At 36.9% G+C, this 109,055-nt stretch overlaps 1 protein-coding gene across 1 annotated transcript; it reads right to left on the bottom strand.

The window, feature by feature from the left end:
• Window positions 1-17,663: 17,663 nt before the first annotated feature.
• RECQ4A (DNA helicase (RECQl4A)) lies at window positions 17,664-103,819 on the bottom strand. Its single transcript, XM_090010888.1, has 28 exons — window positions 103,729-103,819; window positions 103,435-103,577; window positions 103,158-103,332; window positions 89,677-89,769; window positions 89,395-89,550; window positions 87,997-88,054; window positions 87,356-87,796; window positions 87,108-87,260; window positions 86,894-87,024; window positions 86,397-86,787; window positions 86,187-86,318; window positions 83,763-83,849; window positions 83,543-83,670; window positions 81,387-81,507; window positions 81,127-81,278; window positions 80,910-81,045; window positions 66,341-66,464; window positions 37,453-37,523; window positions 37,281-37,349; window positions 37,066-37,167; window positions 36,818-36,976; window positions 36,590-36,670; window positions 36,350-36,511; window positions 36,181-36,236; window positions 18,683-18,806; window positions 18,486-18,580; window positions 18,326-18,403; window positions 17,664-18,244 (listed from the first exon to the last, which is right to left on the bottom strand). Exons 4-28 carry the CDS (start codon window positions 89,709-89,711, stop codon window positions 18,034-18,036), a joined length of 3,453 nt encoding a protein of 1,150 aa, XP_089867014.1. The 5' UTR covers window positions 89,712-89,769; window positions 103,158-103,332; window positions 103,435-103,577; window positions 103,729-103,819; the 3' UTR covers window positions 17,664-18,033.
• Between the last annotated feature and the right edge of the window lie 5,236 nt (window positions 103,820-109,055).

Genomic DNA, 109,055 nt, shown 5'->3' with positions numbered 1-109,055 from the left:
AGTGTAATTATTTAATTCTTTCTTTACGTTTGCTGTTATAGCTATTACTCTCTAGCGATTCCTGTGATAGCGATTACTTTGTATAGCGATTATGAAGTTACCACGATTTGTAGTTACGTTTGGTCAATCATATAACGATTACTAGTTTTGAGTTTATTATGTATAGCGAATCTTGTAATAGCGATTACTCAGTATATCGATTATGAAGTTAGTGATTACTACTTACAAGAATCTAATTCGTATAGTGATTACTGGTTTAGGATTTATTATTTATAGTGATTCTTGTAATAGCGATAAGTCAATATAGCGATTTTGAAGTTAGCATGATTTATACTTATATTTGCTAAATTGTATAGCGATTACTGGTTTACGGTTTATTATTTATAGTGTTTCCTGTGATAGCGATTACTTAGTATAGCGATTAATAAGTATAGAGATTATGAAGTTACCACGAATTGTACTTACGTTTGCTAAATCATATAACAATTACTATTTTTAAGTTCATTATGTATAGTGATTCCTGTAATAGCGATTACTAGGTAGAGTGATTATGAAGTTACCACAATTTGTACATAGGTTTGCTCAACCGTTAAGCGATTTTTGGTTTAGGGTTTATTATTTGTAGTGTTTCCTTTAAGTGCAAGGAACGTCGCATAAGATTAGTTTTGGGTTTAGGCTCTATAATTGAGGTAAATGTCATCTAACACACTACTGATGTTAAGCGACGTGTCATTCATTTACACGTACTAACATCGTTGTGATTATACTAGCAAATGAAACATCTTTTATTTAATGCACAATTTAATTAATTAATTAATTATAATATTTGGAGGCAGTATTTTTGAAAATGGGCAGGACGTGAAACGATGTGAAATGATTAACTTCGGTAGTGTGTTCCGCAAGGAACACAAAACGTTTCCTTTAAGAGCAGAGAACATGCGATGTTTTATTTTTCTGCTTCGTGAACAACAAACAGAAAACTCGACGTTTCAGTTAACCATCGTCGTCGCAAAAATTGTATCGATGTCAAAAAAGGAAGTTGCAATTCAGTCGACCATCCACAAAAAAAGGTACCTTCGATTGCTTTAACCTGCTTCGTCTTTTTCATGTAGTTTACATTTTGCTTACTGAATACAATGCAACAGTTCATTTACTGAATATTCAGCTAATTTCAGTGCAACATTCACAAAACAAAGTGCCCAAAAACTCAACAAAATGCTCGAAGAGAACATCGACCGGATGCGAGATGAATTTATAGAAGGACACACTTTCAGTAATTTTGTACGTATGAAAGCACTATCCATTATATATTTACGTATGTCATGGTCATATATATTAACAAGTGCATATTTCTTGTAAACAGACTATACACAATTTTGTCATGTATATTCAAAGCAAGGGATTATCCATGCTGGTACGCATCGTCACCCCTTATTTTATGGTATATTGGTTATCTTATATGTTTATTTTCTTTTTGGATTTACTAATGTACCTACATATTTTAAACTTACTATTATTACTGTTTCGTTCAATAGAGTATCGTCCACCGAATGCATATGCGGCTAGATTTTTAGATGGACTACAATACTGGGGTGACGATGACCAAATGGCAAACTTCTCGTCAAGTAAAAAAGTTTATGACCATATCGATTTGCAAGATGTTAAATCGATTTAAGATATTGTTTTGATTCATAATATCGATTTCTATGTTGATTCTTAATATCTATTTTAAGCTATCAATAGGAATTTACATATCCATTTAAGATATTGTTCTGATTCTTAATATTGATTTATATGTTGGATCCTAATATCGATTCAAGATATTATTTTGATTATTAATATCGATTTATATGTTGAATATTAATATCTATTTTAAGCTATCAATAGGAATTTATATATCAATTTAAGATATTTTTTTTATTCTTAATATCGATTTATATGTTGAATCCTAATATCGATTTAAGATATTATTTTGATTCTTAATATCGATTTTTTTGCTGATTCTTAACATCGATTTTTAGATATTGATTTCTACATTGTGGCAATAAAAAAAACATTGGGTCTTATAGGTGTTGGATGTACAAAAACAAAAAATATGATTATACAACTCCTTGGACTATAACATTGGTGTAGACCGTGACATTGTGCATTTGGTAATTTTCTATCTATAAGATTACTGTATCTTCTATCGTGACCTAAAATTTACTTGCTTTTGCATAAACCATAGGTTGGATTTTTCAGAGACATGTTGGGTGTCGACATTGGCCCGTGGAGGATTCACGTCGCCGAGGATGCTCCTTTACAAAATAATGGTGTCGATTGTGGCATCTTTGTAATGAAGTATATTGAAGCAATATACTATGGACGAGTACCAGAATTCACCGTTGTATGTTGTACAATTAAACATGTTTTATTATCCTATATTATTGCTGACTAAATTTCTATATTGGTCTGACTATCAATTTTTATTTTTTCAAGATAATATTCCTGGATTCTGCACGGTACTATGCAAAAAACTGTTGAATTTTTTAATTGCGATGGATACAAAACCCCAGACTGCAGGAATATCTAGAAAGCAACGAAGGATGCAAGGCCCCCAAGAGTAAGAGAAAGCCATTTTAAATGTCTACCTGTTCTCAAGGATAGCGCGGAGAGGGTTACGTTCTACTGCTGAGAGAGAGAGAGAGATAGCAATTTTTTGTTCAACATTCAATTTTTCAAACAGGAGAATTTTTTTGTGTACAAACATTTGTAACAGATTTTTTAGACTGTGTATACAAATTTTGTAGGACTGTTCAAAATTCACATTGATCCATAAACCAATATTACTCACTGGCAAATGTGTGTTGAATACACAAATCGCCACTTCAAGCGCACAAATCGCAACAATGTCAATTACGCAAGCACACGTTTCAAAATCATAATACAAATATCTTAAAAATCGAAACATCTTACAAAATTATGCAACTGGCACTTATTAATATCGATTAGTAAGCTATTATGCTCATATAGTGTTGATTTGATCGATATTGTTTTGTTTGTTAATATCGATTAGTAAGCTATTATGGTGAATTATCGTATATCGATTTATAAGATATTATGTATTTTTTAGTGTCGATTTGTGAGATATTATTCTATTTGTTAATATCGATTTGTAAGTTATTACGCTAAATTGTGGTATATCAATTTGTAAGATATTATGTGTTTTTGAATGTCGATTTGGTGATATTGTATTGTTTGTTACTATCGATTTGTAATATATTATGTTGATTTGCCATATATCGATTTGAAAGATATTATGCTGAATTGTTGTAAATCGATTTGTAAGATATCAAGCCAAAGAGAAGTGAAAATTCTTACGAGCTTTCTTAGAAATGGTCACTTTTAGGTCATTAATTGATGAAATAGGGAAAGCTTCATCAGTGGGTTCAATCTTTGGCTTCTTAATGTCAATCTGATTACTGTTTTTGTCAGCAGACCCTCTCTTTTCTCGAGGAAATTAATGAGGTGAAACCTTATCCGCAATCTGCCCTTTTAGAATAAAGCTTTTCGTATAGTGTTGATTTGTGAGATATTGTTTTGTTTGTTAATATCGATTTGTAAGTTATTATTGGTGAATTGTTGTATATCGATTTATAAGATGTTATGTGTTCTCTAGTGTCGATTTGGTGAGATATTGTTTTGTTTGTTAATATCAATTTGTAAGCTATTACGCTGAATTGCGATATATCGATTTGAAAGATATTATGTGTTTTCGAATGACGATTTGGTGATATTGTTTTGTTTGTTAATATCGATTTGTAATATATTATGCTGATTTGCCGTATATCGATTTGAAAGATATTATGTTGAATTGTTATAAATTGACTTGTAAGATATCAAGCCAAAGAGAAGTAAAAATTCTTACAAGCTTTCTTAGAAATGGTCACTTTTAGGTCATTAATTGATGAAATAGGAAAAGGTTCATCAGCGGGTTCAATCTTTGGGTTCTTAATGTCAATCTGATTACTGTTTTTGTCGGCACACTTTCTCTTCTCTCGAGGAAATTAAAGAGGCAAAACCTTATCTGCAACCCACCTTTTTTAAAATGAAGCTTCTCGATATAGTGTCAATTTGTTGATATTGTTCTGTTTGTTAATATGGATTTGTAATATTATGCTGAATTGTCGTATATCTATTTTTAAGATATTATGTATTTTCTAGTGTCGATTGTTGAGATATTGTTTTGTTTGTTAATATCAATTAGTAAGCTATTATGTTGAATTGCTGTATATCGATTTGTAAGATATTATGCACAATTATTGTATATCGATTTGTGAGACATTATGTGTTTTCTATGAACGTGTTTTATGATATTTGTAGTATAATTTCTATTATAAAATTACAACAAAGAATTATAACATTACAACAAAGAATTATTGATTTACAACAAAGAATTATAGAATTACAAGAAAGAATTATCAATTTACAACAAAGAATTATAGAATTACAACAAGAAATTATAGAATGCTAAACATTACAACGATTTACACTAATGAAAGTTAAATGCTACAAGTATTTCGTAGCTGAAGAATCCACACGTGATTCCTGTGTTGTGTTGCTCACTTTTGAATTGAACTGAGTCTGTCATTAAACAAAACAATATCAGGCACTATATTAAGTTCAATAAGAAATGCAAACATCATCCCAAAATTGTTACATACCAAAAGACTTGTCAAACTCATGCAATTGTTCTACTGAAACAGGTCGGGGGGATTGCAGGTTCCAACATTGTAATGCACGTCTATAGGGTATTGTTGCATGTTGGAAATTACACAAATTATATATTAATAAGTTGCATGTAATACAATTTACATGTGAAGCAATATATTGTGTTACATATTTGTTCATGTGAAGGGCCTGGTTGCTTAAGGGTTGGTTGTTTCTTACACATTTTCTTGCAAACCAATTTCAGTGCACCCTTTGTCCCCCGACGACTGCGATCAAAGGCAGGTTTCTTTTTAATACCCTTCGCTAGGTAAATATTTCCATCATAATCTACATGGTTTACTCCTGACTTGTCGAAGATGATGTTGACGCTTAAGCGCAACTTATCATAAGAGTAAGGGAAAATATGAATTTCACTTACGTTGTTCGATCCCCTTTTCTTAGATTGGTCTTCATGAGCTGCAACAGACTCATGGTGAATTAACTGCACTTTTTTAAGTAATTCCCTTGACACTTTTCTCATAGAAACATAGGCTACTTCGCTTTTCAATGTCAACTCTGCAACATGCATAAGTGACCTACATAGTTGTTGGTAACGGTTGGCTATGTGACACTTCTTATCAACACCAGATGGACTGACATTATTTTTATCCAGCAGTTCAATCTTTGCTTGTTTCATCCATCTTCGCATTATATATGACTCTGGTATTTCTTGTATCTTCTCTTCATTAAGTGCCTTTAATGCATGACGACATAAAATACATTTGAATTCAAACATTTTGCATGTGCATTCAACTGTTTCGTTGTCAACATGATACATAACATGTACTTCTTTCTTTTTTGGTTGCTCTTCGCTCTCCCATACAACATGGTATTTGTGCATATTTTCATATTGCACACATCCTTCTATATTGCAATTCATGACCTGTATAATCTCCTTCTTAGTTCATTCAAATACAGTTGGCATATACAGCTCTGCAGGTAGCGTCAATATTTTCATGCCCAAAGTTACAGGGCTAGTGTTGAAGCATTTCATATCTTGTTCAAGCTCATTCTGTCTAAGATCGTCTACAAATAATTCATATTGTTCTATGAAGCGAAACATTGTTAAACATGAATACAAGATTTTTTTCAGTGTGGCATGCATAGATTCAGCTCTTTGTGTGCTTATCATACCTGCATAAAAGTATTGTTTTCCATATGCCAATGCCTACTTTTTTTTGTCTGCATATAAATTTTGTAACCACACACAGTGTTCAAGGTCGTACATCTGAATCATTTGCTCACAATCAGACAGAAAAGTGACCTCGGTCATGCACTCAAGTACATACTTTCTAAATATTTTATCAAACCCTGTCTTCTGATTAAAAATGTGTCATATGTTCTTTGCTGTATTTTGAAAGATATGTCACAAACATAGGCGATGTTGTGCATATGGTCATACATGAGACACTGCAGCCCCAATTGCATGATCACCATCTGTAAGTACAACTCCTAAGTGCTTTCCATTCATTGTCTGTGTAAATACTCTGAACAACCAGTCAAAGGTTTCCTTTGTCTGGTCATAAAAAAAAGTGTCGGCTAATATGCAACTCCGTGAGTGATGGTTCACTCTGACAAACTGCACAAATGACCATTGTTTTGTATTAATCTTCATTGTTGTATAAAAAACAAACACATCATTGAAGCATTCATAATCTACTTTGACTTTAAATCTGCCCAAAACATATTCACAGTATACCCATCTTCATCCAGTTGCATTGCACTAAAAAAACAGGGTCATTGCTTGAATTCTTCTGTAGGTAATCAACCAAAGAACATATTCCTTCATTCTTCATGTTGTTTGACATCTTCCTTCTCAAATTGTTTCTTAGATCCATAAGTGTGAATGGTACATTTTCGTGACCACCATCTATGCGCGCGCACAAATTGTATGTCTTCATTGGTGCAATGTCGACGCTATCAGCTATTTCAGCAACTGCAACATGCACTTCGGTTACTTTACGATATGACCTTAACATAAGAGTCATAAAAGAAGAGACCAATTCATGGTTATGATCATTGATTAAAGTACGGACTACATATTTCTCATTTGGAAGTCTTCTTAACACTTTTCTCGCTGAACAACCACATCTTGAATCTGGCTTGCTCTTTGTTGGATTTTCACTTGACTTCTTCTAACCTTGCTTAGAACAAACATATGCTTTTCTCACCACGACACCATGTGCATTTTTTGCCCAAAAATACCTTCTAACACTAAATCCAAGTTTTAAGACATAATAATTGTAAAATTTGTATGCAACTTCCTCATTATTAAATTGCATTCCCTCTACGGGAACAGAGTCAAGTGTAATATCATGTAGACTTGAGGTGTCTGCACCTTTGTCAAGTGCACTGTCATGATCGTCTACCTCATTGTCGAATTACATTTCGTCTGATGAAATATCATTATCAAATTACATTTTGCCTGATGGAATATTCAAGTCTAGAGTGAATCCAATGCCTGCACCCTTCTTATTATGTGCATCAATAGTGCACATATTAACTTCTTTAGGTATGTCGATAGTACGGATGTTCGTTGCTCCATGACTTTTCAGTGATTGAGACATATTATCTTCACTGCAACCAGTTGATATGCTCAACACTATCATGAGCAAAACATCAATTTACGTTAGCCAGCGCATACGTTTACAACAATTCAGCAAAATATATTACAAATTGATAATAACAATCAAAACAATATCTCAAAAATTGACACCGAAAAACAAATTATATCTTACAAATCGATTTACGAAAATTCAATATAATATATTACAAATCAAGATTAACAAACAAAACAATATCTCACAATTTGACACTAGAAAATATATAATATCTTACAGATCAATATACAGTAATTCAACATAATATATTACAAATCGATATTAACAAACAAAACAATATCTCACAAATCGACATTAGAAAACACATAACATCTTACAAATCGATATACAGAAATTCAACAAAATATATTACAAATCGAGATTTTCAACCAAAACAATATCTCATAAATGAATCTAGAAAATACATAATATCTTAGAAATTCATATACGACAATTCAACATAATATATTACAAATCGATATTATCAAGCAAAACAATATCTCACAAATCGACACTAGAAAACATATAATATATTATAAATCGATATATGACATTTTAGCCTAATATATTACAAATCAATATTAATAAACAAAACAATATCTCACAAATTGATATATGTGTTACTACAACCGCGATTTGCGTTACATTGAATATATTGAGTGAATGGACGATATCGGATGGGGTAGAAGCCCTTGCTCGCATATGTAACCAAGCATTCTTGTCAAGAGGTCCCAACATCGTACAAATGTCTTCAAGTTTTCAACCGTTGAAACGATAAAATCTATCTGCAATAACAAAACAATGCCTTAATGACACTCATGACGACATACGTTCTTCAACAATAGCATGATGACATAGAAAGATACTCATGATGTGACCTAATGACACTTGTTGGAATGTTTGTGTGTCATTGCTTTTTCCTATATTGCCTAACAAAAACGAAGAAGAGAAGACTATAAAAAAAGATGTCCGACAAATCCCCTTATGACGCTCACCAATGATCGAACCAGTCGTTCGATTTATAGTTATCTCTATGAGGTAGGAACGAACCCGGAAAAGTTTTCTATCTAACACAAGGCAGTAACGAGAAGGTGGCCATGTGTTGTAACACAAGCTAAAAATAAAGGCGGAACGTGCAAATCTATTTACGGGGAGTGAGAGGACATTTTCATCTAACGCATATCTATCTTACGGGAGGACATTTCCATCAAAAGCATATCTACCTTTTTTATATGTTATTTTATTATAAAGTCATCGTGGACAACATTGGCATATGAATTATTGTGGCTCTTGAGATATTCCTCCGTACACACCAGAACACGCAAATTTGTGTTTCGGGGAGAACACACAACACTCTCCCCCCATCGATAAACCCTTCCAGATCATGAGAAAAGAGAAGTGGAGTAAATTGTGACTCTCATGACATGTAGAAACTCATCTCAAGGATTAAAGATGCCATTTGAATCGATCACCGACTTCTAGAGCTGCCCAAGAGTTTGCTCTGATACCATGAAAGAAGCGACTGTTGCATGATTAAGAAACTCACGTCTAAGATGTCGATCTGCCCAAACACAATACAAACGATAATATCCAAACACAAGAAGGCAAACTTAACGTGGTTCGGTACAAAGACCTACGTCCACGACCCTCAATCTCTCTGCGTTTTATCACACTGAGACGAGGATAAAGGCTCCACTATATAAAACGTTGCAAGCATGCTGTTAACCTGTTTCCTCCTCTTGAAGAGTCTTGATTACAAGGGGGGATCTTATCGTTATCAACCAGAATTTGTTTTCTAATGGGAAACTTGTCTTTAACGTGGAGTCCTTGCTGGGTAAGATACGTTGCCCTTCATTTGGAAAGTCCTGACTCGACTTGCACGGAATCAGAACCAAGTGTCTTAACAAAAATGAGATTGTGACGTTGCTTATTCTTTGGAATAGGAACAGTGATAACTAATCATTTGGAGTAGGATATATGTGTCGACCAACCAAACACCCTCATAATCTGATGGACAACAAGCAATTATCCTGCACATAACACACTGGCTAGAAAATGCAAAGACGATCATGGGTGAGGAAACGTGGGTGGAGAGGCCAATAGTTAAGGGCGTTGGCCACAGTGCCTGTTTGGTAAAGGAGGAGGATGCTACCCATTTCAATTCATCTTGAGCATTGGGATCCCAGGTCTGCACTTAAACCTAATGTCATAGATATATATGTAAGTGCTTTTATTTTTCTCTTTTGACCTGTATTATTGAGAAGACTAAATCAACATAAGTTGAGCATAAGCATGGGCTTGCAAGTACGAAATCAACATAAATTGTGCATAAACATTTTCCTTGAAATTACATAATTACATCTCCCAACTTAGCGCATCTTGCTATTTTGATCATGGTTATTTCATTTATTAACCCTCACTATAGGGGCGACAAAATGACTTTGCAGATTATTACTTGTTACATTTTGGAATGCCGAAGTTTAGAAGTTCACATTTGGTCCAGATCGAATTACACCATCTCTTTAATTGGAAATAAACTCATTTATATCGGCAACATGTTAGAATCCATCCAACACTAGTTTTGTAAAAGATCAAACCAGGCTTGGACGTTTTCCATACATGATCACACACAAAAAATCAGTTTTATAGTGGTTCAGTCAATGTGACCTACGTCCACTGTTAGGCATCCTTCTCTCTCCCTATGACTTAGACCACTGCGAGGAGGCATCCTCCTTTTATATAGATATTTTCAAGATTACATTGAGGACACCATACACACAAAGAGTCCATATTAAGGTTAAACTCTCCCTAGATACAAACTTGCTCTAATACAAGACTCTTCTTCTTTACAGGTTTTATCTCCTTGTAGGACTGAATATCTTGTAGGGGATGACCACCAGAAGGGAGACTCTCCTCTCCAATGTGTGGGGCTTCTTCAAGAGAGTCCTCAATGTAGAGTCTAATTGGATGACGGTTTCTTGCTGGATCTGAACTTGGATCTGCTCTTGCTTAATCGAGATTTATCTTCACGCGCAAGCTAATCTTCCCAAGATTAAGCTTGTCTATGAAATATTGATTTTTTTGTCAAGGCAGATATTTAGTTAGCATATCAGCTAATTGGTCTTCAGAACGAAAAAAATTTGACCTTGATAGCTTGGTGAGCAACCTTCTCTCTAACAAAAAAAAATTGATATGCTTCGTTCTGGCATGGAACACTGGGTTAACCATTAGATACTTAGTTCCCAAATTGTCACACCATAGGACAGTCACTTCAAGTGTGTCACACTATAGATCCTTCAGGAGTTATTTTAGACACATTAATTCAAAAACTGCAAATGCTATGGCCTTGTACTCTGCTTTAGTACTTGATCTTGCAATTGTGTGCTGCTCAAATGAGCTCTAGAAAAGCATATTTGGTCCAAGGAAGGCAAGATATTCACTAATAGACTTTCGGTCATCTGGGCATCCACAACGTTTGAGAATCTTGAAAGTCTGAGACTTTTAGAGTGTCTAATATATAGGAAAAAATTAAGTGTTCCTTTAAAATATCTCAATATACGCTTAACATGACTCCAATGGTCTTGCATGGGTCGAAGCAGGTTATATGTCCCCCCCCCCCCCAACAGGGGAGTTAGCTACATCTCATGTTTGGGGGTCCCAAAGAGCACCATGTATGTAAGCATGTGCGTCTTGTATCCCCATGTTTGTCAGCATTAATTAGCGTTGGAGTTTGATGCGATTGCAAAGACTTAAGTACGCTCTCCTCCATTGGTGCCAAAAAAAATGATGATTCTTAAAAAGGAGTGGTTGTAAAGACTTAAGTGCCCCGAAGATGATTATTTAAGACCCAGTCTCTGCACTGCAGGATTATCCGAGAAAGAAATCTCTCCTGGAGGAGTCCATGAACATCAACCCTCTCACTCTCTCTCTCACTTCTATTTCTGCTTCTGTGCACATCCAGCAGAAGATCCTACATTGCTCCATTAAGCACCGACTGACCTGCACATTGACTGTTGTGGAGCCTGATTTAGAGTTTTTACCCTTACACGAGGAGGGTTTGGGGGTTCATCCCAGCGTGGGTAGCATCATTCAACTAAATGAGTTGTAGATCCTGATTCATAGTTTTTACCCTTACAGAAAAGGGGTCTGGGGGCTCCTCCCAGCGTGGGTAGCATCATTCAACTTGAAGAGTTGTGGAGTCTGATTCAGAGTTTTTACCGTTACAAAAAGAGGGTCTAAGGGCTCCTCCCAGTGTGGGTAACATCATTCAACTTGAAGAGTTGTGGAGTCTGATTCAGAGTTTTTACCCTTACGGAAAGGGGGTCTGAAGGCTCCTCCCAGCGTGGGTAGCATCATTCAACTTGATAAGTTGTGGAGCTTGATTTAGAGCTTTTGCCCTTATAGGAGGAGGGTTCGGAGGCTCCTCCCAACGTGGATAGCATCGTTCAACTTGATTCATTGTGGAGCCTGATTCAGAGTTTTTGCCCTTACAGGAGAAGGGTTTGGGGGCTTCTCCCAGCGTGGATAGCATCGTTCAACTTGATTTGTTGTGGAGCTTGATTTAGAGTTTTTGCCCTTACAGGAGGGGGGTTCGGGGGCTCCCCCCCGACACGGGTCCTGGGTGTCGTGGTCAAAAAATGCACAGGGTGTCGTGGTGAAAAAGACATATATTTGTTTTAAGAAAGGTTGGAAGAAATCAATGGAAAATCCAACAAGGAGCATGCCAGAATCAAGATGTGGATGTCAAGCGAGAATGGTGTTGTGCAACTCCAATAACACAAAATAATAAAGGTCTGGTTTTTAGTTAAAATAGAGAATGAAATGACAATATAAATTGCTTAAAATTTACAGAAATAAACTACACTCAATAACGAAAACACCACTTTTTACGGATTTGGAATATGACCTCCGGTTAGGGAGATATGGCCTTGACAAGTTGGTCCTAATTCGGGTAGCGATTTACAACGATTTGCTTACTGAATAACACTACAAATCGCTATAGTGATTTGCGGAAGACACTACAAATCGCTATAGTGAGATTCAAAAACACTATAAATCGCTATAGTGATTTACGGAAGATACTACAAATTGCTATAGTGAGTTCCAAAAACACTATAAATCGCTATAGTGATTTGCGGAAGACACTACAAATCGTTATAGTGAGATCCAAAAACACTATAAATCGCTATAGCGATTTGCGAAAGACACTACAAATCGCTGTTGAAAAGCCGGATAACACTATAAATCGTTGTGGAGCTCGTTGGAGACCCGAAAATACTACAAATCATTGTAGGAAAGCCCGATAATACTACAAATCATTGTTGGAAGACCCCAAACCCTTCTCCTGTAAGGGCAAAAACTCTAAATCAGGCTCCACAACTCATCAAGTTTAATGATGTTACCCACGCTGGAAGGAGCCCCCAAGCCCCCTCCTATAAGGGCAAAAACTATGAATCAAGCTCCACAACTCATCAAGTTGAACGATGCTACAGTCAGTGTGCATGTCAGTCGGTGTTTGATGGAACAATGTAGGATCGTCTGTTGGATGTGCACAGAAGTAAAGAGAGAAGGGAGAGAGAGTGAGAGGGTTGATGTTCATGGCCTTCTCCAGGGAGAACTCTTTGCCTCCCTTGATTTTTTCTCTAGAGAGAGAGAGAGAGGGTTTTATAGTGTTTTACGAAGAAACAAGAAGAAGACTTTGAAGAGTCAACATCATCCTCGACTTTCTGGATGGAGGACATGTTTGTCCTTTTTTTGAACTTTTTGTTTTTTCTTTTTTGAATGAAGGGCATTTTTGTTATTTTCTCAAATCATCACTTTATGAGAAAAATAGCAAGAAAGGGTACTGAAGTCTTTGCAACCACACCAGACTCCAATGCTTAGTGATGTCAACATACACGGGAATATGAGCCCCATGTGCTTGTATACGTGGTGCTCATTCAAAGCCCCGAACACAGACGTGGGATTTAGTGAATCATCGGGGGGGGAACATACACCACCCTCCCTGCATGGGTTCATGCATAAACTAGCATGCCTTATTGACTACGTAGGCAATGTCTGGTCACGTAAACGTAGCATATTGCAAAGCACCCACGATCGTCTTGTATTGTGTGTCATCCATAAGTTTCATGAAATACCTTAAAAGAGAAATGTTTGGTGTTGTTGGAGTAACAACTGATTTGCAATCATGAATGCTTGGCGTAAGGAGAAGGTTTGTAATGTATACTTTTGAGCTGGACTTATTTTGAACGGTTCTTATAGTACTTTAATGGCCAAAAAATAATGCATTTTTTCCAAATACGTAATTGAAAACTCTTGGCCAAATGCTTGAATGATATTTTTAACTTCTTGATAGGAGCTTCCTGTAACAATAATATCACATATATAAAGACAAAAGTTTTTATCCCATTATTCTCACGGATGAATAGGGATAAGTCAACATGAGACTCAACAAATTTCAGTTTTTTTCAAGTATACTTTCAACATTTCAAACCATGCATGTGCAGTATACTTCAATCCATATAAAGCATGTTTATGCTTACACGCACATTCTGGGTGTCCTCAAACCCAAGTGGCTGCATCACGAAGACTTCCTCCTTTAGAGAGTCATGTAAAAAAATGTATTAACATCCAATTAATGTATTTGCCATCCAGAACTTATGACAATGAAGAACATTGTTTTGATAGTGGTAAGTTTAATCACAGGGCTAAAGGTTTATTTTGTTTTGTATATCCACTTACAACCCACCAAGTTGTGAGCGAATGAGAGTGGAACTAAGGACCAAGTATGATTCTTATGCAGAGGCCCTATTTCATCTTCCATAGCATATTGCCACTTTGATTCCTTTCTAGCATGGTTGAAGTCATAAGGTTCTTTTTCTTCTTGTGTCACTTCACTCAAGAGGCCCAAGTGGATAGTTTATTTCATTACGATAAAAAGTCTTGGTTTTAGTGTAACATCTTGGGATTTGGTTAACATATGATGTGTGCAGACATGACCTTGACCATTAACAACAAGATTTTCTTCAAAGGGTTCAGGATTAGGTGCAATCATGTTCACTTTGAGAACCACAAAAAGTTGAGAAGCAAGGACTCGTGATTTCTTGATTTTCACCTTGGTCGATTGGATTTTGTGGTATCACATGGTTGGAATTTGAAAATATGAAGCTAGGAAGTTCAATTCAAATGGGTATTTCAGGTATGGCTCTGACAGGTTTTGTTTGAGGTAACTGACTTTTGTGTTGTTCCTGGATACAGGACATGACATATTTATCTAACACATGATCTTTTGTTCCAACAGACAAAAATTTTGATTAATCAAATAAAATATGTTTGGAGACAAAAACTTGAGTGGTTACAAACACATATCATTTATAGTTTGTGTCATATCCTGTAAAAGTAGGCCGTAGACCTGGGCCTTAATTTTGAGTGGATATATGGTCTCAAATATCGGTAATAGATACACCCAAAGACCTTAAGATGTTCATAACCAGGAACATAGTTTAGAAAAAGTTCATATGGAGACTTTTGGTTTAGGACAGGGCTAGGGAGACAATTAATTAGGTTAGCTGCAGTATGGAAAACATCAAACCAAAACTTGTGACTTAAAGAAGCATATACCAAAAGACTCATACATGTCTCTCGAACATGTATGTGCTTTCTCTCTACTGTGTCATTTTGCTGAAGTGTACGAGAACAAGACGACCACTTTTTTATTTCATGCTTATTCAAAAAATCATAAAATTCACCACTAATAAACTCACCGCCCCCCATCACTATGATTTTTTTTATCTTCCTCACAATTTGATTTTCAACAATAGTTTTAAAATTTTCAAAGCATGACAAAGCAATCTGAAGTCGTTTTTTGGCATTAAGAAAAGAAGGGGTGTTTGGTTATACCCCTTTCAGAAAAGAAGGGGTGACAGATATTTCTGTCTACTAGGGGAATTTGGCATTAAGCATCTGAAGTCGTTTTTTAAATTGAGCAATAGATCAAAGATTTCAAGAAATCTAGCAAAAGTGGTTACAATTATAATAAAGCTCTCATAATCACAGGTTAGGCCATTCAGGGTATATTGAACCAGATCTCCATCAGTGACAGGTTCATCGACAAGGAAATTAACATGGTTTAAGTATTTTACCATGCTCTTCCCTTCTTTTTCACGTTTTACACTTGAATGTAATGTATAAGACAAATAATGCAATCCACGCCTCTGGCATATGGGACATAAATAATTTGTCCCATTATGACCTCTGTAATAGTGGACTTAATCCAACTCAAAGCGAGTTGGCCATCACGCTTCCATGCAACAAAATCAAGATCTAGTTTTAGCTGCTCACCTTCTCGAAAAAATGAAGTAGGTAGAGGATGGGAACCATCTACATAATGTATGAGGTCATGACTGAACATGACAATTTCTATTTGGGAGCACCACATTGTTTCTGTTGAGTTTCACAAACACAAGGGAGGATAACCTGGATTGGGCAGCAGAAAGGATGAGCTTGACGCCATTGCAAACGAGGGACAATAATGAAGTATACCAACTACACAAATTCGTAGGAATTACTATGGCTCTACACAGAGAGAGAAAACACAATTTTATAGTGATTCAGTTAATATGACCTGCGTCTACTATTGGGCGTCCCTCTCTCTCTCTCTCTCTCTCTCTCTATATATATATATATATGACTTACACCACATAAAGGAGGAGGCATCCTCCCTTTATATAGATATTTTCAAGATTACATTGAGTAGGACACCTTAAACACAAGGAGTCCATATTAAGGTTGGACTCTCTTTACAGGTTTGGTCTCCTTGTGAGACTGAATATCTTCTAGGAGATGACCACCATAAGGGGGACTCTCCCCTTCAACGTTTGAGGCTTCCTCAGGAGAGTCCTCAATGTAGAGTCCAACTGGATGAGGGATTCTTGCTGAATCTGAACCTGGATCTGAAATTATCTTCACAAAGTTTTTTCGTCAGTCAACCTTCAATGCTTTCATATTATCTCAAGTCCCTAAATTTGTTCTTGTGGCAAGGGGGGGCTTCTTTATTAATCATAATCTTTCACAAGTTATTTTATATTGGTAACAACTACAATCTTTCTATTAATATAGACTATGTACATATAAGCCTTGTATGAACTATAAAAGTCTTCCAGTGCACAAAATGACCAATCTAACTGTAGGTCTTTTTTTTTTACCCCAAGGGGGTTTGGCATAGTGGGGTGGAGCCTAGGCCGTTAGACGGGCAGTCAAGATCCATCCCTGCGAGTGTCACTTCCTTGCACAAGCTGACATCCAGCATAGGCCCTACGGGTGAGGGTCATAGCCTCAGAGTTTTACGCCTCTGGGCCAACGACTGTAAGTATGTCAGGTTGAGTCAGCACAACCAGATCTTAGAGCCCAGATGCAGTTTTTTTTAATGACAAATGAAAAAAAAAACTATAGGTTTTTTTCTTTCTGAGAATATGGGGGCATAACTGATTTTTTTGGATTGCTGGAAAAAATTCACATTCACCGCTACCTTTATAGAATCTTCAGTGCAAAACCCCTTGATGTATTCACATCTACGGGTACCTTTATAGAATATTATGTCTCCCCTTCGCTTCAGAACTAGGCTATGGGTGCTCACACCACGGCAAGAACACGAGATGATTGAGAAGCACTGCACAATCGTATCAGACTGCTAGACAGGGCAACGGGCCTGTGGTAGGTACTGCAGGAGTTCAATGTCCCAACATTGCACACAATTTGCTGAATACAGCTGAAACAATGAGAAGTTCCCCTTCATAATCATATTTCAAGTCTTATTACTTGATTAACATGGTGGATAACTAATATATTATAAATAATTAACTCTACGAAACGCAACAAAAGCAAGACAAACTGCCAACATTTTCAAGGCACACTTACGGCCTGCCAATCATCATTCATATAGTGATATAAAAAGCTCTGATTTAACTAGTGTAGGCGTTTGACAATTCCGACTTAATCAGAATTGGCTACTGATATTAGCATTAAAACAGAAACACAGATGAGTAATTAACAGATCCAGATCCACCAGCTGTTAAAAAGGATCAAATATGAATTACATTCAATCTATTTGTGATAATTTAAACGTAGCAAGCCCCAAACTTGCAGGGGTTATTGATCATGGCAGTAGGTTGGCTGAATATCTGGACCCAACCACTCTCTCTCTCATGATACCGTTACAAAGAAAAGGGCCAACAAATTGATCATGAATTTTACTTGGATTATAGACATTACAAAACATTATCTTGCTGACAAGAAAATTTAATAGCATCTATTAGATTGCTCCAGGTTGCAAATGCAACAACATGCAGTGAAGACATAACATAGTGAGGCAGAAATTACATAATTAGACAATGTGCAAAGGTTCCCAAACAACTGCAACATGAATACATGATTTACAAATAATGACTGCAGGAACCATCCCGCATTAAGATTCACACTTTATCTTTTCTAAATGCATAGCTATCAAACATGTTAAATTGTACTTTTGGCCCCATTTTTCGGTTTTGACAGCGATGGTGAAACCCTGGATTCGCTACGGTGGCTCCTTGTGGGATCCAAGCCCTCAAGCTCCTGGCCGTCCAGATCAATATCAACAGCCTGATCATAATTCATAGCCATTGTTTTACTTCTGCTTGATTGTCTTTTTTTACCCCCCTTTATTCTGTTTTTTCTTCATTGAACCACCATTCTCAATGAAGTCATCTTCATGATTTATGCCAGATTTTGAAGAGGCATTTGACTCTCTCCGCCGCTTAACAGATTCATCAATTTCACAATTGCTGCTCATCCTCTGGCAATCTTCAATAGTAGATTTAATAGTTTCAAGCACCCGAGCCCCATATTTATTTACTTTAGCCCTATTACAAAGAATAACGTAAAACATATTATGAACAAATTCAATGGTAAAGTGCAGATGTCAGGCAAATACTAACTCTTACTTTGAGATGCCATTAATCTCGAGAAGTTCATCTATTGTCATAGGGATTCTCTTGCTTATCTGCTGCAAAGTGGCATTTCTGCAATTGGAAATAGAATATTCTCACTGTTTTGAACTTCTCAAGGCTGAGCAAAAGTGAATTCACAGAAAAAGTAGTTCACCCAAAGATGTGATAAGCCATAACACCCTCAGGAGCTTCCCTTACAAGTAAGGTTCGAAGAATGCGCAAAGCAGAATAAAGTTTAGCCGACAGGTTCTGCAATATGACACAAGGGAGCATAGTAAGGGAAGTGGTAATACTGAAAAGGAACTAGAAGCTGTTTTTCTAGTAGGTTGGAAGAAATGTATATGATGATACCATGTCCACTTCGGGTTGAGGCTGCCCAGGAGCATCAATTGGCGTCTTTGCAGGCAGTAATGGATTTTTTGCAGGGGTGGCTTCAATTTTTTTAGTTTTGTCTGCCTTTCTGGGTGGAGGAAATCTGCAATATAACAACACAGCTAAACTTCACAAATCACGTAGAAAATACAAAACTGAAAAAACTTCATTTATTGTTCAGTTTTCATTAGCAAAATTTTGCTGGTTACTAATTTAAACAACCATCTTAGCACCAGCCTTAGCTTAGGCACACAACTCATTCAACAGACCGATTATGCTCGAAAGCTGGAGAAGCTGACTAGCATATATAAATAAATGAAAGCCATTTCATACAATCATAAAATGCTTCACATAGATACATGGACCGCTACCCAATCAATCTTCAACGAGTGCATAGTCCTGCAAGGACGGTATTTAGTTAACCAAGAACAAAGAAAATTGAAAATAAGTTTGACCCTTTCAAATAACATCTACCCAATTCCTCAAATGCAGAGAGTGTATCCTGCAATGCATTACAATCAAAATATTGCATAATACTGTCCCTGAATGTCTGGCAAGCATTAATATCAGCATTCAGCTGATGCCATTTGATAGCCTTCAAGTCATTTAATCCGGTCTTTGGTCATGATCTATGTCCATGAGAAAAGCTAGCACTGGAAGAGTATGAAGATATAACAAAACCTTACGGATATCAGTTTCTCCATAAACTAGCCGGAATGAAGGTTTCAGGGATGGGAAGCCATCAAGATCTTCATGTTTATAGTACTGCCACATAAGCTATTCAAGTTACTTAGTCTACTGAGCTGCTAGGCTGCTGCTTCTGTACAGAACTCCAACAGATGACTTCAGCTTAGAACGCATGTAGAAGTAGAGTTGCACATCATTCATCTATTTATGTAGGCTAGACATTCAGATGAATAAAGTTTTTGAGTCACAAGGGACTGGTAGTCTTTAGATATCCTTGCCTGCTTTACATAGGTCTGAATTGGTCTTTCAGTTAAAAAAGTAGTCACATGAATTTGCCTAAACCCACTCTTCCAATCTGATAACAATAATTTCCTGTAAAGCAAGGTCTTTCTCAAGATTTTTCAGGTATTTTCCCAATTAGACTCTAGGATTCATCCCTCTTCTACTAGCTTCTAATTCTTGAATCTCACTCGCTCTCATGCTCTTGAATTTGGCAGATATGCAGTGATCAGACAAAACACCCATGTTAAATCACTAGAATAGCTCCCTCAGGATTCAGCGTACAGCACAACTTCAAGGTTGATAAAGGTTTGATCTGATTAACTGAGTGAGCTCAGTGAGGTTATTAGCATCTGGACCGAGAACCAGATATTGTCTTGCCTAAGCTACGGCCAATAGGATAAGGTACCAGCACGACAGCAGCTTAAAATTTGATGCAGGTCCATACTATGCCTGAGCCATAGTCACAGATATAGGCGATATTTTGAAAATATTGTGATATTATCACTGTAAATTCAGCAAATCATAATATAGGTAAAATATCACGATATTTTAAAAATATCACTAATTTGATAATATCGTGATATTATCACGAGAATATAAGCCCCGAGATTTTTCCGAGATTTATCACCAAACCTATAATATCACAAGAAATAGCCTCGCCGAGATATAGCCGATACCAATATTTGTGACTATGGCATCAGCCATTGACAGTCCTACAAGCATGACTTTGCTACTTTGGATCGTGATCCCAAACCATCATGAATTGGCTGCATTTCAAAATCATTTGCAGCTGTAGTTTGGATCTTCAGATATGCCTACTACTCTATATGGACCATCTATGCTTGCTCTACAACTCTATAGCATCTTGACTATGGTGCATATTTCCATGATTTAGGATGATTCCATTTCATCTAATTGCACCTTTGCTCAAAATCCAGCTCCAGCCTTCACATGTTCAGAAAATTGGTCCAGAATATGGTTTCAACAAATCTTTTTTTCTTTTTTTTTGTGTTTTAGGTTCCATAGTAGACTATGCAAAGTTTCACAGATCATTTTATGTTTTCTGAAAGTTCAGGCACGTCACGTGCAATGCAAATTGTAAAGAATTAGAGATCCTTACTGTGTGGATAGATTACATCTTCAAATGGACCAGCACCTAGAACACTTGCATTTTCCTTTTCCTAATTAGATTCCAACTTTAAGCAATTTTAGTTCATGGCTCATAGAACTCATGAAAAGTCAACCACAAGCCAATGATGACCAACTAAGGTCAAGACCTAAAGCTGGTTGTGCACGAGATATAGGCATCAAATCTATGGTTTATGTCTAGGACTGACAGCCCTAAGAGATACTGGTTGATCATGTTTAGTAGTTTCTAGGATTAGATCTATGTTGTTAACTCTAAGTGGGTCTAACTGTCTAAGCAATCCACAAAGGAATCAAGTCATTAAAAGTGTAACTGAATTAACCTGGCCTGAACATATGTGACAACTTGTTAATTTTTGCAGCCTTTGTGTCCCAGATATTTGTAGTTTGTCATGGAATTTCAGACGAGACACTTAACTGTGTTTTATCAAATTCCAATAGAAGCTGTTGATTACAAGACACACGCTATGTCACACAGGTGCAGGTGCGAAGGATGTGACTGTTAAATGTAAACATATATGTATATATATGTTTACATATGCATTTCTGTATATTTGTAGGTAAGAGGTATTTTGGTCTTTTCACATGCGTGCAAGAAATAAGCGTTTTTGTATTTTTGTATTATTAATTCCTTTTATTGCAATAATTCCCAGCCATCATGGGCTTTTTGGAAATAACTAAAGACGTTGGACCCGACCCAATGGCTAGATTTCTAGCCGTTGGGTAGGTCCCAACGACTCTCTAAGAGTCATCACCTATGTCACAGGGATTCAGCTAGCAGGGTGCCGCACCCGCGTCGACGCGACTCGATGCGTGTGCGGCACTGGGTGCGGTCAAACCGACCCTGGGTGCGTTGACCGCAACCAGGGTCATTTGTGTCCCATTTTTTTATTAAAAAAAATTTGTCCAATTTTTTTATTAAAAAAATTTTGTCCAAATTTTTATTAAAAAAATTTTGTCCAAATTTTTATTAAACTCTGGGTGCATTGACCGCACCCGGGACCCCCGCCAGGGGGAGCCCCCGGAACCCCCTTTCTGCAAAGGCAAAAACTCTGAATCAGGCTCCACAACTCATCAGCTCGACCCCTCCCCTGCACAAAGAGGGTGCAGGGAGGGGGCTCGACCCCTCCCCTGCACAAATTATATACATATATATATTTTTTTTGCCGCACCCCCACACCCGCACCCATGTGACATAAGTCATCACTTGTATATAATGGGTTCTACTCCCTCTCACTTTGTAAGGTTTCTCTAAGGATTGTTTCCTAATAACATTTGATACCTTTTATGAGTGTTCTCAGCTCATAAGTGGCTTACACTTGTGTTTTCTTATATTGACACATAAGAGGTCACATTTGGGTCCTACCTTGGGAACCATGCCTACTTTCTTGAAGATTTATCATCTCATGAATGCACAGAGACATTGGTGCTTCAAAAAGAGTTGAAAGTTGCTTCAAGTATTTATTTTTCTTCCTCTCTCTTCTCTCTTAATTTATATTCTTTGGTTTCATGGCCGACAAAAAAGTGGTGACGATAATCTCAATCAAATTTGATGAAAAGAACTACAATTTATAAGATACCGTCATTAAAAGAATCCTTATTGGAAAAGGATTGTGAGAGTATGCTAATGGTTCCGCAATTGAACCACAACCCACTCACAAAATCTATTAAAGAAATTGATGAAACCATTAAGGAAGAAATTCTCAAAGGAGAAGAAAAGGAAAAGGCGCTTATGGGTTATAAGAAAACCTTGAAAGAATAGGAAATTGCCCATGCTAAGGTACTTTCCCTATTCATGGGAAGCATGAAGAAGATACATGTGAGACTATTTTGTAATTTGAAAGAGCCAATGAAACATGACGCTTTATTAAACAAACGTATACTCAATGTGATATTGCATTTAGGTGGGAGCTTTAAGACAAGATTCACAATTGTAAACAAGGTAACAAGAGTGTTAGAAAGTATTTTGGGACTTTAAAGAAGTTGTGGGATCATAAGTTAGAGCTCATTTGGGAAACTCCCAACGATGATTAGAAAGAAGCAAATAAATAGCGAACAATTTTTTCAATTTATGAGAGGATTGAGACCCGAGTTTGGACAAATGCGAAGCAATATCATTCATAATAGACAAAAGGAGCTTTCTCTTATCCAAGAGGTTTTAGCTCAAGTTTGCATGGAACAACCTAGATTAAGGTCTCAAAATGAAGCAAGAGAAGCTAAAGACAATGTGTTGGCCATTTCAAAACCGGGAGCCAACACTCATACATACAAACCCCCACACTTTTATAAGAACAACAACTATGAGAAGAATCGTGTGTATGAGGGAGAAGGGAATGGAAGAAAAAGAGGAGGTATTTTTTACCATAATTATAAGGAACCGGAACATATTAAACAATATTGTCCAGAATTAAAAAACAAAGATGAAAAAAGGTTGCTTTGGTTAGTACTTCACAAGTTGACCAAGACTCTTCAAGCAAATCAATTTTGAACATGTTTCTTTCTCAACTCATGGAGATATCACAACATCTACTCAAAGGACAATTTGTGACCGGTGCTGCCGTCTCTTTTGATTCTCTTTCAGATATAGCTCGTTGGCTTTTAGACTCGGGTGCTTCATTTCATGACATATGATGAATCTATACTTTCAATTATAGTAACTCTACTAGTAAAAGAAATGTTTTTACTACCGATGAAACCTCTCTTGATATTAATGGAATTGAAAATTTTGAAAAATATCCTAGTTTTAGTATTTAACAAATAAGATTTGTTCAAAAACAAATTTAAATTTGTTTTTTGTTTCTCAAATCACTGATTATGGATGTAGAGTTTCCTTCACTTATAACCAATGATTAATACAGGATCACCAATCCGGGAAGTAGATTGGAGAAGGGCATAGAAAAGGTGACTTGTATTATATGGATAAATTGAAAATCCCTATCAATACTTTTTGCCTTAATGTTAAAAATTGGATAAAATTTTGTGGTATCAAAAACTAGGACACTCTAGTATGTATAAATTATCCAATGTTCCTCATCAAAGAACTTTTTGTAATGAACAAATCTCATGTACTGATTGTAGTCTTGCTAAAACGAAATCAATTATATATCAAGAGAGGTCTTTCGCTGCTTATAAACCTCTTAAATTAGTCTACTCTGATGTTTGGAGTCTTGCCCCCTTTTTGCCTCCAAAGGGAGGATATACTTATTATGTTATTTTTATTGATGATTACTCCCACTATACTTGGATATATTTTCTCAAACATAAATATGAAGTATTCAAGAATTTTAAAAAAAAATTATAAGTTAGTGACAAATCTTTTAAAGACTAATATATCTATTTTTCGTTCTGAAGTTAGTGACATCCTAGTATGTATAAATTTTCATAAGTTAGTGACACCCTAGTATGTATAAATTTTCATTAGACATGTATTCCCCACTGAATCAGAAGAACAAGAACAATATAATGGGGTTCTTCTTAGATATTGCTGAAAGTCATTAGATATAGAAGAACAAGAACAATATAATGAACCCCAGGATCATCCAAATGCCATTCAATATCAAATAAGAAAAGATAATAAAAAACTAAATGCTTTAAAAAAATATTCAAACATAGAAGAACAAGAAAACAAAAGAACTAGGCACTTAGAAAGACCACGTAGAATCCCAAATAGATTTGTGCCATATGAATCATTTGAACCACATTATAAAGCTTGTTTAGCAAAGACAAATCCATACTTTGAACCTTCCACATATAATCAAGCAAAGGACTCCTGAATGGCAAAATGCCATGAATGAAGATATTAGAGCCTTAAAAAATCTCAAACTTCGGAATAATCTGACATACCAACCAATAAGAAATCAATAGGATGTATCTAAACATTTAAAGTTAAAACTAAAAGTGATGGATTTCCAGAAAGACATAAAGCTAGGTTAGACACTAAAGGATATGCTCAAGAATATAAAATTAACTATGATGAAACTTTTGCTCCTATAACACGAATGACTATTGTTCGACTCATAGCCATAACCTATGTTAGGAAGTTGTCAATTTAACAAATGGATGTTAAAATGCACTTTTAAATGGTGATTTAAAAGAAAAAGTATATATGGATCCACCCCCTGGATATAACATTCTTAAGAGAAAAGTTTTGCGCCTTAGAAAAGCTTTATATGGTCTTAAACAAGCTCCAAGAGCTTGGTATAATCGTTTTAGTTTTGTTATGGTTAAGCTTGAATATAGTTCCTATTATACTGACACTACTTTTTTTGTTAAGAATTCAGTTGCATGTATTTTTATTTTATTACTTTATGCTAATGATATGATCATAACTGGAACAGATAAACAAGGAATAGATCAAGTTAAATTTATTCTCAAGCAAAGTTTTGAAATGACTAACCTTGATTTTCTCAGATTTTTCTTAGGAATTGAGGTTGCATATTCCCCTAAAGGGTAATTCAAATTTGCCGATGAAATTATTGACAGGTTTGAAATTACTAATGACAAAAGAGTAGCTACTCTTGAAGTGATAAATGGAAAGATGAAAATTGATGATAGAGAACACTTGGATGATCCTACTCCATATCGGCGGATGATTGGAGCATTAACATACTTGACTATTACAAAACCAGGCATAGCGCGTGTTGTTCACACGACCAATCAATTTCAGCACTCTCATACTTCTGTGTACATGAGTGTTGTGATGCGCATTACTAGATATTTGAAACATTCTGCTTCTAAAAGATTATTTTTATCTTCGTCTTCTCCTCTTAATTCAATTGCTTATTCTGACTCTAATTGGAGTGGAGACCCAAATGACAGACGCTCAACTATTGGTTTTTGTATTTTTTTAGGAGATTCTTGTTATATATATATATATATATATATATATATATATATATATATATATATATATATATATATATATATATATATATATATATATATATAATGTATTGCCCAATAGGGGCATTTTGGTCTTTTTACTCACAATTATAGTTGTTTATTAGGAACAACTTTTTACTTCTTTTTTATTTAGTTTTCTTTTTTTTCTTCTTTTTTTTATTTCTTTCTTTTGAACCTTGGGGCCCCACTCTTGGAGTCGTTGGGAGCTCCCCAACGACTCTAAGAGTAAGGAGCTCCCAAAGGTCTCCTCTCTCCTTTTTTTGTATATAAATAGGGGTGTTCCCCTTCGCATGTACTTATTCCTCTCTCATATTCACAATAATATTTACCTTTTGTTAGCCTTTTGGTATTATCCCTTTGTGGATTTGTGTGTGCACTTAAAGTGCTTGTTTACTCTCTTTGTATTTGTCCATTATTGGACTTGTAAGTGTTCTACATTTTATTATTTGTAATTTTGCTTACTTCATCATGATATCAGAGCCATTTGGGTTCTCTTGATATTGGAAGTATTTCTTGTGGTGTTTGAAGATCATGACAAAGGTGTTAGCATTTTCTTTGTCTCAATATTCTTCGTATCGTCATAAAGCATGAATCAAGAGTGGAGCTCTCTTTCAAACTTAATGGATCAAACTACTTGATATGGGCATCGACTATAGAAAATCATCTTAGAGGGAAGAAACTTTGGGGTTTTGTGATGGTAACTTCTCTTGAATCATCGTTGAAGCTCTCCAAAGTTGAAAGAGGTGTTGAAAAAACTCTCATTGGGGATGATCATTTTAAAGCCATCAATGATCATCAAATAAAGTCAGAGGAATGAGAAAGTAACCATGCCAAAATTCTGGCATGGTTTATAAACAATGTTCACATAAAAATATGTGCCAACATTGCTAAATTTAGAAGAGCCAATGAAGTTTGATTCTTTCTTAAGGGTATGCATACCCAAACGAATCTTGCTAGATAATATTTTCGTTAAGATAAAATTAGATCCACTAAGCAAGGGGACATGAGTGTTCGTGATTACTATATTATTTTCTCCCCTCTTAAGATGAATTAGCTCTTCTTGAGCCTAAATGGGTGGCTCCTGAAGATATTTAAATGAGAAGAGAGCAAATTGAGAATGAACACTTTTTCAATTCTTTCATTGTCTAAGACCAAAATTTGAACAAGTGAAGGCTTCTCTCGTTCATAAGAGCAAAGCTATGTCAATTGAAGATGTTTTTGCCGAGGTATGTCAAGAAGAAACCCGTCTTGGGGTGACCCATAAGAATGATGATGTTTTGGCCATTAATAGGCCGAATCCAAATGTAAAAACCTATAAGCCACCACACTTTATAAAACCAAATAATTATGGAAATGGGCCTAACAATAATAGTGGATATAGGAAGGGAGTCACTTGCCATTATTGTAATGAACCAGGACACATTAGACCGATATGTCATAAGCTTAAAGGTAAGATTGCTTTCGTTGATGAAATCATACCTAAGAAAGAAGAAGCAAGCAAAAATAAAAGAGATATTAAAAACACGCTTAATCAAATATAGGAGGCACTTCAACAACTTCTCAAATCATCCTCCACTTCAGGTGTTGTCATTGCATCGTCTTCATCTCCTCGAGGTATGTGGATTCTTGATTCAGGTACTTCCTTTCATACGACACCTCATAAGAATGTTCTTTCCAAATTTTATTCTAATCCTACTTCATCTTATGTTTCAAAGGCCGATGAAATTTCTTTAAAAATAGAAAGTATTGGAACACTTGATTCAAAACATTCTCAAAATTTTCTGGTTCAAAAAATAAGAGTGGTTCCAAAATTAAATTTAAATCTTTTCACGTTTCTCAAATTTTCGATCATGGTTGCAAAGTTTTTCTCACCTAAAAATTGCAATGTGCATGATCTCCAGTCAGAGAAGCTGATTGGGCAAGACTATAGGAGAGGCGATCTTTATTTTATGGATTTTTGGTCTCTTTCACCCAAGCCATTTTGCAATTTTGTACATGTCAAAAGTATTGATATTTGGCATAAGAGACTTGACCACCCTAGCTTTTCAAAGATTCTCTTTTTTCTTTTTTGAGAAATGAATGTAATGAAAAAGACATATCTTATAAAGATTACATTTTTGGAAAAATGAAAGCAATTCTCTTTCCTCAAAAAACTTTTGTCCCTACGTGGCCTTTTAAATTAGTAAATTCAGATGAATGGGATCCCTCACCTATCATATCAAAAAGAGGTCACTAATATTATGTTATTTTTGTTGATGGTTTTACTAGATACACATGGATTTATTTTCTAAATCATAAATCCGATGTGTTCTTTTATTTTAAAGAATTTCATATAATGATAAAAAATCAACACCTAAGCAACCATTCTATTTCTAGATCGGATTCGGAAGGAGAATACATGTCTAATGATTTTCAAAATTACTTAACAGAAAATGAAATTTGTAATCAAAGGTCTTGCCCTAAAACCCTGTAACAAAATGGGTTAGCAGAAAGAAAGCATAGACATAGAATAGAAACCACTAGGACTCTTTTAATTTCCAAGGATATTCCAAAAAAAAATTGGTCTGAAGCCGTTCTAAACTCAACTTAATTAATAGAACTCCTTCGTCCTCATAAAACAATGTTTCTCCATTTGAAAAGCTTTTTAAAATGACTCAGTTTTAAAAGACTAAGAATCTTTGGTTGTAGGTGTTATGTTCTTACTCATAAAAATGAAAAACTATCCCCAAAAGCCATTGAGTGTGTTTTCTTAGGCTACGGAGAAAATAAAAAAGGATATCGATGTTTGATCCAATAAATAACAAACTTTATATTTCAAAAGACGTTATTTTCTTGAAAATGAAAATGAGATTGATAGCAAAGAATCAAGAGAAAACATTGATTATTCATTTCTATTTGATTTATTACAAAGAAATGATGAGACTAACTCTACTGAGGTATTTGAATCTTTTGACAAATAGCTCTAGTAGTGAGCAGTCACTTGATGATAAGGATAGTAATCAACATGAGAATTTAAATGAACATATATCAAATGATTCACAAGTGTATACCAGACGGGGTGAAGGTAATCATCTATGTGCCCTTGACAAGTTCTCCCAAAACAAATCTTTAGAAGAATCCCAACCTAGAAAATCAAATTGTATCTCTAGTTCTACAAGTAGATTTGTATCATATGACTCATTCTCTCCAAACTTTAGAGCATGTTTAAAAACTCTTCGCTCTTATTATAAACCATCTCATTATAATGATGCCAAATAATACTCTCATTGGAATGAAGCTATGGAATTTGATCTTAATGTTCTTAAGAAAAATATGGGAAATAGTTGATCCTCCCCTAGTGAAGAAACCTATAGGATGAAGATGGGTGCTTAAAGTTAAAACTAAAAGTGATGGATCATTATAAAGATATAAAGCAAGGTAAGTTACCAAAGGGTATGCTCAAGAATATGAAATAGATTACGAAGAAACCTTTGCCCCAGTAGCACGAATGATAAGTGTTCGAGCTCTCATTGCCATTGCGTCTATTAAAAAATGGCCTATTTTCCAATTAGATGTTAAAAATGCTTTTTTGAATGAAGAACTTGGTGAACAAGTTCACATGGAACCTCCTCCATGGGTAAATTTAAATAGAAAAGTTTTAAAACTTAAAAAGGCCTTGTATGGTCTTAAACAAGACCCTAAGGCTTGGTATGACAAATTTAATAATGTTTTGGTTAATTTAGGATTTATTTCTTGGTATACTGACATTGCTCTCTTTGTCAATAAAACAAGTACTACTATTGTGATTCTTCTTTTACATGTTGATGATATGATCATCACAGAAAATGACAAAGGAGTTATTGAAATTAAATCAATCTTAAAAAAACCTTTTGATATGTCTGACCTGGGTTTCTTGAGATATTTTTTAGGCACTGAAATGGCCTACTCCCCTAGAGGATATATTCTCTCTCAAATAAAAATAGGTACTGACATATGTGCTAAGTCAGGAGTTTAAGATGGAAAAAAATGTGGAGACCCCATAAGTCATAAATGCTAAATTAAGACTCGAAGATGGTGTATTGCTTGAAGATCCTACTCCATATCGTCAATTAATTGGATCTCTCACTTATCTATCCATCACCCGACTTGATATTGCTCATATTGTTCATGCAGCTAGCCAGTTTCAACATGCTCCTACCAAAGTGCACATGACAGCAGTAATGAGGATTGTGCAATATATTAAAAATATCATTTTGAAAAGGTTTTTCATCTACTCTTCCTCATCTTTTGATTTAACTGCTTATACTGATGTTGATTGAGGCAGTAATCTAAATGATAGAATCTCAACTACTGGTTTTTGTAGTTTTTTAGGATATTCGTTGATTTCTTGGAGGTGAAAAAAACAACAAAAAGTATCTATATCCTCAACTGAAGTCGAATATCTTGCAATGGCTACAACGACAATGGAGATTGTGCGGCTTAAAAGTCTTCTCAGTGATATGAGAATCATCATCTCAACACCATCAAAGATATGTTGTGACAATAAAAGTGCAATTTATATAACAAGCAAGCACACCTTCCATGAGCGCACTAAGCATATTGAGATGGATTGTCATTATGTTCGTGATGAACATTTAAGAGGAACTATTACTTTGTCATGTCACCTCGGAGTATCAATTGGCTGACTTCTTCACTAAAGCTCTGCTCCTCGTTTTTTCTTTCTCCTTAGCAAACTTTCAATTCTTTTCTCGTAAAGTTTGAGGGGGAGTGCTAATATATATATATTGCCTGATAGGCGCATTTTGGTCTTTTTACTTGTACTTATAGTTGTTTATTAGGAACAACTTTTTATTTCTTTTATTTCTTCTTTTTTTATTTCTTTCTTTTGAGCCTTGGGGCCCCACTCTTAGAGTCGTTGGGGCCCCAACGGTCATAAATATGACCATTGGGAGCTCCCCAACGACTCTAAGAGTGGGGAGCTCCCAAGGGTCTTCTCTGTCCTTTTTTTGTATATAAATAGGGGTGTTCCCCCTTCACATGTACTCATTCCTTTCTCTCATATTCTCAATAATATTAACTTTTTGTTAGCCCTTTGGCATTATCCCTTTGTGGATTTGTGTGTGCACTTAAAGTGCTTGTTTACTATATTTATATTTGTCCATTATTGGACTTATAAGTGTTCTACAACTTTGTTATTTGTAATTCTGCTTACTTCATTGCAATTCCCTGGTATCATGAAAATGCAAGCAAACGAAAGTATCTTTATCCTCCACAGCAACTGAACATCGAGTCATGGCAACTACTATAACTGAAATTGTATGGTTGAAGCATCTTCTGAAGCATATGGGAGTAATTGTGACAGTCATCAAGACTATGTTGAGATAACAAAAGTGTCATCTACATTGCTAGAAATCAAATTTTTCATGAGCGTTGTAATACCCGACAATTTTTCAGAGTTTTTTTGTTCGAATATAAATACCTAAGGTAATGAATATTTTTGGCAACATATTTTATGGTTTTTGAATACAAGGTTGCGATCGCATCGAAATTCTAAAAAGAACGCAAGTGATTTTGTCGAAATCAAAGCTCGTAAGCTCGCAAAACATGCCCGACAACTTCAAGGGAAAATCGTAAATTTGAAGGTCGGTTTTATGAGTTTTGGACACTTGGTTGCATTCGTATCGAAAAACCAAGAACAGTTTTGATTTCATCGAAATCAGAGTTAAAATGCATTCGGAACATGCACAGAAAGTATCAAGGGTAAAATGGTCATTTTCATAAATATTGCAAGACATTTATGACCAATAAGGTCATTTTCGTCCATTCCCTAGCTGACTGAGTCAGTCAACCAGGTTTTGTGAATTAAGGCAGGACATTAATGTACATATAATATATATATATACACTATATATATAACTTAAGTATAACTATGCTTAATTACACTAAGTTCTGACTTACTCAGTCAACTGAACTGGATGAGCCTGCTGGACCTAGGGTTGGATCATCAAGATCCAACCCAAAGACCCAAGGCCCATTTTAGGTCAAACAAGAGGAGCCCACTGTTTTGGACTTCTTATTTTTAAGAACTTCACCGAGTGTAACATAATGTTACACATGGAGGGCTGGGTGTTGCCACCACAGACCTCTTCTCCCCTCCTCATTCATAAGCTCCTTCAACTCACTTCTCTCCTCATTTTCTCCCTCTCCCATATCAGCAACCCTCCCCTCCCTCACCACCAAATTTGGTGGCTGCCCAACCACTTTCACCAATACTTTCCCTTTTGCTCACCCGGTCTCACCCCCACTCCCTACACACACACCTTACCACCACCCAACCGAGCCAGATGCACCAAGCTAGCCCAACCCACCTGCCTAGTCTGCCGTATTTAAACCCTGCCCGGACTGCACCCACGCCTATTCCCCCTCACTAAGCTCAGCATCTCCGAACCTAGTTCAGTCCGGCACCCTTTTGACCACTTAATTCGGTCCAAACCTACCTAGGTCTTGTCCTCGCCTAAGCCCAGTCCACGTTCCAGCCACTCACCTCACTGTTTTGAGTTCTCTCGGCCTGCATACCGAACTCACCTACCTTATATAGTCGATTGACCTCTCACATTTTGGCGACTTGGTTCGGTCGGAGTGCGACCATCACCACCTCAACTCAGGTTAACTCCGCGCACACGGTCGGCTTCACCTTCACACATCAAAGAGTATCTTGGAGGAAAATTTTCCCAAGATTTTTGGGAACTTTTCGTTTCTTATCACCGTGACCTACAAAGTAAGCTCTATCCAAATGCATGTGTATTCCGAATATTTAAACATATTTTGGAAGCATACACGTTTGCTTATATTATGCATAACGTATTCATTTTGTATCATGAATATATATATTGCATTTCGAATAAAGTAGTTTCGATATGTGTCATACTTTGAATAAAACAAGTATTTCAAATAAAATAATAAGTTTTGGTACCTATCATACTTAGAATAAAATAATCATATTTCAAATAAAATAATAGTTTTGGTACGTACCATATACTTTGAGAAAAATGATTATATTTCAAATAAAATAAATAGTCGTGCGTACATCTCTTTCGAATAAAATAATATATATGTATATATATATATATATATGTGTATCAAGCTCCAAATAAAATAATGATTCTCCGAACAAAATAATATAGGCATATGCATTATGTTTCAAATAAAATAGTAGTTTTTGTACACATCACACTCCGAATAAAATATTACTTTATGCTTACATTTTCGCTTATTCGCCTTTCTAAGATAAAAATATTTGAAGCATTCTTAGAACAACGTGCATCGTTGTTTAGCTCAAGAATAGATCTTTGGGTTCAGAAAACCCTACCAACAATAACATAGTTTGCACCGAAACTAGTTACGGCCCAAAAGAGACCAAGGTCCTAGAAACCTTTCCGATACACAATGGTGTAAAGGGCATACTTTCGTCCTGGGATTAGCTCGTGTACGAGCTTGAAATAAATTAACTCCCAAAGTGTGAAACAATCACTATCTAATAAATAAAACATGCCTACACACAAAACTTAAGATATTAATCTGTCACATTGGCGAAATACTCGTATATACAGAGCAAGTACAGATTGGGTCGGGTACACATACATGACTTTGGTTATTACCCGAAAAATGGATACTTGGATTATTGAACCCCCTGTTCTCGCCTATACAGTGTAAGGCACTTAAAATAATATCTATAATAAAAACAGCCCTTCTGACCCATTATGTTCTGATCTTTGCCTTTGAGAAGGTAGATGGTACAACCTTGAGTAATTTTGCTCTGATTTTTTGGAGCGAGGCGTCCCCAGTGGTCTTCACTCACTCGTAGGTCTACGGTGGCTGGGGCTATCCATATGTCCTAGGTGATAGATCCCCAACTACTGCAGCAGTCCAGGATACATTCTACTTTCTGTTCTCCCTTAGCGGTGATTCTCCAAGACACAGACTGCCTGCTTTGGGTCCACTACAGTCAAGTATCCGAGATTAAAACATCTGAGAATAATACACCCCCGAATACCTCAACTGTTTGCGATGGTCTTCCCCCACGTGCCAGGGTGGATGGTTAATTATCGAAGCAAAAGACCCTTTCTAATTACAGTTTGAAATGAAAATATGCCCTAATTTTGCAAACAATTTTGTTTTGTATTCTGTCTTACTTTTAGTAAAAATGTTTTTCCTGAATTGATTGAATATGTTTAATATTCTGAATTACGGAAATTGGTATAGACTTACGACACTGACAGAAATCTGACCCTTTAATGGATTTTTGTTCAGGTTCAGGTCCATGAATGCAACGGGGCAGGAGCGACATCGAGAAACTAGAGCTCTTCGGAGGATCCAAGGAACAACTTGGGACTTTTATTCATAATATTTTGTATTCCTATGTTTAGAACTATCTGTACATTTTGTCAAAAATAATGTAAATAATATTTTGGTTTTCACTCTGATAATTGCTTTGTCTTATTTCACCCCTGTGGCTCGCTCAAAATTTTCAAAAACAAGACTCAATATTAAATTGATTTCCGCTGGCAACATTTAAAAAAAAAATTCAAAATTTTTGGTAAAAATTCAGGTTTTAAATTTCGAGGCATCACAAGCGCACTAAACATATTGAAATGGACTATCATTATATTCGTGAAGAATTGTTGAAGAAGACTATTTCACTGTCGTATGTGACTTCAGAATATCAGCTTGCATATTTCTTCATAAAAGCCTTGCTTTTCCCAAGGTTTCATTTCTTATTGGATAAACTTTTTGTGATCACACCGTAAGTTTGAGGGAGAGTGTTAAATGTAAACATATATGTTTACATATGCATTTCTATACATTTTTTATGTGTAGTTTAGGGGTATTTTGGTCTTTTCACATGTATGACATAAATAAGTGTTTTTGTAATTTTTATTTTGAATTTTTATTTATTCCTTTTATTGTAATAATTCTCAGCCATCATGGGCTTTTTGAGAATAACTAGAGAGTCATTGGACCCTACCCAACAGCTAGATTTCTAGTCGTTGGGTAGGTCCCAACGGCTCTCTAAGAGCCATCACTGGTATATAATTGGGTCTACCCCCTCACTTTGTAAGGGTTTCTCTAGGGATTGTTCCCTAATAACATTTGATATTTTTTATGAATATTCTAAGCCCATAAGTGGCTTATGCTTGTGTTTTCTTGTATTGACTCATAAGAGGTCACATTCTCAAAGTGTTCGCTTGCCCATAAGTGGCTCACTAAAGCATATACATCAGTTCGACAGTGACATGGCAATTTAAAAAAAAAAGATTGGAGGGTTGCAGAAACACACACACACACACACTCCTACTACTTTGTGTACAATCTAGTTGGAAAATCATAGGTGCAAACTATATCCACTCAATCTGACCTCATAGATGTGTTTAGATGGTCAGTTTGCTAGGCATCATACTATGGACCATTTTTTCAATGTAAAAATATGATTTTATGAGTCCTGAAATTTTGGCACATTATGGGCCATTACAACAACAACAACGCCTTCATCCCAAAACTTAAGTTGTTGTTGTTGTTGTTGTTGTGCTTGCTGCTGTTGTTGTTGTTGTTGCTGTTGTTGTTGTTGTTGTTGTTGTTGTTGTTGTTGTTGTTGTTGTTTTCTATTAGATTTCATGTACAAATGTTGTTGTTGTTGTTGTTCTATTAGATTTCATGTACAAATATTGTAGCAAATTCATATTCTAAAATCTATATATACACATAGCACCATAAGTTTCTTTAGGGTTTCAAGTTTGTTTTTCAAATTTGGACTTCAGACTTAATCAAGTTGACCAAGTCAAAAATTGGATGAAAATGGCCGGATGTGAGGTTGTCCGCACCCAGCCGTGTCGGGTGCTGCACCCACACCCAACACTGTAGACTCAGGTGCTTCAGGGGTAAAGAAGCACACATGTTACATAGGATACAAGCTACTATTTCAAATGTGGGGGGCATTTACAATAAGGGAGTTATAAGCTTCCTACTAAAATAGGTAATTGCATGTGCACCCTCTGCCTATAATTATTCTCCTTTGGACATTATTAAAAAAATAAGATAAGACTCATAAGTGGTACATTCTAAAGAGTTTCTAGAGAACTAAAGGTGGCTTACCCTCAAGGTAGTTATGGCTTATTGTGAGAGCTTAATCAATCTAGCTTCAATCTTGTTCTTATATCAAAGTATTTGAAGTACATACCAATATTAGAAGGCTTGCACACAAAGAATTAGGAAAAGGTACCCCATACTAGGTCAGATGTGATTCAATTCATAATGGTTTATGTCCTTTATTTTCTCATGCAACTTTTTCTTTACAAGATAGGTACACAGAAAAGGTATAACTTGCAATCTTGGATCCATTTCCAGAAAAAAAAAATAAAACAGTTCGTAAAGCAATATCAAAGTATGATGCCTTCATGAAAAAAATAATACAGATATCAAACTACCTTAAAATGATCTTTTGCAGGCCAGAGCAAAGGTTGTTAGCCTTAGATTCATTAACCTGCAGAGATAAACATACAAAAATTAGCAAGGATTGGCTAAATGACCATCTAAAAGGAATGATCAAACAGAAGCATTGAGTAACACTCGAACAAATACATGGAAGTTCCAAACCTTCAAGACCGACAAGACAGATCCATAAATATCACTTTTCTTAACATCCTCAACAAGAAAGTCTTCAATAACAAGATGACGTAGCACACGAGATACAAAGGTCTTCTCCAGATGTTTTCCTGCTCCATGGAGGTTCAACGTGTCATGTTTGAGTTTTTTAACCTAACCATTGAGATCAGCTAGTCATGCTAATGAAAACAAAGTAATAATAAATAAATAGCAAATCCGTGAGGAACTTACACTTTGACACAATGAACCACGATAAACATCCAATATATGAGATGAAGAGCAGCGTTCACCAGTTAACCTTACTAATTCTACCTGCAGGCGATCAATCAGTGAATGAAAAATATCAAACACAAATTAATTAACCCAGAAATTACCAAATATAAGGTCATCAAATTCATGAGCAAACTGGAAGAGTGTAGTGGAAATGGAAAACAACAAGCAGAAAACCCAGTTCCTAACCAGCTCCATTGCTATGTTTGTGAAATCCTTCTGAACAAAAGTCAACATCTTGCAACAGTTGTCACATGTCTTTCCACAATTTCTAGGATCAAACTTCTCCCCAAAATGAACCAGCTGCAATAGCCTTCGACAGTCCACATCATTTTCACAATAACCAACCTGTCTTGCAGTTTCCAGAACAGCAATAATGAAGCACAAGCCTTGGACAAAAAAAGTAACAAACCCAGCACTTAAGCATGCATAGATACCATGTGTAGAAGATTCTCAATGTTAGTTTCCAAACGACCAGCTCCAGATGCCAAGGGGTTCTGTTCAAAAGTTCCACGACTAAGCATATACTTAACCCGAATCTACAACAAACAAAATGGGAAAAAAAGATTAGAAAACAAATTCCTCGAAACTCATTTGCTTCCCATTCCAATTGCAGAAAAATCATTTAGATCACATTCAAGCAGCAACATACATAATCGCTATAGCTGTAATATAATACACAGGATGAACGTTGACCATCCCTTCCAGCTCGCCCACATTCCTATGCAAAGGAAACAAACATTCATGTGCACAAAAATGGAAGAATCAGTGTTCAAAGTAATTGAATATGTGCAATAGAAAACAGTTTAGTAACTACAGCACACCTGATGATAACCTTCAACAGATTTAGGTAGAGAATGATGAATCACAAACCTAACGTCTGGCTTGTTGATACCTAAAATCAAAAAGCAACTGTGGTTACAAAACATGAAAAGCAAATTCTACACACATACATATGCACAAATAAACATGCATTCACATGTAAAGTTGTAAACCCCCTCCCCCCACCACATGCGTGTGCGCACACACAGACCACATATATTGATAGTGACAAATGTATTTTTCAACTTCGATAAAAACACTTAAATAGTTAAAATGAAAAAGATTCAATTTAGTGCAAAAACTTTCATTGTTTCCATTTCATCACAATCTTTTGATTAAAAAATCATAAAATTCAAGGTTGTAAAACTAAAGGTTTAAAACTTTAACGGTGGTTATTAATGCTAACCCCTTCATTATTGCATATACCAAATAGAAACTTCAAGTTTTGCAAGGGAGACAGGGAGGCTATTTCTAACTAATTAAAGGACCTCACATCCTTTTCCCATCGATATGCAATAAATACTGCTTGGTAAGAAAAGGAATTAGGATCGATGGATGGCTATCAAAGTAAAGTCGTGTGGTTTAAGGTAGAAGATACTCGGCCCATGGAAGGGAACAATCTGGTTGCTTCTTCCTCTTTCTTATAGATAACTCCTTTTCATGATGGCATCTCTCTCCCTCTCTCCATGTTACAAGGACAAATCACTTGGCATGTGTATCTTGCGTTGATGTGATACGACACTCGAGCACACCAAGACCCTTCATGGACACAATCAACAGTGTGTCATCAACTTTTAACTATTTCTTTTTGTTAAGAATACTCATTGTTTGTATATGGATCGGGATCGGGATCGGGATCGGGATCTGAATCCAGAACCATAATGTAACATATCACACACATATAAATATAAGAAAAGACGCCAGATTTAAAGAGACGTCTTCCTTTCTAATCCACAGGTCCTCTCACTTTAGCTTTCTTTGTTTTCTTCTTTTCTTGTCTATTTATTGTGCAGGAACAAATCTCTGGAGGATTTTTCACATGGTATCAATGTAACGCCCCAAAATTTCAAACTTGCGAACCTTTTCGAAAACAGGCAAGAGACTAGAAGAAAATCTCTTTCCTTTCAGAGTTTGTTTATGTAATCAACGAAAGATAATTCTTTTGTTGAATTTAGAAAGGCAACCTGACAACTTTAGGCACGTTAGCTAAAAGAACCAAAACTCACTACACATGATACTTGCAAAACACTTGGAAAAGCCACTTTCATTAAAAGAAGTACCTAAATAGTACAAAATTCGGATATCCAAAAGAAAATCCGTAACAAAACCCAAAAACGTCCAGGACGCGAGCTCAGAGCAGGAAAAGGAAGTCTTGAAGTCATTTTGCCATCGCGCCATCGCCCGTGATGTACCTAATCATCATCTGTACCCATAGAATGGGTTAGTTTCGCGAAAAACTAGTAAGTGCACAAGAGAGACTACAGGAAACTGAACTAAGAACATTCAATTCAGCATGTTAAGCAGTTTAAAGCAGATCAACAGTTAAACAGGTAAGCAGTTAAAATCAGGTAAGCAGTTCAAAACAAGTAAGTAGTTCAAAGCAAGTAGGCAGTGCAACTGTCAAACGCACCATGACGATTCATTTGATCGTAAGTTGTGAACTACCACGCAACAAGCAAGTCTCATGACCCATCAACCAGTGTGAACAAACTTTATGTTTTGATATTACTGGTTTGCGGGTACGTGCAGACAAATCGTAGAAACAACTGAGACTAGTTCGGGCGTCTGTTATTCTATGTATTTTCAATAACCCGAATAGCTAGTTAAATCTGCTATTAAGGGGACGGCTTTAGCCGAGAGAGGATTCTTCAAAGGCAAGTACTTGGCAACGGATGCATCTAACTTCTGCAGAAGTCCATGGGATCTACCATCTAGGATAATGTCTGGTAGTTCCTTGCCCTAACTCCAATGACTGGGGAGGCCGAATCTTTGCCCGTGGGGTGGTTGTTAACAACCTATCCATTGGAGTTGTTTACTGATCCATCCTCTCTCTTGACAGAAACCAAAGGGTGAATGGGTGCGTTAGGCGTTGCCTAACTAACAACCCATTCTACATGTTGTGGTCTTTTAACCACGCGAACATCTTTCCTGTGAAGGCGATCCCATTTTTATGTGTTTACAACATTGTGCATTTAGCACTATTCAAGGTCGCACAACTGTCTCATCCGATCATCGCAGTACTAACGTGTAGTGCACGACTACGAGTACTCTAGGATGAAAGGGGTATAGCTCCTCAATAGGAACCTCAACAGAAGTGTTTCATAAAGATGTAATGTTTCTCAAACTTTAGTTTTGAGATTATTTATTGTTTGAAACAACAAACAGCTTGTGCCAACATTTGGCATGCGATTTTCTAGAATCTCATCCGCTATCGGGGTATCTACATGCCTCGCATGACTCGATACCGGCCTCGATAGACGAGATACAGGTTTCTCAAAAGAACCACCCGCTAAGAAGTTCGCTGAAACGCCAATTCGGGGTTACCCGAGATATGTCGAATAGACGAACAGAACCAGTCAATCACAAACTTCCAAATGCTTCGATTTGGGCAGTCTTTGATGCTTTTGCGCAGCTCGCTAAAATCTCAAGTCTACTCTGCAGGACTGCTTACTCGAAGAGTCAGGATCCTTGTGAGTTATCCATCTCCTCATACGAGGATGTATCGTTAAGCTCTCGACTCAACTCTTGTCGCAAGAGGGAGAGTGGTAAATGTCTCTTGCATCCTCCACGATGATGCCTTTATAGCACATGCAATGAGCGAAAACCTTAGCGTCATCTGCAATGGCAAGGCAATAACGAAACATTTGCAAAAGCAAGAGCCTGGGCGCAAAACGCGATAGCAAAAGAAAGATTGAAAGCAGAAATGCATAAGCGAAGCGTAGGCGCAAAGCGCGGCGGCAAACGAAAGACATGACAGAAAGTAAAGGACAAGGATCGTGAAATCGCGTCCTTGAGTTAAATGCGTACTCATATAAATAAATAAATATATATATGCATATATATTTATTTAATTGTCATTTTTAGTTAATTGAACTCAATTCAATTGTCCAAGTCCTCCATGCAATCTTGCCCTACCTTGGAGAGTTGCGAGTTTGATGGCGTTTGCGGGTGTAGGCGATTGACGGCTCGGGCTGTGAAGCGCAAGCGAGATCCGTCGTATGTGTTGCAAAAGCGACGATCTTAGCAAGCTAATACCAAAAATAGAAAGTCAGGGGCACTGCCGCTGTCCTGACGTGAAGGAAGCAGAGGCAGGGGCATCGTGCCCTTGCGCACCTGCTATAAGCGCAAGAAGCAGGGGCTGTCAGCCCCTGCTGTTGGCAAACTACGAGGAGGCAGGGGGTTGCACCCCTGCCCTCAGAAAGCGAGGGCAGGCAGGGTTGCGCCCCTGTCTAACAAAGTAGAAGAGAGGCAGGGGCTTCTGTCAACAACGAAGGGGAGGCAGGGGACTTCGCCCCTGTCTGTCGAGCATGCAAGGAGGTAGGGACTTGTCCCCTGCCTGGTGATTATGCGAACAGCCAGGGGGCGAAGCCCCTGCCTGATGCCGGAGAAGAGGAAGGGGGCTCTGCCCCTTCCAGCCGAAAAGCAAAGAGGCAGGGGCCTGACCCCTGCCTGACGAACACGCGAACAGGCAGGGGGTGAAGCCCCTGCCTAACGCCAGAGAAGAGGGAGCAGGGAGGAGGTTGGGCCCCTCCCTGCTAAAGATGGTGCAGGGAGGGGGTTCGACCCCTCCCTTGGCCGCAGGGAGCACAGGGAGGGCTTGGCCCCTCCACTGCCAAAAGGAGACGCAAGGAGGGAGACCAACCCCTCCCCTGCAAATAGAGACATCGGGAGGGGGTTGGGCCCCTCCCTCCAAAACACATCGCAGGGAGGGGGCTCTACCCCTCCCTTGCGATTTAAGGCAACAAGAAGGGGGCTTTGCCCCTCCCTTGCGATCGAGGGAGGAAGGGAGGTGGCTCAGCCCCCCCCCCCCCCCCGCGCAAACGGAGAGTGAGGGAGAGAGAGAGAGGCGAAAAGAAAAGGAGAAGAAGGACGAGGGGAGCGTACCTGGGGGTTGTCGAGGGAGGGTCGCCAGCGTGCGAGCATCACTGGTGGCCTGGTAGTCGGAAGGTCTCCGATGAGAGAAAGAGTCGGGGGCGAGAGAGAGTGCAGAGAGAACCTAGAGAGCGAGAACGGGAGAGCAGAGGGGAAGGAGGTTTCGAGAAACCTCCCCCCTTTGCCTCGCTGTCTTTAAAAGGCGCGAGGGAGGCGGTGCCTCCATTGTGTCCGGGTCGGGTCCGGCTCCGAAACCGACCCGAATCCAAGTTATTATTTTATTTTATTTTTGGGTTTTACAATCAAATCCTGAAAAGAGGTAAACCTCATTGATCTTGGCTATTCTTTCTTCGGTTCACCTTCAAATTCCTTTCCTCTTTATTCAACCCTAAATCCCTTTTTCTTTTTCTTCGAATCATATCTGACGTGATTTCTTTTGCGTCAAGTTCAAATCTGATCAAATTTGATAATCAACAACAGATCTGATCAGATCCTAGCGAATTTGATCTTCACCTCTCTTTGCAAGACGTATCAAGATTTTGTCGCGTGGAGGAAGAATGATCAATCGGATGTAGCCTTCATCAAAGTCACTCTCTCATGAAGTTCTTCTACACATCCCATCTGGAGTTTCCGCAAAAGTTATATGGGATACTCTACATCAATGGTACGAAGAGATTTATACTCCCCGAATACATCAGCTAAAAGCAAAATTTGCAAAGATTAAAAGAGGGGATTTGCTTGTAGCCGAGTATCCGGACAGGATTAAGATTCTAGTGGATCAACTTGCTGCCATCGGATCACCATTGTCAAATGAAGATATATGCACGAAAACCATCACAGGGCTTGGCCAAGAATATAACATGTTCACTATTGTTACACTAACACTACGCCTCATCCACCTTTTGATAAATTGAGAACCACGCTCTTGGAAAATGAGGTCATGTTTAATATATCATCAGGATCTCAGAACGAAGTACATCATGAGGTTATGGTTGCAGCCCAAAATATAAATCCCTAGAGAGGAAGAGGGCGTGGTCGCGGCCATAATTTTGCTGGAAGTGGAGAGGGTACTCTCCCCACACCAAATTTTTCTTCCAATCAAACAACCATAGTATGTCAAATGTGTGAGAAGAAGAGTCATACCTGTTCCAACTGTTATTGGTGTTACATTCCTACCTATCGCGCACCTACAGTATTGATTCCTCCTCGTTTTCGAGCACTTGCCCTCTAACAGGTGCTGGTCCGCGTGCTCCAGCAAATTTTATTTAGGCTCCTACTCCTACTGGCTCATATCCTTCGTCTGTTGTTGGTTTACATGACTTAGTGACTCTTACTGCTTGCTTTGGGCAGCTTAATTTCCAACAGCATCATAATCCTGTCGGAAATTCATGGACTGGTATTCAGGCTTCTTAAGGATTCGCTCCTAGCACCTCCTTACACGACTGGTTTATGGACCCAGGGGCAACACACCATGTCACAGGTGATTCAGGTAAACTCTTTCATATTTAACTTTATTGTGATAATGGGAGTGTGATTACGGGAGATGGAAAACACAACCATATTACTCACATAGGCACATCCATTTTTTCCACAAGGATCTCTTTCTTTGCCCAACACTTTGCTTGTTCCTAACATTCATAAAAAACTTATTTTTGTTTCTCAACTTTGTCGTGGTACTAACTCATGTGTCTCTTTTTCTCTATCCTCTATTTCAGTTAAGGGAATTCACACGAATCAGACACTCGCAGAGGAAAAAAGATGTGAAAACCTATATGTCCTAAATGAAGCTCCAAAGCCCTACTATCATTCGTTGTTTTCGTCGTCGTCAAGTCTAAAAGTTCATCCACAAGTTGATGTTTCGCATCATAAATTACGTCATTGCAATTCGAGTTTTCTTGATCTTCTATGTAATAAAAGATTGATTAATGTCAAAAGAAAATATTCTTCTTCTTGCATCAATTGTTGTATTGATAAGAGTCATACGCTTTCTTTTTCAGATCTAATGAGAGAGCTTCCTTTTCTTTTGAGCTTTTTCATTCTAATGTTGTAGGACCTTCTCCCGTTATGTTTTCGTCAAAATCAAAATATTACATTATTTTTGTGGATGACTACTCATTTTCTGTAGATTTAAAGCTCATGTTAAAACTCAATTCTCTAGAAAAATTTAATCCTTACGAAGTAATGGTGGTGATGAATACATGTCCAATCAATTCACACAATTTTTACTCGATAATGGAATTAAATGTGAGTTGAGTTGTCCAAGGACTTCTCAGCAAAATAGTGTGCTTGAATGCAAACACCGTCATATTGTGGAAACAACATTAACTATGATGTATGATGCTAATATCAAATCTGGTTTGTGGACAAGCATTCCATACAGCCGTGTATTTGATAAATAAAATGCCTTTGTCCAATCTTGGCGGTGATTCATCATATTCTTTGCTGCATGGTTCATAACTTAATAATTCTTGGCTGGGTGCATATGGGTGTCAATGTTTTGTTCGCATTCATGACTTGTTGTGTCATAAGTTATCTCCTTGGGCAACTGTGTCAATTCATTGGCAATGACGAGGAGTATATGGGGTATTGATGTTTTGATCATGCTGTAAATAAAATTGTTATCTCACATGTTTTTCAGGAGAATGTATGTGCAGCAATATCATCTGTTGCTGGCAATCCCGCGTTGCACTCCTTTTGGTCGTCATCTCTTCAAAAAACGCAGCCTCCCTTCAATGAGGATGTTGCACACACTCCTTTTTCTGTTGAACCACCACCAATACAGCAGCCCAGTTTTCAGTTCTTCAAGCCAGTATACAGCAGAAAAAATCGGGATTTATTAGATGTGAGTAATCAGACAGCAAGTTTACATAATCAGCCCAATGACGATGTTGTTCATAATGTTGCCAAGCCACCCATCATGTGTGATATCAGCACGCCTACAAATCAGCCAAATCAAGCCGCTGGTAGTCCATCGATTTCAGCATATGTTCCCTCAAATGATAATGTTATCCAGCCACCAGTTGTCTCCACTCGCACATCCACTTGTATCTGTCACCCGCCTGATAAATGAGTCAGTTATGAAGCCTTTTCATTAGATTTTCAGGAGTATGCCACATCTCACGATGCTACACAAGAGCCTCGTTCTTACCTTGAAGCTAGCAAAAATCCTCGATGGACAGATGCTATGAACGAAAAGATAGCAGCTCTTCATAAATATAATACATGGGAGATAGTCTCTCGACCAACAGACAAGAATGTTGTTGGATGTCGCTGGGTGTACAAGGTCAAACGAAAATCTTCTTAAATGTGCTCTGTTATTGTGAATATCGAGAAGAAGGAGCGCAGGAAGAGAGGAGAGAGAGAGGAGAGAGGAGAGAGGAGAGGGAATACTTGGAATCGGCAGCCACACTTCCTTTTCTTTTTCTGTGTGTCTACACTAATCATCATTAGGGTAAATAGGTTACAGATCCTTTTTACAATGACGGGATTACCCCTTAGTTAGTAATGAACATTACATTATAACGTAACATACACTGGGCCTATATGGGTATGGATCCTTTACTGGATCTATATCCGATCTGGATTCTAATACCCTCCCTCAAGTTGTGCATGGGATTGGACCATGTGCAACTTGTTCTTCAGATACCAAAAGCGGTTACTTGTGAGACCTTTGGTGAACATATCAGCAACTTGGTCTTCTGAAGGCACATAAACCGGTTCAATCTCTTTATCTGCTACCTTTTGTCTGATGAAGTGTTGGTCAATCTCAATATGTTTGGTTCGACCGTGATGAACAGGATTGAACGCAATTTGTATTGCACTTTTATTGTCACACATGAGGACTGAACTTGAGATACTCTCTCCCATCTCTGTAAGGAGATGCCTAATCCAGGTTACTTCTGCTGTGGTAGCTGCCATAGATCTATATTCTGCCTCTGTGCTAGATCTTGCCACAGCTTTCTGTTTTCTGCTACTCCATGAGATAAGATTACTCCCAACGAAAACACAATATCCTGAAACAGACCTTCTTTCATCTGGGTCCCCTGCCCAGTCTGCATCTGTATAGGCCAATATGTCATGTTTTGGTGTTGCCCATGAAGATTGAGCATACTTGAGACCATCACCCACTGTGCCTTTTAGATATCGGAGAATACGTTTGACGGCATCCATATGACCTATCTTTGGTTCATGCATAAACTGAGATACTTGATTTACAAAATACACAATGTCTGGTCTAGTAAAGGTAAGATACTGTAACATGCCCACTAAGCTGCGATACTTGCTGGCGTCAGGATATAATTCGCCATCACAAATGCTGAGTTTTTGATTGATAACACTGGGTGTAGGCACAGGTTTGCAATCTGTCATTCCTGCTTTGGCCAAAAGATCAAGAGTGTATTTGTGCTGAGTTAATGACATTTTTCTATCATGTTTGTCTACCTCGACACCAAGAAAATATCTTAGCCTCCCAAGATCTTTCATTTTGAATCGCATACTCAACAAACTTTTGATTTGTTGAATGTGCTCTGGAGCATTACCAGTGACCATTATATCATCAACATATATAAGTAAGAAAACCACAGTGGTTCCATCCCTGTATATAAACAAAGAATGATCTAGTTGGGAACGAATAAAACTGTGGTTCTGAATCTCTGATGAGAAGCTTTCAAACCATGACCCGGAGGCTTGCTTTAAACCATACAATGCTCTGGTTAATTTACATACATATTCTCTTGGGTCTCCCTCTGCATAACCTTGAGGTTGTTCCATATAGACATCTTCCTTTAAATCCCCATGAAGAAAAGCATTTTTAACATCAAGCTGACTAAGGCTCCACCCATGTTCAATGGCCAGGCCAAGGATAATACGAATGGTGCCCATTTTCACTACTGGGCTAAAGGTCTCATCATAGTCTTCACCATATTCTTGGGTGAAACCTTTGGCAACAAGACGTGCCTTGTATCGTTCAATGCTCCCATCCGGTTTGTATTTAATCTTATACACCCATTTTGAGCCAACAACATTTTTATCTGGGGGGCGACCAACTATCTCCCATGTTCGGCACTCATGAAGTGCCTCTATCTCCTCATTCATCGCCTCAATCCATTTGTGAGATTGAACAGCTTGACAAAAACCAGGTGGTTCCTCATGTTTTTCAATCTTAGATAGAAAGACCGGAAAGTCCATAGAGAAATTATCATAGCTTACCCATTTTTCAATTGGATGCCTTATCCTGCTTGATCTTCTTGGTGCCTCCCTGTTACTGGGTAATGTCATGTGTTCTCCAACAGGGGCATCTGTTTACTCTCTGGGTCTTCTAGTGTAGACATTCCCTTTGTATCTCTGACAGTCTGTTTCTGCTACCTTATCTGAAATTGTCTCATCATGTATGTTTTCAGGAGCCAAAGTGGTACATTCAGCAGCATGTGAAATAAGCTCAGCACTAAACCATGGATCATACCAATTATCAGCCATATCACCATGTTCACGATCATTGCTGACTTTATCTTCCAGAAAGCTATTTTCATCAAAGACAACGTTTCTGAAAATTTTGATCTTCTTATTGATAGGGTCACAACACCTGTACCCCTTGTGTTCATCTGCATAACCTACAAATTGGCATATGGAGGCTTTGTCTTGAAATTTGTTTCTCATGGATTTATCAATATGGACATAACATGTGCATCCAAATACTCGTAACTCATCATAATTAGGCTGTATTCCAAAAAGAACATAATAGGGAGACTGATTTTCAAGGATAGGCATAGGGAGCCGATTTATCACATGAGTGGCAGTGTGAAAGGCTTTTGTCCAAAGGTTAATGGGCACATTACAATCATGCATCATACTCATTGCACTTTCAACAATATGTTTGTGTTTACGTTCAGCAATTCCATTTTGATGTGGGGTATAAGGGCAAGAAACTCTACGATGTATCCCATTATCTTGGAGGAAATCTAAAAACTCTTTAGAGGAGTACTCACCACCTCCATCACATTGGAGAATTTGAATATTTTGGGAGAATTGATTTTTAACGCATGAAAATGACGAAAAATAAGAAAGACCTCTGATTTGTGTTTCATGAAGAATATCCAGGTAAAACGAGAAAAGCTATCAATAAAGGATACGTAATATTTACTTCCAGAAGACGAAGGATTGGGAGCTGGACCCCAAACATCAGAACATATTATCTCAAAAGGAATAGAAGCTCTTTTATTTATTTGATGAAAAGGAAGTACATGACTCTTGCAAACTTGACAACTGGGACACATTTTATTCTTTAATGAAAATGAAACAGACTCTGAAAGAAAACCATTGGACACTAACTTTTCAATAAAGACTTGAATACAATGACCAAGACGAGAATGCCAGAGATCTGGCTTATTACATTTGGATAAACTTAGGACGTTTTCAGAGACATGATCAGACTTGAGCTTCAAGATACTGGAGGCTGGATCTTCATTAAAGACATACATGTTTCCGCATCGCTCTCCTTTAGCGAACATCTCCTTCGTTTGAAGATCCTTGACAAAGACAGAAGTAGGAGTAAATTTCACAGATGAATTGGTAGAATCAACAAGTTTAGATACAGAGACAATGTTTTTCTTTATATTTGGTGCATGAACAACATCAGATAAAGGAATAGATGACTCAGACAAAGGAATTAGAACATTGCCTATGTTTGATATAGGGTGGTGAGTCCCGTCTCCAGTTACAATATTAGATTTTCCAAAATAGGGAACCAAAGTAGAGAATTTACCTGCATTCCCAGTAACATGAGTCGCTGCCCCTAGTCTACATACCATATTCCATCATCATTCTACTTCAGGTTCAGGTTAGCCATAGCAGACAAGAGAAGATCCTTAGCATCATCACTGACACGAAAAGTACTTGCAGTTCCTGGTGTAGCAATGTTTCTATTATTCTGTGCTCTGTTTCGATTCTGTGGATTGAACCAACAGTTGGCTTTGATGTGGCCCCGTTTATTACACTGATAGCATGTGGGAACATTCCTTGAAAAGCTGGATGTGAAATTTGGTGGAGGTAGTAATCCACGTCCACCCTGGATGACAGATCCCCTGCCTCTGCCACGTCCTCCACGTGGACGATCAACTATCATCCTTGTGGCAAGAACCTCATGTGCAGATGATTGTCCAACTGAAACATCAGACATGCTCTTCAGAGTCATTTCGTACTGAAGGAGTTTGGCACGTAGTTCCTCAAAACTGAGTAATGTAGGTAAGCACAATAAAGAGGTTACAAGGACATGATATTCTGAACCCAAAGCATTCAGTGTCTGTTGCACCTTTTCTTTATCTGATACTGGACATCCAACCATGGCTAGCTGGTCTGTAATGCTTTTGACTTGATTTAAGAATTCAATAATACTCATTGCCCCCTTTCTTAACATTTGAAATTCGCGTTTGAGAAACAACACTTTAGCCTCTGATATCTGAGAATATGTCTGAGCTAAAACCTCCCACAAGAGTTTGGATGTGCAGTCATCAGGAATAGAAATCAATATCTCTTGAGATAGTGTGGAAGTGATGTATGCAACAAGTGCCTGATCGCGCTTCATCCAAGAAACAAATGCAGGATTACGAATAGTACTCGGTAATCCTCCATCTTCTTTGGTTTCGGCTATGATAAATTCTGGAGGCATTGGAATAGAGCCATCCAAGTGGCCTGAAAGGTCTTGACTTCGAATAAAAGGAGCAATCTGTCTCTTCCAAGTCAAATAATTGTTGGTGTTTAGCTTTTCAGAAACTAGCTGTCCCAGAAAGCTAGAGGAAAGACCTTGATTAGCTGAGGTATCCATTCGCAGTCTTTGTGCAAGTGGATGGGAAGAATTCGGCTGGGATTAAAGAATGAAGAGAAGACAAGTCCACGAATGAGAAGGACTCAGCTCGTAAAGAAACAGAAACAGCAACTGACTTTGAAGTGGTAGGGAATAACAACAGACTTTGAAGTGGTAGGGAATAACAGTAGGTAGCAGATTTTGAATATGGATTTTTCAAAAGGGAATAACAGCAGATATATTGAAATCAAAGGAAATAGCAGCAGATTTTGAATAGTAGCAGTAAAGAATAAAGAAATGGAAAGAATCGAAGAATAAGAAATGGAAAGAATCGACCTGATGTTGGAGAACACGAGCTGCTGCTGTTGGAGAACACGAGGTGTTGTTGGAGATGTATTGAATCACGAAGAACAAGAAATAGGGAGAATCGACCTTCTGTTGGAGAACACGAACTGCTGCTTCTGTTGGAGAACACGAGCTGTTGTTGGAGATGTGCTCGGCTGAAGGAAGACTTGTCTGTGATCACGGCAGAAGAGGAATGATGGCAGGCAGGGCTGAAGGTGGAGCAGGCGTGATAGGTTGAGGAATGGGCCCTTTTTACGTTCCCTGATGAAGGAACAGACTTGATTCTGGGTGGAGAAGGCACGGTCGGACTCAGTTCTGGGTTGTGGGTGGAGATGGGCATATCGTAACTGAGAAAACAGGCTACTCGTTCTTTGATGGAGGCCACTCTTACGCCCAGATCAACGGCTGCTCTGATACCATCTTAAATGTGCTCTGTTATTGTGAATATCGAGAAGAAGGAGCGCAGGAAGAGAGGAGAGAGAAAGGAGAGGGAATACTTGGAATCGGCAGCCACACTTCCTTTTCTTTTTCTGTGTGTCTACACTAATCATCATTAGGGTAAATAGGTTACAGATCCTTTTTACAATGACGGGATTACCCCTTAGTTAGTAATGAACATTACATTATAACATAACATACACTTGGCCTATATGGGTATGGATCCTTTACTGGATCTATATCCAATCTGGATTCTAATAAATCTGATGGCAGCATTGAACTTTTAAAGTCAGGTTAGTAGCCAAAGGTTACACTCAAGAACATGGGCTCGATTTTCACGAAACATTTAGCCCAATAATTTGAATGGGGACGATTCGTATTGTTTTATCTCTAGCAGTATCGAATGAATGTGATCTATTTCAGTTAGATGTGAAAAATGTTGTTCTTCATGGTGATTTATTCGAAGAAGTATATATGAAACATCTGTTAAATTATGAATATCTTCACGTTCACCTGTACAGGAAAGAAGAAACGAAATTTGAGAGAAGAGGCTGCAGAGAAAACACGTTAAGAAGAGCTCAGCACAAACTCATTGTATTATGTTTTGAGTATATAACAATTACATAATTTTAGGGTACAAAAATACCCTTTTACAACAAGCATGTTTACAATACTTCCAATGTTTGGATCTTGATCCGATGCAATACAGTAGTTGGGTCTGGTCCTGCTCAGACCCAACTTGGGTCCAAGATCCAATAATGACTTCTTTTCATCCTCCCTCAAGTTGTGCATGGTCCTGGACCATGAACAACTTCCCTTTCAGAAACCAAAATTTGTCCTTTGTCAGCCCTTTGGTGAAAATATATGCAACTTGCTCTTCAGTTCGCACAAACATAGGCTCAATCTCCTTTTCTTCAACCTTTTTCCTGACAAAGTGTTGATCTATCTCAATATGCTTTGCTCGACTATGATAGATGGGATTAAAGGACATAGTGATGGCACTTTGATTATCACACAATAGAAGTGATTGAGCAATTGGTTCTCCCATCTCTATCAGGAGATGTCTTATCCATATAGCCTCAGCAGTAGCAGCAGCCATCGATCTGTATTCAGGCTTTGTACTCGACCTAGCAACCGCCTTTTGCTTTCTACTACTCCAAGAGATCATGTTTGATCCAATAAAACCACAACAACCAGAAACTGATCTTCGTTCATCTGGGTCACCATCCCAATCAGCATCAGGATAGATAATGATTTCATGGCCACTTTGATTTAATTTACTTCTCCTGTACACCAGCCCATCACCAATTGTACCTTTCAGATAATGAAGTATTCGCTTAACTGCCTCCATGTGTGATGTATGGGGTTCATGCATAAACTGAGATACCTGATTAACCGAATACACTATGTCGGGTCTAGTAAAGGTCAGGTATTGCAGCATGCAACTTATGCTACGATACCTAGTGGGATCTCCATATAAATCCCCTTCTTTAGAACTCAATTTTTGATGAATGATACTTGGAGTTTCCAATAGTTTGCAATCTTTCATGCATGCCCTATTAAGAATATCCATCGAGTATTTGTGTTGAGTAAGAGTAAGTGCATCATACGTCTTATCAACTTCCACCCCAACAAAATATCGCAGCTCTCTTATTTTGAATCTCTTACTCAATAACTTCTTCACTTCCTCAATATGATTCATGCAGTTCCCTGTGATAATGATATCATCTACGTATTGTTAAATTATGTATATATATATATACATATACTTATATATATATATATACATACATATATATAAGTATATATATACATATATGTATATATATACAGTTTTCCTTTTTTATTCTCAAAATACCCGATAGGGGTATTTTGGTAAAACCACATGTAACCTTTTTTCTTTTTATATTTTTCTTTTCTTCCTTTTTCTTTTTTCTTTTTTTCTTTTTTATTTTCACCTTTTTGTAAGACCACAAGGGCCCCACACATGTAGTCGTTGGGGCCCCAACGGTCAGATTTATGACCGTTGGGGCTCCCAACGACTACATGGCAGCCCCTTGTGGTCTTCCTCATTACTCCCTCCTCTATAAATAGAGGAGGTTTTCCTCTTGTATGGTATGGGGTTTTAACCCTCCTCTTTCTTTCTTTAATAATATTCAACTTATGACTTTAAATCATTTTCTACTTTTGTGAGTTCTGTGTGTACACTTTTAGTGTTTGTGTTCTTGGCTATTGTGGTCACTCTTAAAGAGTGTTTTTGCTTTATTGGTGCTTCCGCCCCTCTTCATTACATGGTATCAGAGCAAGGTTGGTGATCCGACTTCTACCTTCTCCTTTTGGTGCCTTGGGATGCGTGCCTCTCAAGCTTTTTAAAGAAGGAAAGAAGTTCTTTTTGGCTCTTATGGAACGTGATTCTAAAGTTAAGCTTTCTTTCAAGCTCAATGGATCCAATTATCTTATGTGGGCCTCCGTTATGGAAAATGATCTAAGAGGTAAGAAACTTTGGGGTTTTGTTATGGGAACTACTCGCGAGCCCTCTCTTGTTCTCACTAAAATTGAAAATGATATTGAAAAAGCTTTAGATGGCGATGAACGCATCAAAGCTATAAATGATCATCAATCCAAAATTGAGGATTGGAAAGTAATCATGCCAAAATTTTGGCATGGTTTATGAACAATGTGGACCTCAAAAATTATGCAAATATTGCAAAATTTAGAAGAGCCAATGAGGCATGGTTTTTCCTTAAGGGTATGTATACCCAAAAGGATCTTGCTTGACAATTTTTTTGTCAAGAAAAAATTTGTTCCACTAGACAAGCGGATATGAGTGTCTGTGACTACTTTAGCTCTTTAACCCCTCTTTGGGATGAGCTTGTTCTTCTTGAGCCTAAATGGGTGGCTTCGGAAGATATTGAGTTAAGAAGAGAACAAATTGAAAAGGAGCACTTTTTCCAATTTCTTCATGGTCTACGACCGGAATATGAACAAGTTAGGGCATCTCTTCTCCATAGAAGTAAAGCCTTACCCATTGAAGACGCCCTTGCCGAAGTCTGCCAAGAAGAAACTCGACTTGGCCTAAGTATCAAGAGTGATGAAGTTTTGGCCGTTTCTAGGCCCGGATCAAATGTAAAAGCATATAGACCTCCCCACATCAACAAAAATAATGGATATAGAAAGGGAGTGATTTGCCACTATTGCAATGAACCGGGTCACATTAAACCGGTTTGCCCAAAGCTAAAAGGGAAAGTGGCCACGGTTGGAGAAAACTCTTCAAAGAAGGAAGAAGAAAGTGTCAAAGAGGGAGATATCAAAGAAACTCTTAATCATATCTCTGAAGTTCTCCAACAACTTCTCAAGACTTCTTCATCTTCAACATCTGAAGCCGCCATCACCTACTCTTCATCACCTCCAGGTACGTGGATATAGACTCTGGTGCTTCTTTTCACATGACATCTCATAAAAACTCACTCTCTAATGTTTTTTCCGAACCCATATCTTCTTATGTTTCTACGGCCGATGGGACATCTTTAAAAATTGAAAGTATTGGGACACTTGATTTTAAAACTTCTCTAACCTTCTTTGTTCCTAAAGTAAGAGTCGTTCCAAAAATTAATCTAAATCTTTTTTCCGTTTCCCAAATCACCGATCATGGATGCAAAGTCTCTTTCTCACCTAAAGATTGCACCGTGCAGGATCTCCAGTCAGGAAAGCTGATTGGGCAAGGCCATAGAAGGGGTGATCTCTATTTTATGGATTTTTTGACTCTTTCATCTAAGTCATCTTGCAATCTTGTAAAGGACAAAAGTATTGGAATTTGGCATGAGAGACTTGGTCATCCAAATTTTTGTAAAAATGTCTCTTTTTCCTTTTTTGAACAATACTTGTAAAGACAATCACATGACTTGTAAAGCTTGCATTTTTGGGAAATCTAAAGCCACTCCATTTCCTCAAAGAAATTATTTCACCACTCGGCCTTTTGAACTTGTTCATTCCGACGTATGGGGACCTTCCCCTATTTTGTCCAAAGGAGGATTTTCGTACTATGTGGTCTTTATTGATGACTTCACTCGATTTACATGGATTTACTTCTTAAGTCGCAAATCCGAAGTTTTCTCTTTCTTTAAAGAATTTCATGCAATGGTCAAAAATCAATTTTTGGAAAATCTATCAATTCTTAAGTCCGACTCGGGAGGTGAATACATGTCCAATGAATTTCAAAACTATTTAAAAGAAAACGAAATTTGCCATCAACGTTCTTGTCCAAACACTCCGCAACAAAATGGGCTTGCAGAAAGAAAGCATAGACACATATTAGAAACCACAAGAACCTTATTAATCTCAAAAAATATTCCAAAATCTTTTTGGGCCGAAGCGGTTCTAACCTCAACGTATCTTATCAATACAACTACTTCATCTTCTTTAAAAAATCTTTCTCCATTTGAGAAACTTTACAATATGTCTCCCGATTACAAAAGAGTAAGAATTTTCGGATGTAAATGCTTTGTTTTAACTCACAAAAATGATATACTTTCTTCTAGAGCTATTGAATGCATTTTCTTAGGATATGGCGAAAAACAAAAAGGTTATCGATGCTTTGATATATCAAATAATAAACTTTATATCTCAAAAGATGTTACATCCTTAGAAGAAGAAAATGGTTTTTCGCATAAACCAAATGAAGATATTGATTATTCCTTTTTATTTGACTTATTGCCTCAAGAAAAGGTCATTAATGATAATATTGAATCTAGTGAATCGCACATAGACGATTTTTTTGAACCTCCAAATGATGACCAAAATTTACAAGAAAATGTGTAAAGGCAAATACAAGTCTACTCTAGAAGAAATGAAAGTAATCCTCCTTGTACCCTTGAAAAATTCTCTCCAAATGAGTTAACTGAAGAAACCTCTCATAGAAGATCAAATCGTATTTCAAAAATACCAAATAGATTTGTATGTTATGATTCTTTTTCTCCAAATTTTCTGGCATGTCTACTTGCTCTTCACTCAATTAATGAACCATTTCATTATAATGATGCTAGACAATATGCCCATTGGAATGAAGCAATGGAACTGGAACTTAATGCACTTAAGAGGGCTCAAACTTGGGAAATTGTTGATCCACCCAATGGCAAGAAACCCATTGGATGCCGATGGGTTTTTAAAGTTAAGACTAAGTGCGATGGATCTTTAGAAAGATATAAGGTCAGGTTAGTGGCCAAGGGATATGCCCAAGAGTATGGGATAGATTATGATGAAACCTTTGCCCCTGTTGCTCAAATGACTAGTGTTTGAGCTCTTATTGCAATAGCCTCTGCTAAAAAATGGCCAATTTTTCAATTATATGTCAAAAATGTCTTTTTAAATGGAAATTTAAATGAAGAAGTTTACATGGAACCACCTCCGGGTATGAATTTAAATGGTAAAATTTTGAAATTAAAAAAGGCCTTATATGGACTTAAGCAAGCTCCTAAAGCTTGGTATGATAAATTTAGTAATGTATTAATCAATTTAGGATTTACTTCTTGCTATACTGACACTGCTCTTTTTGTTAAGAAAAGAGGTAATCTCATCGTTATTCTTCTGTTATATGTTGATGATATGATCATCACTGGGGATGACAAAAATGGGGTAAATGATGTGAAGTCTATGTTGAAAGAAACTTTTGATATGTCTGACCTTGGATTCTTGAGATATTTTTTAGGAATTGAAGTGGCTTACTCCCCGCAAGTATACATTTTATCTTAGATGAAATTGGCAGCAGACATTTGTACCAAATCTGGAATATCTGATGAAAAGAAAGTTGAGACTCCTGAAGTTATCAATGCAAAACTGAGACTTGAGGATGGTGTTCTTCTTGAGGATCAAACTCCCTATCGTCAATTAATTGGATCTCTCACCTATTTATCCATCACCCGTCCAGACATAGCTCATGCAGTTCATATTGCAAGTCAGTTTCAGCATGCACCTATTACAGTTCATATGGTGACTGTAATGAGAATTGTGTGATACATCAAAACTACCATCTCTAAGGGACTCTTCTTATCCTCTTCCTCATCTCTTGAATTAACTGCTTTTACTGATGCTGACTGGCGAGGAAATCCCAATGATCGTATCTCAACTACTGGTCTTTGCATTTTTTTAGGTGAATCTCTCATCTCGTGGAGATGTAAGAAGCAGCGAAAGGTCTCACTATCATCCACTGATAGCTGAATATCGGGCTATGGCAAATGACAACAATGGAAATCGTGTGGCTCAGAGGACTCCTTGGTGACATGGGTCTCCTCATTTCCTCACCCACCAAGCTCTGCTGTGATAACAAAAGTGTGATCTACATTACAAGCAATCATACGTTTCACGAACGGACCAAGCATATCGAGATGGATTGTCACTACGTTCGAGATGAATTCCTCAGAGGAACTATCACATTATCATACGTCACCTCAGAATATCAACTGGTTGACTTCTTCACCAAAGCGCTCCCAACTCCATGATTTATGTTTCTTCTTGGCAAACTTTCGGTCTTCTCCCCGTAAAGTTTGAGGGGCGTGTTAAATTATGTATATATATATACATATACTTATATGTATACATACGTATATATATAAGTATATATACATATATGTATATATATACAGTTTTCCTTTTTTTATTCTCAAAATACCTGATAGGGGTATTTTGGTAAAACCACATGTAACCTTTTTTCTTTTTATATTTTTCTTTTCTTCCTTTTTTTTTTACTTTTTTTCTTTTTTATTTTCACCTTTTTGTAAGACCACAAGGGCCCCACACATGTAGTCGTTGGGGCCCCAACGGTCAGATTTATGACTGTTGGGGCTCCCAACGACTACATGGGAGCCCCTTGTGGTCTTCCTCATTACTCCCCCCTCTATAAATAGAGGAGGTTTTCCTCTTGTATGGTATGGGGTTTTCACCCTCCTCTTTCTTTCTTCAATAATATTCAACTTATGACTTTAAATCATTTTCTACTTTTATGAGTTTTGTGTGTACACTTTTAGTGTTTGTGTTCTTAGCTATTGTGGCCACTCTTAAAGAGTGTTTTTGCTCTATTGGTGCTTCTGCCCCTCTTCATAACACGTATATCAATAGAAGAGTGGTGACATCTTGTTCATTGTGAATGAATAATGAATGATCTAGAAGAGACCGAGAGAAACCGTGCTTCTGTATTTCCAGCGAGAAACTTTCAAACCAGGACCGAGAAGCTTGTTTCAATCCATAGAACGCTCTCTTCAACTTGCATACATACTGATTAGCATCTTGTTCCGCATACCCAGTGGGTTGTTCCATATAAACTTCCTCTTTTAGGTCCCCGTGTAAAAAGGCATACTCAACGTCCATCCATGTTTAATGGCTAGACTCAACACAATGTGAATGGTTCCCATCTTAACAACAGGGCTGAAAGTTTCATCAAAGTCCTGTCCTTGTTCCTGTGTGAATCCTTTGGCAATAAGTCTAGCTTTATACCTTTCAATGCTTCCATCTGGCTTATATTTTATCTTGTACACCTACTTCTATCCAACCACATTTCTATTTAATGATCTAGGCACAACTTTCCATGTACCACATTCATGTAAGGATTCCATTTCTTCATTCATTGCTCCAATCCATCTTCTAAAACTTGCAACTTGATAAAATATGAGAGGCTCATCCTCTTTGTTTATGGACGTTAGGAACAGTTGAAAATCCAATGAAAAATTTTTATAGCTTACCCACTTGTCAAGCGGATGTCGGGTACGGGTGGATCTTCTGATGTCCAACATCTGTGGAGCGGGAGTAGAAGGACCAATGTCTATGCAAGGGATCGACTCTTGCTCTCGTCGGGTGTATACAACACCTTTATACCTTACTGGCTCCAAGTTTTGTGTGGTAACCTCTTCTGGTTGGGGTACAGTTGTTGATTCTTCACATATCTCCTTCTGACTGCAATCTGTAGGCCAATCTTTGTAATAACCAGGAAAAATAATAATAATTTCGAACCCGGGTCGGATCCGGATCCGAGCCCCGTAAAGGGAGGGCTATCGGTAGGCTGTAAGGGCCTACCGAGCGACGCCTGTCCCCCTTTTTCTGCTTATAATGAAGCAGGCAGGAGGGGGGGAAGCATCGAATGCTCTCCCCTACCTGTCGCCTCTCCTCTCCCCGACGCCCCTTTTCCCCCTCTCGGCTCCCCCGATTTCCCTCTTCCTCTGTCTCCCCTTCCTTCTCATCGTTGTTGCCACCCGCCATCGCCGATGCCCACCGACACCCGCTACCCACCTCCGTCCGGCACTGTCTGCCTCCGCCGGCGACCTCCAGGTGAGTCCCCCCTCTCAATCGTCTTCCTGTTTCCCACATGAGAGGGGGGAGCGAACCCCTCCGCCTGCGGCCTCGACAGGAGGGGGGGGTGGCTTCCGGCAGGGGGGTTTCGCCCCCCCCCCCCCCCCCCACTACCTTGTGCTTTCTGGCAGGGGGCGAGCCCCCTACCATGCGTTTTTTTGGCAGGGGGTTTCGCCCCCCTTGCCTTGTGCTTTCCGGCAAGGGGGCGAGCCCCCCTGCCTTGTGTTTTTGGCAAGGGGTTTCGGGCCCCTGCCTTGCGCTTTCCAGCAAGGGGGCGAGCCCCCCTGCCTTGTACTTTCCGGCAGGGGGCTAGCCCCCCTGCCTTGTGTTTTTGGCAGGGGGTTTCGGCCCCCTGCCTTGCGCTTTCCGACAGGGGGGCAAGCCCCCCTGCCTTGTGCCTTCCGGCAGGTGGCTAGGCCCCTGCCTTGTGTTTTCCGGCAGAGGCAAGCCCCCTGCCCTCTTATGTTTTCCGCCCCCTGCCTTCTTGGGTTTTCTGGCAAGGGGTTTCACCCCCCTGCCTTATGTTTTCAGGCAGGGGGTGAGCCCATGCCTTCTTATGTGTCGCGGCAGGGGGTTTCGCCTCCCTGCCTTGCGTTTCCTGGCAAGGGAGCGAGGCCCCTGCCTTCCTGTGCTCCTCGGCAGGGGGGCTTTGCCCCCCTGCCTTGTGCTTTCCAGCAAGCGGCGAAGCTCCCCCTGCTCCCCTTTTTGCTTCCCATCAAGGGGGAGCAGGGGGCTATGCCCCCTGCCCTGTTTCCTGTTGAGAAGGGTTTGGCAAGGAGCCTCTGCTCCCTCCCCTATCTTGCTCCCTCCGTCCTTCTTGTGCAGGGAGCTGCGCTCCCTGCCTCCCCTAGTTTTTGGGATCCGGTACCACTGCAAGTCTCACCGGACCCGTCCCTCGTGGTATTATGGCGTATTAACCTTTTTAGCTTTGCAGGTTGCACCACAGAGCCTTCTCGTGTTACGCGACCCGAGACAGTGATCACTTACGCTCGCAAGCGTACAGACCCTCGCACCCCCTCTAGGTAGGGTTTTGCGTAAAAAGGAACAGGAACAATGAACTGCTAAAAACAAAATGACTTAACCAATAAATTAAAACATTTACATATAGTATATATGTGTGTCCTTTCCTGCACTTTACTTATCGTTGTCGTCGCGCTATATGTGCCAAGGCTTTCCTTTTTGTGTACCTTTATTTATTGTCTTTTACTTCCAGGACACGGTTTCGCGATCCTGATCTCGTTTCCTTTCTGCACTTTACTTTTCGTTGTCGTCGCGCTATACGTGCCAAGGCTTTTCTTTTTGCACTTTTATTTCTTGTCTTTTACTTTCAGGACGCGGTTTCACGATCTTGGCCTCTGTTGATTTCATTTGTTGTTGCTTCTGCTATTTCATGCATATATATGTCACTCTTCTTTTTATTGTCGTAGTCTCAACCCTGCCGTGGATTGGTAGGGTTCGACAACAGAGCTTAGCCTTGCATAAGAGCGCAAGTATCAACGTTCGAACTCTGAAGTGAGTTACGAAATGAGATACGGGTTTTCCTAACTTGAGACAAGACCCTCGTTGCATGAAGGGCTGTTGTTTCCTGAGTTTGGGCAAACGTTTGGTTTTTGGGTACTAATGCAACACTAATATAGTTGGCACGGTGCAATGAGTACTACGAGGCAGATTAGGCCTCGATCGTGCAATGATACTGATTTATAATACACCAAAAAGGTCTCAGGCGCCTTCACATGCAAGATGCTCGTTTGGGTCTAATGGACCAGGGCATGAAGAATGAGGCGGCGGTTAAGAAACACCTGTCGCGCTCAATTCGACTCAGCTTCGCCAAGAGAGAGGACGAAGGGTACCAACTCCGATGGACATGCCATTAATGGCTATTTATGGGCAAAAGGCTCGGCTTCCCCGGTCATCGGAGGTTAGGGGAAAGAGGCTTGCACTAGATAGCCTAACACTTCTGCAGAAGTTGGATGCATTCCTACTGGGCCTTTGAGAGCTTGCTCTCTCGACAACCGATCGTCCCCTTAGGATAGGATTCAGTCAGTCAACCAAGGTATCTTAAGATACATAGCATAATAAACCCTCGGATTGGTCTCGATTGTTTCGGCTCGTGTGCCATGTACGTACTCTCATGGCCGGTTAACAAGTGATAACTAAATTAAGCATCCTCACCCTTCAAGTGTTGTTTTTGCATACTTGTGGTATTACGTGCTTGCATACTGGTGAGTTTCCTGTGCGGTATATCTTTTCTCATTGTTGTTGTCGTGGTATGCTTAACTGTTTTACCTGCTAGTTGTTCTTATTCTTTTTGCACTCCTACTAGTTTCTCACAAGACTGACCCATTTTATGGGCAGGTGATGAGTAGCGGCGACAGGCAGTCAACGGTGCATGCGACGTGGCTCGAGGCTATATTTTTCCTTCCAGACTTTTGGCTGTCATTGCAGGGTTTTGAGTTTTTGGTTTTTGTTTTGATCTGGGGGTTGGGCCTCTTGTTGTTTTCCTTGTACAGTGACTTTTTATTAAGAATTTAGTACTCTTTTCAGTTGTCTGCTATTTATCGTTGTGGTCATGTTTGGATTGGCGAGCTAACGTGTCTGGGATTTGCAAAACTTGATTTTCAAAATAGAAAGATACTTTTTGAAGAGTTTTCAAAACAACAGAGTTCAAACTTCCAGGGATTTTCCTCAGAAAACTTTAATTGTCAAGTTAAGAAATTTCGAGGCGTTACAATCTTCCCTAGCATTGGAGAAGAGTTCTGAATTTAACCATGGATAGTACACCTCAACACTGGGACGTGAATCAAAAACATGAAGACTTGGAACATCGGGTTGATTGTCAAAATTCATCTCGTCAAAAACCACATTTCTCGATATTTTAACGTGTTTGCTCAATGGATCATAGCACCTATACCCATTGTAATCTTCAGCATATCCCACAAACCTGCACTTTAAGGCTTTGTCGTGAAACTTATGTCTCAATGAGTTGTCAACGTGAACATAGCACACAGATCCAAACATGTGTAATTCATGATAGTCGGGATGTATGACAAACAGAGAAAAAAGTGGTGACTTATTTTCTAAAATGGTCATGGGCAACCGATTTATCATATGGACTGTGGAGTGAAAAGCTTATGTCCATGAGGTGATAGGAAGATTACTTTCGTGCATCATGCTAATTGCATTCTCAACAATATGTCGATACTTCCTTTCAGCTATCCCATTTTGTTGAGGTGTATGTGGGCAAGACACTTTTCTCTTTATTCCATTATGTTGAAGGAAACCAACAAAATCACTAGAAGAGAATTCACCTCCTCCATCACATTGGAAATTGAGAATATTGGTAGAGAAATGATTTTTGACAAAGGAATTAAATTTGTGAAACAATCCAAAAACTTCTGATTTATGTTTCATGAAAAATATCCAAGTATAGCGTGAATAACTATCAATGAAAATAAGGTAATATTTACTACCAGAAACAGAAGCAATTGGGGAAGGACCCCAGACATCAAAACATATGACCTCAAAAGGCCTTGAAGCTCTCTTACTAATTGAATTGAAGGGCAAGACATGACTCTTATATAAATGACAACTAGGACATTTTATATTATTGGTTTCTGAACTCAGACTGGACTAAGGAATGAAATTATTCAAGACAAGTTTTTCAATAAAATGACAACCAGAGTGACCCAAACGACTATGCCAAAGAGTTGGCTTATTACATTCAGAAATGGCAAACACATATTCAGAAGAACCAAAAGATGGATGTTGATAAGGCTTTAAGGACGAACAGGCAGGATGAACAGAGAAGGAGGGATCTTCTTGAAAGATGTACATGTTGCCTCGTCTCTTTCCCTCAGTGAATGTCTCCCTCGTGCGAAGATCCTTGACATAAACAGAAGAGGGACTAAATTCGACTGAGGCATTAACATCATCGACAAGCTTTGAGACAGAAACAATGTTCTTCTGAATATTAGGAGCATGAATAACATTTGAAAGATTAAGGAGAGACTTGGACATGGGTATAATGGCATTTCCAATATGTGAAATGGAGTGATGAGAACCATCTCCTGTGACTATGTTATTCTTACCAACATAAGGAATAGGATTCAAGAGTTTACCTGTATCATCCGAGACGTGGGTCGCCGCTCCGACGTCGACGTACCAAATGCCCTTATCATTTTGTTTCATATTCAAGCCTGCCAAGGCTGCCAATAGTAATTCATTTACTTCTCCTTCTTCCTTAGCCTTTATTTGTGGGATTTTTCCTTTATTTTGAGGATTAAACCAACAATTTGCTTTAATATGCCATTTCTTATTGCATAGGAAGCAAGTAGGAATGGGCCTTTGTCCCTATATACTGAGCGTTGGAAGAAGGCCACGACCCCCAAAAGCATTTCTCCCTTGTCCTCCCCTACCTTGAAAAGAATTCCCTTCTCTACCTCTACCATAAGCCAGCCTCGTGGCCAGCACATCTTGAGTTCCTGAATGCACATGGGTGTCCTCAGAAAACCCTTTCAGGGTCATTTCATACTACAGTAGCTTTGCACGAAGATCTTCAAATTTGGGAAGTTCTGGGAGACACAGCAAAGATGTTGCCAAAACATGATAGTCTGGCCCCAATCCACTGAAAGTCTGTTGCACCTTCTCTTTATCACTGACAAGACATCCCACAATAGCCAACTCATTTGTGATGCCTTTCATTTTATTCAGGTACTCCATAATAGACATTGAATCTTTCTTCATATGTCTGAACTAGTCTGTCCTATAGCTCTTTGGTTGAACAATCATCGGGAATGGCTAAAAGAACTTCTTGTGAGAGTGTTGAGGTGATGTATACAACTAATGCTTGATCTCTTTTCATCCAAGCAACATAATCTGGATTTTTGTGAAGAACAATAGATTGCGCCCCTTTATCATCCATGTTTTCCTGCGAAGTGAACTTTGGAGGGGGTGAGACTGATCCATACAGATGTCCAGTCCAGAGAGATCTTGGATCCTTATAAAAGGAACGATATGCCTTTTTCAGGTCAAGAAATTAGAATTATTAAGTTTTTCAGACACCAATTGGCTAAGAAAATTGGAGGAAAGGCCCGATTGCGAGAAAGATGAGTCCATTTGAAAGAATTGTGAAAACAGTCACTCAAATATTCTACCCCTTTTTTTTTACATATATATTCTATTCGGGTATGATCAGAAAAAGAAACTGATCAAAACTGGATATCAAAGATTGAATCAGTATCAGATTCAATAAAGGCATGAAAACAGATGAACGTGATGTCAGTTATGAACACTCCAAGGCAAAAGTATTTCAAACGGAAAACAGCACAATATTGAATATCAGCACAGAGGATGGTTTCAGATTAAAACAAAATCGTGAAACAAAAATAAAGGTATTTCAGACTGAAACAACACAATATTGAATATCAGCACAGAGGATGGCTTCAGATTAAACAGGAATCTGTGTCTTTTCTTGTCAAGAAATCCAAACGAAAATCTCAGTTTGGTTAAAGAAAGGATGCTAGATATGTTTCAGATTAAGTAAAATCGTGAAACAGATATGAAATAGAAGTAAAGAAGGAAGACGTTAAAGAAAAAATGATTGATTCTGAGAGAATCAGGTCTAGGGAAGAAAAGATAAGAGAAGACACTGAAAAAGAAAGGGGGAAGGGGAAGACACTGACGTCTAATCAAATGGGAACCAGATCTGAAGTAGAAGAAGAAAGGAAGGAGACATTAACGTCCTTACCTGGACTGAAACCGAGATTGAAGGACACGCTCAGAAACCGAGATTGAAGAATCGATATTTTCTTGACTTGGAAACCTCAGATCATCTCTTTAGATAATCCCTCTAGAAAGGAAGCTCAGGCCCAGCTTTAACACTGCTCTGATACCATGTTAAATTATAATATCTTCACGTTCACCTGTACAGGAAAGAAGAAACGAAAATTGGGAGAAGAGGCTGCAGAGAAAACACGTTAAGAAGAGCTCAGCACAAACTCATTGTATTGCGTTTTGAGTATATAACAATTACATAATTTTAGGGTATAAAAATACCCTTTTACAATAAGCATATTTACAATACTTCCAACGTTTGGATCATGATCCGATCCAATACAGTAGTCGGGTCTAGTCCTGCACAGACCCAACTTGGGTCCAAGATCCAATAATGACTTCTTTTCAACATCCACCTGGCTAACCTGAGGGTGATCCTCAATCTATTGTGCTCATATTAAAAAAGGTTATATATAGGCTGAAACAAGCATCGCTTGCGTGGTTTGACACTTTTAGTACTGTGGTCCGGTCTCTTGATTTTAAGTGTAGCCACTACGACTATTCTTTGTTTGTTCACTTTGCAAATCAGATATTACTATTATCTTGGTCTATGTAGATCACATTATTATTATTGGCAGTTGTAGTGCTAAGATTAAGCAATTGAAATTAGTTCTCAATGGGTGGTTTCACATGAAGGATTTGGGCCCTCTTCAATTCTTCTTAGGTGTGCATGTGGATCAACAAACAGATTGACTCATTCTTTCACAACACAAGTATGCTAGACACAAACTCCACCGTAGCGGGATGATAGAGTGTAAGCCAGTCCATATCCCTATGGCAATTCCGGCCCAATTGGGTAATACTCTTGCAGACGATGTTGATTTGCCTGAGCTTGAGAAATATTGCAGTATCATTGGAGCTTTACAATACTTATCTTTTACACACCCAGACTTGGCTCTTTCAGTGAATCAGTTATCCCAGTTTATGCATAAACCACAGGTGAGACATATGGCCTTATTTATGTCAGACCTGCTTCCTTGAGTTCTCAAGTCACTGTTAAAGTTATAGCCTACTCTGATGTTGACTGAGCCCGTGATCTCTCTACACGACGTTCTATGACTGGTTATGGAGTTTTTCTCAAAACTCATTTAGTGTCTTAGGCTAGTCAAAAGCAAAAAACGGTAACCCGTTCGAGCACAGAGGCGAAATATTGTGCTATGGCAATAGTTACTAGAGAGGTTACGTGGATTAAGCATATTCTTTCTAGTCTCCACTAACACATCTCTAGCTCACTACTATATTTTGATAATCGAAGTGAAGTGGTCATTTCTACCAATCCAATTCAACATGGTAAGATAAAACATGTAGAAATCAATCAAACCAATGTCAGAGAAAAGGTGGAACCAAAAGAAATTCAGCCGGTATTCATTCGAGGAGAAGATCAGGTTGCCGACCTTTTTACCAAAGCTCTTAATGTGAACGACACTAGTACTTGAAATCCAAATTGCCCATGGTTCATCACCATGTTCAGTTTGAGGGGGGCATGTTAAGAATACTCGATGTTTGAATATGGATCTGGATCCAGATCCATAATGTAACACGTCACACATATAAATATAAGAAAAGACGTTAGATCTAAAGAGATGTCTTCCTTTCTAATCCACAGGTCTTATCTCTTTTGCTTTCTTTGTTTTCCTCCTTTCTTGTATGATTATTGTGCAGGAACAGATCTCCAAAGGATTTTCGCACTTTTTACGATCTTGATTACTTATTTTGTATTTGCCCGCATTCTTTTTTCTTTTCAAAATTTGTCATCAATTACATTACATTTGATTATCAATTATAGTAATTTACAATTTTTTTGTATATATAGGCGTATCTTATAAACATATATGTATGTACCTAAATACACACTCGCACATAAATGTTGTGTATGGTCGTATCTCCGTCTCCAAATTTTCCAGAATTGCCATGTCATACCAAGTGTATCTGCATTGTATCCCATTCCCACATCCATATCCATGTGACATAGCGCTCGACACACACACATACACACACACACAATATAAATATAGGTAGAGAATCAAAGATATGTGATTATCAAGGGATACCCATTCCAAATGCAACTGTGGCACAAATTATATTTATTTCATCTTTGCTCCATTGTTTCTGAACCAAAGCCCGTTGCTGAGGATCCATGTTAGCATGATAAAATGCTGCTTTATGGCCAAATTCCTGCAGAAAAAAGGCAATCCATTCATTACAATAACAAGGACCATGTATTTATTTGCTAAAGGAAAAATATAGCTCATAATAATCAAAGTATCCACAAAACATAGCCAAAATCAAAACCGATATTGGTTAAAATGTTTTGAAAAAACAGCCAAAATACTAAAGGTCATGGAGATAAGAATAGTGTTGACGTTAAATTCAAAAAACATAACAAAATAGCACCCTTGAATATAACTAGGGCTGCATAACAAGCCAAGGCGTTTTTGAAAATCTCAGGCTCATCTAAGCAAAGCACAGATCGAGTTTGGTTTGTTTATTAAACAGGATGAGCTCCAAACTAGTTCCAGGTTCATTTAGTTGAATGAGTGGAGCTTGACCTTAAGCTTATACTCATTAAAGTTTGTTAGAGCTAAGTTATGTTTTAATTGTACAAATAGAACATGGTTAAACTTAATTATCTTATTTGATGCATTCACTGCAATATATATATATATATATATATATATATATATATATATATATATATATATATATATATATATATATATATATATGTTTCTTTATTGCTTAGCCTCTCCACTTTTGACTAATGTGAAGGGTTGGACTCATGTCTCATCTACATTTTTACTTGTTTTTAGAATAATATTTACTAATTTAAAAGTCAACTCAAGCTCAACCTAGCCAATATTGGACATTAATGCTCTGACTTAGATTGGTTCGAGCTAACATCAAGCTTGAGCATAGTTCAGGCTGGACCAATCTGCAGTCAAACAGCCCAAGGCTCAGGCTCAACTTTAATATTATTAATGCAATTACAAACACATAAAAATTTCTTATAAAAATCTAAACAATCCAAATAACTAGGTTAGACAAGATGATCAGACACATACATCATTGAAATGGCAATATGAAGGCATGATAAGTATAGCTAGAAAATTGGTTAACACTCATCATCATGCTTTAATTAGGAAGCAGTTTTTATGGTCCAATATTGCAAAGTGCTAGCCTACCAGCCAAGCAGAAAGAAAGACCATGGCCCAATTAACATTGACAAACATACATCATTTAGATGAGCAAAGCCTAATGACCATCCATAAAACCAAACTTCTTAGCATAACAAAATATTCATAAGAAACATTTGTCGGAGAGCATCAGGAGGATGGTTGTTGCAATGATCCATCAAGGTATCAAGAATGATCTAGAGAGTAGGGACAAGAAAATTGGTAAAAAACAAATGGCACTTAGTGTGGGTGAGACCGTGAGAGATACTTTAAGGGTAAATGGACTTTTCTGTGTGTTGAGTTAATTTAGAGGGGAGGGATGAAGGAACAGAAGCATCATGAGATCCATTCTCCAATTCATTTATGACAGTGAATTGTAATGTCATGCATTTTCATACCTAGTCAATTTGAAATTTTTGAAAAATTTGTTTAAGTATAGGGGGAAATTAATGAATGTCCAATGTCAAGAATGCGTTAATGGAGTTTGTGCTTGGCCCAGATCCTATCGACAAGGTCGATATGAGCCAACAAAAAAAGTACTAAAAAGCTTTATTTTCGACCTTTAAATTCAAGCGAAATTTGAGTTAAAATCGGGCAAATTTCGAAAGCGAAATTCAAAGTATATGTCGTTGGATGCGTCTCGTAATCCTGAGTCCAACGATACTTTATTTTTCCCAATTTGAGCTATAGTTGGCCCAAAATCTTTTTTTTTTCAAAAAAAGACCGCCTTGACGGGTCAGGATCCAGATTTGGATAGGACTGGATCAAAATCCATGAGATTCAAATTAATATGGATCTGGACTCAATCCAAGACCCATATTAATTAGAAATAAATCCAAGTTAGGATCCAAATGAATTTTGGGTATGGATTTAGATCTCATATCTGAGTCTGAATCCAAAATCCAATATTTGATTACAATACAGCTTTAAATTCGAATTTCAGGTTAAAATAAAGTAAATTTTAAAGTTAAAAAGACACACAGAGGGATAAGGCACCCTCTCGAAGCCTCTAGATAACGATTTAGTAATAAATCATTGATAAATAATTAAATTATTATTTAAAAGGTATTAACTCTGAATTTCAAAAGTTGCTTTATAGTAAGTCTTTAGAAGAATCTACCCTAACCATAAAATGAGGAGAGAAAAAGGTAAGTGAAAGTAAAAGAGGCTAATTAGCAAAAGAATAAAGTAGCAAATGAAGTTTAAAAAAGTCAACAAAGGAGGAGGTTGAGGAAAAATAAGGAAAGTGGGATTTGGAGATATAGTGGGACTCTATCTTGAGCCCACCATATTGGGAAACCCTAGAGGGGCGTCACCACTAGGGGCTTCCTTAATAAAACAAAAAAAAATGGTGAACTACAAAAAGGGAGAGAAAAGGGCTTCCTTAATAAAACAAAACAAAAATCGTGAACTATATAAAGGGAGAGAAAGAAGAAAAAGAGGAGAAAAAAAGAAACAAAGAGAGAGAGAGACGTGTGAAGAAGAGGAAGAAGAAGGAAGAAGTCATTTTCTCCTCCTTATAGTCGAAGCATATTGGGTTCGTTTCAAACTTCAAAAGAAAAGAGGTACGGGCTCTTCTCTCTTTTCAAATGAAAAAAAAAATGTAAATCGGGTTGAGTATATTAGCAAAAATACAAAGAAAGCCGATTTATTCTTCTTCAATGGTGTTTATGTATATATATATTGTTACCGATTTCTCTTCCTTACCTAAAGAGGTTAAGAAGAGTTGGAAATCCAAAGTGAAATTCTCAAAACCTACCCATCTATCAATAGGATGTCGGGGTCGAGTGGATCTTCTGGGAACAGATGGAACAAAAACAGAAGAAGAATTCATCTCCTGATCAGAATTGGGGAGAGTCTCCTTCTCACGTCGAGAGTAAACAATGCCTTTATACCTTTCAGGAGGCAAGAGTGGATCTGAAATGACACTTTCTTGAGTCCTTTGTACAGCATCAGACACATTTCCCTCATCTCTTTGATTACATTATGAAGGACAAACATCATCAACACTAGAGAAGAGATCAAAGTTCAACCAGGGGTTAGGGATGGCAGGGGGCGGGGGACAAGGTCTCCACCCCCCCCCCTCAAGATTAGAACCTCCATCCCCGCACGAGGATGGATTTTAACCTCCACCGCCGCCTTCATCACCGGTTCAAACGAGGATGAGGCGGGACAGGGCAGGGCGGGGACAAGGCGGGGCGAGGAAAAGTGTATGTCCATCCACGCCTCCATCCTCGAACGGGGATGGATTTTAACCTTCAACCCTGCCTCCATCACCGTTTCATATCCTTCATCGCCGGTTCAAACGGGGCGAGGCCCCGCTTTCCCCCGGTCCACTGTCATCCTCACCAGGGGTGATAAACTTCAATTTTAGGAAGAGTGTTAACATTGTGGTCAAAATTCAATTCATCAAATACAACATTCCTAGATATTTTGATACGCTTGCTCACGGGATCATATCATCTGTAACCTTTATAATCATCAGCATACCCTACAAATCTAAACTTCAAGGCCTTATCCTGAAACTTGTGTCACATTGAACTGTCAACATGAACATAACATACACACCCGAATACTCGCAAATCATGATAATTTGGATGAACTAGTGTAAAGAAAAGTAGGGTGATTTGCTTTTCAAGATATTCATGGGCAATCGGTTTATGATATGAACGGTTGAATGAAAAGCCTCTGCCCAGAAGGTAACTGGAGGTTACTATCATGCATCATGCTCATTGCACTCTCAACAATATGGTGATGCTTTCGTTCAGCAATTTCATTTTGTTGATGTGTATGAGGGCAAGACCTTAGTCTACGTATTCCATTTGTATGGAGAAATTTAATAAAGTCATTTGAAGAGAATTCACCCCCTCCGTCACATTGAAATAACTTGAATGTTTCAGATTTACATTTCATAAAGAAAATCCATGTATACCGAGAATAGCTATCAACAAAAATGAGATAATATCTGATGCCAGACATGAAGGGAACTGGAGTCGGACCCCAAACTTCAGAACAAATAGTTTCAAATGGTCTTGAAGCTCTTTTATTAATAGAATGAAATGGAAGAACATGACTCTTACATTGAAGACAACTAGAACATTTTTTATCATTGACATTTAAACTTAGACTTGACTGGAGAATAAGCCTGCTTGAAACAAGCATTTCAATAAAACGACTACTACAATGACCTAAACGACCATGCCAAAGATTCGGCTTATTACACTCAGAAAGACTAAAAACATTCTCAGAAGGGACTGAAGAAGATGATGATGCGAGCTTTAAGGTGGAAGGATTCTCTTGGAACACGTACATATTCCCTTGTCGTTTTCCTTCAATGAACGTTTTCCTCGTGTGAAGGTCCTTAACATAAACAGAAAAAAGAGTAAACTCAACTAAAGCATTGATGTCATCTACAAGCTTAGAGACAAAAACAATATTTTTCTTGATATTCGGAGCATAAATGACATTTGAAAGAGCAAGAGAAGAAGTATACATAGGAACGACAGAGTTTCCAATGTGAGAAATACGATGGTGAGACTCATCTTCAGTTACTATACTATTTCTACCAGCATAAAGAACAAGAGTTAGGAGCTTACCAGCATCACCAGTGACATGAGTGGCTGCACCCGAATCAACATACCAAGTGCCCTGATCATTTTGTTTTAAATTCAACTTAGCTAGCTAGAGCAGATAGTAACAACTCCTTGACTTCGCCACTGGTCATCAATTTATCTGACCCATTTCTTGTCTCTGGTTGTTTGCCTCTATTTTGAAGATTAAACCAACAATTAGCTTTGTCATGCCCCCTTTTATTGCATAAAAAAGGGGTGGGTATTAATCTTTGTCTTTGCTCATTAGGAGGAATATTGGTTGTAGGTACTATTCCACGACTTCTTTGTCTATTTCATTCTTGACCCCCTCTTTCCCGAAAATCATACCTACCACGTTCTCGTCCATAGACAACTCATGTCTGTAATGAAATGGTGGTCTTCAACAAATGCACAAATAACTCACAAACAAGTGTCTATTGGAGACACTACAAGCATGACCCTTGAAAGGGTATAAAAGGAAGAACACTTGAAAAATAAATAATACTTTATTCATGAACAAAATGCTTAAGAAGCATGGTTCTTTACATTAAAGGGGTTCACCCCTATATATACAAAAAAGTGGGAGAGAGGAGAGCTCATTTTGAGCTCTCCAAACGAGACGTTGGATTCCAACGTCTCTTAATATAGCTGTTGGACTACAGTCCAACAGCATTTATTATTATAGCTGTTGGACTATAGTCCAATAGCATTTATTATAGCTATTGGACTACAGTCCAACAGCTATTTGCACGGTCAAGTTCCAACAGGAACTTGACTGGATCAAATATCTAGTTTCTATTGAACTAGATGCTAAAAAAGAAAATAAAGAAAAATAGAAAAATAAAATAATAAAAGAAAATATAATAATATTAAATAATATATATATATTACAGTTTACATTTTAACACTCTCCCTCAAACTTACGGTACAATGAGCGAAAGTTTGTCTAAGAGGAAGTGAAATCTAGGATCAGCGAGAGGCTTGGTGAAGAAGTCTGCTAATTGATATTCTGATATAACATATGGCAGATCAATGGTTTCATGTAAGTATTCCTCTCTGACATAGTGACAGTCCATCTCAATGTGTTTAGTACGCTCATGGAATGTCCGGTTGCTTGCAATGTAGATCGCACTTTTGTTGTCACAACACATCTTTGAAGCTCCCATATCCGCTAGCAATCGTCTGAGCCAAACAACCTCCATAGTGGTGGTTGTCATGGCTCTGTATTCAGCTTCGGTGGAGGAAAGAGAGACTTTTTGTTGCTTCTTGCACCTCCACGAAATTAAAGTTTCACCTAGGAACACACAAAAACCAGTAGTTGAGTGTCTATTATTGGGATCACCTCCCCAGTCAGCATCAGTATATGCAATTAAATTTAATGAAGATGAAGCAGACAAGAAGAGTCCTCGTGAAAGAGAGGATTTTAAGTATCTAATAATACGCAAAATCGCTCCTATGTGCACGGAGGTGGGAGGATGCTGAAACTGACTGACTGTATGAACCGTATGAGTTATATCTGGCCTAGTAATGGAAAAATAAGAAAGAGCTCCAACAAGCTGTCTATAAGGAGTAGGATCATCAAAAGTTCTCCATCATCAATTTTCATTTTAACATTGACAACTTCTGGAGTGTCTACTTTCTTATCATCTGTAATGCCAGACCTGGAAACGATATCAAGAGCAAATTTAGATTGAGATATCAAAAAACCCCGAGGGGAATAAGCAACTTCAATGCCTAAAAAATATCTTAATAAACCTAAGTCAGTCATTTCAAAGTGAGTTTTAAGAAGAGATTTGATATTTGCAACTCCCTGTTTGTCGCCTCCAGTGATGATCATATCGTCCACATAGAGAAGAAGAATAATGATGCCTGCATCAGATTTCTTAACAAACAAAGCAGTGTCAGTTAAACAAGGTTGAAAACCAATATCAAGAATAACATGACTAAATCGGTCATACCAGGCTTTTGGAGCCTGTTTAAGACCATAAAGAGTTTTTTCTAGACGAAGAGCTTTACCCTTAGGGATACTAATACCAGGTGGGGCTTCCATGTATACTTCTTCAACGAGATTCCCATTCAGGAAAGCATTTTTGACATCTAATTGAAAGATAGGCCATGTTCTAATGGAGGCCAAGGCTATTAAAGTTCTAACAGTGGTCATACGGGCCACAGGAGCAAATGTTTCTTCATAATCGATGTCATACTCTTGGGCATATCCTTTTGCTACTAAACGGGCCTTATATCTTTCCAGGGTCCCATCACTTTTGGTTTTGACTTTGTATACCCACCTACAACCTATAGGTTTCTTACCCGGAGGAATATCTTGTATCGTCCAAGTATTGGCCTTTTCTAGTGCATCCAATTTTATTTTCATGGCTTCTATCCATTCTATATGATTTTTTGTTTGAGAATAGGATGATGGTTCAACATATGATTGTATTAATGCAATGGCGGCCCTATACGTGGGTGAAAAAGATTCATAAGACACAAATTTTTCTGGAGGTTTAGAGATTCTAGACGTTCTTCTAGGTGAGACTTCAGAGTATTTTTGTAATGCACATGGAAGATTTTGCTCTCTACGTCTTGAATATTGTAGACTAACATCCCTGTGGATTTGCTCTTCATTATCATCATTTTCAACAACAATAGGACTTTGATCATTGTCAAGGTCACATCCAACATCATTCATTGGATTTTGAAGTTGGATCAATTAAAAACGAGTATTCAATGACATCCTTGGATTTTTCAAATTCAAAGAAGCTTTCTTTTTCAAAAAAAGATACATTTCTTGACACATATAATTTGTCATTTTGAAAATCGAAACACCTGTAGCCTTTTTTATTATCAGCATATCCTAAAAAGGCACATGGGATTGCACGAGGAGAGAGTTTGTCATTTCTGTTGGTGAAAACAAAACATTTGCATCCAAAGACTCTTAATCTAGAATAATCTGGAGTTAAATTAACAAGTTTTTCTATTGGAGTTGTATTCTTTAATGAGCAAGATGGCATCCTATTAATGAGGTAGGTGGTAGTTAGGACCGCTTCAGCCCAAAAACTTTTTGGAACTTGATTTGCAATTAGCAATGTCCTAGTAGTTTCCATAATGTGCCGATGTTTGCGTTCGGCTAGGCCATTCTGTTGTGGAGTGTGTGGACATGATCTTTGATGTGTAATACCATGTAAATTGAGATAGTCTTTGAATTCGTTGGACATAAATTCTCCCCCTGAATCAGTGCGAAAAACAGAAATATCATTTTGAAACTTATTTTTAACCATTTTATGAAATATTTGGAAGTTAGCAAAGACATCAGATTTATGTTTAAGAAAATAAATCCAAGTATGTCTAGAAAAGTCATCAACAAAAATGACATAATATATATAACCACCTTTGGAAATAACTGGTGCGGGGCCCCAAACATCCGAATGTATTAACTCAAGTGGTCGTGAGGAAACAAAAGTTCTACTAAGAAATGGTAACCTTTTCATTTTGCCAAGAATGCAGTCTTTACAAGAAAAATTTTCAGAATTACAAAATTTTTCCAAACTTGGAAAATATTGAATTTTAGACATATGAGGATGGCCAAGCCTTTTGTGCCATAAATCCAATTCTAATTTCTGAATATTATAACAAAATGCATTCTTGGGTAATTCCAAAAAGTCCATGTAATAAAGTCCTCTTTCTCTATGGCCTTCCCCAATCAGCTTCCCTGACTGGCGATCCTGTACCCAACAACCATGAGAAGAGAATAAGATATTACATCCAATATCAGATATTTGCGAGACAGATAAGAGATTCAAATTAAGTTTAGGGATATATCTAACTTCAGGGATAAAAAATCTTTTGGATTTTTAAAGATTTTCAAAACATCCTATTCCTTTTACTTCCAGAGATGTGCCATCGGCTGTAAAAACCTTTGACACACTTGAGTTATTTTTAAGACATTCGGATAGACTATTAACATTTGGGGTCATATGAAAAGAAGCACCAGAATCTAAAAGCCAAGGAAAATTACCTGGACCGGAGAAAGATGCAATTGCCGCTCAAGTTGAGGCTTCGGTTGAGGAGGATACCCCTTTGAGAAGAGGTTGAAGGATTTCCATCAGTTGAGCCATAGACACAGGTGCATCTTGATCTTTTGACTTAGATTCAACAGATGCAACTCTTTTTTCTTCTCTTCTTTTTAACTTTGGACATTGAGGCCTATAGTGCCCCGGTTCATGACAATGATGACAAATAACTTTTCTTTTATCAAAGTCACTGTTTTGCCTTCCAAAATGAGGCGGCTTGTAAGTACGAGTATGATTCTCCGGTCTAGATACAGCTAAAACGGAGTCATCATCAACTTTTGGAGTACTTTTTCTAAGTCTATTTTCCTCCATAGTGAGCTCTTCTATAGTATCAACAATAGAAGGAATTTTTCCACGATGTAAAAGGGCCGATTTGGTGGATTCAAACTCCGGCCTTAGACCATTCACAAATTGATAGAAATGTTCCATATCGAGTTGCTTTTGGCGAAGCTCGATGTCTTCGGCACAATGCCATTTGGGCTCAAGAAGAGCCAACTCTTCCCAAAGTTCGGACAACTCATTATAATATTCTCGAATAGTTTTATCTTTTTGAGTCTTTGTCCGAACTTTATCTTGTAAATTGCATACATGTGCAATATCTTTAAGGGAATACATGTTTTTGAGGTATTCTTAAGCCTTATCGGCATGCTCAAACTTAGCTAGACTAGAGCATTTTTTAATGTCTATGCTATTGATGAGCCATGACATAATTTTTGCATGCCCTATCCTCCATTCTTTCCATTTCTTTTCATAAGTGGCTAACGCCTTACTCTTCTCTTCTTCTGTTAGAGGAACCTCTTTATCACCCTCTTTCTTGGTAAGAGATAGTTTAGGTTCCAAATCAGAACCATCCACTATACCCCATAAACCTTTTCCCCAAATGTGGTGCTTCATAATCGAAGCCCACATTAGATAGTTAGTATTATTTAGCTTCATAGGAATGATGGTGATCTTATCATTGTCATCCATCTTTTACAAGGGTAAGAGAGGAATAAATAGGAGGAGAGAGAGAAAAATAAAAAGAAAAGAAAAAGAGTAGACAAAGGAATAAGAGAGGATACAAAACCAAAATTTTTTGTAGCACAAGTTCGCCTTTCTTCAAACAAATCTTCTTGAGCCAAGAACAAGGTGATGAAACACCTTTTGTAAATGTGGCACGGAAATCGAGGCGGAAGCACTTCAAGATCTAAGGATTCCGTAGCTTTGATACCATGTAATGAAATGGTGGTCTTCAACAAATGCACAAATAACTCACAAACAAGTGTCTATTGGAGACACTACAAGCATGACCCTTGAAAGGGTATAAAAGGAAGAACACTTGAAAAATAAATAATACTTTATTCATGAACAAAATGCTTAAGAAGCATGGTTCTTTACATTAAAGGGGTTCACCCCTATATATACAAAAAAGTGGGAGAGAGGAGAGCTCATTTTGAGCTCTCCAAAAGAGACGTTGGATTCCAACGTCTCTTAATATAGCTGTTGGACTACAGTCCAACAGCATTTATTATTATAGATGTTGGACTATAGTCCAACAGCATTTATTATAGCTGTTGGACTACAGTCCAACAGGAACTTGACTGGATCAAATATCTAGTTTCTATTGAACTAGATGCTAAAAAAGAAAATAAAGAAAAATACAAAAATAAAATAATAAAAGAAAATATAATAATATTAAATAATATATATATATATTACAGTTTACATTTTAACAGCAAGGACATCGTGTGCTCCAACTTGAGCATGAGTATCTTCAAAAAATCCCTTCAAGATCATCTCATACTGTAAAAGCTTGGCACAAAAATCTTCAAATGTAGGTAAATCTGGCAAACACAATAAAGAAGTAGCCATCATATGATAATCTGATCCCAACCCACTCAAAGTTTGTTGAATCATATCTTTGTCACTAATTGTGCATCCCACGATGGCAAACTGATATGTAATGGTCTTCATTTTGTCCAAGTACTCCATGATAATCATGGAGTCCTTCCTCAGCATTTGAAACTCTTTCTTTAAAAATAATACTCGCCTGAGAAACTTGAGAATATGTTTGAACTAATCGGTGCCATAATTGCATTGCGGAGCAGACATCTGGAATTGCCACAAGCACTTCCTATGACAATGTAGAAGTGATATAGGCAACCAACGCCTGATCTCGCTTCATCCAGGATACGTACTTTGGATTTCTAACATAGGTAATAGAAAGATCTCTCTCACCATTCTTTTCTTCTTGTGGTATGAACTCTGGAGGAACAGGAACAGAACCATCCAGATGTCCAGAAAGGTCCTGATTTCTTATGAATGGTATGATTTGTCGCTTCCAAGTTGAAAATTTGTAATTGTTCAGTTTCTCATACACGAGTTAACTAAGAAAGTTTGAGGAAAGACCAGACAGAGAGTAAGGAAATGAGTTAATATTCTATCAAAACCAAAAATAAGAAGGAATAAGAAATAAGAAAATGGTTGTACGATAAAGACCCAATTACTATTGAATTCTAATAAAATTCAGAACAGAAACTTAATATCAGAGAATTTTGCTGCCACCGTCCTTTTTTTTATCGATTGGTATGGTAAACTCGAAGCAGAAAACAAAAACTATGTAGTAAGAATCTGTTCTGAATTAAAATTCAATCAAAGAGGCACGTTACTTTGAAAATAACGTGTTTTCTTTCAGAATATGAGAGAATAAAGACATATATTAGTCCAACACAGAGAAGAATACAGAAAATGAGTCCAAATACGATATTAGTTAATCAAGACAGATCTGGGATCACTTCCAGATTTGAATCTGATGTGCCGTTAACGTGTAAAAGGATATGATGTAATCCTATTCAAGCTTTGAAATCATGCAAAGATCAAATGATTCAAATCCGATCTTGCGTGATTATTTAAGTTGTTAATATATAAGATCACGTGCAGCAATATGACAATATGAAAACGTGAACAGAGAATCAGCCACTCAGGAGAATCAGCAAACAGAGAATCCAAGTTTTGGAAGAGAAAACGTTGGATTTTATAAAAAAGAGGAACACGTTATTTGAATGATTTGATTTGAAGACAAGAAGAATGAAGGAGGAAATCAGTAAGAGCAATAAGAAAAAAGGGTAAGAAGTAAGAAGAAGATCTTGGAGATGAAGAAGCCTTTATCGGATGTTCATAAGAAGATCATGATCCTTAAAGTTGGATCTGGTGCTCTGATACCATGATAAAATTCATGGGTTCCTTCTCTCATACACAAGACTAAGCACAGAATGAAGGGAGAATACGTGAGAGTTGTAGAATCCTCAATTGGAGGTTGTGGTATTGGCTTCCCATTAAATATATGTTGTTACAATTAATAGGGTACGAAAATACCCATTACACAACAAGAGAAATTTACAATATGCCATTAATGAACATGGGCTTAAATATGCAATTAAATAAACTTGAATTGAGTTTGGATAAGATCCAAACCCAATCGTGACTTCTTTTCATAGACAAGTTTGCACAGATCGAACACATGTAGTGTGGGCTGAGCTGGACTGGTCTGACACACACGTGGGATGAATTTGGCGCAGATCGGCCATGATTGCCCATGCGCAGATCTGACTCAGATCTGCTGCAGTGTGAGGCTACAAAAAAATAAAAAGAAGACAATGCATAGTGAATGTTAAATCTGTGATTTATAAAGTTGTTATCCAATGCATAATGAATGCCAAATCTGTGATTTATAAAGTTGATATCCAATGCATAGTGAATGCTAAATCTGTGATTTATAAAGTTGTTATCCAATGCATAGTGAATGCTAAATATGTGAGTTATAAGGTTGATATCCAATGCACAAGAAATGATAGATTTGATATCCAATGCAAAGTGAATGTTAAACCTGTTATTGCATAATACTGAGATGTATTACACGGTCAATAGTTCAATCATTTAAATATTCCTATTTTTTGTAGAAAATCATATCATAGGCTGACAAATGATATATTATGTAAGTTCATTATTTAAAAAAAATGAAGTGTTATATTTTCGGACAAATAGCTGCCCTGACAAACCCAACCAAACTGGGTTTGGCTGGGTAGATACAGTGGTCTGTCTTCGGCTGGGCTGAACAGAGCCTGCTGGGTTAGTCCCAACCGACTGAGTAAGGTGGTCGAGCCATATTCAAAAAGAAAAACATATAATCACTCTATCCGTAGGAAAGAAAATATATGTATATGTATATCTATCAAGGTACTTGTCCATATTTCAGATTTATGCATGTCAAGTATTTGACTAGATACCTATGCTGGTTTTCGCATGTTAAGTATTCAAATTTTCCCTTGTTATATATTTAGCTTTTTGATGGGATAATGTGTTATCATTATCCAGATTTACACATGTTACACATGCTTATGTTATAAAAGTTCAGATTTGCATGTATGAGAGGCTCATGTTATTTCCAGATTGATATACCATTGAAGCATTTATGTAACAAAGGGTTTATTTCACGTCTTGGCAAATCTTTTTGTTAAGAGTGTCAACTGAAAAGACTTAGTTACCTCTTCATTTTAATAATAGAAGAGCTTTTAGATGCTTGGCTTGATTCACATTGATATTTGCTGTTCTACTTCTCTTTCTGTTCACAAGTGTTATGTGAATTTTGTTGATGATTATTCAAGATATTCCTGGACATAGATTATCAAGAATAATACTAATATGTTTAAGGCCTTTAAAAACTTTAAGAACTTCACCAAAAGGCATCATGGAAAAACAATTCAATTTCTCCAAAATAATGGAGGAGAATGATCTTCATATATTTTTCAACAGTACTAGAGACAATAGAGTTGAAAAACAAATATTGCGTTCCTATACGCCGGAACAGAATGGAGGTAGAACATAAACATAGGCATGTATTTAAAAGTTGAGATGACATTGTTATATCATAGTGGAGTTCGCAAATTCTTGTAGACTGAGGTTTTTCATATTCTTCTCATAGCTTTTCCTTATGCTCATGAATTGAAGATAAATGAAGATGTGGCTTAATGGTCTTTTAACATCAACAAGACCATCGAGACAAATGATAGCTAGAATATTGGATATCTAGTGGGATAGTTAGCCCATTGGTACGCCATTGAGGACCACTTTTGAAGGAAAATACAAACCAAGCAATTTGATGCAACTAGAAAAATATAATTAAAACATGGAGAAATGTTAGTGTTCACATCAATATTCAGCATTTACGTTAGATGTGATTTCTGCAAAGGATAACCAATTAGAGATAAAAAAAATATGATCATGAACCAAAACATCTGAATGTGTTTGAGGTTTTAATCATCGAAGAATTGAGAAAATATTATATTAAAGCTGATGCCATATGTTTAATAAACAAGCATTGCCATTATGTAATAAAATTGCTGTACATAAGCAACATTCCTAATTTAAAGAGGATAAAATAAAAAGGAAAGCAATTTGAAAGGCAGTCAGTTTGTTTCAGCTGTTCCAAATAAATCTCTTAGTGACCTATCTCATTGTGTAATCCATATCAAAGGATGAGCAAGATGCCCAAAGTCCGTTGAAATGTAAAAAAATAGCAAAATTGGGGAAGCAAAGGATATTTATCATTTACAAAGACAAAGCTACAATTAATCAAACATGAAATGATCCCTCATTTTCTGCTAAACAGAAAATTCCATATGAAAAAACAAGAGAGAGAGAGAACCATGATGTACATCCCTATCAACAGCATGGGATTAATAAAAGAATGATGGTTCATAACAGGGGAAAAAGAGAGAAGAAAGGAAAAGAGAAAAAGTTAGCACTAACCTTCAATTTTTCAGCAACTTTCTCGCAGTCCATTCTTGAAAGGCAATAGATTATGCCACATTCATCAAAATGGTTTTCTCTAATATATCTATCAATATCCTCCAAGCACCTTTTAGTCTTTGGCATTATGTAATACCTGTGGTGTTAATGATGCCTGAGCCACTAACCTGTTTCAAAGATCAAATACAAAAAGGACCACGGAACAGCAGCATCTTACCAAAGATTTGGGCGATTGAAACTTTGACGAAAAACCACACAGTTTACAAGGCCAAGTGCTTGCACCACATCCTCCTTTACGGTCGCTGTTGCAGTTGCAGTCAAAGCCAGTACAGGAACATTGGGAAAACGCTGCTTCAAAATTCCAAGACCCTGAAGGTTTTCAAAAGCATTTAGAAGCATAGGTTCAAAACCATGCCAACAATGTGGAAGATATATCACAGTGCAATCCATTCTAAGAAGCACTTTCTATTTTCAAACCTGGTAATCTGGTCTAAAATCATGACCCCACTGGCTGACACAGTGAGCCTCATCAATAACTATTCTGGCTAGAGATTCCCGCATATGCAAGCTCTCCAGGTGTCTCAATAAATTATCGCTTCTGGCAAAAAAAATATGCATTAATAACAAGAGTGCAAATAAAAAGTAATAACAAGTTAGAAAACCGTAGAACAGATACAACTTTGTATTTTCCATAGTCATCGCAGTCCAGAGTAAAATTTTGGTTGCACGGCTAGAACAGACAATTTTGGTTAGAAAAGGCAGTGTTGTAAGTGCAGTCTTCATTCTTTGAATTGGAAAGGAGCCCTCAAACATGAAATACACAAAGGAAACAAAAAAGGAATAATACAAATAAATAATGAGCAAGTATAAAAATAAATTGACAATCAATGGCACTATGCAGATCTCAGCGCACAGGCATCATCATCTTGGCATATTATAGACACAGTGCCCTTGCTTTATTCATGCAGGCAAAGGAACCAGCAACTTCAGTGATTTACTGTGTATTTGCCTATTTTCATTCCTTTATTCATACAAGCAGATTGATGTTTTAGTAAGTATGATAAAATGGTGACAGGATAAAATGGTAAGTGACCAGTGGTTTAATGTGTGTGTGTAATTAGGGATGAAAATGGGTTGGATCTGTTTGACCATCAACAGTTCAACACAAAATTCCCAGATATAGACCTATGCGTCAAACTGAGATCCATCTGATCAGATACCATTGGATTTGGAAAACTTTCTATCTGTCAGAACTAAGTCAAAATGGATAAGACAACTCATTTTAAATTGTTCCATATGACCTTGTTATCAACCTTTTAATATGGTTTGAATTTATTGTCTCAGAACCATAGTCACTGATATCTCTGATATTTTGAAAATATTGCAATATTATCACCATCCACGAAACACGGACTCTTCTAACAGGGCAACGCACCGGCGTCGCACCCACACGGATGCGGGTGCGACACTTGGACATGGCTGCCTTTGTGTCGTGTGAAGTCAACCACACTAAGGTCTATTTCTGCCAAAAAGTAGATTTGGTTAACCCTAACCAAGTCCAGTTTTAACTATATTATCTATATAAATATACAAATGCACACACACACACACACAAGTTTTTAAAATTACGGTGTCGCACGCTCCGCACCTATGTGACATAAATCACCAACTTAAGGTAGGCCGATAATATCGGTAAAATATCTTGCCATTTTTAACATATTGCTCAAATGAAAATATTGTGATATTATCACAATATTCTTGTGATATTTAAAAAAACTGTTTGATATATTTTAAGCTTAGTTTTTCTATATTTTCTTTTGTATTTTAAAAACTTTTATAACTTGTTTCTTTATATTTTTTCAAGAAATATAATACAAAATAAGAACTTATTATTTACTGTCTTTCTTATTTTTATTTTTATTTTTATTTTTTCAATTTTTAAAACTTCCGATATTTTCTCAAGAAAAACAACTTTTTGACAATATCTCTGAGAAAAACCCTCGGTGATAAATTACCTTGAAGGATACAGGTGACTATGCTCAGAATCAATTCGGTATTTTAATCCCGTTTCATTATGAATCTTGGATATACATTGATATCTAACAGACTGAACTAAGGTTGGGTCTTTGGGTCTGAACAACAATTAAGCCAAAAGTCCAACCCATTTTCACCCTATGCATAGTATGCTGTTTGGATCATTTAGAAATGTTGTTAAATCTATCTTCTCTCCCAATTACTTCCCCTTCGCATAATGAACATCCATCATACTTTTATGCAACAAAGAGACGAAAGACAAGAAAATATTATGATCAAAGATACAGAACTCATATACTACATTATTTAACCCAGCGAGGTGTTGTCTTCCACTTTACACCATTTTACATACTTTAAGACCACAGATTCCTCCTTGAATGCTTTTATTTTCTTTGAGAATAGCTTTGGATGTTTAATTGTTTACTCTGTTCATACTTCATTTCAAAGTTGACTGAGAAAACCAGCAAAGATAGCTGCACACATATAGCTTAAAATTAAGACTGGCATTGTTTCTTTGTGTTTACTGTCTGATAGCAGTCATCACAATTTGTAACAACTAGTATGGATGCATATCAGAAATAAGGATAGAAAATACTCACTTTGCAATTTTTTCTGGTGTCACGTATAACAACTTGTATTTACAGCAGTCTGAAGTCAGTTCTCTAAGGACTTGTTGCTGCTCACTCCATTCCATAGTTGCACTTAGATATGCTGCAGCAATGTTGGCCTATAAATTGGTGATTAACAAGCAAAGTATCATTAAAAAATATTAGAAAAAATAAAAACAGAGAAAGAAAAGAAGGTATCAGTAAATTTCACCTGCAACAAATGCATGATTTGATCCTGGATAAGGGAGACAAGAGGACAAATAACCAAGGTTACTCCAGGGCATATAAGAGCAGGAAGCTGCAGATGGGACAGATAACAAATTGTTTAGAAGCACAGAACAATGTACACAAGAAAATGATAACGTAGTGTGGCTTACTGATTACCAGTGAATAACATTCACCACAAATAAAATCACACAAATATTTGCTTCAGTGACTAACTGGCTATGATGCACAGTTAAGGAAGGCATTGGCATCCATATGGGCACACCTCATTTCAGTCAATCACATGCATAGCAGTATGGAGACACTCACCTTGTTTGATCAAGAGGATATTCTTCGTACCAGTAGAGAAACAATAAGGAAAACACAAAAATCAAGAATGTGGTACTGTGGAGAAAAGATGAGGCAAAGACTATCTTCCTAGAGCCTCTTCAGTTATACATCTTGTTGCAAATAGTAAACTTTGAGATAGATTAAGGAGAACAGATGTTGGACTTCCTAACCAACACCACTTGTGCAAACATCAACAGGAGACTTCTTCATATGAAAGACAGAGGTTGTGGATGATTTTTCAGTAGAGAAAACAATAGGGAAAACATAAAAATCAAAAAATGCAGTACCGTGGAGAAAAGATGAGGCAAAGACTATCTTCTACAGCCTCTTCAGTTATACATCTTGTTGCCAATAGTAAACTTTGGGACGGGTTAAGGAGAATAGGTGTTGCACTTCCTAACCAATGCCACAAGTGCAAACATCACCAGGAGACTTGTAATCATTTCTTCTTTAGTTGTTGGACTGTTAAAAATGTCCGTAGGGACATCATACATACATTTAGATGCAAACGAGTTGCCTCGTTAACAAAGTATAGAGAATATATGAATGGCATTTGTGCAAACATGAAGAGGAGATGCATAACCATCTATTCTTTGGTTGATAGCTTGTTAAATGCCAGGAGAGAAATCACATAGAGATGTAGATGCAAAAGGGTTCCCTCATCATCTCTCTTAAGGGAACTAAACTGGTGCAAGGTTGGTCTTGGGAAAATAAACATTAGGAGATCATGATCTACAGTCATATGGAAAATCTGAGCAATAGGAAACAAAGTTGCAGATGATAATCTAGCCAGCATGAAGATGGAGATACAGTCAACCTGCAAAGAGAACATCATCAAGATTAACTGACTAACACCCTTAAATTGATTATTATGTGGATTCCAGGACCATTGCTGATCTGTAGAATCCTCTGCCTCAAGGGATGGTTTTAGTTAACCTTGCTATTAGGGAAAAAGTAGAGAGCACCAAATTGAATACTCACTATGTGATTCTAGTGGAATATTTATTGCATGGGAGGCATACGTCAAGCAAAAATGTTATTTCCCGAGCTAAGTATTATGCAGCAGGTTACCATAGGTGTGAAAGGTGAAAACCTCCCAATTTAGTTCCAACTCGTGGGAAGAATGATTACGAAATTTGTGTTTAATTTAATGATAGAGGGTCAATTACCCAGCATAGTTATTAATAAAATCATGCAGATAAGCATACACACATATATCATATATGATATATATAATTATGTCAAAATTAATGAACCTGAAGAGAGTTAAAAGTCGAACTACTATGTATATACACCCATGAATTTGTGTTTGTCTCGAGAACAGCAACAGATATTATATGTCTATTAGCTTTATTTTGCTTGTTTATCTCAAAACTGCACACATTTGTAGGACATGCACCAACAGCAAGTGAATGGGACAAGACATGCTGAGGATGACGTTTATAAAGACATGCAATCTTACACCTATGTGAATCTTTAAATATAACTCTTCTCTTCAGAAAAAAATGCATTTTAGAGTTATTAACTTGATCTAAGTGTATAATTTCCTGAGAGTAAGCAGCATCTAACAAGTGACCATGATCAGAGCACAGAATGGCTCCCAAGTCCTAATCTGTAAGAGATTAATAAGGAGTACAAGCGAAGAATCTCAATACTAGGGAAAGGAACAAAGAGAAGCTAATAAGAGAAAGTAAAGGTGAAGTAAGATGAACCATCTGTCAGAGTGGTTCACATTAAATATTTCAGAAAAAAATCATATGCAAAGCAAATTCCCCAGAACACAAGATATTTTGCTGGTTCTCTTGATCCAAAGATATAGGTACAAGAATGATCAAGCTGCAGCAACCAATCAAACACATGGAGCAAACTCAAAATTTTCAAATGATCAGTGTTCAAAATGAAAGTATATTTGTAAATGAGTGCACAGCAACTATATTGTTTGGTTCACAATTAACTACACTATGAGTAGGTTCATTTCAAAGTTTATCGCAAAAAGAATTAAAAATTGCTTGACAAATAATGCTAAACTCTCAGATAATGTCCAAAAATAAAGATTTGAAATGGCATATAACAACAATACCTGATATGTCAGGCTTTTTCCACCACCTGTTGGCATTAAGACAAAAACGTCACATCCACTCATTGTTGCATTTATCACCTCTCTTTGATTTGGACGGAAGGAGTGGTTTCCAAATACCTTCTTATTATTTGCCTGAATAAAGAAAAGTGTCAAAATATGCAGCAGAAAGAAATAAACCCCAGAAACATATCAGTATCATAAAAGTATCACCTCTAGCTTCCTGGTCCATGGGAAATCTATGCTACTCCACTTCTTGTCTAAAGATCCATCAATATAGTTCACATCCACCAACTTTGGGGTAAAGACTTCCCTCTCCACAGAAGAGAATGTGTTACTCTTCCGATCTAAGGATGAAACCAACATAGGTGATTGATTTGAATTGAAATAATAATCTGATCGATAAGATACATATCCTGAGTTATTGGTTGCGGGAGAACTAAGCATGAAACCATCCACTGTCCCATGTGTTAGAGGAGTTTCTAAGTTAACTTTGTATGTAGTTGGAGTGGATGTAGAATAATTTGACCTCTGCCTCTCTTCATCTCCAGTTGAGCAGTGAAGATATCGTTCAAGGTTTTGAATTTGTTTATTCAGCTGCAAGCTGGGAGGAAAAGAAAAGAAAGGAGCACAAGGTATGCTTGTGAAAACAGTCTATTTCTAAAAGTTCAAATTGGATGCAGAAAACTGGAAAAAAATGGTGTACCAACCGTTCCCCACGAAGTTCTGCAGAACGCTGAATGCTAAGCTGATCATCATTATCAAGCAGTTCATTTGAAACAGTAATTAGCCTATCTTTCATCTCCTGCAAATGATTCAAAGCTTCGGGGCAATACACCACCTACACAATGAACACAATCATCAAATGACATTACATTTAACAGCATTTAAAGCATAGCAAGCTTATCCCGCAAATGCATATACCTTACATCCATGATTACATTTTATATCTGGTTCAGCAAGACCAATATCATGTGCAAATCCTCCAGGAGTAACAGGTGAAAGTTTAGAGACCGATGATTGTGGTGTGCCAGCTGCTTGATAATGATCCATAACTATTTGGTCGACATCAATAGTCTGAAATCAGAAAATGGTAATGCAACAAGGTACTTACATTTGGCACTTTGACAATGGAATTAATATTCAATAGGGTCAAATATCAAAAAATTAACCTTCAAAAGCTCATCATCTTCAATAGCATCCACAAAATCTTCACTTAACTCATCAAAATTGGTATTTTCATTGCTAGGAAATCCAACTTGAATGAATGGCGAATCTGACGCTGAGCTAACGTGTGCATCATGGCTCCACACTTCTTTTGCCAATCCAGAAAATTTTCTGGAACTCACTGTTGAAGCTGCCAGTGATTTGGTAATATGACTGACAGATGCAGTAGCAGTCCCACGTGCTTGAGAATTTTGATGCTTGGAACTCTCCTCAAGTCTTGTGTGGTGGTCTGAGCTCCAAGAAGAGTGTTGTTGATGATTCCCAATAGTTTCTTTCTTTTTTGAAGGAAACTTATTGGAGAACCCTTTTTCAACTACTGGAGCAGTCAATCCAGGCCTCAAATATTCTTTGCACTTGAATTGAAGCCTAGTTACAGCATCCTGTACCTACAGAAAGGTCCATCAAGCAGTCAGCAAGACGTACTTAGTCAAATGCAAGTAAATTTAAATTGCAGCATAAACTTATAAGAATTTGGCAGTCAAAGATATACAATTTAAAATCATCCAAATCTGAAATAAAAGGTGTAACAATACAAATATACATCAAATCATGACTTCCCCAGACTTTCAAAGAAAATCAAGCATACCTTAGAAATTTGTAGGCTGCTTGGCCCTTCAACACTTTGGACCATACAAGCCATTGACCTGAGAAGCATACAAAACTAAACTAGTATGAAGAACAAAAACACATACAACAGAAGAGAAAAAATCAACTTCGCACATAAAGATGCAACAGAAATGCAAACTGTTTCCTATTGATTGCAACAAGAGAGGACTCGGTGCAGCTTATACAAATGAGGCATGCTAAAAGGAAGAGTCCTTCAGCACCAACCTCAATGACCACACCAAAACCAAAATGTCCTAGTACAGCAATGGGTTCATGCAGATGTCACAGTCAAATGCAGAATCATGGATGTTTTAGGTTTCATGAGTAGCAGATAACACAGCTGACCCTTAGTGGCCTTCTGCTAGAAAAGAATGACTGTCAAGAAGACTCGGTTCATGTTGAGTTTTCCAAATCAGCCTAAGCCATTCTACAGTATAAACCTGCATCTTATTTAGACTTCAATAAAGACACCTGTCCAGATACTAGGCAATTATATGTACCAAATTTTGTGAAAAGCTTCCCTTTATATTTTAAAATTTTTTATATTAATGGCAAAATCTTGCAATATTTTCAATTTTGGAAAGAAAAAAATGCTGACAAATATCTGAAAGTTAACAATACCAAGTAAAAAACATAGTCAAAAACTGCTTTGTGGATTTCCTATGATGGAAATTATGACAAACTTGAGATTTCATGGGCTTCCTTTAAATTTTAACTTTTTAGAAAAAAAATATAGGAGCCTCAAAAATTGAAAATGATACAAAAACATTCCACAAAATTGTCCGAAATAGTTGAAAGTCATGGAATATCAGGCTCCAAAAAAAAACTTACATAGTGCATCCTGCATTGTGTGAAGCAGCGGTGATGCTGTCATTTCTTAGATTACGTTTAAAAAAAATCAGCTGGTCTTGTAGCAGTCTTTTGGAAACACTAATAAATGTGAAAATTATGTGAAGAAAATCTCTAATCAGGACACCATGGGTATCGAGCCATTGGCTTCATCAGCAATAGAAAACCAAGAGAAGAGAAGAAAAATAGAAGGAAAATGAGAAAGATAAGGAAAAGAAGAAGAAATATTTGCTTCTCACAATGAAAAGTTTTTATTAAAAATAATCTATTATAAGTTTAATATACTTGACTCTGAAAACCAAAGAGTTTTTATCCTGATTTCCTCCCATTCCTTTATTCTTTTTAAACTTTCCTTGTCATAATTATTAACTAAGGCACTTCGGACTTTCTGACTATTAAACTTGAGTATATGCGGGAATTTAAGAAAAAAATTGAACATCAAACATCTAGCAAGTTCTTTGTTAGTAGATATATAACACAAATATATCAAAAAAATGGCATTTCCTAGTTCCTACAGTTCAGGTCATACCTTAAGCACTGCTGCCCTTTCATAAAAGGGTTTTGAGTTGGCAAAGAGTAAAGGAAGTTCGAGCTCAAAAAGTCATTTCGAACTGAGATGTTTTCAAGTGCATCACCATGATGCAACCAGTTGACTTTAGGAGCCTTCTCCTTAGGCGTAACACCACTGTTTGAAATATTTCCGCATATTGGACAAAACTAATTTAGATAATGAACAAAAAGACAGAAAAAAAGGCAGCAAAGCCAAACAAATTCAAACAATACACATGCTCAAACACAACCATATGCATACATTTTCCCCAGTTTCAAAAATTTTCCCTTAGTCATCAGTCACCATATTTGATATGCTTCCAACAAATCCACCTCCTTTAAAAAGGTTAGCTATCTGAACAAAACAAAGGAAGAGGAAGAGTAAGTTATTGGACAATATATAACCAATCATGAAGGCTACACCGACTTCCAAATGGTTGCAATAATTGAACAAAAAATCACAGTAAGGGTTCAAAGTGTCAGAAACCAAGCAATAACCACAGAAGAAAGACATCAGCTATATTTCCTAAAAGGTTACACATGTTCGGGATGTTTACCATATACCACTATCCAAAATATAGTATTTTTTCAGATAAAAAAACAGATTTTGAATTAAAGGAGAGGGTGTAATCCCCAAGAACATAAGCTTAAGGTAAGTTTGGTAGACACTAACGTTATAGCTATAAGGCCTGGTCTTGAAATTACCAAAAGGTCTAAAATTCAACAATTTCAAGCATAGTTGGCAAACCCGCCGAGTCCATTTGGAAATCACCCGAGTTGACCGGATCGGACCCTAACTGGGTCACCGATTCAAGACCACTAATCCACATGATTCTCATGCATTTTGTGGTTTTAATGTGTAATGTTCATAAAAGAATATTCGTAGTAAAGAATCATATGTTTTTAAATCATAAATATTTACAATTATGTATAATTGAATACTTATATAACTTAATCATTGATGTCATGTGCTAAATTTAATGATTATACAGTATGAATTTTGATTTTTTTCATATCTTAACACTAGAAAATGCATAGTCGTAACTCATCTGAATTACAGAGTTGACCAGCTGACTCGCAAGTCAAGTGATCTGAATCCGAGTAAGAAGTTTGAAAACTATGACTTCAAGAGGCTTTTGTTGTCCAAAACACAAATAGCTCTATTTTGAATCCCTATTAGTGGTACTGCCCACCAATCCATCAGTTCACCATGGTTCACAACATCAAGAGCCTTATCAAAAAACCATCCACTCAAATGCCAGCCAGAACTCAAAGGGACAACACGAAACACTAGCGAATAGCACTCAAGACAATGGAGATAAAATCTCCAGTCATTAATAGATGGAAAACAAATCAATAGAAAAACTCCAATATGGAAGAGATTATTGAATCTTCATGTCTCCAAGGTCTATGATTCTGCATATTTCAAGGAAGAATTGTGTATGGTATGCAACAAAAGTTCACCTTGAAATTTCTTGCATGACTGAACGATTAATCAGTTTTCAAATATATATGCTTATATTGGAAAATAACTTGATAGAATAAGGAATCCTAAGAAAGTTATTGCCTAAACCTGGGATGCTACATCACATAGACACAGACACAAGTGTGAAACGCGACATGATGCAATTGGTATGGCATGAATTTAGTAAAACTAGGAACAGGGGCATGACCTTACAACACACACACGCACAGTACATGTATGTGTGTATGATTATATGTCACACAGACATTTCACTTAGTATGCATATCCTATGCTGACATGACATGACACTCGAACACACCAAGACCTATGTCACATAGGTACCAGTGAGCACACAAGTACACAAGGGTATAAAGTATGACACGGCAATTTTTTAAATTATGAGAATGGAGGTACAGCTGCACATACATGCATACATATGTTTTGTTTGTTTGTTTTAAGAAAAATACAAATGTGTGTATCAAACACCATATAGGAATGGACCAAAACTCTTAAAATATGTATACATTCTATATATATAGACACACACACACACACATTCGTATATATATATAAGTATATATATATATACATATATCTTTTCTTCATTGTATATCCAAAAACCCAATGGGGGTATTATGGTCATTTCCATGTACCATTTTAGTTTTAGGTTTATTTCTTTTATTTCTTTTATTTCTTTTACTTCCTTTTTTCTTTTTATTTAATTATGTAATAGGACCACATGGGGCCCCAACGGTCATTAATGTGATTGTTGGGGCTCCTAACGACTAGAAGGGAGCCACATGCGGTCCCCTCTCTCACTTTCTTTTCCTCTATAAATTAGAGGGGTCACCCTCTTGTAAAGTAAGGCTTTTCAGCCCACTTAGTTTCTCTCCTCAATAATATTCTTTGCCTTTTAGGCACTTTACCCCTTAGTGGGTTATTTGTGCACTTTACGTGTTTGTGTTCTTGACTCTTTGCTTAACTCTTTTAAAGAGTTCTTTGAATTATTGGTGTTTCCGCTATTTTCATTACATAATATCGGAGCCATTGGATTTTCAATAATCTTGGAAGATCTTTAGAGCTATTTATATTCCTTATTTCTCTTCATCAATGGAGCATGAATCAAGAGTTGAGCTCTCCTTCAAACTCAATGGCGCAAACTACCTTATGTGGGCATCGGCTATGGAAAATCATCTAAGAGGTAAGAAATTATGGGGCTTTGCGATGGGAACCACTCTTGAACCCACTTTAAAACTCATGAAAATTGAAAGAAGAGTTGAGAAAGCTCTAGATGGAGACAACCGCATCAAAGCCATTGAAGAGCACCAATCCAAAGTAGAGGATTGGGAAAGTAACCATGCCAAAATTTTGGCATGGTTCATGAACAATGTTGATATTAAAAATTATGCCAACATTGCGAAATTTAGGAAAGCCAATGAAGCATGGTTCTTCCTCAAAGATATGTATACCCAAAAAGATCTAGCCAGACAATTTTTTTGTCAAAAAAAAAATTAGATCTACTAGACAAGCGGGCACGAGTGTCTTTGATTATTTTAGTACTTTAACCCCTCTTTGGGATGAGCTTGTTCTTCTTGAGCCCAAATGGGTGGCTCCGGAAGACATCGAATTAAGAAGAAAAAAATTTGAAAAAAAACATTTCTTTCAATTTTTACACGACCTTAGGCCAAAATTTGAACAAGTTCGGGCATCTCTTCTTCATAGAAGCAAAGCCCCACCTATTGAAGATGCTTTTGCCGAAGTATGTCAAGTGAAAACTCATCTTGGCATAAGTCTCAAGAATGATGAAATTTTTGTCGTCACTAGGCCGGAAACAAATGTAAAAGTATATAAACCTCCAAACTTTTCAAAAAATAATGGGTATAGAAAGGGTGTTATTTGTCACTATTGTAATGAATTGGGGCATCTTAAACTGGTTTGTCCAACGCTTAAAGGAAAGGTAGTCGCGGTTGGAGAAAGTTCTCCAAAGAAAAAAAAGATGTTAATGAAAGAGATATTAAAGAGACTCTTAGCTATATTTCAGAAGTCCTCCCACATCTTCTCAAAACATCTTCAACATCAACTTCAGGAGCCATCATAGACTATTCATCATCACCTCCAGGTAGATGGATACTAGACACTGGTGCTTCTTTTCACATGACAACTCATAAAAACTCTCTTTCTAATGTTTTTTCTAACCCAATATCTTCTTATGTTTCAACAGCCGATGGGACATCTTTAAAAATCGAGAGTATTGGAACACTTGATTTAAAATCCTCTCAATTTTTTTTGTTCCTAAAGTAAGAGTTATTCCAAAAGTTAAGTTAAATCTTTTATCGGTTTCTCAAATCAACGATCATGGTTGTCAAGTCTATTTCTCACCCAAAAATTGCACCGTGCAGGATCTCCAGTCAGGAAAGCTGATTGGGCAAGGCCATAGGAGGGGCGATCTTTATTTTATGGATTTCTTTAATCTTCCATCCAAGTCATTTTGCAATTTTGTAAATGTCAAAAGTATTGAAATTTGGCATAAGAGACTTGGTCATCCGAATTTTTTAAAGATGTCACTTTTTTCTTTTTTAGACAATACTTGTAAAGACAAACACATGACTTGTAAAGATTGCATATTTGGAAAATCTAAAGCTATTCCATTTCTTCAAAAGAATTATGTTCTCACACGTGTCATTTGAACTTGTTCATTCCGATGTATGGGGTCCCTCTCATGTTGTATCTAAACGAGGTTTTTCATATTACGTAGTCATTGTTGACAATTTTACTAGATTTACATGGATTTTCTTCCTAAACCGCAAATCTGAGGTTTTCTCATTTTTTAAAGAATTTTATGCAATGGTTAAAAATCAATTTTTAGGAAACCTATCCAATCTTAGATCTGATTCGGGAGGAGAATATATTGTAATGAAGTGCCGAATGAGGTCTCCAAGAGCAAAACAAGAGAGCACACACATATACAAATAGCCACTAATGGGCAAAAGAACAACACAACCACTTAAAGTGGTAAGGCACCCAAAAGAAGAGGAAAAATATATATTCCACTCAAAAGGCTTCAAAGAAGCATGCTTTACAATGGGGAGAAACCCCTTTATTTATAGACAAAAGAGGAGGCCTTGGAAGGGCTCCTAGAGGGACGTTGGAGCCCTTCCAACGGTCATAAATATGACCGTTGGATGCTCCAACGTCCTCCTAGGTGGGGCCCATTCCAAGGTGAAAAAGAAAAGAATAAAGAAAATAAAAAAGAAAGAAAAAAAAGGAAATAAAAGAAAAGAAGAAAAGTTACAATATGCGATAAGTAAAAAGACTGTTTTACCCCTATGGGTTTATTTACAAAAGATATAAATATATATATATATATTTATATATGTAGATAGACACATAGACATATATATAATTAATATATATGTGTATGTGTCGTGATCTATATATATAAATATATATATGTACAACATATTTTAACACCCCCCCTCAAACACAGGGTGAGATCACCGAGAGTTTGCTAAGGAGAAAGAAGAAACGAGGCGATGGCAAAGCTTTGGTGAAGAAGTCCGCCAACTGGTACTCGGTTGGAACATAAGGCAATTGAATGGTGCCTCGTAGGAACTCATCACGAACATAATGGCAATCCATCTCAATGTGCTTTGTTCTTTCATGAAAGGTGTGATTGCTGGCAATGTAGATAGAGCTCTTGTTGTCGCAGCACAGCTTTGAGGGAGTTGAGAATGAGACTCCCATATCTTTAAGCAAACTTCTTAACCATACGATCTCCGTGGTGGTAGTGGCCATCGCACGATACTCTGCTTCAGTAGAAGAGAGTGAAACTTTCTGTTGCTTCTTACACCTCCAAGAGATAAGTGACTCTCCAAGAAACACACAAAACCCTGTGGTAGAAATACGATCATCGGGGTTACCACCCCAATCAGAGTCAGTATAAGCAAGTAAAGTAAGAGGTGAAGAAGAGGGTAAGAATAATCCTTTTGTTATGGTGTCTTTCAAATATCTGATAATTCTCATGACAGCAGCCATGTGAATGGTGGAGGGAGCAGTCTGAAATTGACTTGCACTATGAACTGCATGAGAAATATCGGGCCTAGTGATGGATAAGTATGTGAGCGACCCAATCAATTGACGATAAGGTGTGGGATCAGCTAAAGGAGTGCCATCACTGGCTCTCATCTTGGCATTGATTATTTATGGCGTCTCCACCTTCTTGTCATCAGTCAGTCCAGACCTATCAATAATGTCGGAGGCAAGCTTCATCAGAGAGAGGACATACCCTTTGGGAGAGTATGCAACTTCAATACCTAAAAAATATCTTAGATAACCAAGATCAGACATATCAAAATTTTCTTTGAGAATATTCTTAATAAGGTTAATACCTCTCTTATCATTACCTGTGATAATCATGTCATCAACATATAATAACATAATTGTAATGTGATCATTAGAATTTTTAACAAACAAAGCAGTATCAGTATAACATGAGGAGAAACCATTATCAAGAACTACTTTGCTAAAAAGATCATACCAAGCTTTAGGTGCTTGTTTAAGACCATAGAGAGCTTTATTTAACTTTAGAATATTTCCTTTACCAATTTCAAGACCTAGCGGAGGATCCATAAGCACTTCTTTATATAAATTTCCATTTAAAAAAGCGTTTTTAACGTCAAGTTGATATATAGGCCATTGTTTAATGGAGGCTAAGGCAATTAAAGTTTGCACACTAGTCATCCTAGCTACGGGAGCAAAGGTTTCCTCATAATCAATTCCATATTCTTGGGCATAGCCTTTTGCAACCAAACGAGCTTTGTATCTCTCAAGAGATCCATCACACTTGGTTTTAACTTTATATACCCATCTACACCCAATTGCCTTTTTTCCTAATGGTTGGGGAATAATACTTCAAGTTTGAGCTTTGTTAAGAGTCTCTAATTCAACTTTCATTGCTTCAATCCAATGTGGATGATCTTTAGCTTCTTTAAAGGAAGTAGGCTCATGATATGAATGAATTAACATGAGACAAACCCTATAATTAGGTGAGAAAGATTCATAAGATACAAATTTTTGTAGAGGTCTACTATTACGAGAAGATCTCCTAGGTGCATTAATAGGTTCTTCTAATGAGAGATCTTGAGAATATCTTTCAAGAGCAGGTTGATGTTCATTTCCTGACCGCCGGGTATATACATTTATTTCATTAAGATTCTCAATTTGAGAATCATTACCATGTTGGAGTATATCATTATGATGGGAGATGCCATCACAAGTATTATCGCAAGTAATTGCATCTGGTGTTTCAATTCTAGGAGCAAGATCAAATAGGAAGGAATAGTCAAAGTTTTCTCTAGATGTGTGAACATCAAATCCATTTTGTTCTTCAAGAAAGTTTACATTTCTTGATATATAGAGTTTATTATTTCGAGTATCATAGCATCTATAACCTTTTTTATTTTCACCATATCCAATGAATGCACATTCAATAGCTTTAGGTGATAGTTTATCTTGTCCTTGAACAAGCACAAAACATTTACATCCGAATATCCTTAATCTATTAAAATCTGGAGTAATTTTGAATAATTTTTCAAAAGGTGATACATTTTTTAAAGAAGCAGAGGGCATACGATAGATTAAATATGTTGCGGTAAGAAGAGCTTCGGCCCAAAAGTTTTTAGGAACATTTTTAGAAACAAGAAGTGTTCTTGTAGTTTCAATTAAATGTCTATGTTTTCTTTCCGCAAGACCATTTTGTTGCGGGGTTTTAGGACAAGATCGTTGATGTAAAATTCCATTTGTTTTGAAATAATTTTGAAAATCTTTAGACATGTATTCTCCTCCAGAGTCGGATCTAAATATAGCTATATTGTTTTGAAATTGGTTTTGAATAAGAATATAAAATTCTTTAAAATTATTAAAGACATCGGATTTGTTTTTAATAATGTATACCCATGTATATCTAGTAAAGTCATCGACAAAACTAACATAGTAGGAGTAGCCTCCCTTGGACAGAACGGGTGCCGGTCCCCATACATCGGAATGCACAAGTTCAAAAGGTCTTTTTGACACAAAATTACTATGAGAATACGGAAGCGAATGAATTTTTCCAAGTATACAATCATTGCATGTGAATGTATTTGTATTACAAAATTTTTCCAAAAAAGGAAAGAGATACAATTTAGAAACGCTAGGATGTCCAAGTCTTTTATGCCAAGTCTCAATATCTTTGGATTGAACATGATTACAAAATGATTTGGTTGGCAATGACAAAAAATCCATATAATAAAGATCCCCTCTTCTATGGCCTTGCCCAATCCATATAATAAAGATCCTGCACATAGCAATGGGTAGGTGAAAAAGTGACATTACATTCAAAATCGGTAATTTGGGAAACGGAAAATAGATTTAAATTAAGTTTTGGAATAATTCGAATTTGGGGAACAAAAAATTCTTTGTTTTCATTATAAGTTTTCTTAAGATTCCCAATGCCTTCAACATCCAAGGATGTTCCATCGGCAGTGGAGACAAAAGATTTAAATTTGTTGAGACTTGTTTTTGATAAGAGTGATGCATTCGGAGTCATATGAAAGGAGGCACCCGAATCAAGAATCCAAGAGGTCATACTTGGGAAGGAGGAGATAGCGGCGCCGGAAGTGGATGGTGTAGAGGAAAACTGAGAGGAGCTCATCTTCATGAATTGTTGAAGAGTTTCGGTAAGATGAGCAAGAGACTCTTTTATGTCACCATCTTTCTTTGAGTCTTCATTTGGAGGAGCTTCACCAACGGAGGCCACCTTCTTTTTAAATCTTGGACAATCCGGACGAATATGGCCCGGTTCATTACAATTATGGCAAATGATTTTCCTTCCTCCACCACCATTATTTTTGAAAAAATGAGGTGGTTTGTATGGCCTTACATTGTTGTCGGGTCTAGATACGGCATGAACTTCATCAACATCTCGTTTTAATGCCAAACGAGTCTCTTCTTGACATAAGTCGGCCAAAATATCACTTAGAGGAGTAGAGGCCCTATGGAGAAGGGATCCTCTAAGTTGCTCAAATTCGGGGCGAAGCCCATGAATAAATTGGAAAAATCTTTCTTTTTCCATTTGCTCTTGCCTTATAGCAATAGCACTACTTTCCCATTGGGGTTCGAGAAGGACAAGTTCATCCCATAAAGAAGATAGGGCACTATAGTAGTCCCTAATACTCATATCACCTTGTTTGGTAGCTCTTACCTTTTCTTGTAGAAAGAAATGCCTAGCAAGGTCTCTTTGAGTGTACATGCCTTTCATAAAGAACCAAGCTTCATTAGCCTTCTTGAATTTGGCGAGATTTGTACAAATCTTTAATTCAACATTGTTCATGAACCATGCTAAAATTTTAGCATGCTCACTTTCCCAATCTTCTAATTTAGAAGAGTAATCAAGAATAGCCGTCTCTTTTTCCTCTTCGTTCAAAGCTTTTTCCTCATTTCCTTCAAACTTAGTCAACTTCAATTGTGGTTCCGGAATGGTTCCACATACATAACCCCAAAGTTTTTTAACTTTGAGATTGTTTTCCATAACGGCCGCCCACATGCGATAATTGGTTCCATCCAATTTGAATGAGAGGTCGATTTTTGCATCCTTGTTGGCCATTTGTAGAAGAGGAATATAAATGCACGAAAGAGAAGGATATTACTTGTCAAAAGAAGATCCGATGAAGCTTTATCAACCAAGGCTCTGATACCATGTAATGAAGTGCCGGATGAGGTCTCCAAGAGCAAAACAAGAGAGCACGCACATATACAAATAGCCACTAATGGGCAAAAGAACAACACAACCACTTAAAGTGGTAAGGCACCCAAAAGAAGAGGAAAAATATATATTCCACTCAAAAGTCTTCAAAGAAGCATGCTTTACAATGGGGAGAAACCCCTTTATTTATAGACAAAAGAGGAGGCCTTGGAAGGGCTCCTAGAGGGACGTTGGAGCCCTTCCAAAGGTCATAAATATGACCGTTGGATGCTCCAACGTCCTCCTAGGTGGGGCCCATTCCAAGGTGGAAAAGAAAAGAATAAAGAAAATAAAAAAGAAAGAAAAAAAAGGAAATAAAAGAAAAGAAGAAAAGTTACAATATGCGATAAGAAGTAAAAAGACTGTTTTACCCCTATGGTTTATTTACAAAAGATATAAATATATATATTTATATATGTAGATAGACACATAGACATATATATAATTAATATATATATGTGTATGTGTCGTGATCTATATATATAAATATATATATGTACAACATATTTTAACATATATGTCCAATGAATTTCAAAACTATTTAAAATAAAACAAAATGTGTCACAAACGTTCTTATCCAAACACTCCGCAACAAAATGGTCTTGTGAAAAGAAAGCATAGACACATATTAGAAACAACAAGAACTCTATTAATTTTAAAAAATATTCCAAAATCTTTTTGGGACGAAGTTGTTCTAACTTCGACATATCTAATTAATAGAACACCCTCATCCTCGTTGAAAAATCTTTCTCCATTTGAAAAACTTTACAATATGTCTTCCGACTATAAAAGACTAAGAATTTTTTGATGTAAGTGTTTTGTTCTAACTCACAAGAACGATAAACTTTCTTCCAGGGCAATTGAATGCATTTTCTTAGGATATGGCTAAAAACAAAAACGTTACCGATGTTTTGACCTAGTAAATAACAAACTTTATATTTCAAAATATGTCACTTTTCTAGAAAAAAATGGTTTTTCGCATAACCAAAATGAAAATGTTGATTATTTCTTTCTATTTGACTTGTTACCTCAAGAAAAAGCATAGATAATCATGTTGAAACTATTGAACCCTTTGAAGCTCTCATTGAGGATCATGTTGATTCTCCAAACAATGAACAACATGAAAACATAAATGAAAATATATCAAGTCATACTCAAGTTTATACTAGAATAAATAAAAATAATCATCCTAGTGCCCTTGAGAAATTCTCTCAAAATAAATCATTAGAAGAATCCTCTCAAAGAAGATCAAATTGTATTTATAAAATACCAAATAGATTTGTATCTTATGATTTTTTTTCTTTAAATTTTCGAGCTTGCTTATTAGTTATTCACTCTTTCCATGAATCATTTCATTATAATGATGCCAAACAATATGCTCATTAGAATGAAGCAATGGAACTTGAACTTAATGCACTTAAAAAAACACAAACTTGGAAAATTATTGATCCCCCTAATGACAAGAAACCCACTGGATGTAGATGGGTCTTTAAAGTAAAAACTAAAAGTGATGGTTCTTTACAAAGATTTAAGACTCGATTAGTAGCCAAAGGATATGACCAAGAGTATGGAGTGGATTATGATGAGACTTTTGCCCATGTTACTCGAATGACTAGTATTTGAGCCCTTATTGCAATAACTTCTATTAAAAAATAGGTCATTTTTCAACTTAATGTTAATAATGCATTTTTAAATGGAGACCTTGGTGAAGAAGTTTATATGGAACCACCTCCTGGCATGAATTTGAATGGTAAATTTTTAAAATTAAAAAAGTCATTATATGGCTTTAAGCAACAAATTTAGTAATGTACTAATCAATTTGAGTTTTATTTCTTGTTATATTGACATTGCTCTCTTTATTAAGAAAACAGGTGATTCCATTGTTATCCTACTTATGTATTTTGATGATATGATCATCACTGGAAGTGACAAAAAGGGAGTAAATGATGTTAAATATATGTTAAAGAAAACTTTTGATATGTTTGACTTGAGTTTTTCGAGATATTTTTTAAGTATTAAAATGGCATATTCTCCTCGAGGATACATATTATCTCAAATGAAACTAGCAGCAGACATTTGTACCAAGTCAAGAGTTTCAGATGAAAAGAAAGTTGAAACTCCTGAACTAATGCAAAGTTGAGACTTGAGGATGGTGTTCTACTTAAGGATCCTACCCCCTATCGATAATTGATTGGATCTCTTTCTTTCATCACCCGTACGGATATAGCTCATGCAGTTCATGCTGCAAGCCAATTTTAGCACACTCCTACTACAGTTCATATGGTGGTAGTGATGTGAATTGTTCGATACATCAAGAACATCATTTCCAAAGGGTTTTTCTTATCCTCTTATTAATCTCTTGAATTAACTGTTTTTACTGATGCAGACTGGGGAGGAAATCCCAATGATCGAATCTCAACCACTGGTTTTTGCATTTTTTTAGGTGAATCTCATATCTCATGGAGATATAAGAAGCAGCAAAAAGTTTCACTATCATCTACTGAAGTTGAATATCGAGTCATTGCGATGACAACTACAGAAATTGTATGGCTTAGAAGTCTCCTATGTGATATGAGTGTTCTCATTTCATCTTCCACCAAGATGTGTTATGATAATAAAAGTGTGATTTACATCGCAAGCAAACACATCTTCCACGAGCGTACCAAGCATATTGAAATGGACTGCCACTGCGTGCGAGATGAATTTCTCAGAGAAACCATCACTTTACCATATGTTACTTCAAAATATCAACAGGTTGACTTCTTCACCAAAGCGCTTCCAACTCCGTGATTTATATTTCTTCTTGGCAAACTTTCGGTCTTCTCCTCGTAAAGTTTGAGGAGGCATGTTAAAATATGTATGTATGTATATATATATATATATATTCTTTATTATATATCCAAAAACCCAATAGGAGTATTTTGGTCATTTTCATGTACCATTTTATTTTTACGTTTTTTTCTTTTTTTTCTTTTACTTCCTTTTTTCTTTTCTTTTTTTCTTTTTATTTAATTATATAATAGGACCACATGGAGCCCCAACGGTCATTAATGTGATTGTTGGGGCTCCTAACGACTAGAAGGGAGACCCATGTGGTCCCCTCTCTCACTTTCTTTTCCTCTATAAATTAGAGGGGTCACCCTCTTGTAAAGTATGGCTTTTCAGCCCACTTAGTTCCTCTCTTCAATAATATTCTTTGCCTTTTAGGCACTTTACCGCTTAGTGGGTTATTTGTGCACTTTACATGCTTGTGTTCTTGGCTCTTTGCTTAACTCTTTTAAAGAGTTCTTTGGATTATTGGTGCTTTCGCTATTTTCATTACACAAAACAGTCATTTAAGCACATTAAAAATGGAAGCAAATGTATCCACGTAACAGGTAATGAGTTGGGTTTGATCTTTCATATCTGACCCATACCCATCAAGTACCATTCCTGAACCCATGTTGACATGGGTATTGCAACCTTCCTACTTGAGAATATTCAACAAGCAGGCAACAACCTGACAACAAACATTCTCACTTAACTTTTAGTGCAAATCAACATCTAAGGTTAAAATTCCTTTGAACAAACTGCTTTCTTATATTTTGGCCTGGCAGGTCGATTTTTACATTTCCACAAGACATATAGCATTCAACTTTTTTACATCCTATAACCAGAAAGTTATTGTGTGAAAATAGAACAGGGCAAAACATATTGAAAAGTTTGCATTGTCAAAACAACCTAAGTGTATTGACAATGAACTCCAAAGTGAAACTCTAAATCATCATTCCATGTCATGTAGGCATTAATTGCTAAATGTGTCCACTGTTGTGTAGGAAAAAAGCTTTCTGGTACAAACATTTCTCAAATCATGCTGCTACCAAATGGGTTAATGAATTAAGCTGACAGGCAACAGATTTAATAGATAGCATAGGTTTCTCGGATGCTAGTTTAAGAGAAAATGCAGAGAATGTGATATATTCAACCCCAAGAAAGAATGGAGTTTGCCACCTGCATTGATGTTTCACCACCATACAGTCCAAACTGAGCCAACCGTGTGTCTTTGTTTTGATTAAGTGCATGATTCTTTGCATGCACTACGCAAAAACAGTGGTATCTTGTGAGCTAAAACCGATAAAGCAATGGAACTTCGAAGAATCAAAGTTGGCATTAGGTGAACCAGAATAATACATGGACAAAACAAATGGTAAGAGACCTATAGGACAAGATTGAGAAATTTTGGATAGAAACAAGGGTTCAAATATGATCCTCTTCACAATTCTTGCAAGAATGTTCTGCACAAAATAAAAAATGCTCACTGCCAAGACTCCATGAGTTGGGTGAACCACATAAAGCACAAATATTTTCATTTCAAACAGCATTCTATGTGATGGCGATAGTTTGTTATATCTCAACATACGATCTTGGTGCCTTCTGCATTTGGCTAACAAGCAGAACTATCATCGTTCATTAGACCCACAACAAAAATACACAATATGTTTCATTATGGTCCTCTCACCAAAGGGTACACACATCACCGCAAGAAGCACCATTTGCAAGGCAAAAAGGCACTCTGTCAACCCGCTTCCTAGCACCCTAACTATAAGTGACCGCATCAAATTCTATATAAATCTCACCAGACGTGCTTCCATCAACAAACAGATAATTACGGTTCAACAATCCCGACCTAAAACCTAGAAAAAAACATGTGTGCAAAGCAATCAGATCGAATCGAACAAGATCAGAAACCCACATCTTTAAATCAAGCAAAAACAAATAAAGTACTAACATCTTACCAAATTTCATAACTAGACCGCGATCCTACGAACTTTTGCTTGGTTAATGGAAAACTGCAAAAAAAAAAAAAACTAGAAACCAGAACGCCAGCCGTTCGTAAAACAGAATACGCCCAAATAAACCGCGAAATTGGAAGAATGATCTGCAGAAGGAAATCGCGCCGTGCATTAATCAACACCATTAATCATGCGCGGAGGAAAAAGCAAAATCTCAAGAATAATTCACGACGAGATTCATTAAAAAGGAAGAAAAATAGATCAATAGAGTCAATAAATTGGATGAGAAGGACCGACCATGAGCCAGGAAGAGCAGAGAGAGAGTAACGATTCTTCTGACCGACACTGCGTCCTTCTTCATCTTCTTCTTTGATTTTAGGGAAGGGATGGAGGCGGGATTTTTTCGTTTTTATCGGCATATTTAAAGGGAGGGAGAGGACAAGGGCGTCAAATTTTTGTAGAGCCCACCGCCCGAGGCGGGAAAAGCTCTTCCGGACTACACCAATTTTGTGGGACCGTCAATGGGTCGGGTCACACGAGATGGACCTGGATCTCTTCTGTCCAATTTGGGCTGCCGTTCGTTTTAGTCACTAGGGATGTCAATGGATGGGATTCTATCCGATATCCGACAGAATTCGACTTCGTTCAGTCAGATTTGGTAAGCTGGAACTATATCTGATTATAGCTGGATACAGGTATGGTTTTGGTTTTTCGCTACCGAATCAGAAGGATAGGCAGATTTGATGAATATCTGAAGCCGATTACATGTAAAAATGCGGATTTGGTATGAGACTTTGACCATCCAAGCTCGAATCGGTTGGTATTGGCGATATCTGATCCGAATCTGAACCATTTACATCCCCACTTTTGACCCGCTTTGGCAAGCTTGATCCATAAATTCGTGTCTGGTTTAAAAGAATGTGTCGCGTATGGGTTCCTAAATATTGTCGGTTCCTGGGTTTCAGCCTGCTAGGATGTCAATGATTTCAATTTGGGCCAGACATTCAGTTGAATCCAAGTCCATTTAGTGGGATTTGGAAATTTTGAACATGGTTGTATTGGTACTCGATGGACCCTAGTATTTATGAGTAGATTGTTATACTAAGTTTTGATCCTATGTCTCCATAAGTGAATTGAGATTCAATTTTCTTGTTAGGAGTGTATGGTTAGACAAAAGAATGCGTGCACAATGATGTCCAAACCAAGTTTCTATCAATGCCAAGAAATCAAATATCCAATGCTATATTTTTCAATCGGTAAAATAATAATAATAATAATAACTGTTGATTCAGGCAAGGGGTAGATCCAAGAATACATGAATGCAAATAACCACAAAGGTACTGAATAAAGTAGAAAAAAAATACATGAATGCAAATAACCACCATTGATGTGTTAATTTTAATTTTCATGTATCATTATAGAGAAAGATCAATTAATGAATCTGTTTCTATAATCTCCTAAAAATATTTTAAACAAGATAAAATTGAAAACAAAAAAAAAAAACATTAACCGTCCTCAATCAGCCAATCTGGGGGGTGATCATTCTATGATTTAACTATCCCCAATCTAGACAGATTTGCAATATAGTTTGCTAAAATAATGGAGTGGCATTTGGCCAAAAGCTGTACACTAACTCAGTTAACTACAACACTAAACAAGTACGATCTTCAACCCCTCTATAGACCAACACAAACTCGTATTCCTCTACCAGCTGTTAAGTATAATATTTCCCCATCATACTCCACTGTATTTTCAAAGAACAGTTTGCTATACGGATTTGTGTGTTCAGAACCCAGGGCAAATGTATGTCGATCGCAAACAGGGGGCTTAGCATAAATCCACATCGACTCATCCTTAGGGCACGTTTGGAAGTGAGAAAGAAGCAGGAAAAGTGATGCAAAATGCAAAAACTGTATGGATTTTCTGACCCTTCCAAACAAGCCACTTTTTCACTGAGAGTTTTTCTAAACAGTACGCTTTTTTTATAGTAAATATTCTGAGGGGTGGAGCCTGGAGGAATGTTGTCTTCCAAGAGAATTTTTATTTGTACACTCTCCATGACCCATCTCACCATCACCCTCGTTTTTTCACATTTTCCCACTATGTTTTTCTCATGCTAAACAAACAAGCAAAAATCTTTCTTTTGGAAAACTTCACATGTAAAAAGCTGTCACAGGCAAAACTTCATTTTCCTATGAAAGTTTTCTCTCTCTTCCGGGCAGGTTTAGAAGTAAGAAAATGATAGAAAAAATGCAAGTAGCTAAGAAAACATGACAACTTTTTCAACCATTCCAGATGAAAGAAAAAAATTATAAAAAAGGTGCAATTTTTTATAGGTAAAAATAGTCCACATGTCAAAAATTCTTTTTGACCAAGTCAACCATTCACTCACGACACATCTTGTCTCGTGAACTTCCACAATAACAGTTTTCTTAGTTTTCATCTTTCTCCCACCCAACCACCATTTTTAGTTATATCTCTCTCTCCCACTCCCTCTCTCCCTCATTCTCCTAGAGAGCAACCCCCCTCTCTCATTCTTCTCACAATTCCCAATTTATTTTTCTCATGCTACACAAACAAGTAATCATTTTTTTATATATATTTAATGTCAAAACTTGTCATATGGAAAACCTTCTTAAAAAAATCACCATATTGTACGGCAAATACGACACATTTTCTCGAATGCCCTAAAATTTTTGAAAACCGCTCGCTACCCAAAACTGCTAATAGAAAACATTTTTTGATATTTTTACCCTTTGCACAATATATCATTCCGCCTGTCGGCTGAGGCAAAACCTCACTTAAATTTCATATTTGCACATATTGTTTTGTGATCCATATATACGCACAAAATATTTTATTTATTTATGTGCTTTTCTTTGTTAATTATAAAATCATAAATACTATAATAATTTTGCATATTTTATATCAAAGTTGCAAAAAAATGTGTGAACTTTTCTTAGCATTTCTTTAATAGTCACTTAAATGTATGCTCACAACTTTCTTTATCTTCATGAATCGTGAAAAACAAATCTTGTGAAACTCTTTATGATCGTAACTTCATAAATATTTTAGTAAAATCATATATTTATAACAAAGTTGTTAGACACCATGCGAACCTCTTTTATATAACCTTCACTTAAATATATATTCACACCTTATTTTTTGCAGTCCTTGTGATTAACCTCTTTTTATTGTAACTTCGCAAATAACAGTAAAAATTACAAAATTCATAAAAAGATAACATATATAATTGCACAAATAGACGCAAACATGTTACTAACTACATAATAAACACACATACTTTATAAGAAATCACATATTTTCTTATCGTTTATTGTAAATCTCTAAAAAAATAAACTCTTGGTGATTACTTGTAACAATTATTTGCAAAGTTCTCAAAAAACACAATACATTGTTTTTTTTATAATTCATGTGTTTTGATTTATGAAACATCTTATGTTGTAATTTAGCATACATTCACAATTTAACAAACAATTACACTCATATTTAAAACTACATACAATTCAATTGTACTATTCAAAACTACATACATTCATTATCATCGTACAATTAAATTGTTATAAGTATTAAAAGTTGAACCGTTAAATATAAGTTTAAAATGCATTTTCATACATTTATAAAATATTATTTACTCAATTACAATGAATTATAATTACAAAACACTTTACACTCTTGTAGATGTCTCTGACGCATCGCAAAAAAATATGTGAACTTTTCTTATCATTTATTTAATAGTCACTCAAATGTATGTTCACAAATTTTTTTATCTTCTTGAATCACCCCAAAAAAAAATTGTGAAACTCTTTATGATCGTAACTTTATAAATGTTTTAGTAAAATCACATATTTATAACAAAGTTGTTAGACACCATGCAAACCTCTTTTATATAACCTTCACTTAAATATATATATATATATATATTCGCACCTTGTTTTTTGCGGTCCTCATGAGGAACCTCTTTTTATTGTAACTTCACAAATAATATAGTAAAAATTGCAAATTTGATAAGAAGATTACATATATAATTGCATGAATAGACTCAAACATGTTACTAACTATGGAGTAAACTCACATACTTTATAAGAAATTGCATATTTTCTTATCGTTTATTGTAAAAATCAAAAAAAAAAAAAACTCTTGGTGATTACTTGTAACAATTATTTGCAAAGTTCTTTAAAATCATAACTACATAGTTTTTTTTTATAATCCATCTGTTTTAATTTACGAAACATTTTATGTTGTAATTTAGCATACATTTACAATTTAGCAAACAATTACACTCAAATTTAAAACTATATACAATTCACTTGTACTATTCAAAACTACATACATTCATTATCACCATACACTTAAAATGTTATAAGTATTAAAAGTTAAACTGTTAGATATAAGTTAAAAATGCATTTTCATACATTTATAAAATATTATTTACTCGATTACAATGATTTATAATAACAAAACACTGTACACTCTTGTAGATGTCTCAAGCGCGCTCTTGTTGGCACTAGTATAGTTAACGGTAAGTGATTTCATATTCACACATATGTAGTAACATATGCGAACATCTTTTAATCATAATTTCATAAAAAGCATAGTAAAATCTTATATTCTATATGATCACATGTATAATTATATGAAAAGACACAAATTTGTTACTAACTATGGAGTAAAATTGTAGATTTTTTTAGGAAAATCACATATTTTTTATTATTTATTATAAAAATCTAAAGAATTGATAGCTATACTAGGGTCAACGAGGAGTAACGAGTGCACACGAGGCATCAATAAAAGTACAAAATGTTTTGTAATTGTAAATAATTATAATTAAGTAAACAATGTTTTGTAAATGTTAGTAAATACAATTGCAGTTGAATTTATATTTCACAAATTAACTTTGAATACCTATAACAATTTAAATGTATATAGTTTTAAATATTACAAGTGAACTCATATAGTTTTGATTTTAAATGTAAATGGTTACTGAATTATAATATGAAATGTTTGGTGAATTTTAACATGAAATGTTTGATGAATTGTAACAGAAAATTATGTATTTGTGATTTTAGAAGACTTTGCAAATAATTATTGCGAACAACAACCAAAAGTTATGATTTTTGAGATTTCCACAACAAATAATAAGAAAATATATGTTTTTTTTTATAAAACATGTGACTTAACTCCATAGTTAGTAACATATCTGTGTCTCTTCACAAAATTATATATATATATATATATATATATATATATGATTCTTATAAAATATGCAAATTTGTTCTGTTATTTTTTAAGTTATGATTAAAGAGGGTTCATGTCAATTATAATTATGTGTTTTGTGAGGACGATAAAAAATAAAGTGTAAATATACGTTTAAGTGGGGGTTATATAAATGAGCTTTGCATGGTATCTAACGACTTTGGTATAAAATATATGATTTTACTAAGGTATTTGCAAAGTTACGATAATAAAGAGATTCAGGTGTAAACATCAGGTTTAAGCAAGCCAAGTCCTGATTCGGTTTTGGCTGATCCCCCATCTAAGTACAAATCCTAATCCAATCCGACCAAGCTAGACTGGATAATGCTAAGATACAACCCAAGTCC

The sequence above is a fragment of the Nuphar pumila genome, chromosome 1 (assembly GCF_984573655.1).
Source record: "Nuphar pumila chromosome 1, dmNupPumi1.hap1.1, whole genome shotgun sequence".
Lineage (NCBI taxonomy): Eukaryota > Viridiplantae > Streptophyta > Magnoliopsida > Nymphaeales > Nymphaeaceae > Nuphar > Nuphar pumila.
This window is presented reverse-complemented; position numbering and strand designations above follow the sequence as displayed.

Coding starts and splice junctions, on each gene's coding strand:
- RECQ4A (XM_090010888.1), bottom strand. CDS start 89,711: ATGACTAAGGGAAAATTTTTGAAACTGGGGAAAAT. Junction 87,025..87,107: donor AATGTAATCATGGATGTAAG/GTATATGCATTT, acceptor TTCATTGTGTAG/GTGGTGTATTGCCCCGAAGC. Junction 36,977..37,065: donor TTGAGAATCTTCTACACATG/GTATCTATGCAT, acceptor ACTGCAAGACAG/GTTGGTTATTGTGAAAATGA.